The sequence below is a fragment of the Pongo abelii genome, chromosome 10, assembly GCF_028885655.2.
Source record: "Pongo abelii isolate AG06213 chromosome 10, NHGRI_mPonAbe1-v2.0_pri, whole genome shotgun sequence".
In the NCBI taxonomy this organism is placed as follows: domain Eukaryota; kingdom Metazoa; phylum Chordata; class Mammalia; order Primates; family Hominidae; genus Pongo; species Pongo abelii.
Window position 1 is genome coordinate 52,115,265 of NC_071995.2, and position 121,896 is coordinate 52,237,160.

The following is a 121,896-nucleotide window of genomic DNA, read 5'->3' on the forward strand; positions in this document are numbered from 1 at the left end:
GACCCGCTAATTTTTGTATTTTTGTAGATACGGAGTTTCTCCATCTTGGCCACGCTGGTCTTGAACCTCAGGTGGTCCACCTGCCTTGGCCTCCCAAAAGTGCTGGGATTACAGGCGTGAGCCACTGCGCCAGCCTACAAAAAATAAATTTTTAAAAAATTAGCCAAGTGTGGGCCGGGCACGGTGGCTCACACCTGTAATCCCAGCACTTTGGGAGGCTGAGGCGGGCAGATCACAAGGTCAGCAGTTCGAGACCAGCCTGACCAACATGGTGAAACCCCGTCTCTACTAAATACAAAAATTAGCCGGGCGTGGTGGCACACACCTGTAATCCCAGCTACTCAGGAGGCTGAAGCAGGAGAATTGCTTGAACCGGGAGGCAGAGGTTGCAGTGAGCCAAGATCATGCCATTGCACTCCAGCCTGGGTGACAGAGCGAGACTCCATCTCAAAAAAAAAAAAAAAAAAAATTAGCCAAGTGTGCTAGTGCACGCTTGTGGTCCCAGGTACATGGGAGGCTGAGGCTGAAGGGTTACTTGAGACCAGGAGGTTGAGGCTGCAGTAAGCCGTCTCCTCACCACTGCACTCCAGCCTGGAAAACAAAAACAAAAAAGCAAGAAACAAAACAAAGCAAAAACAAAAAACAAAGTCCCAAAAAGAAGTAAAACAGGCTGGGAGTGGTGGTTCACACCTGTAATCACAGAACTTTGGGAGGCCGAGGTGAGCGGATCACCTGAGGTCAGGAGTTCCAGACCAGCCTGGCCAACATGGTGAAACCCTGTCTCTATTGAAAACACAAAAATTAGCTGGGAGTGGTGGCATGTGCCTATAATCCCAGCTACTCAGGAGGCTGAGGCGGGAGAATCACTTGAACCCTAGAGGAAGAGGTTGCAAAGAGCCAAGATCCTACCACTGGACTCCAACCTGGGCGACAGAGTGAGACGCCGTCTCAAAAAACAAAAAGTAAAACATAGTTACCATATGACCCAGCAATTCCACTTCCACTCCTAGATACATACCCATAATAATTGAAAATACTTGTGGCTGGGAGGAGTGACTCATGCCTGTAATCCCAGAATTTTGGGAGGTTGAGGTGGGTGGATCACTTGAGGTCAGGAGTTCCAGACCAGCCTGACCAACATGGTGAAACCCTGTCTCTACTAAAAAATTAAAAAAATTAAAAAAAAATAGCCTGGTGTGGTGGCGCACACCTGTAATCCCAGCTACTGCAGAGGCTGAGGCAGGAGAATCACTTGAACCCAGGAGGCAGAGGTTGCAGCAAGCTGAGATCTCGCCACTGCACTCCAGCCTGGGTGACAGAGCGAGACTCCATCTCAACAAAAAAAAAAAGGAAGGATTCGTGAATTTGCATGTCATCCTTGTGCAGGGACCATGCTAATCTTCTCTGCATCATTCCAATTTTAGTGTATGTGCTGCTGAGGCCAGCACTGTATATATATATATATATATATATATATATATATATATATATATATTTTGAGGCACAGTCTTGCTCTGTCACCCAGGCTGGAGTGCAGTGGCATGATCTCGGCTCACTGCAACTTCTGCCTCCTGGGTTCAAGCCATTCTCCTGCCTCAACCTCCTTATAGGCGCGCACCACCATGCCCAGCTAATTTTTGTATTTTTAGTAGAGACGGGGTTTCACCATGTTGGCCAGGCTGATCTCGAACTCCTGACCTTGTGATCTGCTCATCTTGGCCTCCCAAAGTGCTGGGATTACAGGTGTGAGCCATCGCGCCCGACCTCTTTCTGTTACTTCTTTGGGGTCTCTTAATGAAATATCCCCTTCTGAATAAGGTCTTCCATGACCACCCTATTCAACTCTTCTTCCTTGTTCCTCTCTTCTCCCTAACATAAATGTACCATTCCAAATTGTGCAACATATAGCCCAGCACCCATGGCATGAGCCTGTAGTCCCAACAACTCAGGAGGCTGAGGTGGGAGGATCCCTTGAGCCCAGTAATTGAAGTCCAGCCTAGACAACAGAGTGAAATCTCATCTCTAAAAAAGAATATATATATATGTAATAAATTGTTCAACAAAATGGAATTGTCCACTACCCTCTTTTTCCATTTTGTTGTTCTCCATAACACTTATCATCTAACCTACTATATAGTTTACTTTTTTTTTTTTTTTGAAATGGGGTCTCACTCTGTCATCCAGGCTGGAGTGCAGTGGCAAGATCACGCAGCTCACTGCAGCCTTGATCTCCTGGGCTCAGTCGATCCTTCAGCCTCAGCCCCTGGAGTAGCTGGGAATACAGGTGCATGCCACCATGCCCAGCTAATTTTTTATCTTTTTTAGAGATGAAGTCTTGCTATGTTGCCCAGGCTGGTCTCGAACTCCTGGCTTCAAGCAATCCTCCTGCCTCTGCCTTCCAAAATGTTGGGATTACTGGTGTAAGCCACCCCCTCTGGCCCTAGCTTATTTTTTTGGTTTATTGTCTGCTCCTACACATTACCCCACCCCTCCAGCTAGAATGCAAGTTACATGAGGATAAACATACTTGTCTGTTCTGTTCACTGCTTTATACCCAGTGCCTGGCCCACAATTGGCATTCAATAAATATTAATAGAATAGAATATAAACATTTGCAAACATAGTTATTCATAGTGTTTTTTGTTTGTTTTTGAGACGGAGTTTTTGTTCTTGTTGCCCAGGCTGGAGTGCAATGGCACAATCTCGGCTCATTGCAACCTCCTTCTCCCAGGTTCAAGTGATTCTCCTGCCTCAGCCTCCTGAGTAGCTATGATTACATGTATGCACCACCACGCCTGGCTAATTTTTGTATTTTTACTAAAGATGGGGTTTCACCATGTTGACCAGGGTGGTCTGGAACTCCTCACCTCAGGTGATCCACCTGCCTCAGCCTCCCAAAGTGCTGGAATTACAGGGGTGAGCCACCCTGCCTCGCCTATAGTCTTATTTTTTTAATTAAAAAAAAAATCATGACATATAAATTACTGGGCAACTTACTTTTGTCATTTAACATGCCATTGTTATTTCTCCAGGTTAATGTATGTAGATCTAACATTCCTTTTTTTTTTTTTTTCTGAGAGGAATTTTGCTCTTGTCACCCAGGCTGGAGTACAATGGTGCGATCTTGGCTCATGGCAACCTCCTTCTTCCAGGTTCAAGCGATTGTCCTGCCTCAGCCTTCCAAGTAGCTGGGATTACAGGCGCTCACCACCACGCCCAGTTAATTTTTGTATTTTTAGTAGAGATGGCATTTCACCATGTTGGCCAGGCTGGTCTCGAACTCCTGACCTCAGGTGATCTGCCCGCCTCGGCCTCCCAAAGTACTGGGATTACAAGTGTGAGGCACTGTGCCCGGCCTAGTTGCATATTATTCCACAGTCTAGATGTACAATAATTTATTAACTCATTCCCCTATTGACAGATGTTATTTCTGGCCATTGTAAACAATTCTATAATAAGCATTCTTAAATATGTATCATTAGGTATTGGGCTGTGTTTTTATTTCTCTAGGAGAGGGTATATCCATGTTTAGTTTTACAGGACATTGCCAGAATACTTTCCAAAAGACTGTAACAATTCCAACTTCCACAACATCTGGTCCCTCTATGGCAGCTACCCAGGTTTGCTTTCAAGGTGTTTCACAACCTGGACACAAAATACCTTTCCAGTTTTATCTCTATTCTCTTCCATATTTCTTTCTTTGAATTCTGTTCCATGAAATCGATCCTTCAAAGATTTCTTATGCAACCTTTAAGACATTCTGCTAAGTGAAATAAGCTAGATGCAAATAGAAAAATATTGTATGATTCCATTTTATGAGGTACTAGAATAGTCAATTCATAGAGACAGAAAGTAGAGTAGTGGTTACCGGCTGCTGGGCAGAGGAAAGAATGGAGGTTATTGGTTTTTTATTTTAATTTCATTAATTAATTAATTAATTTTTGAGACAGAGTCTCGCTCTGTCGCCCAGGCTGGAGTGCAGTGGCGTGATCTCAGCTCACTGCAACCTCTGCCTCCTGGGATCAAGCAGTTCTCTGCCTCAGCCTCCCAGTAGCTGGGATAACAGGCACCCGCCACCAAGCCCGGCTAATTTTTTGTATTTTTAGTAGAGACAGGGTTTCACCATCTTTGCCAAGCTGGTCTTGAACTCCTGACCTCGTGATCCACCCACCTCGGCCTCCCAAAGTGAGCCACCGTGCCTGGTCTATTTTTATTTTTTTGTAGAGATGGGGGGTCTCACTATTTTGTCCAGGCTGGTCTCGAACTTCTGGCCTCAAGCCATCCACCCTTTTTGCCCTCCCAAGTCCTGTGATTACAGTCATTACATTGGCGCCTGGCCAATCATAGAATTTTAAAGTAAGGTAGGGCCTGGCCGGGTGTGGTGGCTCATGCCTGTAATCCCAGCATTTTGGGAGGCCAAGGCAGGCAGATCACCTGAGGTCAGGAGTTCGAGACCAGCCCGACCAACATGGAGAAACTCCGTCTCTACTAAAAAAATACAAAATTAGCTGGGCCTGGTGGTGCATGTCTGTAATCCTAGCTACTCGGGAGGCTGAGGCAGGAGAATCACTTGAACCCGGGAAGCGGAGGTTGCGGTGAGCTGACAGCGTGCCATTGCACTCCAGCCTGGGCAACAAGAGCGAGACTCCATCTCAAAAAAAAAAAAAAGTTAGCTAGGGCCCTAGAAAGCTCTGGTCTGAACCTCTCCCCTTTCCAGAAGTGACAGCTATAGTCCATCCAGAGAGGGTACAGAGACTTGCAGAGTTCTCTCACTGATTAAAGCAAAGTCACAACAATAACTAATGTCTCTAATTCAGTCAATTGTCTTCCCCTCACAGCACAATTACCCCAACAGGCTGGAGAGCTAAGAATCAAGCGATCTTCTGCAACAATATCTGACTTAAAATTTGTCAGTTACTACACAGAAAAAGGGGCCAACCATCCCCATGAACCAATCATACCATACTTTTTCCTCCTCATGGTCCTTGTAGAATATCTGGCACTGAGGTAGGGTCCTTGAGGTAGGACTGGGATGCAAGAGAGGCACTAAGACAAACTAGAGGAGTGGACTGTGGGTAAGAACATTGTTCAGAGTCTCCTGTGCTCCAGCGTATGGCTGCTAAAATAGTTCTGTAGCCTTAAGTAAATTATTTAACTGCTCTAAACTCCACGTTGCTCAACTGTAAAATGGGTTTAATAATCATCTACTTCATAAGGATTTTTTTTTTTTTGAGACAGAGTCTCACTCTGTCACCCAGGCTGGAGTGCAGTATGCAATCTTGGCTACTGCAGCCTCTACCCTCTGAGTTCAAGCTATTCTCCTGCCTCAGCCTCCCAAGTAGCTGGGATTTCAGGTGCCTGCCACCGCGCCCAGCTAATTTTTTCTATTTTTAGTAGAGATGGGGTTTCACCGTCTTGGCCAGGCTGGTCTTGAACTCCTGACCTCGTGATCCACCCGCCTCGGCCTCCCAAATTGCTGAGATTACAGGTGTGAGCCACCTCACCTGGCCAGGCATTTTTTTTTTTTTTTTTTTTTTGAGACAGAGTTTCGCTCTTGTTGCCCATGCTGGAGTGCAATGGCAGGATCTCAGCTCATTACAACCTCCACCTCCCAGGTTCAAGAGATTCTCCTGCCTTAGCCTCCAGAGTAGTTGGGATTACAGGCACCTGCCACCACACCTAGCAAATCTTTGTATTTTTAGTAGAGACGGGGTTTCACCATGTTGGCTAGTCTGGTCTCGAACTCCCGGCCTCAGGTGATCTGCCTGCCTCAGCATCCCAAAGTTTTGGGATTACAGGCATGAGCCACCACGCCCAGCTACTTCATAAGGATTTAAAAAAATGTATTAAATAATGTATTTAAAGATTTAGCACCGTGCCTGGCACATAATAAGTGGTCAGTAAATGTTAGTATTATCATTAAGCTGCCAAGCCAATGGCAATCCACTGACTGTGATGCCAGGCACAGTAAATGTGTGAACAACTCTCCTTGATGAATAAAAGGACAAGCCTTCACTTCTTCCAGATATAAGGCTTAACACCTGGGATTCCACCAGAAATTCACCTTCCGTCAGAGTACACTGTAGCTCTGTAATTTGCATTGTATTGTTTAATTTCTTATTTTATCTTATTTTTATATACAGACTGGGTCTCGCTGTGTTGTCCAGGCTGGAATGCAGTGGCTATTCACAGGCACAATCACTGCACACTACAGCCTCGAACTCTTGGGTTCAAGCATCCTCCTGCCTCAGCCCCTGGGGTAATTGGTACTACAGGCACATGCCACAGCGCCCTTGTATTGTATTGTTTTATATGTTTCTTTGAGTCTACTCCGACTATTAGAAAAATTCCTGGGTGGCTGGGCGCGGTGGCTCATGCCTGTAATCCCAGCACTTTGGGAGGCCAAGGCGGGTGGATCATCTGAGGTCCGGAGTTCGAGACCAGCCTGGCCAATATGGCGAAACCCCGTCTCTACTAAAAGTACAAAAATTAGCCAGGGGTGGCAGGCGCCTGTAATCCCAGCTACATGGGAGGCTGAGGTGGCAGGGAGAATCGCTTGAAACCGGGAAGCGGAGGTTACAGTGAGCCAAAACAAAACCACTGCACTCCAGCCTGGCGACAGAGACTCCGTCTCAAAAAAAAAAAAAGGCCGGGTGCAGTGGCTCAGGCCTGTAATCCCAGCACTTTGGGAGGCCAAGGCAGGCTGATCACGAGGTCAGGAGATCGAGACCATCCTGGCTAACACGATGAAACCCCGTCTCTACTAAAAATGCAAAAAATCAGCCAGGCGTGGTGGCAGGCGCCTGTGGTCCCAGCTACTCTGGAGGCTGAGGCAGGAGAATGGCGTGAACCCGGGAGGCGGAGCTTGCAGTGAGCCGAGATTGAGCCACTGCACTCCAGCCTGGGGGACAAAGCGAGACTCCGTCTCAAAAAAAAAAAAAAAAAAATTCCTGGATAAGTTTGGAATCTCTTCTTAGAGGGCTCCTAAGGACATAATTTTCAGAGATGAGGGAAAAAATCCCTTTAGGATAATTAAGGTAATAGATGTCCCTGCCCTAAGAGGAGTCAGGGATCAGGAAACCAAGGGATAGGGGAAAGCCAAGCTTCATCAAAATCATTCCCTATTGTGAAATCCTTGCATTCAGTAAACTTCTCTTTTCTCATTTTGCAACGCCTCGTTTCTTTCCTCTCCTTTTCTCTCTCTCTCTTTCTTTCTTTCTTTCTTTCTTTTTTTGAGATGGAGTTTCGCTCTTGTTGCCCAGGCTGGAGTGCAATGACGAGATCTCGGCTCACCTCAACCTCCGCCTCCCGGGTTCAAGTGAGTCTCCTGGCTCAGCCTCCCGAGTAGCTGGGATTACAGGCATGCTTCACCACGCCCGGCTAATTTTATATATATATATATATATATATTTTTTTTTTTTTGAGACGGAGTCTCGCTCTGTCACCCAGGCTGGAGTGCAGTGGCGCGATCTCAGCTCACTGCAAGCTCCGCATCCTGGGTTCACGCCATTCTCCTGCCTCAGCCTCCAGAGTAGCTGGGACTACAGGCGCCCGCCACCCACGCCCGGCTAATTTTTTTTTATTTTTAGTAGAGACGGGGTTTCACCATGTTAGCCAGCATGGTCTTGATCTGCTGACTTCGTGATCCGCCCGCCTCGGCCTCTCAAAGTACTGGGGTTACAGGTGTGAGCCACCACGCTCGGCTTGTATTTTTTTTTTTTTTTTTTTTTTAGTAGAGACGGGGTTTCTCGTTGTTGGTCAGGTTGATCTCGAACTCCCGACCTCAGATGATCCGCTCGCCTCGTCCTCCCAAAGTGCTGGGATTACAGGCTTGAGCCACCGCGCCCAGCCACAACGGCTTGTTTCTATTGGAAAACCCCAGACCTTACTCCCTATAACCCCTCCCTTATTCTAATCCCTTTCCCCGTTTGTCCCCCAAACCCCATCTCCAAAGCCGATTTCACGTTGAGCTCAAGTTGGCTTTTACAAACTGACTTCTCATGTTCCTCAGGCCCAGCAAAGCCTGGAACTCCACCTTAGGGAGATTGTTATTGCGACTATCAACTCCTGGCAGCCTTGGTTTATGTAGTTAACATGTTGGGCCTTTCTTGGCTCTACTCTATGGTTGTGCAGACTTTCTGTGAGGATGCTGAAGTGACCTGAGCGAGCATGAGGAAGGGCTAGCCACAGAGATCATGGACCTAATGGGGGCGCTGAAAATAGGGATTAGGGCAGGATTCCGGTTAGAAAGCGCCAGTGTTAAAGGCTAAGGAGACACAGCGCCCCCTAAAGAGGGTGCGGTTTAAAATCGCTAAATCAATTCGACAATATCACATGTCCTCGGCCCTACCAATTGAAAATTAACAATCGCTTCCTCTGTTCCCCATGGAAACAACCCCGCCCCACTGACCCTCCCGCCCCAATGAGTCGTGAGGTTTTGGCATTTTATTGAGTATTCAAGCTGACAATCAAACAACTGTGCCTTCTGGTTGGACACTTTGCTTCCGGTAAGCAAGCTAGTACAATAATTGGCCAATAAAGCTAGCCTTACCCAATGATCCTTATCCTAGGCGGGGCCTAATAGGAACGTATGGCCAATCAGCGGTGGCGTTACTTTTGCGACTCCACGTCGGCACCAGCTGCGGGGCAAGATGGAGGCGCTGATTTTGGTAGGAGCTGGAGGGGCGGCAGAGATGCTGTGGCGTCCACAGGGGCCGGGAGTCAGGGTTCAGCCCGAGTGGGAGACGGGGAAGGAGAGTTCTGGGTAATTCTTGGGGACTGAAGGTTCTACTGACCCTTGGAATAAGTGTGTGGCCTAGTGTGGGAGCTAAAGCCTTGGTTTAGAGTAGGAAGCCCTGCCGGGAAAAGGGCGTAGAGTCGGTGGAAAGTTAAAGGCAGCACATGGACTCCTTAGGATACACAGACCTGTAGGCGTACTGGATTAGGACCTTCAGGTTGCCCCTTATTTTTAGCATTGTGGATGATACCCTGATTTTAATTTATCAAACCACCAAACTCGCCCCATATTTTAAGAAAAGAATACAGATGTTTTGTCGTTACAGACTCCTCCTGATGGTTTCCCAAGTTTGACTCTCCATTGCCGATTCCCTGCCGTATTCCTTCAGGAAACTGTTTTGTCTTCGGTTTCCTGTTAATCCCTATTATATAGGTTTGTCATTATAAAGAATCAGTATTCCATCAAAGTTCTGGGATACCTGATAAAGTTAGCATGGATTGTGGAATGTTTTTTCTAGACTCATTCTGTTCTCCTTTTCTCTACCCATTTAGACCTTAGGAATTCTTTTTTTTTTTTTTTTTTTTTTTGAGACCGAGCCTTGCTCTGTCACCCAGGCTGGAGTGCGCACGTGGCGCGATCTTGGCTCACTGCAATCTCCGCCTCCCGGGTTCAAGCTATTCTGCCTCAGCCTCCCGAGCAGTTGGGACTATAGGCGCGTGCCACCACGCCCGGCTATTTTTTTTGTATTTTTAGTAGAGACGTGGTTTCACCATGTTGACCAGGCTGGTTTCGAACTCCTGACCTCAAGTGATCCGCCCGCCTCGGCCTCCCAAAGTGCTAGGGTTGCAAGCTTGAACCACCGCGCCTGGCCAGGAATAATAATAATAATAATTATTATTATTATTATTATTTTTATTTTTGAGACAGAGTCTCGCTCTGTCGCCCAGGCTGGAGTGCAGTGGTGCGATCTCGGCTCACTGCAAGCTCTGCCTCCCGGGTTCACGCCATTCTTCTGCCTCAGCCTCCCGAGTAGCTGGGACTACAGGCACCCGCCACCACTCCCGGCTAATTTTTGTATTTTTTAGTAGAGACGGAGTTTCACCGTGTTAGCCAGGATCGTCTCGATCTCCTGACCTCGTAATCCACCCACCTCGGCCTCCCAAAGTGCTGGGATTACAGGCGTGAGCCACCGCGCCGGGCCAGGAATTCTTATTGTATGATCTAGGATGCTAATTTCTCCCTCTCTGGTTACATGAGAATTGTGGTCGCTAAAGGGGTGTATTAGCCCTCTTGTCCATATGATGCTTTATGCTTGTTCTAACAAATAAAATACCCGTTACCCCTTTTTAGAACTGGACCAGAGAATTTCCCTCAAAAGTGCCCTATTTTGCGATTTGGAGGGGGAGGGGTGTGGGTGGGTGGGTGGGTGTGTGTGTGTGTGTGTGTGTGTGTGTGTGTGTGTAGGTAGGTAAGTAGTATAGTGTAGGAATTAAGTAGTATAGTGTAGGAATTAAGTAGTATAGTGTAGGAATTTAACTCCCAGCCTCCTTCCTTAATTGGCTTGAACTCCAGGCCTCTTTCCAAAGAAGCTTGTCTTTTATTTTCCTTCAGATCTCCTATGCATACACATTCAGATCCTTGTCAGAGAAAAGAATAACAGGTTTTAATTCCTCTCTTTCGGTTAAAGACAGTTAATTCCTTATGTCGGTTGGTCAAATATAGGTAAAAGCTTAAAATCTGAGTAGTTTTAAATATTTTCTGTACCAAGCAGTTAACAAATATTCTTTTTTTTTTTTTGAGATAGAGTCTGGCTGTGTTGCCCAGGCTGGGGTGCAGTGGTGTGATCTTGGCTCACTGCAACCTCCGCCTCCTAGAATCAAGCAATTCTCATGCCTCAGCCTCTCGAGTAGCTGGGGTTACAGGCACGCTCCACCACGCCCAGCTAATTTTTGTATTTTTAGTAGAGACAGTGTTTCACCATGTTTGTCAGGCTGGTCTGGTCTTGAACTCCTGACCTCAAGTGATCTGCCCGCCTTGGCCTCCCAAAGTGCTGGGATTACAGGCGTGAGTCACTGCACCCCGGCCAGTTAGCAAGTGTTTTTTTTTTTTTTTTTGGAAACAGAGTCTCGCTGTGTCACCCAGGCTGGAGTGCAGTGGTGTGATCTCAGCTCACTGCAACCTCTGCCTCCTGGGTTGAAGCAATTTCTCCTGCCTCAGCCTCACCAGTAGCTGGGACTACAGGCGCGCGCTGCCACACCTGGCTAATTTTTTTGTATTTTAGTAGAGACGGTTTCACTGTGTTGCCCAGGCTGGTCTCAAACTCTTGAGCTCAGGCAATCTGCCTGCCTCAGCCTCCCAAAGTGCTAGGATTATAGGAGTGAGCCACCGTGCCCGACAGCAAGTATTCTTAATCAAGTAAGAGGTTGAGTGCGGTGGCTCACACCTGTAATCCCAACACTATAAGAGGCTGAGGCGGGAGGATCGCTTGAGCCTGGGAGTTTGAGGCTGCAGTGAGCTATGATTGTGCCACTGCACTCCAACATGGGTGACAAAGCCAGACCCTGTCTCTAAAAAAAATAAGAATAAAAAACCTCCCCCTGAGCCCAATTAGCAGACTAGGATAGATTCTAGGGAATTGGTTTCTTTGGAAGTTTTTAGACTTACCTATATATGTTTAGAAGGGAGCCTGCTTAAAGGTAAAGGAATGAGGAAGATAATACTTGGGGAGCCCTTTTAACAATGGGCCTGTGTGTAGTGGGTAAGCTTGGGGAGTTATATGTGAAAGTATCTCTGTCGGGCGCAGTGCAGTGGCTCATGCCTGTAATCCTGGCACTTTGGGAGGCCGAGGCGGGCGGATCACTTGAGGTCAGGAGTTCGAAACCAGCCTGGCCAACATGGTGAAACCACGTCTCTACTAAAAATACAAAAAAAAATAGCCGGGCGTGGTGGCACGCGCCTGTAGTCCCAACTACTCGGGAGGCTGAGGCAGGAGAATCACTTGAGCCAGGGAGGCAGAGGTTGCAGTGAGCCGAGATCACGCCACTGCAGTCCAGCCCGGGCGACAGTGTTAGAGTCCGTCGCAAAAAAAAAAAAAAAAAAAAAAAAAAAAAAAGGCCGGGCACGGTGGCTTATGCGTGTAAATCCAGCACTTTGGGAGGCCGAGGTGGGCGGATCATGAGGTCAGGAGTTGGAGACCAGCCTGACCAACATGGTGAAACCCGGTCTCTACTAAAAATACAAAACTTAGCTGGGCATGGTCACGCCTGTAATCCCAGCTACTCAGGAAGCTGAGGCAAAAGAATCACTTGAACTGGGAGGCAGAGGTCGCAGTGAGCCAAGATGCGCCACTGCACTCCAGCCTGGGCGACAGAGCAGACTCCGTCTCAAAAAAAAAAAAAAAAAAGAAAAAGTCGTCTCTGTCACATTTCTTTTCCCTTAGTTCTCTGTCTCTGCTTCCTCAGTGAAGTCTGTTTCAGCCTGCTTCTTCCTTATTCTTCTGCTTTAATCTATGCCTAATAGGCTGCATTCACAGATCCCTGCTAACTTGGTCAGGTAACCCTGGACTTTGCTTTTAAAACCACACTGATTCTTTGTTATGGGAAACCTATGTAATGCGGTTAGGGACAATCTGATCAAAGCATATTCTTCTGTCCTTAACTCTATAAGGTACATACATAGCTGCAGGATGTCGAGAAAAAGGGACGGGTAAGCTACAGGGGGTCAAGAAGAACTGCTGATCAAAGTTTGCATTGATTGGGGAATTTCTAAATAACAGTAAGTTCCCTTCTTTTAGATACTTTACAATGGGTCACATGGTCACATTTCTTTCTTGAATTAAGTAATCCAGCTCTAGCTTTCAAGCAGATTTGTCTAATCTGTCTCAGGTCTCCTTAGGCTCTAAGGAAAGAGACCGTTTCATCTCTTTGAGTTCCCAATGCTTAATAATAGTGATCTCAGCCTGCATCTTTGTACTTGGCTTCTTCTCTCTTGCTGTTTCTGCTGGTTCTTGCTTTTTGAGTTGTGAATGGATGGGATCTCTGCAGATCACCATTTTCCATTAATAACCTATGGAATCTTAGAGATAAGGATTTCCCCTTCCTCTTTCCCGCTTTACTTTTTTTCTTTAAAGCTGAATTACTCGGGCTGGGCTCGGTGGCTCACGCCTGTAATCCCGAGGTGAGTGGATCACCTGAGGTCAGGAGTTCAAGACCAGCCTGACCAACATGGTGAAACCCGTCTCTACTAAAAATAAAAAAATTAGCTGGGCCTGGTGGCACGCGTTTGTAATCCGCAGCTACACGGGAGGCTGAGGCAGGAGAATCGCTTGAACCTGGGAGGTGGAGGTTGCAGTGAGCCGAGGGCCAGTGCACTCCAGCCTGGGCAAAAAGTGAAACTCTGTCTCAAAAAACAAAACTGAATTCTGTATCGGTTTAGATCTTTAAATCTTTGTTCATAGGTTTTATTTTTCCTAATCCTCTCTGGATTCACTTTCAGAGTGCTTCTTCAGTGCTTTACAGACTAGACTTCTAATTCTGTACTTTGTCTTACCTTAATATTTTAAAACCATAACCAAATCCTAAATTCTAAGCCTCATTCAAAAATCAGGCCATCCAAAGTGCACAAGGATATGAGTATATATGGAGGAGGAAACTATGCAGAATAGGTCAATGACTTTAAAGGTTGATATTGCTCCTTGGCCTTCGCTTCCTGAATCATCTTAATGGGGCTTTTGTTAAATTCCTTTGGCCCTAACAGTAGAGGTACTTGGCCTAAATGCCCCCCTCCCCCTGCTCTGGGCAAAGGTATCAATTACATTAAGCCCCTAAAGCACTCCCATCTCGTTCCTGGCAGTCCCCTGTGCCCCTCTCCCAGCTGCGTCCTTGCTGGTGCCTGGCCTCTCCATTTCGTTAGGAGAAGCAATCTCCTCGTTCCTGCGCTGTGGAGATATATTTCTCAGCTAGGGCGTGAGCAGTGCCAGCACTGCCCCCGGTGAGGTCCCTGGCAGCAATAAAAATTTTTATTGTGATTATGTTGGTGTCGGGGTGTCCATCTGGGTTATTGCACACCTAGTTTAATTGATTGAAGTTTAATTTATTGACACTTCAAATTAAATGATCAGAATAAACTGTGCTGTTACTCTGGCCGGCTTGTTTTAATGGTTGATTGCTGGAAGCAGACCTCGGCTTGAACTAAAACCCCCAAAGAGCAATTGACGCTGCTTCTAACTCTCCCCATGTCTTGCCCTCCAAGAAGACCTTGTTATAGATTTCCGACGTATTTATATATATTTTTTCCCTCTCCTTCACAGTGGTGGGAAAGAGTTGGTCCCTGGCAAGGTATAAATTATATCAAAGATCTAGGGGAGCTGTCACATGGTCAGAAGAGGAGGAGGGGGCCTCCATGTGAAGAAAACAAGACCCTTGAGAAGCCAGGTCTGCCTTGGGAGGCAGAGGATGAATGCAATTATCCAGGTATTTGAGGGAGCCTAGTGGCAGGTTTAGGGTCTTTTTTTCTCTAGATACTTGCTGCTGTTTCTTACTTTACTCCATTGACATGACTTGATTAGAGCCTGGATGTTGACAAGAAAACAGGTTGTGGAAAGGGAAACTAGAGGAGCAAATCAGATGGAGCAGGGATAAAGAATCAGTACCTATGTATCCACTTGTGCTGGAGTAATTAAGAAGAGGAAAGGCAGAGTGCCCAGGGGACAGCTGATGAAGATGGATTGGGAGAATGAGTCCATGCACTTGTAAGATGCTTGTGCTGGCAAGGGCCCTCTCACATTCTGTCCCTCCTTTCTGGGCAGAATAGGTTTCCTTACATCAGATTATTAGGGGGATCTCTCCTGGCCTTACATTCCCTAGCCTGTGTCACCTCTTCTGGTGTTTGACCACACCCATCTCTTCAGGAAGTCCTTCCTGTTGTGTAACCTAAGTTATATATGCTGCAGGTGAAGCCTGCTTTTTTATTTGGCTTTTTATTTTCTCACTCTTTTTTTTTTTTTTGAGACAGAGTCTTGCTCTTGTTGCCCAGGCTGGAGTGCAATGGCATGATCTTGGCTCACCACAACCTCCGCCTCCCAGGTTCAAGCGATTCTCCTTCCTCTGCCTCCCGAGTAGCTGGTATTACAGGCCCCCACCACCACGCCTGGCTAATTTTTGTATTTTTAGTAGAGACGGGGTTTCGCCATGTTGGCCAAGCTGGCCTCGAACTCCTGACCTTGTGATCCACCCGCCTTGGCCTCCCAAAGTGCTGGGATTACAGGTATGAGCCACTGCGCCCGGCCTGTTTTCTCACTCTCAATGCAGATATCCCATCCATAGCCAATTGCCCTGGCTAGCTCGGTCAACTAATTTTCTGCAACTCCTTTTCTGTTGTGTAGTTTTAGAGGGAGACTAAAACCAGAGGAGAATAGAGTAATTCTGCCTCAGGGGGTTGATTTGGGGGCATAAATAGACTGAAAGATAACACAGAGGCTATCAATTCAGTCTTTCAGAGACTAGCTTTTTGTTTTCAGGAGCAAAAGCAGGGAGCTGTCGGGGGGAGTAAAGGGATAAATCATGATACAAATCATGACCCAGGACTCATCAGGAATGGATCTAGCCCCGTTTGATTTTTTTCCTTTTCTGAGTGATATTTAAGTGAGGGCTCCTGGATTACCAAACTGAGAAGGCAGAATGTTCTAATGGTGCTCTCAGGCCTCAGGTCTGGAGTACAGTATGATTTCTCCTTATTCAGTTCATCTCTCTTCCCAGCAGTACTGCTTTGTCCCTCATTTCTGTGATTCTTTCACTTCCATGATAGTTGAAGAATTAGGGACTGTGTGACCCCTGGGTAAAAAATTCTCCAGCAAGGCCAGGTGTGGTGGCTCACGCCTGTAATCCAGCACTTTGGGAGGCCGAGGCGGGCGGATCACGAGGTCAGGAGTTTGAGACCAGCCTGACCAACATGGTGAAACCCAGTCTCTACCAAAAATACAAAAATTAGCCGGGTGTGGTGGCACGCGCCTGTAATCCCAGCTACTCAGGAGGCTGAGGCAGGAGAATGGTGTGAACCCGGGAGGCGGAGGTTGCAGTGAGCCACTGCACTCCAGCTTGGGCGACACAGTGAGACTCCATCTCAAAAAAAAGAAATTTTTCCAACAGACAGGCTTTCTGAGTTTTGAGAAAGGTCCTGAGACTTTGTATTCCTAAGAAGCTTAGGGTTTAGTTATCTTTGTCCTGCCCATTTCACAGTCACCAAATTCAGCCATTGAAAGCTGGAGGCGGCTGGGCATGGTGGCTCACGCGTGTAATCCCAGCACTTTGGGAGGCTGAGGCAGGCGGATCACCTGAGGTCAGGAGTTCGAGACCAGCCTTACCAACATGGCAAAGCCTTGTCTACTAAAAATACAAAATTAGCCAGGTGTGGTGGTGGGCGCCTGTAATGCCAGCTATTTGAGAGGCTGAGGCAGGAGAATCGCTTGAACCTGGGAGGTGGAGGTGGCAGTGAGCCGAGATTGCGCCATTGCACTCCAGCCTGGGCAGCAAGAATGAAACTTGGTCTTAAAAAAAAAAGGAAGGGGAAAAAAAAAAGAAAGCTGGAGGGGGCGTGGTTGCTGACCTTTATTCCCCCTGCTGGCTGTTAGTTTTCTCAATCATATTTATTAATTTATGAAGGCCACACACACATTTATTGAAGTCATTACTAGGTGCCAGGTAGAGCAGAAGGGGTGATTTACAAAAGTATCACTCATTTCCCCTCTTTTCCTGCCCCCCTCCACACCATCTTATTATCTTCAGAGAGAATCTCATTTAATTCTAAACTCGGCTCTGTGAACTCTTTGAAATCATAAAAAAATTATTTTTATTTATATGTATATTTTTTGAGACAGAGTCTTGCTCTGTCATCTAGGCTAGAGTGCAGTGGTGCGATGATCTTGGCTCACTGCAATCTCCATCTCCGGGGTTTAAGCAATTCTCATGCCTCAGCCTCCCGAATAGCTGGGATTACAGGCATGCACCACCATGCCCAGCTAATTTTTTTGTAGTTTTAGTAGAGACAGGGTTTCGCCATGTTGCCCAGGCTGGCCTCGAACTCCTGAGCTCAAGCTATTTGTCCCCACATTGGCCTCCCAAAGTGCTGGGATTACAGGTGGGAACCATCACGCCTAGCCATGAAATCATAAAAAAATTTGTGAATGTATTTTGCTGGGAATAAGGTCCATAGATTTAATTGGTTTATCAAAGGGGTGTGCCGTAACTCAAAAAAGGCATTAACCTTAACTGATCTAGGTCAAGCCTCTCATTTCTCTGATGAAGAAGCTGAATCTCAGAGAAAGGGAAAATTTGAGTTAATCGATGATCCCCATTATAGTACAAGTATTGTAGCCAGGCGTGGTGGTACATGCCTGTAGTCCTAGCCATTTGGAAGGCTGAGGCAGGACTCTTTGAGCCCAGGAGTTCAGGTCCAGCCTGGGCAACATAGCAAGATCCTGTCTCTATTTAAGAGATGGATTGTAGGAGTTTAGAGACATTTTCTCCTGTAATATCAAAACTCTTGTTGACTGTGCTTTACATGTTTTGGGTCTGTGTCAGATAGGAAGATTGTAGGTATCTCTTCCTGCCGTCAGTTCTTCCCGAGTCATGTGTTGAGTTTTTTCTTTATAACCAATATTTGGTCTCATGTCAGCTGGGTAGTGTTCTGTGGTACCAGTGGCTCCCATTCTTTCCTGAGCTGTGCTTTTTGAATCTAATCTTGTTTGTATACAGAAATAATTAGCAGGGTGTGGTGGCATGTACCTGTAGTCCCAGCTACTTGGGAGGCTGAAGGGGGAGGATCGCTTGAGCCTGGGAGGTTGAGGCTGCAGTGACATGTGACAGCACCACTGCACTCCAGCCTGGGTGACAAGAAATAATAATAATATTAATCTGATATAGACTGGGCATGGTGGCTCATGCCTGTAATCCTAGCACTTTGGGAGGTCAAGGTGGGCAGATCACGTGAGGTCAGGAGTTCGAGACCAGCTTGGCCAACATGGCGAAACCCCGTCTCTACAAAAAACACCAAAATAAGCCGGGCGTGGTGGCAAGTGCCTGTAATCCCAGCTGCCTGAGAGGCTGAGGCAGGAGAATTGCTGGAACCCGAGAGGCAGAGGCTGCAGTGAGCCAAGATCACGCCACTGCACTTCAGCCTGGGCAACAGAGCAACACTGTCTCAAAAAAAAAAAAAAAATCTGATATGTAAAAACTGCTCTTCCCTGTCAAAGACTTTAGCCAATTCTTCTTTTCTTTTCATCTGAAGTCCATACGATTGTGGCTGGCAAATTGGAGCCCTTAACCCCAGAGGAGCTTTTAATTTTAAAAAAGTTGGCACATACCGGGCACATACACGGTGGCTCACGCCTGTAATCCCAGCACTTTGGGAGGCAGAGGCGGGTGGATCACGAGGTCAGGAGATCTAGACCATCCTGGCTAACACGGTGAAACCCCATCTCTACTAAAAAAATACAAAAAAATTAGCTGGTCGTAGTGGTGGGTGCCTGTAGTCCCAGCCACTCGGGAGGCTGAGGCAGGAGAATGGCGTGACCCCGGGAGGCGGAGCTTGCAGCGAGCCGAGATCACACCACTGCACTCCAGCCTGGGCGACAGGGTGAGACTCCGTCTCAAATAAATAAATAAATAAATAAAAGTTGGCACAGAGGCCAGGTGCAGTGGCTCACACCTGTAATATTAGCACGTTGGGAGGCCGAGACAGGCAGATTGCCTGAGTTCAGGAGTTCAAGACCAGCCTGGGCAAGATGATGAAACCCCGTCTACTAAAATAAAAAAAATCAGCTGGGCATGGTGGCTTTCACCTGTAATCCCAGCTACTGAGGAGGCTGAGGCACGAGAATTGCTGGAACCCGGGAGGCAGAGGTTGCAGTGAGCCAAGATTGTGCCACTGCACCCCAGCCTGGACAACAAAGTGAAACAAAGTGAAACTCTGTCAAAAAAAAAAAAGAGTGTTGGCACAGAGTCAGGAAGTATACCTACTTAGCCATTTGGAGCTGGGAATGGGATCTAGGAATTTCTCCTTCTAGTTTTTACCTTAGTTTTACTTTATAAACAGGATTGAGAGAAGAGAATCTTGTTACAGTTTTTAATTCACCAAGACCCATTGCCACATCAGGGTAACCCCTTTTGGTATGGCCTTAAGGAATTTTATTTTATTTTTTAATTTTTTTTATTTTTTGAGATGGAGTCTTGCTCTGTCGCCCAGGCTGGAGTGCAATGGTGCGATCTCAGCTCACTGCAACCTCTGCCTCCCAGGTATAAGCGATTCTTCTGCCTCAGCCTCCTGAGTAGCTGGGATTACAAGCGTCTGCTACCACGCCTGGCTAAGTTTTGTAATTTTGGTAGAGACGGGGTTTCACCATGTTGGCCAGGCTGGAAGGATTTATTTTTAAGTAGACAATGAAGAACTTTTTAGTGATCTCAGTCAGCTTCTTTTTTTTTGAAGTGGTCTCACTGTTTTGTGTAGGCTGGAGTGCAGTAGCGCAATTGTAGCTCACTATAGCCTTGAACTCCCAGGCTCAAGCAATCCTCCTGCTTCAGCTTCCTGAGTAGTTGAGACTACAGGTGCATGCCACCATGCCTGGCTAATTTTTTTTTTTTTTTTAAGTTCTTGCAGAGACAGGGTCTCTCTGTGTTGCCCAGGTTGGTCTTGAACTCCTGGCTGTAGTGATCCTCCTGCCTCAGCTTCCGAAAGTGCTAGGATTACAGGCATGAGCCACTGCGCCTGGCCTCCATATTCTTATTTGTGCTCTTTCAGCTCTGTAGATAGCATCCTGTAATTCCCTCCATAAAGGCTTCTTGGTTTTTTCCCCTAAATGAATCAAATAATTCATTATAGTTCCCAAGTATCCTCTCTACCTTCCCCAAACATATTCCCCCAGTCTTCTGGTGGCTTACTAAGATCTTACCCCAAAGGGTTCTCTTACTATATACATTGTGAACAGACTTAATTCAGTTATTTTTCAGGGCCCATCTCTACTAGTTTGTCCTACAAGACACACAAATAGAGAGCTTTTGCCGGGTGCGGTGGCTTACGCCTGTAATCCCAGCACTTTGGGAGGCCGAGGCGGGCGGATCACGAGGTCAGGAGATCGAGACCATCCTGGCTACAGTGAAACCCCATCTCTACTAAAAATACAAAAAATTAGCCGGGCATGGTGGCAGGCGCGTGTAGTCCCAGCTACTCGGGAGGCTGAAGCAGGAGAGCTTGAACCGGGAGGCGGAGCTTGCAGTGAGCTGAGATCGTGCCACTGCACTCCAGCTTGGGTGACAGAGCGAGACTCCGTCTCAAAAAAAAAAAAAAAAATAAATAAATAAATAAAAGAGCTTTTATCCAGAGCTGCCTTTGAAAATATTTGTGCTTATGACTATAATCCTGTGGAAGCTGCAGGTCACCGAGAAGGCCCACAGGGGGCAGCACTAGGAATGACTCTTCCCCTCTAGTCCTCTATGTGCTAGGGGAGAGAGTTCTTGGAAATGTTGATGCTTTTCACCAGGCCTTAGAAGTCCCTGACTGAGGCCGGGCACGGTGGCTCACGCCTGTAATCCCAGCACTTTGGGAGGCCGAGGCAGGCAGATCATGATGTCGGGAGTTCGAGACCGGCCTGGCCAATTTGGTGAAACCCCGTCTCTACTAAAAATACAAAAATTAGCTGGGCGTGGGGGTGTGCGCCTGTAGTCCCAGCTACTAGGGAGGCTGAGGCATGAGAATCACTTGAACCCAGGAGGTGGAGGTTGTAGTGAGCCGAGTTTGCCCCACTGCACTCCAGCATGGATGACAGACTGAGACTCTGTTGCAAAAAAAAAAAAGCCCCTGAGATCAAAGATTCATTTGCAACAGCCTAGTTGCTTGTTCTGTGGTGTTTCACCTGTCTTGAGGACAGCCTTCTTGTTTTCTCGATAACAAAAACATAAATACATGAAAATCTGTCTAAGTCACCCAACCTCCCACAAAACAATCTGCCTATACATCATTTCCAAGCACGATTAGCATTTGAGGTGAAGTTCTGTTATACACTCAGGCTGTGGCTCTCTGAAAGTCAGTGCATCACAGAACTTTGTCTCGAAAGCTTTCTAGCAGCTACCCATTTTGGGAGTGGGAGGGAAGAATAGACCTTTTAAATTCTTTCAATGTGGCCCTAAGCCGATAAGGTCTTTCTCAGCAGTCAGCATTTAATGTGTTACAAGGTCAAGCCTAGTCCATTGTCCTGGAAGCCCATTTCTCAGTAGCTGGGAGTTATTTATAAACTTGCCCTTTGCAAAAACTTAAAATGAAATTACATTATCAGTAATGACTTCTGGGGCCTTTAAACTGGCTAGTTTTATGGCATAGCCCTTCCCACTCCTGAGAGGTAAAAGCCCCAGGCTGAAGTGGAACCAGCTGCAGTCAGGAGGTGGCAGGAGAAGTAAAGAAGCTGCTGGCTCCAGCTGTAGCAGAATGGAGAATTGAAGCGGCATTTAAGCTCCTGCCTAAATTCTCAGCTTTATTTAGTATGCTTCCTCCTTTGGAAGTTTGAAATGACCGGCCTTTTCTGTAATGCCTTCTTTCCCTTTTGAGAGCTCCAGTAAGCTCTATGTCAAATCTAGTCTTTATCCTTGTCCTCCTTAGCCTGTCTTTTATTCTTCCCAGGAAGATCCAATGTTTCTATTTTTGGGGTTTCTTTGATAATGTCTTCTAGGAAGCCAGTGAAAAGAACCAAGAGCAGAACCCAGGGATATGTTCTCTCTTTGCCGGTGTGGCTGTCGTAGGCACTCACACCCTGTTGGCCACAAAGGACATTGTCTGACTCTCCCAGTTGGCTGGGGGCCATTAGGGCTTTTCTTTTCTTTGGGTTCTAGGGATGCCAAACTCTATGGCTGCAAGAACCAGTTTCCTATGCCAGGTTAATGCCCAGCTTAAACTAATGGGCAGCTCTCTAAAGTTGCTGTGAATGTGGATAGAGGAACAGAGCCAAAGATTTCCAGGAAAAGGTTGTGGGAAAAAATGATTTTGTCTAAATTTTGTTCCTTTTGGACTTCTTTTCTTCCATTAAGAAAACTCATTCCCATTGTTGTCTCCCTTTTGGAATTGAGGACCCAAGTTGTTATAGAACTGAGGCTGCTTTACGGGAAGATCTTTCTGTGAGGAATTAGGAGTTAGGAGAGCTGCTTCTACTTGTGACCTTTTAAGACTAGACTCTAGAGGACTTCCCTCCACTAGGCAACAAAGTTCTTTAGTTTGAGAGAGGAGTTACTCATGCCTTGTTTATTCCAGAGTGTTATATATACAGAAGGGGCATCTCTAAGGAGTGTTTTCAGAGGAGGGATAAAGTTGGTAGTAATATCACCCAAAGTGGCCACATCAGAAAATCCACTTATATGTGAAAGTCTAATTATAAGTAGTCCCCTAGATGCATACTGCATCAAGATATTTTAACTTTATTCTCAAACTTCCTTTATTCTCTGAATTATTCACCAAATATTGAGAGTTTAGTATGTGTCAGGCATTGTTCTGGACAAATGGGACAAACCAGCGAACAAAACAAAAATTGCAGTCCTCAAGAATTCAAGTAGGGAAAGCTTATGTTCATCACCTTGTTGTCAAAAGACTGGGTTCCTTTTACTCCCATTCTGAACTGCCCTCCTCTGCCACCGCAAACAGGGTTGATTCTTTGCATGGAACCATAAACCTCCTGAAGCCTCATGTGGCGATTTATGTTTGTAGAGGCTGCATTTTCTGGGTTCTTGGCAATGATTTTTTCCTCCTCACTCTTGGATATCTGTCAAACACACACTTTTGTGTTTGGCTCCTGTAAGGACTGTGGGTTTCTTAAATAAGGCCAGGAAAGAGGTAGCAAAGCAACAGCCTTGTCTCACAGCACAAGGGATAACAATGGTAAGTAATGTTGATTAGAAAGTCAAGGAATGTAGGTCGGGCGCAGTGGCTCACACTTGTAATCCCAGCACTTTGGGAGGCCTAGGTGGAAGGACTGTTTGAGCCTAGGAGTTCACTGAGCAATACAGTGACACCTTTTCTCTTAAAAAAAAAAAAAAAAAAAAAAAAAAAAAAAAAAAAAAGAAAGTCAAGGAATGTGAGGCCGCAAATACCTTTCATGCACACATCACTATCTCGCCACACTTTTGGTTTTTTCTATTCAATCAATTAGAGATGGGGTTTCAGTCTGTCACCCAGCCTGGAGTGCAGTGGCACAGTCATAGCTCAGTGTGGTCTTAAACTCCTGAGCTCAAGAGATCCTCTCACCTCAGCCTCCTGAGTAGCTAGGACTACAGATGCACACCACCGCACCTGGCTAATTTTTTTTATCTTTGTAGAGATTGGGGGGGGGGGTCTCCCTATGTTTCCCAGGCTGGTCTTGAACTGGCCTTAAGCAATCCTCCTGCCTCAGCCTCCTGCATTTTTTTCTTCTCCTAGTTAGTTGGCTCCCTTGAAGTTGCAGTGGTAGAGGAGAGCACCAGACCACCACAGGTTTTGCAAGTGATATACTTAACAGTTGAAGAAGAACCGTTAAGACTGAGGCTGTGATTCCTTATTTGATTCTTGGTAGTGGAAAAAAAATTACCCTCTTGCTCACTCACTCTAGGCCCCAGAGTTTTTCTCAGATAGATCATCTTCTCACTGCTTCTTAACTCCCCCAAAATTCAGGTTGGCTTTTTTCCTTGGAAGTTAAGTAGTAGTGGTTAAGGTATAGTGGAAGAATTGGAGAACATAGGAGAGTTTTTTGAAGATGGCTGTTTTACGAGGCTGCATTGAGAACTGGTGTGCCTGTGTGTGTGTGTGTGTGTGTGTGTGTGTAAACGCTCTTTTCCCTCTGCTCAGTGTGTGGGTGGTTTAGGGAAGGCTTGCTTTATGCTTCTGCATTGCTACTGCATTCGGACTGCAGAAACTTCCAAGTATACTAGGACATTCAACCCTATTTTCAAATGGCTTTGTTCCGTGCCTTTTAATTAATCTGGTCACATTCTATAGCCACCTGTACATGGGAGAGCAGGAAGGGAGAGGTACCATAATATTTGGAAATAACAGCATGACCTCTCTTGATTAAGCCCCCTGTGAGTCAGAGAAACTGTTTCTCTGATGGTACTTTGGAATCCTTTGTTTAAATGCTTTCTCCGTCAATTCAGTTTACTTACCCTGGGTCTTTCTCAATGGGAAATATCAAAATCTGACCATGTTGAGGTAAGGGACTTACAGAGGTACCTCTGTATCCCCTTGCAGCCCCAGTGGGACTAGGGGAAGGTATCTGGTTTACCAGTGGTGGTGGGAGCCTTCAGGACTGAAGGTATGTTCGTATCTCTTCAGGAACCTTCCCTGTATACTGTCAAAGCCATCCTGATTCTGGACAATGATGGAGATCGACTTTTTGCCAAGGTGAGATTCCCTTTTGAATTAGTTTAGGAACAGCACAAAGGCTTATTCTGAGATTCGAATCTTGGGACTGATCCTCTATTAACTCATGTTCCTCAGTAGTATAATTTTGAGAATACTTCCTTTTTTTTTTTTTTTTTTTTTAAGATGGAGTTTCGCTCTTGTCGCCCAGGCTGGAGTGCAATGGCGCGACCTTGGCTCACTGCAGCCTCAGCCTCCCGAGTAGCTGGGATTACAGGCACGCGCTACCACGCCCGGCTAATTTTTTGTATCTTTAGTAGAGACAGGGTTTCAGCATGTTGGCCAGACTGGTCTCAAACTCCTGACCTCATAATTCGCCTGCCTAAGCCTCCCAAAGTGTTGGGATTACAGGTGTGAGCCACCACACCCGGCCTGAATTCTTCCATCTTACCTTACCTACTCCAGATAAAACCTGTTTACTTTTGTCCCTTAGTTGTACTGCTGCCCTGCTTGCTGTCCTTAGACTTTGACCTCCTTTGTTGTCAGCATCAGATTAGGGAAAAGCTTTGAAACCTTGGTTCCTAACAAAGCAGTATGTAGATGCTAAGAGGCAGCCCGCCCATGTCTATCATTCCTGTCCCCTTCCCTTATACCATTTCACCCTGCCTGGGTTTTTCCAGAGAATTCTCTTGCAGTTCCAAGGTTCCATTCCTAGGTTTATAGTCACCATCAAGCTTGTTACCTCCTGACTTTCCCAGAGTGGTGTTTCCAACTTTAGATCTGTTGGAAGAAAGAAGAAAGGACACCCTCTCTCCCTCCATATTCTCCCCCTCCTGTAGAAATTTCTTCTGTCCCTGGTGTATTAACTCCGGGCGAGCATAGCATAAATCAATCAGCAGGTAGAGATTAGTTTAGAATTCACCAGCTGTTCCTCCCTGTAATTGGATGTAACTATGCAGGACACCTTATGAAACAGTTATCCAGTTACTAAATGCCAGACCTGTCATAGGTCTTCAGCTGACTGCGACGGATTAGTCCCTAAAGAGCTAGCGATTTAGCAGCCTGCATCTCCGCCCCCTTGCCAGGGAGAGCCTGGGAATGGGCTCAGTGGTATGCTGGATGCTTCTTTCAGCTTGCAGAAAAGAAAGCTAAGATAGACCATAGGGCAGGGTTTGCCTTTCTTTGGAGGAGGTTTTTGTAGCCTTTCCCCATTCCTCAGCTTCATACAGTGAGTGAGGGTCTATGGAAGTGTACTGTGCTTCTAGTGTTTTTTGTGTTCTCTGGCACTGCTTCCTGACATGGGGTAGCTCCTAGGAAACACTTGATGAGAATGGTTTTAGGAGAGGTCTAGATTGCAGACAGGTGCAGAGCCTCACTGTAGGGCTGGTAGGCTTCTGCCCTCAGACAGTCTTAGAAATGTGAGGTGGGGTTGCTTATGGCAGGGTCTTTTATTTATTTTTCTTGGATTACTCACTGCCCATTCTCTGCCTCTACAGTCCTTCCTTTTCCATGTCAGTATTTCTCCCTTGCCCCGTGCCTTGAAGGAGAGAAATCCAAGATCCCAGGGCAAAACATAGTCACTAATCATTCTGGCTTCCAGCTCTAGTGACCCAACCCTGTCTCCTTTCCCTCTGACCAGTACTATGACGACACCTACCCCAGTGTCAAGGAGCAAAAGGCCTTTGAGAAGAACATTTTCAACAAGACCCATCGGACTGACAGTAGGTCATTTTCCTTTCACTACTACCCTTGTTGGGGGGAACCATGGTGGAAAGGGGGTGGTAACAGGGCTGCAGAGAAAGGATGAAATGACTCTGCCTCCTTTTTCTTTTTTTTTTCCTTCCTCCCCTTGTATAATAAACTCTTCAGAATGTAATGGGGAGGTGAGTGTACCTCACGCGGGAATACCGTGCTGGAAGGTTGGCTGTTAGCTACCTGTCTAGTCCCTGGATTTATGAGCCTCACTTGACAAATTTAACTGCAGCTCTGCTTATTGTACCGCATCCATTAGGGCAGGTAAATGGAAGTCTGTAAAGGTGACCGCTCTGCATTTTCACCTCCGAAGGATCGACTAGTATCCTGTCTCATATACAAGGAGGGAAATAGGTACAGTGGGCAGGAACAGAGGATGGTGGTTACAGAAGATACATTTAGAGTCCCCCAAGTTCATACTTCTCTTCTCCTGCCACCACCCAAAAAGTGCAGATCATCTTCTGGCTTTGGAGGTCATTACAGTCGGCCTCACCTTAGCCCAAAACAGCTGGATACTAGGAATTCATGGTAGCACCTTTTTTTTTTTTTTTTTTTTTTTTTTTTTTTTGAGACAGAGTCTCTCTCTGTCACCCAGGCTGGAGTACAGTGGCGAGATCTCAGCTCACTGCAACCTCTGCCTCCCAGGTTCAAGTGGTTCTCCCATCTCAGCCTCCCGAGTAGCAAGGATTACAGGTGCACACCACCACGCCCAGCTAATTTTTGTTATTTTTAGTAGAGACGAGGTTTCACCATCTTGGCCAGGCTGGTCTTGAATTCCTGACCTTAGGTGATCCGCCAGGCTCGGCTTCCCAAGGTGCTGAGATTACAGGCATGAGCCACTGCGCCTGGCTGGTAACTCCTTTCCTACTTCCTTATCTTAGGCCACCCACTCTTTTTACTTTTTTTCCCCCACCAGGTGAAATTGCCCTCTTGGAAGGCCTGACAGTGGTATACAAAAGCAGTATAGATCTCTATTTCTATGTGATTGGCAGCTCCTATGAAAATGAGGTGAGAATCCCCACCCCTCTTTGCTATTTCTGATCCTACTTTCTAAACCACAGGCAGTACATAGCCACTGGTTTGGGGCCCTAATAGAGCCGTGTTCCTCTGGCTTCTGACCAAGCTAATGAAGTTGTCAGAGATCCCACCAGCCTCACAAACATGGCCCGGCAAATGAATCGCCTAGAAAGGAAGTTTTCCTAGATTAATCTTTTATATCCATTAGGAAACATCATATATGTTTTAATACCCTTCCCCGAGTAGTGTTTTTTAAGATGGATTTTTGAGGTATGGTCAAGACTGCAGGGGGATACTTGCTTCTTCTATGAAGGGTCCATACCTGACTGAGTTTGAGCCAATTAGCTAATGACCTGGGTCATGTTGAAACCATACATTCTGAATGGGTCACTGGAGAAGACCTTGGGTATAGTCCTAACCTGCTTCCTATATGCAGGAAAAGCTATTTGCCTCAGGTAGCAACTTCTAGGAGAATAGATAAATAAAAATAAGCCCCCAGATAATTTGAGGTAAAAGTAAAAGTTTGAGAAAGTCAACTGTTACTGAGCTCTTATTATTGGTATAAGTGCTTGTAAAAAGTATATTGTTATTTAAACCTCGTAGCACTTCTATGAGTTGTAGGCATTAGTGCCTTTGTTTTACAAATGAGGAAACCAAACCATGAAGAACTATATGAAATTACTTGTATGTGACCATTGTGAAGAGTACAAAAGTGGCAGTTATCTGATGTGGTTCAACCTAATAACTTTCTCAGGGTCACACATGTAGAAAATGGCTCAGCTTGGATTCAAACCCGTATCTGTCTGACTTAAAGTCCATGCTTTTTAAAAAATTTTGAGACATAGACCGAACGTGGTGGCTCACACCTGTAATCCCAGCACTTTGGGACGCCAAGGCAGGCGGATCACTTGAGGTCAGGAGTTTGAGACCAGGCTGGCCAACATGGCGAAATCCCGTCTCTACTAAAAATACAGGCCAGGTGTGGTGGCTCACACCTGTAATCTCAGCACTTTGGGAGGCCGAGGCAGGCGGATCACGAGGTCAGGAGATCGAGACCATCCTGGCTAACACAGTGAAATCCCATGTCTACTAAAAATGCAAAAAATTAGCTGGGCATGGTGCAGGCACCTGTAGTCCCAGCTACTCGGGAGGCTGAGGCAGGAGAATGGCGTGAACCCGGGAGGCGGAGGTTGCAGTGAGCCGAGATCATGCCACTGTACTCCAGCCTGGGTGACAGAGCGAGACTCCGTCTCAAACAAACAAGCAACAACAACAAAAATTAGCTGGGTGTGGTGGTGGGCGCCTGTAATCCCAGCTACTTGGGAGGCTGAGGCAGGAGAATTGCTTGAACCTGGGAGGTGGAGGTTGCAGTGAGCTGAGATGGCCCCATTGCACTCCAGCCTGGGTGACAGAGCGAGACTCAAAAAAAAAAAAAATTTGAGACAGGGTCTTGTTCTGTCTCCCAGGCTGGACTGCAGTGGTGCGATCTAGGCTCACTGCAACCTCTGGCTCCCGGGCTCAAGTGATTCTACCACCTTAGCCTCCCAAGTAGCTGGGACTGCAGGTGCCCACCACCATGCCTGGCTAAGTTTTTTTGTATTTTTTGTAGACAGGGTTTTGCCATGTTGCCCAGGCTGGTCTCAACTCCTGAGCTCAAGCAGTCGGCCTGCCTCGGCCTCCGAAAGTGCTGGGATAGAGTCAGAGTCTAGACAGGGTCTAGATGTTACAGGTGTGAGCCACTGTGCCCAGCTAGTTAAAGTCCATGCTTTTTACACTAACTCTGCAGCCTTCCTCTGACCTCAGCTATTGCTTGGTTAATGATTTCTCTACCTAAGACATCAGGTAACACATATACAGTTGGTGAAGACATCGTAGAGGACTGTGACAGGAAAGTTCTGTTTAAACTTTTGACTAAAAGAAATGTTGAATTGTGGGATCGTGTAGCAGAATTTATTTCTGTGAGAAATTACAGGTCCTCTTCCTGTTGTGCTCTCACTTCCACCTTATGTTTTTGGTCCTTTGTGAAAGCCTGTGTCTTTTGATGTTTAATGAATTAGGAGGTTTTGTTTTTAGGTAGCAGCTTTCAGGGCCTTGAACCTTATCCTTCTGCCTCCTCTGTTTCCCAACAGCTGATGCTTATGGCTGTTCTGAACTGTCTCTTCGACTCATTGAGCCAGATGCTGAGGTGAGCAGGACATTCTTTTTTTTTCCCTCAAGTTATGATGGAAAGAGCAGGGCATTGTTGATTTCTTTTTGGGAGATAAAGTAACCATTCTTCAGGCCCAGGGATTGTACGGGATTGGCAAAGGCTGCAGGGAGTTGATTTAATTTTAGAAGTTGGGTTTTGCTGGGCTCAGTGGCTCACGTTCGTAATCCCAGTACTTTGGAAGGCCAAGGCGGGCGGATCACGAGGTCAGGAGATCGAGACCATCCTGGCTAACATGGGGAAACCCTGTCTCCACTACAAATACAAAAAATTAGCCGGGCATGGTAGCGGGCGCCTGTAGTCCCAGCTACTTGGGAGGCTGAGGCAGGAGAATGTCATGAACCTGGGAGGTGGAGCTTGCAGTGAGCCAAGATCGCGCCACTGCACTCCAGCCTTGGTGACAGAGTGAGACTCTGTCTCAAAAAAAAAAAAAAAAAGAAGTTGGGTTTATTAATTCACAGTAATTCATGCTACTGGGGAGGATTGGATAGAGAGTATGTCCCTCCCATAGAATAATTCTCTTACTAAGGAAGGGGACTGGGAGGGAGCCGAATCTTTACCTCTGTGTTTACTCTTGTAATCTCCTGTGGCCCTGTCAGATCTGAGCATCCTTAAGGTGCTTTCCTGGGCTTCATTCTTGACATTAGAAGTAGGGAAAGGGCAAGCATAAGGAAGTGTCCCAGATGAAATGTCATTCAGTACTTCAGGAATGGAAGCAACACTCCCAATTTTTTTTTTCTTTTTTTTTTTTTTTTGAGATGGAGTCTCACTCTGTCACCCAGGCTGGAGTGCAGTGGCATGATCTCGGCTCACTGCATCCTCTGCCTCCCAGGTTCAAGTGATTCTCCTGCCTCAGCCTCCCGAGTGGAGTAGCTGGGATTACAGGCACGTGCCACCACGCCTGGCTAATTTTTGTATTTTTAGTAGAGATGGGGTTTTACCATGTTGGCCAGGCTGGTCTTGAACTCCTGACCTCAAATGATCCACCTGCCTTGGCCTCCCAAAGTGCTGGGATTATAGGCATGAGCCACTTAGCCCAGTTTTTTTTTTTTTGACTTCTAGTCCTTGTTTTTTCCCTTCTGTAGAACAGGAAGCACCCAGGCAGGAGGATTGCATGAGTCGAGTTCAAGACAAGCCTGGGCAACACAGTGAGACTCTGTCTCTGCAAAAAATAAAAAAATTAGCCAGGTGTGGTAGTGCATACCTGTAGTCTCAGCTACTCAGGAGGCTGAGGTAGGAAGATTGCTTGAGCCCAGGAGGTTGAGGCTGCAGTGAGCTGTGATCATGCTGCTGCACTCCGGCCTAGGCGACATAGCAAGACCCTGTCTCAAAAAACAAAACAAAACAAAAAACAGGAAGCTTCTGCCATTTACCCTCTCCTCCCTTTCCACCTCCCCACTAGCCCTCTGTTCTCTGTTACTCGTGTAGATGGGTAATAGAAGAGATACAAGTTACTTTTCCTGAAAACATCCAGGGCTCTGAACTTCATTCCCCCAGCAGCTCCCAAGTGAACCCAGTAGAGACAGCCATCCAGACCAGAACAGCAGGTACTCTCAGCCCTGCAAAATCAGCAGGATGAATGGCTCAGATTTCCCCAGGAAGGGGATGATTTATTTCTTATCCAGGTGAATGAATAGACTTCATTTTGGGTAACCTAGTGAAAGACTCAAACTGACCGATGTGACAGTCCACATGCACCAACCACTGGATCTGAGGCTGGTGTATGCAGACCCTGTCCCCTCTTTGGGCTTCTTTTCAGGGCCTGAGCAGAGCTGGTAAGGGATAGGGAGAAGAGGGAACAGAGAATGTCTCAGGAGGTTTGTCAGAGCTTGAGTACAAATAAGGTTTGCATTCAACCCCTCCCACCTCCGGCCACCTCCAGATTGAGTCTTAGCTCTGTTTATATTGTTTTTTTCCACCCACTGATGTCAGTGTTTATGAGCAATGTTATGAGCAGCATCATGGCAGGTAGGAAAGAAATAATAGCATGGATAATCAACCCCTGAATAGTCAGAAATTGACTGTGTTATTTGAATCTCTTTCCATACATTCCTTATTCAGCAAATGAGTAGAAAGGGGTTTTGAGTGAACTAGCTAAAAAGTTCTTCACCGTATTTACTTCTTTGTGTGGTTGGTGGAGATATTTATTGGTCTAGTTTAGGTTCCTCAATTCAGACAAGGTCCTAGGATTTCTTTCACACACAAGTTAGTTTTTCTCTTCTCTTCTCTTGGGGACCCAGGAAAAATGTAGAAAAGCGAGCACTGCTGGAGAACATGGAGGGGCTGTTCTTGGCTGTGGATGAAATTGTAGATGGAGGGTAAGTTCTCTGACCTGCCTTGATCTTGGGTGAGGTGGTGGGATAACTGCCTCTGTCCTAAGTCAAGCAGGTTCAGTGGCCAGAGGTCCTATTCCCCGACAGTGAGTTGGGCCTTTGGGACAGAGTGAACAATGATCTCTTCTTTGTTTTTGCAGGGTGATCCTAGAGAGTGATCCCCAGCAGGTGGTACACCGGGTGGCATTAAGGGTAAGCAGGAATGTGTTTCTCTGCATCCCCGCATCTATTCACAAACACCCTCCAGAGCCAGACCTGCTGGATGTGTCCAGTAGTTGGGGCTCATAGGATACATACAACCTTCTCTTTTTCTTTCAAATACATTCAGCCTTTCTCTTCCCTTCTCTTCTTATTGTCCCAAAGAAAGAAGCAGAAATAACTTATTTCTACCCCTAATATGGTGCCTAACGTCTCATACAGTCTTTGCACAAAGTGGACATTTAATACATACTTATTTAATAAATGATAAAGTAAAATAAACTTTAATATTTACGGTTTTGAAATTATAAAGGAACTTGAAGTTGGCGTATTCCCTTCTTGGAGATGGATCCAATCATCTGAGGCAGAGGAGTGTCTGTTTTGTCTTTTAAAGTGTTACATAGGGCTGGGCGTGGTGGCTCACACCTGTAATCCCAGCACTTTGGGAAGCTGAGGCCGGAGGATCACAAGGTCAGGAGTTTGAGACCAGCCTGACCAACATGGTGAAACCCTGTCTCTACTAAAGATACAAAAATTAGCTGGGCGTGGTGGTGCGTGCCTGTGATCCCAGCTACTCAGGAGGCCAAGGCAGGAGAATTGCTTGAGCCCGGGAGGTGGAGGTTGCAGTGAGCCGAGATCGCACCACTGCACTCCAGCCTGGGCAACAGAGCAAGACTCTGTCTCAAAAAAAAAAAAAAAAAAAAAAATAATAATAATAAAGTGTTACATAACTGAGGATGGTACCTCTCCATTAGGAAGTACTTATTTGCCAGAACCTCAGTCCTCTTTGGTGCTAGTGATATCAGAAAGGGGCCTCTGAGTTAACCATAGCAGGCCCCAGGTCAGCTGAGGAGATAATGGTGGATGCAGAGAGAGCCCACCAACAAATTATACGGGTGCAAAGATGTCTGAGCAAAGCAAATCTCCCCATTCACAGAATGTCCTGGCTCTGACCTCCACAGAGTGAAGGCTGACAGTGCTTGGTAATGGGAAATCTTCTCTCTTAACTGCTGTGGGCTCCATTTGCATAGTTTAATCTTCTCCTCTAACATATGTCTCCATGTGGCAAGAAAGAGGGTCCCCCCCACCAACTCCCCCCTTTGTCTTCTTAGGCTGCTGTTGCAGCAGTTTATTTCTTCAAATTAACATGCTGTCGTTACCCATCAGGCTTTGCGGGATCCATTAAACCACTCCTGGCTCCCCCTTATCCTTTCCCTAGTGATACTGATATTCAGAGAAGGCCTTTTCTGACTAGGGAATCAGGTCCTCCACCCCCAAGTTAAGGGAGTTGAGGATCAGATAACCTGCTGGTTACTCGGAATGGAGTTAAATCTTTTAAGAAGTCCTCCTGCCTTAAAATGGAAGCTGGATGAAATGACCCTTTTTTGTTCATAGTCCCTCTGGCCAAGTAAAATTGTAGCTGTACTAGTCCCTAGAAGGGACTGAGAAGTTCAGTGCATCTGCCCTTTGTTTCAGTTTAAAGGATCACTTTTTTCTTCTCTAATACCAGACTCCAATCAGGTCTTACTCCAGCTTTCTCCCACACTAAATGCTTGTATCTCTGTGCCATAGGGTGAAGATGTCCCCCTTACGGAGCAGACCGTGTCTCAGGTATGACTCTCCCTTCTTCCTTTCCAGATGGACTGGGTCACCAAAGAGGCTAGAACAGCATTCCACCCATACCTCCCAAGTCTGAGTGAGACTAGAGACCCAAGACACATCTTCCTTGGCTCCCTCTTATTCCAGAGAACTGGGACTCATACAGCCAGCCACTCCCTACCCCTACTTCCAACTCCTTTCTCTGTTTCCTGTGAGCAGTGGCTGTCAGCCTTGCTCTGTACCCTTCAAACCCTTCCTGCCTGATGCCTCATTCAGTGATTTATTCCCCAGCAGAGGCTTGCCTTAAGCAGATGGTCTGTGTGCATTTGTGCACACACTCTCTCTTTCTCTTATTATTCAAATGAGGGCTAAGCTGGAAATGCATATTCTAGAATATGCAGGTTTTGCAGATCCATCTTGCTACCTTGACTGCAGATAGATTGTCTACCTGATGTAGAGGGAAGGGAGGGGTTCTGTTTTCTACCCACTTGGAATTCTTACCAAGAAGTCCATCTGGATTTGTTACCCGTCCCCTGCCCGCCTCCCCTTTTAACATATGTCCAGTAACTCCCTTTTTTTTTTTTCTTTTATACCAGGTATACCTCTTCTGTCTTCATCCCCTCAGTGGATTTGAATTTTTTTGGAATTTTCCAAACAATCTGCTAGGGCCTTAGAGAGCTTCTTCCCATCTCTTTACCCTTGGGGATTTTCTATTCTCCATTCTTCTAAGGACAGGGAAGACAAGTGAGGGGAAGGAGATCCCCAGCCCTCATCCTTACCCTGCCCTGTCAGCAAGCTTTCCTCAATGCTGCTCTTATCTCTGCAGGTGCTGCAGTCAGCCAAAGAACAGATCAAGTGGTCACTCCTTCGGTGAAGACCTCACTGTTCCTGGCTCTTCATCCTCTTCAAAAAATTTGCATGTCTGCTGTGAATTTTCATCTAGTTCCCCAATCGATGCTCTCAGGGTCATCTCGGGGATCACAGGGATCCTTAAATCTCCATTCTGTTTGTGGTTGCCCCCCCAACCTCCCCTACACCCTTCCTATTCTTTTTCATTCTTCTTGCAGTTCTGGGAGTAAAGCTCCCAGCATATTTAGATAATAGGGCAGGGGAAGCACCCTCTTTCTTTCTAGACTGGATTATGCTCACATGCTCCCCTGCCCTGACATTTTTGTAAATTCTGTGCCCTTTGCTGTAGCTACACTTCAGATTAAAGTAGGAGAAAGAATGTGCTGAGTGTTTTCCTCCCTTTGCCTTTACCTGGCCCTCATCCCGACAGCCCAGCAAGGGGAGGGAGAAAGAGAATTCTTTTCTATAGAACAAGTAGGGGTGGGGATGGGTAGGGATTTATCCAATCTAAGCCCTAGCTCCACTTAGTGACCTCAATGTTTTCTTCCATTCCTTCTTACTGCCCTGTCCTCTGCCTTGGAAGAGGCATTGGGAATAGCTCATAGGGAAGGGACAACATGGAAGAAACAGTGATTTAAATTGTATTGAATAGGACATATAAAATGCATTCTGTACCCTGATCTGGCATATAGCTTCAAAACTGCCGTGGTGAGTGTCCATCTCTTAGTTAGCTACCTTAACTCTCCACCCTGGGATCTTTGCCTGTGGGATCTTTGCCTGGTTTGTCTTTTCTGTGTCCTGGAGCAAAGCCAGTTCCTAAAACTAAAACTCCATTCTAGTCTTGGGAAGAAAAGTTTCTACTCAGAACTGGGGAAGGAGTGGAACTTATGACTTGGGCCTCTAGGCTGTCTCTGTCCCCTCAGCTCCCCGACATGCATTTACTCCTCTGCCGTGGGTCTGCAGTCGCTGCAACCTACCCTCTCTCTGCCTCAGCCTTACACCCAAGCAGTAGGTCTGTGCTCTCCCTGTCTCTAGGTCGCTGAGAGAGGTGCTTTTCTTCATAAAACCTTTGGGATTTGGATTTCCCCAGGAAGATGGAGAATGGAATACTCACTCTTGGGTCTAATCTTTCCCCTTGACTCAGAACTTCCTCCCCACAAAAATGCCTTTAAAAACCTTCCTGAGACTTAAGCATTTTGCTCCACTTACTAACTGCCAGTTCTCCAGCACTGAAGTGGGGCAGATAACTGGGCATATTTAAGGGGGCATCTTTGTGTAAAAGATGCATGGAGTCAGGAGATAGCCACCTTCATAAACTGCTCTGTGCAAAGAGGAATAAAACGTTTTTTTCCAAACTGCCTTTGTGTGATGTTTCTGTTTCTCTTCCTCTCTTTTTGGCAGCTGCTCCTGTTCCTCCAGCCCCCCCTCATTCCCCATCTTATAATATTTCTTCCCTCCTACCTCAGAGACTCTCTAGTAGTGCCCCCCCATCCCTAATTTACGGGGCTGTTTGCCTCCTTGGCATCTCTCCGTCCCCTCGCCTGGAAATTGGCGCCAGGGGTGGGGTGGGGATGGTATTTTCTCAGTGGGAGTCCCAGGGAACTGAGTTCTTCCCCCACCACCCCCAAAGCCAGCTGCCTGCTCCCGCCTTAGCCATTAGTAACCCAGAGACGCGCACCTGCGTGGGGGCTCTCCTCCAGCCCTTGCTCCCTTCCTGCACCTCCCACTCTTGCTCTGAAACGGCGCTGAGCGGGTTATTTATCGGAGCTAGCGCTGCTCCAGAAGGTCAGGACAGTGGTGTAAATAACCTCTTCTCGCCATTTCCCCGTCCCTCCAGAGCCTGCTCCCCTCCCCCTCCTCCACCTTTATTCGCACAAATGAATGTGGCTGGGCTGGCGCAGCGCCTGGCCCTGCATCTTAATGGGGCAGTGAGCTCACAAGATGGATTTAGCTGGGGGTTTTATGGTTGCCGTGGCGACAGAATGCTTTGGTTTTCTTTCCCCCTTCCTCTGCAGGATTTTTAAGGAGGGGGGAGTGTGGGGAGTCTCTTCTCCACTGCAGTTTGAAGGGTCTCCTCAGTCACGTCTGCCGCTCATAAAATGGACCTGCAATTCCAGGATTAAGCAAGGGAGACCAAATTAGTATCTCAGATGGGAAAGGATGAGGGAAGGAAGGTAGCAGGAATAGGGAGAGTCTCTCCAGCATTAGAACATGAAACCCAGAGTTTTCCAGTCTTGCCTGCTCTTCTGTGAAAACCTGACAATTAAGCTCAGCTACTATGGGGCACCTGTGTACTCCTCAGCAGGTAGAAAGGAAAAGAAAAATACCTGGGTGTACCACGTCTGCCTACAGTCCTGCATTGAAAGTTGGAGTGCAAGAGTTTGGATAAAGACTAGGTACTTCTTTTGTCTTTGCCTGTCTGAGCTGGGGAAAAGCAATACTCAGCCTTACCATCCTAATCTTCCTACTCACCACACAGCATTGACCCAGGGGAGGGGCAGTGTCAGTGCCAAAGCTGGGTGGTGGTGATCTGTGATGGTGTGGAGTTCTAACCAGTTCTCAAACTTGGAATTCTCTGAGCTTCAGTTTCCCCAGCCTGGCCTGGGTTAAACTCCTGCCTTCTGTTTTCCAGCATGAATGGAACTTTTGTGCCCTGGCCTACCCAGTCTTTTGGCCAGCAATTTTTTTTCAGGGCTATGAGTAAACACATCCCCAAGCACTGACTGAAGCAGAGCCTGGCAGCAGGGTCTGATTATTTCTCCTCCTTGGTTTCTTTCTGTCCGTAAGCCTCTGTCTTTCTGTTTGTGAGCCTTTCCCTCTTTCCCAGGGGATGCTGGGAGGCCCCTCCTCCCCTCTCCCCCTTCCTCCCCTTTGGCTGGGAAAGTGACTACAGCCTGAACAGTGCCAGACACCTGCCTGCCAGATGTGGCGATTCCCCATTCTTCCCCCCACCCCCCTATGTCTATTCCTTCCCTACCCCACTGAGCTCAGGCAGAGGGAGCCCCCCCACAGGGTGATTTACTGCTGCTGCCTCTCTTCCTCAAGTGCCCCCCTCTACTCCTCTCCCTCTCCCTCCCCCTGATGCCCATGCCCCCTCTTTTCCCACAGTGTTCTGCAGCTACCTTCTTGGTACAGCCTCCTCCCACTCCTACTCCAGAGTGCTAGGCTATGTAAACTCCAGCTCCTGGACTAGAGAGTGAATGCATGGGGCAAAGGTGATTAGCCTTCTGTTTCACCCATGGGAGAGTACATCAGCAACAGGGCTGAGGACAGGGGCAGCCAGAGCTGATGTCATTCTCACTGGGGGAGGAAGGGAGGTGACAGAGTGGAGGAGGTGAATGGGGAGGAAACCAACACTCCAAGACTGTCTGGAGAGGAGAAAAAGGTCTCTGAGAACTTCCTAGGTAGGTGACAGAGAGTCCAGAATTGTGGATGCCTGGTGGACATCACATCTTTCTGGCTGAGCCTCCAGACCTTGTCTTTGAACCTGTATCTCAATATGACTTAGGAGATGCCCCTCAGCTCCTCCCCTTCACACTGACCCAAAACACACACTTAGAGAGAATTTAAGTCCGCACCCTTCTCTCTTTAGTGTTTGTCCTTCTGTGTCTTTTCTTTTCTCTTTTCTTTTCTTTCTTTTTTTTTTTTTTTTTTTTTTTGAGACAGGGTCTTACTCTGTCACCCAGGCTGGAGTGCAGTGGCATGATCGTAGGTCACTGCAGTCTTGACCTCCCTGGGCTCAGGTGATCCCCCCACCTCAGCCTCTTGAGTAGCTGGGACTACAGGTGTGTGCCACCATGCCCAATTAACTTTTTGTATTTTTTATAGAGATGATGTTTTGCCATATTGCCCAGGCTGGTCTTGAACTCCTGGGCTCAAGTGATCCACCTGCCTTGGCCTCCCAAAGTGGTGGAATTACAGGCATGAGCCACTGCACCCAGCCTGGTGTCCTTTTGTTTGTTTGTTTGTTTTTTTGAGATGGAGTCTTGCTCTGTTGCCCAGGCTGGAGTGCAGTGGTGCAATCTTGTCTCACCACAACCTCTGCCTCCTGGGTTCAAGCGATTCTCTTGCCTCAGCCTCCCGAGTAGCTGGGATCACAGGCATGCGCCACCATGCCTAGCTATTTTTTGTTTCTTTTTTGTATTTTTAGTAGAGACAGGATTTCACCACGTTGGCCAGGCTGGCCTCCAACTTCTGACCTCTGGTGATCCACCCGCCTCGGCCTCCCAGAGTGCTGGGATTACAGGTGTGAGCCACCATGCCCGGCCTATGCCTTTTCTTTATCAGTCTCTTCCCTCTCATTTCACCCTACCTCCCTTAGTTGTGCTTCTCTTTCTGGTCACCTTCTGCCCACCCTGCCCTTCCGTGTCATATCATAACCCAGTATGATTCCTAGACCTCCCACTAAAGCAGGGACTCATTCAGAGCCTCTTCTCTCCTTCCCATCTATTCTTGGAATCTAACTCCCAAAGGTCTCCTCTGGGCCAGAACAGGGTTCTGAGGTGGGACTGAGGTAGGAGGGATGGCTGGGCTGAAGAGTGGCAGAAACAGGACAGATGGAGCAGCGTCCAAGGAATTTGGGGAGGGGGGAGAGGGAGACAAGAAGATGGAAGGAAACAAAATGAGAGAGAAAAAGTGATTGAGAGACCGAGGCAGAGGCTGAGAGACGGTGAGAATAACAAACTGGGAGAATGTGAGACACAAAGAAGGAAGGCAAGACTGGGAGCAGAGAAAAAGAATAGAGTTGGAAACAGGAAAGTCATAGCAAGAGAAGGCCACTAGGGAGGGGCCAGGCAAGGGGCAGCCTGGCTCTCCGGGGCTCCCTCATGCCATAAGTCCTGTGTGTGTGAGTGTGTGTGTGTGTGCATGGCACATTTGCACAGGGGTCTGCAGTATGGATAGGATGATTTCCACAATATTTTTCCACTTCTTTCAGCAGTCTCTTTCCTTGAGGCACCCCATACTAGCCCCCCATCTCCCAGTATTCCGGATGCTCAAGGGACCATTCCGAAGGTATTTCCACAACTCAGCAATCCTGACTTTCTCACTTGGAATGCAGGCCTACTGGAATGTCCAGGATCTGTAGAATGAAGAGGCCCCATCCCCTCACTGCCCACCCCCCATGTCTGCCCACCAGCTGCTCCTGTCCATCTTCTCCTCCCATTCTCCTTGTATCTCTCCCCTTCCTCCACACTGACCCCTCCCCCAGCTCTGACCCCCAGCCTGCCTGGGGCCTGGGTCAGAGGGGAGACAAAGACAGGATTTATCACCAGTATTGAGAAGCAGCCAGAGACCAGGGCTGAGGGCAATGGCTGACCTCCTTCAGATAGGAGGGAGCACTAGGCCGGATGCTGGGAGGCTGGAAGCCTGGGTTCCAGTGGCTGCTGCTCACAACCCCATTTTCCCACTCCAGCTTTCCTCTCTCCCTTGTCTCTGAAGACTTGGAAAACAGAGAAGACTGTGACCCTGAGGTGATTTTAGGCCTCTGAAGGAAGAAAACCTGGGAGAAAGGAAGAGATGAGATTGATATCTTAGGGTTATTCTTTTATGGATATGGAAGAGGATTTGGAAACTAGAGGCAATCAGGCACCAACTGTTTCCAGGGCTGGGAAAGAAAGAGTTCAGGCCTAATACTGCAATAGATGAGAGGGACCGTCCTCTAATATAGAGAGGGACTTCTCAAGAACAGGCCCTGGTTGCCAGTAGGAAAGGAAATAAGGGTGATTATGGGTCCTGAAAGGTGGGAGAAACAGTCTCATCTGAAAGCGAAGAAAGAAATGGAATTTACCAAGGGCTAATTCTAGCTCTAGCCTCTCTGAAAAAGTCTTCTTCCCTAAGATCCCCAACTCCCTCCTGAGAGGTACAAGGAGCAGCTGGTCCTTTACAGTAAATACACTATTGGCCTGAAATTGTCTCTACTCAGCAGACAGGGTGTGTGCTTGAGGAGAGGGAACGGTATGATCCAGGAGTTTCCGAGAAACCAGACTGTATATCTTTCAGTGGACAGCTCCCGCAGCTTCCCTAGCTGCCCTTGGAAGCCCACCATCAGCCCCTCTAGAATCTCAGTGTGTCAGAAGCCTCCACAAACCCAGCTCAGAATCTTTCGTGCCCCTTCCAGCCCCTGGCACCCAACTTCCTGCTTCTTGCCTTTACCCTATTGTCCTGGAAGACGGCTGCTAGAGTTACCTCCAAGTGAGAAGAGGGTGGAAGGATGAGAAACTGAGGGATCTGGGAGTCACCAATCTACCAGTTTCTCACCACAATCCCACCAAGCATTCCCACCCGGGTCTGGTGAGGGAAAACTTATGGTCTCAAACTCCTCTGTAAGCTGAAACCATTCTGTCAATTTCTGATGCAAAGCCCAAAATTGGAAATTTTAGTGGGAAGGGGTCGTGGATTGCAAGAGAATGGGAGAGGACAAAAGAATTGGGTGGAGGGGGGTGGTGTGGGCACACCAAGTAAGGAAGAAACAGGAAAGGGGAGAAGAGAGCATGTCTTTTTTCCTCAGTCCCCCTTCCCCCAGTTGAAGAGGCAGATTTACAGCCTTGGTTTGGAGAGGGGGGTGAGCATAAGGAAGACAGATCTGCAGTTCTGCCCTCTGAGTGTCTGGGTACTTAGCTTTAACTCCCCCATTAGCATCAATCCCCATCTTGCTGCCCATCCGTCTTCTGACATCAGCTCCTTCCCCTCTCTGTAGCCCAGGCTTTCTGACCCTAAGTGGCTCTTAAAGGGCCAGTCTAGACCCTTCCCTCCCTCCTGCCCCTCCAGGCAGCAGTCTAGTGTATGTACGCATGCGCATTGTGGCCATCCTTGCTAAGGCCATAGCGGTTGGAGGGCATGGGGGATGGGGGCGATGTGTGACTCTTCCCCAGTTCTGTTTTCCTTAGGTCTCCCTTATATTATGGACCTCCATCTTTGTTCACTACTCACCCAAACCCAGAACAAGCCCTTTCACTGGGTTGGGGGGTCACAGACACATGGCTTCTAGAGCTGAGGGCTGGAGAAGGTATGTGGATCCATAGGCAGATCCACCACCCCTTCTCAATTTCCTGGAGGCCCAGAGCAAGGGATGTCAAGAACTATTGGCTGTTTTTAATTCTCAGCAGCAGTGGGGGTGGGTGGGTTGGAGGCCAAGACTCCTAGGAGATGCCCTGAGCCCCACATTCCTAGCCTCCTTTCCCAGGGATCCAGGCTGTGGTCTGTGGAGGTGGGGGATTTCAAATCTTCCTTTCCTGTGAGGATGGTGACAGGCCAGAGAAGTCTGCCTCTGAATTTTCTGGCTTATCTCCCCTATTCCTCAGCAACTGAGCTTAAGGGGACAGGGGGGAAATGGGCTTCTCCCCACCTTCTGCAAAAATGTTGTAACTGCACACTAGGGGCTATACGAATGCCAGGATGCTTGGAAAGTTCCTCCCCTATCTGCCTTCAATCCTTTCTGCTGCAAAGCTCTGCAGTCCTCTGAGGGGCTCTACAGGATAGTCAACCCCTCGTCCTGACACCTGAAACCCATTCCTCACCTCCGTCTGTGCTTCCTTCTCTGGCCGAGGAGGAGAGGGAATGTGTGGGTGGGGCCTTGGGAAAATGGCCATGTTAAAAATAGGAGCCCCCAGCTGCACCCGCCAGTGGACCCTTATTTATCACCTTCTAAACCTCACTCTCAAAGAAGCATAAATATTCCTAATTCCTGAAGGCCACCCTGGGCTCATAAATTTAACTGGGGAGGTAGGCAAGGGGAGGAGTGAGGTGCATGGGATGGGGAGCTTACTGCAGCCTTGAGGAAGCAGAATATCTCCTGGGGGAGGCGCCTGACTCGTCTGTCCCCTTGCAGACGCCAATGGGTCTTCATAGGGCAGGAGGAGGAGCCTTTCTGTCAATATTTCCTTTGGGGAGGAGTCTTCTCTCACTGCACTTTTCCTCCCTCCCCTAAAAACAAACAAAAAACCAAAAACCTACCTTCCTCCTGGTCTTCCCCATTAGTTTTCTGTCGCTTTCCCTCTCTCTTTTCTTTGCTATTACCTTCCAGTTGTCCTTTCCTGCTTCTCCCTCTCTCTCACCTCCCTGTTGCGCCTTTCTCTGTCTTTGCTTCTCTAATGCTTTTCCTTTTCAGAGCCATTGTGTGAAAAGGAAATTTCCGTCTCTTACTCAGTCTGGATAGTGAGGTTTGAAAAGTCCCTCTCTCGGTGCCCGGATCTCCCTGCTTCAGCCCGTGTGGCCCCTCAAATACGTCCTTTCTCTTCATCTCTCCTTCTTTCTTCTCGGATATTGGACAAATTACCCAACCCCCCATTTAGCTCCTTAACCCTCTCTCTCTTCCCCTGCCTTCCTTCTCTCCTCAACCTTCCTTTCTTTCTGTCATCCTTTTGCCCTCTCAGTTTCCCCTTCGTTCCTCAGCTCGGAATCCTCTCTCCCTGTTCAGTCTCCTCTGCTCTCCCTGTCGGCCCCCATCCGCAACCCTCAAACTCGACTCCTCCGCCCATGTGTACCCTCAGACCCCATCATCCCTTCAGTTCCCATCACCACCACACCCCAGTTTCCCCTCCCAGTGGACGAAAGAGAAGGGAGGAGGGGGCCTGAGGAACAGGTAGAGGGAGCGCCATTCCTTGAGGGGAGGGAAAAAGGAGAAAAAAGCAGGGGAGAGGAAGAGGAACGCGGCGGGGAAGGGAGGGGAGGGGCATCCTCACTCCTCACTCCCCAGCAGCTGCACCCCCCTCCCCGCGGCTGCTGAGCCATAAATCAGGGCCAAGGCGGTTTGGCCAATGGTAGAGTGACTCGTAAATCGGCCTGTCAAGCTCAGCCAATGAGAGGCGGCGTTAAATCAAGTTCTGTCAGCGCTTGGCCAATGAAAGGCCCTGGGCTGACCATAAATCTGCCTGTAAGAGACAGCGAAAGAGAGAGAGTGTGCGAAAGAGCAAGAACAGCCCGGGCGGGTGACTGGGGAGGGGGCGGGGGGAGCGCGGGAGCGGGGATTGGAGAGACGAGCTTAGGAGAAAAAAAGCGATAACAGAGGTATAGGAGATGAAGACAGCCTACAGGAGAGACGGACAGATGGAAAGAGACAAAGAGAGGCAGTGAGAGATAGCGTCAGAAAGTCAGCGATAGAGCTCGGACTCGGGCGAGAGACTGACAGAGATAAAGAGACAAAGAGAGACAGACGGTGACTCACACTCGTGAGCATAAAGGGCCTCCAAACACACACACTTCCCGAGACACGCATGAGCAACGCACCACGAGGGACCCAGTGCATGGGCTCACGCGCCAAGCACAACCGCAAGAGAGAGAACGCCTCAAGAAAGCCTGGCTTTTCTTCAGTTTCTTTCCCCTCATTCAGCCCTTATTGAAATTAGGGACGGGGGTGGCTGTGTGAGCCGTGGCGGGTGGCTGCTTTCTTGCTAAGAGCTGTCCTCTATGGTCTTAGACCCCAGGTTTTCCTTCTGTGTCTTCTGAGTTTTTTTTTCCCCCCCAGCGACTGATAATTGGGAAGTCCTTTCTGAGGTCTAACCTCAATCCCTATTGCTTCACCTTTCTACTTGACACGTTGTGATTTGCCTTCTAAGAACATGTAAAGTAAATCCTTTTACAACCCTTTAGAGTTGTCAACTTTCAGAATCTTAGAAGGTCTGAATAGGAAAGACAGGGATCATCTGGGCACTCGATCCTAGTTTTAGAAAGGCGGATTTGAGACTCTGCCCTCAAATCACGGTCTTACAACGTATTAGTCATTCGGCCTTGGATAAATTATTTAACCTATTTGTGCTTCAGTGTTCACATTTGTAAGAAAGAAATTATAATAGATACTTCATGGTAATTTTGTGAGGATTACATGAAATAATATATGTACAGGGAACTGCACTGGGCACGTGTTAAGAGTGTACCCCGCACCCCGCTTTGTACAGATGATAAAATCTGAGCCCCAGAGTGGTCCAGAGATCTGCTCAAGTTTCCAGAGCTAACTATCAGAGAGCCTTGACTGAAACCTTTGTTTCTACACCCATAAACTGTTGTTCTTCATTGGTCCAACAGTTTACCCGTCTGGACCCCTGCCTTAGTAGCCCCAGCTTGATTTGGTTTAGGCTCCTGTGACTTTCGTGGAAGGAGGACACCCAAAAGTGCATGTTCCATATTAGGAGTCAGGATTCCTGGACCCTAGAAGTGCGTTGCATGTGAGGGTATCAATCTGTCCACCCCAACTGTGGTTCTTTCTGCCCTTAATATCTTCAGATTTTACTTTGTTCTCTCAAACCATGGACTTGGGGTGGGGAGGGGACAACATGCAGCCAGAGCATTAAGGTCAGCATGACTCACATTCCATCCCCAGTGACACCCCAGTGCCCACACTGCTACTTTCCCCAGCCCCACCCCAAGTAGACAGTAATATCTCATGAATAATAAATGTCTCATTCTTCACTTTTCTTCCTAAGCTTTGGGGGAAAGGGAGGGTGAAGATCCCTGGGTCTCTACTCCCTGGTCAGAGGTCTCTGGATTCCCAGTCCTGCCTTCTGTCCTCAACTGGGAAGCCAGAAAGGAAACGCAGAGAACCAGCGTCACCTGGTGGCCACAGGTGCTTTAAGGCTGTGTGTAAGCATGCACATTGTGACAGGACTTGGTCATTCTGGAGGGAAGGAATGGTATGGTTTCCTAGCCTGGCCCCTGAGCCCTTTTAACTACAGTCTTTGTTTTCCTGCTTTCTTTTTCTTTTGTTTGAGACAGAGTCTCGCTCAGCCACCCAGGCCAGAGTGCAGTGGCGCGATTTCGGCTCACTGCAACCACTGTCTGCCGGGTTCAAGCGATTCTCCCCGTCTCAGCCTCCTGAGTGGCTGGGATTACAGGCACCCGCCATCATGCCCGGTTAATTTTTGTATTTTATTTTATTTATTTATTATTATTATTTTGAGACAGAGTTTCACTCTTGTTGCCCAGGCTGGAGTGCAGTGGTGTGATCTCGGCTCACTGTACCCTCCACCTCCCGGGTTCAAGCGATTCTCCTGCCTCAGCCTTCTGAGTAGCTGGGATTACAGGCATGCGCCACCATGCTGGGCTAATTTTTGTATTTTTAGTAGAGATGGGGTGTCTCTGTGTTGGTCAGGCTGGTCTCGAACTCCTGACCTCAGGTGATCCGCCCGCCTCTGCCTCCCAAAGTGCTGGGATTACAGGCGTGAGCCACCATGCCCGGCCCATAATTTTTGTATTTTAGTAGAGACGGGGTTTCACCACGTTGGCCAGGCTGGTCTTGAACTCCTGACCTTAGGTGATCTGCCCGCCTCAGCCTCCCAAAATGCTAGGATTACAAGTGTGAGCCACCCCACCAGGCCTGTTCTCTTGCTTTCATAAGTCCAGATGACAAATGCAAGGCAACTGAGTGCCTGGGACTCAGGTGAATTAGCCCCATGGGCAAGACCCTGCCAGGGCAGCTGGAACCTTTTTCTGCCTTTGCCTTAGCTAAGCTCAGTTCCATTTCTACAGACCAAGGAGTCCTCCTCCATGACCATTCCCTTCACACAGAGCGAGGGCTGGGGGGCTGGACCCACTGGAGTAGATATCAAAGCTGGATTATAAAACTTTTTTGAGCTGAATAAACTTGTTTGTAGGGATGGCGGATCCTGGCAGCAGTGGTTAGGGGCAGAGGCCATTTCTGGGAAATTAAACAAAAAGGCAGGCTAATCCTCTTAAATCACCTCACATGTTTTATTACCTAGAAACCCCTCTTCCAAAGGCTATGTCCCAGGCCAGCTGCTTCCTGCTCCTGCTTTGACCTAGGTACCCCTGAATCCTTAGGTATTAGGTTCCAGCTCCTGGTGGCCACAGGTGCTTTAGCGATATGTGTGAGCATGCACACAGTGACAGGATTTGGTCATGCAGGAGGGATGGAATAGTATGGTCTCCTCCTAGCCTGGCCCCTGAGCCTAACCGTGACCTGTTTCCTTCTTCCCCAGAGACCACACCTGAGCATTAAAAGCACAGAATTCATTTATTAATAATTAATAATACTCGTTGGGCAGTCTAGGGCTGAAACATTGATCAAGTGATAGAGAGACTTGATTTGGGAGGCTGGGGAGAGGTTGTTGTGAAAATGCCCGCACGTGTTATTTCACCTATTCTCCTATCACCTGGCCACTTTGGTCTTGGAGGAGACAGTCCTGAATTCTGGTGACTAGGGTCACAGTTCTAATGGAGCCTACGGAAACTCCGAGGCCCTCTTTTTAAAACGGAGCCATATGCTTGGCGGAATTGGCGGTTCATGGCTGCATAGAGCACAGGGTTGATGCAACCGTTGAGCCAGGTGAGGTTGGCAGCAAGCATGTGGACCACCCGGGGAGCCTGGACTCTGGCATCCAGAATGTTGAGCAGCAAGAAGGGGATGTAGCTCAGGGCAAAGCAGAGGAACACAGCAAAACACATTCGAGTCACCTTCCCAAATTCCGATGAAGAATCCGGAGCTCTTCTGGCTCCTTTCATTGGCTGGGCTTTGGCAGATGCTTCTGGAGGGCTTTTCTCTGCCACCTGCTTAGCTCTCTTGCTGTTGATCTGGTCTTCCACTTCTGATGAGTCCCCTTCCAGGGTCTGGGTGGTGGCAGCACTGACTGGCTCAGATGAAATCCCCTCACTGGGTCCTCCTGATGCTAACCTGCTGTCCAGCTCCTGGAAATGACCAGGCATGGCCTCATCAGTCCCGGCCACATGGTTGGAGTGGATGCTTGCCTGTCGCAACTTGTATTGGTCCAGTGCCTGTGCTGCTCGTTTGACCTGGCGGTGGATGAGGCAATAGAAGATGCCAACACTGCTGAGCCCAAGCACAAAGTAGATGCCCATGAGGATGGTGGTGTAAGGCCGGCCTCGGATACGGTCAAAGCTGCAGGTGCAGACTACAGGTACCAGGATATAAATAGGCCAGAGGGGAGCAAAGCTGGCCACGCCCACAACCCAGGTGCTCACCAGTGCCAGCACTATCCCCTTGGCACTGAAAATTTGGGGAAAAAGCTTAGGGTGGGCAATGAGGAGGTAGCGCCCCAGTGCAATGAGGCACAGGGTCAGGATGGAGACAGAATTGGAGGCAAAAAGGAGGAGCCCAAATACCCTGCAGAAGGTGGCACCGGTGCGCCAGTGCAGGTGGAGATAGGTGTCCACAGAGAAGGGCTGAAGGAGCGTGCAGTAGAGGAGATCAGCCAGTGTGAGGTTGGCTATGAGCAGGTTGAATCGGGTACGGAGCTTGGGCTGGATGGCCAAGGCCAGTAGGGTGAGCACATTGCCCACGGTGCCTGTCACAGCCACCACCACCCCCCAGCTAACTGCAACATAACGATAGCCCAGCACAGACTCATGGTAGCAGGAGAAGTTGGCATCAGAGCTGTTCCACATGATAGGGGCTAAAGAGGCAGAGGGTGGAAGAGGAAGAGGGAATCAGAATCTAGCATTCAACTTAGATCTCTTGAACAGTTCTGGGACCCTGGACATCTGAACTGCTCCTGGACCTCATCTTAATTTGCTATCCTCCTGAACCATTCCCAGGCCTCTTCATCTCAAGATCCCTAACTCTCTCCTTAGGTTCTCATAGTCCTTTCCCATTCTCAAATATTTCCCCAAGTTTTTATCTAAATATCTCTTGCCTAAATATCTTGTCTTATTCTGCTCCAAACCTCAGTCCTCTTCTATATCCATCCTGCTGCTCTCAGTAAACCCAGTGCCCTCCAACTTTTCTAATTCCTTTCCCATCCCCAAAGACCCCCAGGAGTCCCCTCTCTCTATTCAGCATCCTGTATTCAGGATCCTGTCTGTATTCAGTTCCCTCTGCTCCTTTCCACTACACACACATATAGGCTTTAGTCATTTCTGTTTGTTACCACCTGGGAGATGAGGAGACCAAGAAGGTAACAGTATACCCACGACAAAAGTACTTACCTGAGTTTCTCAGCCTTCAATTCTTTCTCTGATGGAAGAAGTTCAACTCACCCAAAGAGCAGTCCTTTCTGGTGGACAGTCAGGCTTCAAGCAGGAGACATCCTGCTCTTATGTATCCTATAATAGTCCACTGAAAGAATAAGAAACTCCCCTGTTACCCAATCCCAGCCGCTTCCTTCACCACCTCCGGTACTACTCATTTTGCTTTGGCTAGTGAAATCTAGGCTTCTCTGTTGAAATTCCCCTGCTACTTGCCTCAGAGTGGTTTCACTCTTCCTTTCTCCTTCCTGAAACCCAAACTCTATTTTCTTCCCCTCTTTGCATGGCAGAACTCATCTGTAAGATCATTGCCAAGAATTGCTAGGGCACGGAGTCAGAGCATCAGAACATTTGGGCCACTCCTCAAAGGGCCAAAAGATAAGACCAAGTTCCAGGAGCAAGTTTAGGTACCCCCAGAAGCCTTGGGTTTGTTTCAGAGGAGCACTACCTTTCTTCTATCCACGGCTTAGACATGGTTCAAGTCAGAGGGACCCATGTGACACCCTAGCACATCTGAGAAACCGAGTCAGATGAAGAAAAGTGGGGAATGAGGCATCCAGGATTCTGGTTTCATTCTCCTCAAGGGATCAGGGTCCTGTTCAATCATTCATTTACCCATTCACCCAACAACTTTTTATTGAGTGCCTACTATACACCAGACTCTGATCTAGACACTGGGGATACAAGAACGTCTGATATATGGCCTTGTGCATAGTCTACTAGGGGAGACAGATACATAAATAGGCAAATGCTTAATTGATTCTCCAGAGCAAGGGTGAGTAAACTTCGCCCTATAGGCCAAATCTAGTCTGCTGTTTTTGTATAGCCTGTGACCCAAGAATGTTTTTTTTCCATTTAAAAATGGTTATATTTTAGGACAGTTGCAGTGGCTCACGCCCATTATCCCAACATTTTGGGAGGCCAAGGAGGGCAGATCACTTGAGGTCAGGAGTTTGAGACCAGCCTGGCCAACATGGTAAAACCCCGTCTCTACTAAAAATACAAAAATTAGCCAGGCCTGGTGGGTGCGCCTGTAATCCCAGCTACTAAGGAGTCTGAGGCAAGAGACTCACTTGAACCCAGGAGGCGGAGGTTGCTTGCAGTTAGCCAAGATCAGATTGCACCACTGCACTCCAGCCTGGATGACAGAGCAAGACTCCGTCTCAAAAAAATAAAATAATAAATAAATAAGTAAAATAAAAATGGTTATATTTTAAATTGTTATATAAGTACCTATGCAATATCCTCAGTTTTATCTCTTGATCAACACAGTTTAAAATATTTATAATCAGGCCCTTTGAGAAAAAGTTTGCTGAGACTTGCTATATAGGCCTGGCTTGGAGGCTCATGCCTATAATCCCAATACTTTGGGAGGCTGAGCTGGGAGGATGACTTCAGGTCAGGAGTTTAAGACCAGCCTGGGCAACATAGTGAGACCCTGTCTTTACAATAAATAAATTAAAAAAAAATAGCCAGGTGTGGTGATGTGCACCTGTAGTCCCAGCTACTGGGGAGGCTGAGGTGGGAGGATCATTTGAGTCTGGGAGGTCAAGACTGCAGTGAGCTAAGATTGTGCCACTATACTCCAGCCTGGGTGACACAGCAGGACGTTGTCTCTGAAAAATTAGAAAAACAAACTAACAGGCTGGGCGCAGTGGCTCACGCCTGTAATCCTAGCACTTTGGGAGGCCGAGGCAGGTGGATCATGAGGTCAGGCGTTCGAGACTAGCCTGGCCAGCATAGTGAAACCCCGTCTCTACTAAAAATACAAAAAATTAGCTGGGCGTGGTGGCAGGCGCCTGTAATCCCAGCTACTTGGGAGGCTGAGGCAGGAGAATCGCTTGAACCTCGGAGGTGGAGATTGCAGTGAGCCGAGATCGTGCCATTGCACTTCAGCCCAGGCGACAGTGTGAGACTCCATCTCAAAAACAAACAAACAAAAAACAAACAAAAAATACATCGCTGGGTGCAGTGGCTCACACCTGTAATCCCAGCACTTTGGCAAGCCAAGGCGGGCAGATCACTTGAGGTCAAGAGTTCGAGACCAGCCTGGCCAATATGATGAAACCCTGTCCCTACTAAAAATACAAAAAATTAGCTGGGCATGGTGGCAGGCACCTGTAATGCCAGCTACTTGGGAGGCTGAGGCAGAAGAATCGCTTGAACCTCGGAGGTGGAGATTGCAGTGAGCCAAGATCGTGCCATTGCACTTCAGCCCAGGCAACAGTGTGAGACTCCATCTCAAAAACAAACAAACAAACAAAAAACAAACAAAAAATACATGGCTGGGTGCAGTGGCTCACACCTGTAATCCCAGCACTTTGGGAGACCAAGGCGGGCAGATTGAGGTCAAGAGTTCTTGAGGTCAAGAGTTCGAGACCAGCCTGGCCAATATGATGAAACCCCGTCTCTGCTAAAAATACAAAAATTAGCCAGGCGTGGTGGTGCCCGCCTGTAATCCCAGCTACTCGGGAGGCTGAGACAGGAGAATCGCTTGAACCCAGGAGGCGGAGGTTGCAGTGAGCCGAGATTGCACCACCGTACCTCAGCCTGGGCAACAGAGCAAAAACTCTTTCTCAAAAAACAAAACAAAACAAAACAAAACAACCCAGAACGATATATCAGAGGCTTAGAGAAAAGGAGCATATTATTAAGGAGGAGGTGAGGAAAGGGTTCACAGAGAGGTAACTGAGCTGCATTTTGAATGACGAACAGGAGAGTTTTTTGGGAGATAAGTAGAGGGACATTCTAGACAAAGAGAACAGTATGTGTAGAGGCGCAGAGATTCAGGTAGAAGCCAACAAACGGCATGAGGTAGAGAACAACAGAGAAGAGCTTGGAGAGTTGAGCAGGCAGGGTCAAGGGGGACCTTGTGTATCGTGCTAAGGAGCTGGTTTCATGCTGAAGGAGTTGGTGAGATTTGCACTTAGATTGCTGTGAGTAAGGAATGGAGGCATGCAGCCTGGGAGTGAGCGAAATGGGTAAAGAGGCACTAGTTCAGACGAGAGATAGAATGGCCCTAAGTTAGGGCCAGACCACCTGTACAACTGCATAGGGCCTTGCAGTTTGAAGGGCCTGGTGCTTGGTTCAATGCTCGTCAATCACTGTTTTTAAATTCTTAATACTATACTTTTTGAATAAGGGGCTCTGCTTTTTCATTTTGCACTGGGTCCCACAAATTATGGAGCCATTCGTGGTTAGGGCAGTGGTTGTGGGAATGGAGGAATGATAAGGATCCATAGGTTGTTAGGAGGTCAAATAGGACTTATTTAGTGATTCATTGGATGAAGAGTTAGGAAGAAGGAGGAACTAGGATAACTTTCGGTTTTCCAGAGGGATGGTGGTGCTCTTAATAAGATAGGAAATGTGGGAGGAGGAGCAGGCTTAGGGAAAGGGGTAAATAATGAATTCAGTTTTAAACTAGCAGACTTGAGGTACTTGTGGGGTATGCTAGTATCCCAAACTCTCTAACCCCAATTTCTTCCAGTCCCTATCTCCTTCCCCACATGTGACCCAGCCCCTACTTTTCTCTACCCACTCTTCTATAGGGCCTCTCTTGTCCCTCATCCTTCTGAATCCTCCCACCCCTTTTAAAGCTAGATTTACCTGAAAACAAACATGCAAATAAACACCAAAACACTCCTTATTGGGTTCCAGTTCTGAACCCACAGTGAACACCCACCTTTCAGGTTCACAGTTGACAAACCCAGGAGTCCCCCATTCCCCTCTCCTTCCTGTTTAACAGACATCATCCCAACTTCCCTCCTCCTTTCTTCTGCAAGACTGGGAAGTGGGTAGAATGGGGGAAGTGAGCAGAGATGAAAGTCAGGAGGACCTCACATAGATTCTGGGTTTTGGTTTGGGCTTTTTTGTTTGAACTTCCTGCCACTCAGGAGGGATAGAGGGGGTCAGGATTACTGGCTGCTCTTGGGAGTGTATGGTTGAACCAAAATTTGGAGATAACGGAGAGACCATTTTCCTCACATACCAGGTGAGAGACAGCTGAACAGTGTTTCCCTATCCCACAGACCATTTAGGGGCCAGTTGAGAAGGTATTCTAGTATATCTGTAAATGGCACAGTCTCAGTTCTTCAGTCTCGGATACATGAGATCTCAATGAACCTTTGAAAGACTCAAGTCTCCTCATTTTGAAGACTGTGACACTGAGGTCCAGAGAGGGCAAGGACTGACTCAAGGTCACTATTTATGTGGGGCCAGAGCCTAGAGCTCAGATCCCCAGTCTCTGCCCCCCGTTTCTTCCTGTGCCTTGAGTCTCGCTGGCGTGGGTTTCCCACCAGACACACAAAAGCCTGGATTCTTTTCTTTGTCTGAGACTGAGTCTAGACCCATCTGCGTGGAATCTCCAAACACATTACAGGAGCGGCTTAGCCTCGGGCTTAGACTCCTTTTCCGGGTCGTTGGCGCCGCCTTGTGGAGTTGTGGCAAATTCTTAACAGCTGCAGCTGCAGTCCCAGACTTGGACTAGAAATGATACCCCAGGCCAAGTTTACACGAGCTGGACGACAGTGGGGGTGGGTGGGATGGGGAACCTCGGCTCACTTTGCACAAGCCTCATATTTTGCCTCCCCCGCCCCCGATTTCCGTTTCCCTCCTCCTTCTCGCCCCCTTTCCTCTCTCTGTGCCGGTCCCATACAGATAGATTTAATGACAGAATTGCTCCCAAAACAGCGGGCAAAGACAGAGTCTGAGTCTAGGGGCGGAGGGCAGAACAAATTCAGACTTTATTGTCAGGGAGAGGAAAAAGGGGAGGACCGTGGGTGGGGGGCCGGGGTTGCTACATTGTCAAGCAGAAAGAGTTGATGGGAAGGGGAAGACCAGTGTAGGCCAGACCCCTCCCGGGTCGGCGGCTGAAGGGTTGACGATACGGAAACCACGGAGTCGGGGGCGGGGGAGAGGTGTCACACCCCCGCCCGAGTTGTGCAGTGGAGGTGACTGGTGGGAGGGGACAGCCATGAGGTCTAGGAACTCGGATCGGGGAGGCTACAGACTCGGCGAATCCTGCGAAGGGGAGGGGCGGGGGCGAGGCTTCTATTGCTTTTTGCTCACAGTTTTGCGGAAGGCGAGGCGGGGGTGGGCTTGGACTGGACACCCCTTGCCCCCCTCGGTACCCCTTGGGCGATGGGTGCTGGTGAAAAGAATGGAACCCGGACTAGGGAGGAAGAAGGCGAGGGAAAGGTCTATGGTGGCATCTCCTTGGTCCCACCCAAGTGCCGGAGATGCCCCCAAGTGCTGCCCCCTGCGATGGGCCCGGCTAGACCTGGGGCTGGGGCATGGTGCGGGGCGGGCACAGTGAGGTTGCAGGCGGTAAAACCAAAGTGCTTATGAGGGACCCAGGATCCCGCCTGCTCCCCTCCCCCTACGGAGGACGGGGGTGTTCACGGAAGCGCTTCAGTTTGGGGTAGGGGGCCGGAGTCCCAGAGTCCGCTTATTGCCAAGAAAATCCATTTCTGTCTCCCCGGGACCCCCACCATGGCTTGTGAACCCCGTTTTGTGCTAGGTTTGGGGGGAAAGGGCTGGATGGACATGGCTTTTGGGAGGGGGGGTGTCTCCAAGGGGGCTCGGGGGTGAGACGGCCCCCCCTTTTCTAGGGGAGAGGGAAAGGCAGGGGGCGGGGTTCCCTGAGATCTGGGGTGTTCCCCCCCTTCTGAAGCCCCCCTCCCCCGCTACCCCTCCCCTTTCCTGGAACCCCGTATCTCGGGGTGGGGGGGGGAAGGAGAGATCATTTAGGGAGTGCCGGGAGGAGGGGCGGGCTGGGATCCCGGACGCCTGGGTCCCGGCTGGAGGTGGGGAGTTGAATGGGAGGGGTTCAGGGTTGAGGTCAGTACGGGGAGAAGAGGATGGGTCCGTGCGCAGTTCGGATGGGTCCGGGGGCCGGGTGAAGCAGAGGGTGAGTGATCGGCGGTCCCTGGAGAAGAGGTGCGGCTGGAGCCGGGCGCAGGGACAGCGGCGAGCCTGCTGCCGCTGCCATCACTGCAGCCACCGCCAGGGGGCTGGGGAGCAGGCCGCCCGCCAGGGACTTGGGCAGCTCCTTGGAGAAAGTCAGCGTGCCCTGAAGCGGGCGAAAGGCGGAGGAAGAGAAGTCACCCGGCGGTCCTGCAAACCCCACCTCTCCCTGGGCAAAGCCCGCGTCCCTCTCTCCTCCCCGCCCGCGCCCTCCCATTGCCGAATTCCCCAGCATCCAGGCCTTACCGCCAGCTCCCCGGCGCCCCTAGACTTCTTGTGACGGCTCAGTAGTGGGTTGGGCTTCCCGGCCACGCCGTCTCGGTGCCGCCGGCTGGAGATGTGCTGCGGCGGCCAGTGGATAGGGGGCTGTGAGCTCCCGGAAAGGGGCAACAGCGAGGGAATATATTCAAGCTCCAAGCACCGGCCCCCTCCCATCTGGCCCCCTGGGGAAAACCCTGAAGAAGGGCCTTTACTCAAGCTCCTTGCTCCCCTTCCCCACTTAGCGGGTGGAGCGTCCCAGAATTCCTGGGAAGGGCCTTAGACCCACCTGTTTCAGTTGGACCTCCGAGTTGACCTTGACATTGCAGATCTCACAGTGGAAAGTTCGGTCCTGGGCAGGAGCCTCTGGTTCCCCCGGGGTGGGAGGCCCCAGCCGAGGGTAAGCTTTGATGGGCCCCAGCCCACTTCGGGCCTCCAGAATTGTCTTGTGCTTAGTACCTGGAGCCCAGAGAGGGCAGGAGGTAAGGGGTGGAAGAAAAATTATCCAGGCCGACTGGGCCTCAAAATGCACATTCCCAGTTACAATATGAGGGGGAAGAGGGTGGGCACAGTGTGGGTTCTTTCTAAGTTCCGTGGGACCCTCCCAAACAGGTGGATCAGGAGAGAGTCATAGGTAAAGGAGTAAGGTGGAGGGAGGAGCTGAGGAAGTAAAGGGCTAAGGAACAGGGGAGATGGCTGGAGAAGGAGACAGGCAGATAGGCTGATAGGTCTTAGATGGTCTAGGGATGTTGGAAGCCAGGGGCATTAGGATGTAGAGGCAGGAGTGGCCTGAGGACAGGAGAGTCTGGGTGGGGGCAGGGGAGTCCATACCTTTGTTATGTGCCTCAAGCTGGGACAGGGAGTTCACAGCCACCTTGCACAGAGCACAGTAGAGCAGCCGCTTGGCTTTCTCCTCCTCTTCCTTGCTACCCCCAGGCAAGGAAGCTGGGGCTGGAGTCCCCCCTTCACCCTTGGTTACACCCTGACCAGTCTCCGGAATGCTGGGAGGGGATGGGGAGCCAGGCTGTTTCTCCGGGGATCCTGGGGCTGGCCCCAGTCCATTCTCCATGGAAACTGTTGTTGGGGGAGAAACATGGGGATCACCCTAGATGGCTCTTGGAGAAGACTCTTCATGTGGAAGAGACCCCCCCATTTCCTGGAGGGCAAGGGACCAGGAGTCCCCACCCTGTTACAACATGCATGCTCTCATGCCCCGGTCCAGAGCCAGATGTGGTCCAGCTGCCGCAGGCTGGGTGTGAAACTCCAATGCTTGGCTCATTCTCCACTAGCTGGGAATGGCCAAGGGGTCCAGCCTCACCAGCCTACCTTTAGGGTGAAGCTGGCAGCCAGCCCAGCCAGGGGGAGAGGCATGCAACAAGGATATACCCCTCAGTGGCCTGCCAGCCAGTCTGGGCTTCCTGCCAGGACAGCCCCTTCCCGGAGTCTTGCCCAGCCCCCAGGAAGTACACGAAAGAGCCCTAGGAAGGGGCAGAGGCAGGGTGAGGAAAGGTCTGGAGAGATAAACACAGGCATGGCAAAAGGGAAATAGAAACATCAGAACCGGAGAGGGAAGAAACAGGGATGCAGGCTGCTCTATAATTCATGGCTTGATTAAAGATGCACAGGCCCTAGGCCTCAGTGCTGGGTTCTGGCCTCTGTACAGGGGAAACTCTAGCGCTCCCATTCTCGCTCCAGCAGCTGATCCAGTTTCCGGGTCATGGCGAGGCTGGCAGTGGGGGTGGGGAGCTTGTGGGAGGGGAACTCCTTACCCCTCCAGGTACCCATTTGCTTGTTCATCCTATGTCCTTCCCCTTATTTCTCTTACTTTTTTCTGACATTCTTCACCTCCATCCCAATCCAGACAGCACATCCACATCTCAGTCTGGACAGGACTTCATGGTTTATAAAGCAGGCAGGTGTAGTTATCCTGCCTATATCCTCAGAGATACTGTAGGAATTAAATGAGGTAATATGTGTAAAGTGCTATTCAAGAAATGTTAGCTATCACCATCATCATCATCATCCTCTTCCTCTCCATCTTACAGAGATGTTAACAAACTAAGATCAGGCTAAGAAGCAGCCAAAGTACAATTAGAACTCAGCTTCCTGTGGCCGGGGACGGTGGCTCATGCCTGTGATCCCAGCACTTTGGGAGGCCGAGGTGGGCAGATGACTTGAGGTCAGGAGTTTGAGACCAGCTTGGGCAACATGGTGAAACCCTTTCTATACTAAAAATACAAAAATTACCCAGGTGTGGTGGCAGGTGCCTATAATCCCAGCTACTCAGGAGGCTGAGGCAGGAGAATTGCTTGAACCCAGGAGGTGGAGTTTGCAGTGAGCTGAGATTGTGCCACTGCACTCTAGCCTGGGCAACAGAGTGAGACTCTGTCTCAAAAAACAAACAAACGAAAAACAGAACTCAGTTCCCCCACCTGCCCGCCTGCCCACTCACTCTGTCTGTGCATCCCTGAGGGGGTTCTGTGTGTGTGTGTGTGTGTGTGTGTGTGTGTGTGTGTGTGTGTGTGTGTGTGTATTGAGAATGGGGGCCTGGTTTCCAAGCTGGTAGTACAGATGTTTGTTTCTCATTTTTCTTAGGGTGGGGCAGGAAGGACAGGCAAGGATAAGGATGGAGATGTTAGGTCTCTCTGGAATTGGCCATGATTGACATCTGATGTGGTAATCCCAGGATGGGGGTGGCTCATCATATCTTCCTGTCTCAATATTCCTGCTTTCCAGTTTCTTGGCTGGAAGTATGACTGAGGATGGTCACCAGCCATGAGGGAAAAGGAATCTTGTAAACTTGGAAAAGACCTCAAAGATCTTAGTCTCACTCCTCTATTTCCCAGAAAAAAAAAAATACTCTGACTAGGGAGGTCAAAATGTCTACTACCCAAGATCATCCAGGGAGTTTCCTGGGTTTCTTGCACTCTCTGTCTTCCCTGAGGGGAGCCCCAGTAGGGCAGGAACTCAGATATTCTGATTCCCTTCCCTGCCTGTCTCCCTAAGATGAAAAGGCCTCTCTCTGGATTTGGTGGTTCTCTTTTTCTTGGGGATGTTTGCCAGGTGGCCTCACCCTAGCCCCTCTCTGAGTCACTGGGCTGTGGGGAGGACAGACAGTGGGGACTCTGTTGAGAGGAGCTGTGGTGGGGGTAAGGGTGACAGGATGGAAATTTTACATCACTGTGCTTGGCTCCAGGACTCACCTTGGGTGGGGGTGGGGGTATAGGGACTGAGGAAGAGAGAGATGGAAGCAGAGGAGAGTTCTGGGAAAGGGGGAGAGAATAGAGAAGACAGAGATCAGTTGAAGAATATGGGGGGATTCAGACACACCTGGACGGGGTGCTACACCATCCCCATTTGTTGGGGTGCTGCCTGGGGGGGCTGGGTCTCCAGGTTCTCGGACGCCAGGCTCCCTGCCTCTGGTCTTGGCGGCCTCAATGCCTTTGACTCGTCGGGCGTGGCGATTACCCTTGTAGTGTGCCTCAGCCTGGCTCTTTAGGGATGGAGGAAGAAAATGGAATCTGAGATCACCTTTTATCTGGCAGATCTCCCCACAGAGCTCCCTCAAGTCCTGGGGTGATCTCAGCAGGCTGTAGTGAATTTTTTTGTACACCAGTGAGATGTAAAGCCCCATGCCAATAAGTCCTGGTTATTCCTGGGGCTCAGACTAGCTTCCCAAGCTTGAGTCCCTGGGAACCTAGGTCCCCACCTAGTTCAGACTCCACCCTACCACCACACCCAGGGCCTGGCTGCTGACTCAGACCCCCCACCTAGTCCTGGTAGAGACAGGGGGACCACAAACCTATGGAAGAGTTCTAAACTGGGAGAGGCCTAGCAATCCAGTCAGTCAGCATCCTCTTAGACCCCAAGGCTATGTGCCCAAGTCCTCTGCCCCTAGGATCCAGCCTTTGCCGCTTTCACCCTGAGGCTGGAAGTTCCAGGATTCCTGATGCCTGGGCTCTGTCCTGACTACTTCCCCTTGGGTCTCATTTTCCCTGAAGTCTCTGTGGACACCCTGGAGGACCCTGGCCCCAAGCCCAGCTCTGGGGACAGAAACAGCAGTGGAGACAGCTGTCAAAACAGAACCATTTGATGGGGGAGGGGAGGGTAGGGCAAAAAGTGGGAAGGGCTATCTGCTATTGGCTCCCTGCCCCTCTAGTCTTCCACCATCCACCAGTGAGTGGAGCCAGGGTTGATAGACAGGATGTCTGGGGTCCAAGCTAAAGCAAAGGCCTAATGCTGGGTTAGTTCTGTCTTCCCTTCCCCACCCTGCTCCACTCCCATGTATACCCCCGCTAAGAATGTACAATCCTGGAGGCACAGGGTCACCCAGACAAGGGCAGAAATAAAAGGTGTGGATAGGCAGGAAAAGAAGATTGACAGCCCAGGGGTAAAGTAGCGGTGTGCAGAGCCCAGTAGTATGGAGTGTGTGTGTGTGTGTGTGTGTCTCTGTGTACTGGGTAGAGAAACAGAACATGCTTTTATTTTCCCCTACTCAGCAGAACGAGGCTCTGCTGTTTTTCTCCAAAAGCTCTCAGGGCCTGCACCCCACAAAGTCCCCTCTAGACCCACACACACTCCAAAGAGTCCCAGTGGAGCCTCAGAGGGAGGAAATCTGGGAGGCTGGACATCTGGGTTTTGGGTTTGGGGTAGCTTCTCCCCAGGGGAAAGCCCCATGGGATAAGAGTAGGGGCCAGGCTTTGTGTGTGATTTGGAGGGAGGAGAGTGGAAATGGGGTGGAGAGAGAAGGAAGCCAGAAAGTTAGAGGGAAGTGGGTGGGCCAAGGAGGAGTTTAGCAGAGGCCAAAGAGGACAGAGGCTCTGTGGGGGAGCCAATCACCTAACTCTGCCCTGTACCCAAGAACCAGTGGGCCAGAGGCCACACTCCTGCTCAGACACTGATGGGCACCTATGTTCCGAGAAGCTCTGAACCAGGGATGCCCAAGTCTCAAGGGAGGGAGACGTCAACTTTAGAGGACTGATCTACTTCATGTCAAAATACACAGCAACTTCTTGTGCCTCTCCAGTGCCTTCCACAAGACCCTGCCCCTCCTGCGGTATCCCCGTTCCCTGCTCTTTGCCTAATATCCCTTCAATCCCTGCCCCTCACCCAGAGTAAGTGTTCTCACCCAGCTCTGCCCTCCCTCAAGGTCCCCTGCTGCCCCTGCCCCACCCACTGGGTAGATGAGCAGCTTGGCTTCTTACCTGAGAATTGAAGCGGATTTGACAGACATTACAGGAAATGACAGGCCGCTTGGTCTTGAGCAAGGGTCCCCCAAAAGTGTGGGAGAGCACAGCCTTCTGCACAGGGTCCATCTGTGGAGGCAGGCTGGGGTGAGCCGGGAACCCTAGCGCAACTCACGTCCAGCATTCCCCCAACGCAGGTATCTGTGTTGAACCAAGGTCCCCAGACCCCTTCTATCCCTTAATATGCCTGAGGGCTCTGAGCCTCAGTCTTCTGATTCTCTCTTAGCCCAATCTTCATAGCACTGAAAGGGACCTGATCGATAACTAGCCCAATGCTCCCATTTGACAGAACATAGAAGTGGTTTGCCCAACGTCACACCGTGAGTTAATAGCAGATCTGGTATCTGAACCTGGATTCCTGCCTTGGTCCGTCATACCATGAACATCCAGCTCTGACACCTTTGACTTATCTCCTACAGTGAAGCCAATCCACCAGAGGCCTCTGACATGAAGTCCCAAAGCACCCTAGATCCTAGGGCCTTCAGCTGAAGCCTCTGAACCCTTTGGGCCTCCACTCTGGGGTAAGACTATCACCAAGCCCAGCCTCTAGTCCCAGGAGACACATGTTCCCAGCCCCCCGACTCTGGACCCCCGGTCGCCCTAACACACACACTCTCTGGACCTCTTAAAGGCAGCAACTTCTAGAGGGAGTAAAAGAACTCAGGAGAGAGTAGGAGCTCTAGTGAATCATGGGGACTAAGTGGGGGTACCTAAGCAGCTGGGCTGGCCCAAGGCAGCTCAGGGATCTTCTGAACCTTCTCTCCCTGATCATCAGAGTTTCTAGGGCAGAGCTGTGGGGCTGGGCGGGATTAGGAACCATCCCTGTCCCCACCCTGGGTCAGCAGATGTCTTTGCAGTCTCCTGCCAAGAGTTCACATGAGTAAGGGAGAGGACGGGAGTTTCTCTGAGGCTTTCTGCTATCAGGGGATGAAAACCAGGGGCTCAGAGGCGTGAAAACTGCCTCCCTCAACAGTTCTCCTCCCTTTTGGCCTCTAGGCAGCTAGGGAGAGGAAAGCCTGGAATGCAGCTGAGACTGAAGATTGGGGGATGGCTGGGCTGTCTCATAAGAATGGGACTGAATTAGGACTGAAACCTTATATTCTAGGTGGAGGGATCAAGTGAAAAATAGTTGCTGGGGACTTGGGGTCCTTATCTCCTCAGCTGAGCCCGTCTCTGTGACAGGTCTTTAGGATTTCCAATGAGACACTGGTGAGAGAACAAGAAGTGGGGGAAAGTGGTAAGAGTCTGGAAAGCCCTGTCCTCTGGACTCTCCTTTGCCTCTCACCAGTAGTTTCACTGGCTGGGTGGGGTTAATGTCAGGAAATGGGCTTTAGTATCCCTGTGAAATAGATGGTGGCCTCATCCACTCTCCATTTGGGTAGTGCTGAAGGCACGGACCAGGACTGGGTTCAGACAACTGGTCTGACTGACGAGTGTCAATCTCTTGGCCTACTCTTGGTTGGAAAGAAGCCTCTCTAAGGGCTCACTTTTTTTACCTCAGCTTCCCAGAAGCCCCCGTCACATCCAAGGAAAAGCCAAACAGGAGAACGGGTGTGTCTGTGTGTGTTAGGCAGGCTGTGATCAATCTGTGCATGGGTGGAGTGTGAATAAGTGTCATGTACTGTGCGTACATCATTTATATATCAACATTTCTGCGTCGGGGGCTTTGGTGACACCATGAATGGTCAGGTGGTGTAATCTTCAGCTGTGTGTTTATCTGTGTAAATGTATGATGTGTTTGGCAGAAAGAAAGACAGACCAAGTTGGAGACAGGCTTTAATCAGAAAGGGGAGACAGACTGCTGCTCTCAGTTCCCAGTCTCCAGGCCTTAATCCTTCCTATTTAGAGACCCCCAACTCTGCTCCAGAGTTCTCCTCAGCCCTGGGCTTCCTCACATGCTGGGTGGGGAATGGAAATTCAAACAGAAACTCAAGTTGGGCCAGGAAACCCAATTCGGATGAAAACAGTAGGGAGAGAGGAGTGGGATGGAAGGGGAGAGCAGGGTCTCCTAGTTCTGTCTGTGCTCTGCCCCATCATGCCAGCCTGCTCTCCAGAGGGGCTGAGGACACAGTACCCCGAGGATGACTTGTGGACTGGACATCCCAACATCCATACCATGAGAATGGTTCCTGCCCTACCTGGGTCCTTCCTCCAGGGTGAGAACCTTAGCCCTTGCACAACTCCCTCCCCTGGTTTAAGCCCATAAACACCAACTAGGAGTGGGAGTGGGGAGTGGGGAAGAGTGCAGCAGTGGAGTCAGGTGGGTGCTTCCCACCGTCCTCCAGGAACTAAGGAGACACCAGGATGAAGGTGAGGACTCCTGGGCCCAATCCCTGTGCAGGTGGAATGTGAGCCACTCAAGTGCTGCTCCAGGCCAAGGTCAGGAGGCCCCAGTGACCTAGATGAGGGCTCCCTGGGGAGGGGTGAAGGCCAGCACCTCCCAGAGCCCATCTCACTCCAGAGCCTCTTCCCTGGGATGCTGGCTTGGACACGGCCTGGAAAGGTCCATAAAACAGTCCCCTCCCACCTGCCCTCCAACAGTAGACATGAAGGGGAACCGCTCCCTGAAGCTGGGGCAAAATGAATCAGGAAGGGCAAGGGAGAGGGAAGGCGGAAACCAGATCAGGAACACGAGGGGTGCTATGATTATATTTCCTTCCATTGCCCTTTGTCTGATGGAACTGCTGCCCCTTGTGTGAGCATCCCACTTCCCCACCCACCAAAATTAAGACGAAAAGGGAAAGGTGGTGGAATCTCAGGGATGGGAATACCTGAGGGAGGACTGAGATAGGAAAGAGAGGGAGTTAGGGGGTATCTAGAGAGCAGGTGCAAGCTGGTGGGGGAGGGATGCTGGGAAGGGGCTGGGGCTGGAGAGGAGGGATCTGATCAGTGTGGTCATTGGAGGGCAGGTGTAGGACCTGACAGGAAGTCTGAAGATCTGGGGGACTCCAAGAATGTGGGAAGCAGAGGTCAGGGTATCCAGTGTGGTGGCAGTAGTCTGGGGGCATGAGCTGGGATCCCGAGATTGGTTAGGGCCGCGCCGGTGTGGGGGATGGGCCGGACAACCCGAGGACTAGGCAGAGGGAGAGGTAGCCAGCCCCGCAGGGGCGGGCGGGGACGGGGTGGGGGTGCGCTGCGGCAGCCGCGGGAGTCAGGGAGAGAGGAGGGGCCGGGTGGCTTACCCTGCGAGACCCTGGGGGCCGCGGCTCCATGGCCCGGGGTGGCGGACCCGGGCTGGGGGGCCGAGCCTGGCCGGGCCGGGCAGGCCAGGGACGCGGCGCTCGTTGCCCGGGCGGCTCGGGGCTGTGCGGCCCGGCCGGCGGGGAGAAGGGGAGGCGGCGCTGGCCCGGGCCGGAGCCCGCCCCGGAGGCGGGGCCGAGGACGGGGGCGGGGACAGGGACAGGGAGCTGAAGAGGAATGAAAGGGGGCTAGGGCGGAAAGAGGGGGATGTCCATCATTCAGACACTCCTAGGAAAGAGCTTGCTCTGAAGAGGAGCCACTTAGCCCCGCGGCAGGGGCATTGACCAGATGACCTCGTTGCCTCCACTGGGGCTCCTTCTTGGGTCCAGGGTCCCCACCAACTCAGACATTTCTCCTTTCTTTCACCCCTTTTGCCCCACCTTCCCTAGATCCCCTGCTGACAGTCTGTCTTCAGAGTCCCCAGACGACTCTTCCTCAGCTTCCTCTGCAAACGGCGGCCCCTATGCTGCTACCTTTTTACAAGTCACTTCCCTCCCTAGGGATGGGAAACTGAGCCCAGATACCCAGGTGTCAGGCACTGCTCTCTCAGAGACTCCTCCAAATTGTGTAGCTGAGGGCACCCAGGGCAAAAGCGACCTCAGACTGGGGATGTCGTTCCTAACTTCTTCCCACCTCCTACCCGCGCCCGCCACCTGCCGGAGAACCAGGCTCCCTGAAAGCCCACGCTTCGTGCACCTGCTGCCCTCTGGCGGTTCAGTGGGGGCAGCACTGGGGGACCAGAGGCTGTAGAGCCCAGCAGCCCACTCCCCCAGACACCTCGTTCTGTCTAGACAGGTCCTGGGATTCCCAGTCTTTCATCTCTAGGTCTCATCTTCTCCCATTCCACCTAAGGCAGAGACATTAGTGAAGCAGGGGACTGGATCTAGAGAGAGGGTGGCTTTGGGAAACAGTGAGGGACGTCCAAGGGCAGAGGGAAGCAGTGGAGTGAGTGGGAGGAGAATGAGGGGAGACAGTAATTCTAGAAGAGGTCTAAGGAGTAGGAACTGCCCAAGTAGGAGAGAGCGCTGGAGGTGCCAGTCCACTGGGAAAGAGAGACTCCGTCATGAATAATAATATCACCACCACCATCTAATGTTGATTGAGCCTTTGCAATGTGCCAGCTTCTGTACTGAGCTCTTTGCATGGATTATCTAATTTAATCTTCACAACCACTATTTGAAGTAAGTACTATTATTATCTTCATTTTATAGAGGAGGGAACTGAGGTTTAGAGAGGTTAAATAATTTGCCCAAGGTCATAAGCTAGTAAGTGGCTGAACTGGGATTTGAATTTAAACCTGGGCAGTCTGACTCCAAAGCCACGTACTTAACTGCTGCACAGTACTTCCAAAGGCCTGTCTGCAGCTTTTCTGCAGTCCTCATTCTCCTGCAGAATTTGACAGTATTGAGGCAGCCCGCCACACTCTCTCCCTTGGCTTTTCCAACTCTACAGGAATGTATTTCCCTCCCCACTCCCTCCAGTGGCTTTTCCATTCCTTTTGCTGAAGCGTCTTCCTGTTCCCACTGCCTAATTCTGCATGTTCCCGAAGGCTAAGGCCTTGACCATCCTATGTTTCTCTCTTAAATAAAAACAATAGCAATAGCATAATAATCATAGCAGCTAACACTGATTGAGCACTTAGTTTGTGCTAGGCATTATGATTATGTAATATGATCTTACAACCTTGTGAGTTGGTGTTAATACTATCCCATTCTCAGCCTGGGCAACATGGTGAAACTCCGTCTCTACTAAAAATACAAAAATTGGCCGGGCGCGGTGGCTCATGCTTGTAATCCTAGCACTTTGGGAGGCTAAGTCGGGCGGATCACAAGGTCAAGAGATTGAGACCATCCTGGCCAACATGGTGAAGCCCTGTCTCTAATAAAAATACAAAAATTAGCTGGGCGTGGTGGTGTGCACCTGTAGCCACAGCTACTCTGGAGGCTGAGGCAGGAGAATTACTTGAACCCAGGAGGCTGAGGTTGCAGTGAGCGGAGATTGGGCCACTGCACTCCAGCCTGGGGGACAGAGTAAGACTCTGTCTCAAAAAAAAGAAAAAAAGAAAAAAAAAAAACTATCCCATTCTACAGTTGGTAAAACTGAGGTTCAGAATGGTTAAATAACTTGCCTAAGATCACACAGCCAGTACTTTGGAACATCAATTTAAATCCTGCCAATCAGATGCAGGATGCAGTTCAACACCCTGCTGAACTCTTCAAGCTTATCCATGCTCATCGCTTTAAATACCTCTGCTAGAGGCAGTGGAGCCATGAACTCTGCAGGAGTCGAAACCCTGGATTATCCAATCAACTAAGTAGCTTTGTGACCTTGGACAATTCACTTAACCTTTCTGCATCTGTGTTTCCTCATCTATACAATGGGGACAATGATGGGGTTGCTAAGATCTGAGGTCAAGTGTAAGTCAGGTGTTTAGATGGGGGGAAGTTTTCTCCCCATCTTATGACCTAGTCACATCCAATCTTGCACTTTCTCAAATGCTCCTTTCTAGCCTTTGTTCATGCTACTTACTTCAGTCTGGAATGTTCTCTAAGACTACTTTAAAAATCTTGCCAATAATTTTTCAAAGCCCAAATTATATGTCACCTGCTCCAGGTAAAATCCCTTTTTCCTCTGCTCTCTGTTTTTCTGCCTAACTCTGGTTGGTCCCTTAGGCCCCACCACATCCAGGAAGGTCTTTCTTGACACTTGGGCTTCCATGCAAGCAAAATGCCTCTGAGGCAGCTCTCCTCACACTGTATAGGGTAACTGTTAACTTGTTATCCTTCCTACTAAACTATGAGCTCCCCAAGTGTGGTAACTGAGTCCCGTGTCCCTGACACCAGGCACGGTACCCAGCACATAGTAGGTGCTCAAAAAAAATTTTTTTTTTGTTAAATTGAATTTTTTTTTTTTTTTTGAGATGGAGTTTTGCTCTGTCGCCCAGGCTGGAATGCAGTGGCACAATCTCGGCTCACTGCAACCTCTGCCTCCCAGGTTCATGCCATTCTCCTGCCTCAGCCTCCGGAGTAGCTGGGACTACAGGCGCCCGCCACCACGCCCGGCTAATTTTTTGTTGTTTTTTTTTTTAGTAGAGATGGGGTTTCACTGTGTTAGCCAGGTTGGTCTCAATCTCCTGACCTTGTGATCTGCCCGCCTCAGCCTCCCAAAGTGCTGGGATTACAGGCGTGAGCCACCGTGCCCGGCCCAGTCTGAAAACTTAAAAGTGAAATGCAAATGTGTGTCTGGGTCCTTCATTTGGGGGGAGCAGCTGTGGTATAATGATAAGTCTGTTTGGAGTCGGATGCAATGGGTTCAAATCATACCTTAGGCACATACTGTGTCAACTTATATAAATTACTAAACCCTTCTGAGCCTTAGTTTTTGCTTTCTTATTTGTTAAATGGAATAATAATGTCTACCTTGTTGGGTTGTTGTGAAGGTGAAATGAGATTGCAGATAGAAACATCTGCTACAGTGCCTGGCGTGTAGTCGATGCTCAATACATGTTTATGGCTAAATATGGTTTGATGTGGATTATTTAAGTTGAATAAGGCTGACTTTCCCCAAACCTTTAGCTCTAGCCCACCTTCCAGGCTTCAAATTCTAACTATCTGTAGGACATTTTGGGCTCAATGTCCTACCGGTATGCCAAATCATCATATCCTTTTTTAAAAAATATTTATTATTACTTTTTAAAACGAAACAAATAGGCTGGGCACGGTGGCTCAAGCCTGTAATCCCAGCACTTGGGAGGCTGAGGCAGGCGGATCACGAGGTCAGGAGTTTGAGACCAGGCTGGCCAAGATGGTGAAACCCCGTCTCTACTAAAAATACAAAAATTAGCTGGGCATGGCGGTACGTGCCTGTACTGGGGAGGGTGAGGCAGGAGAATGGCTTGAACCCAGGAGGCGGAGGTTGCAGTGAGTCAAGATCATCATGCACTCCAGCCTGAGAGATTGAGCAAGACTCCATCTCAAAAACAAAACAAAACAAAACAAAACAAAAAACAAATAAAGCTTTAGCTTTAGCACCACATGCTAAAGCATCACCCCCACTGGAGACCAGCTTCCTCTTCCAACCCTCTGCCTCTGTCAGTGGTGACTTCCGTCCAATCACAAAGGCCTGAATGCTGGAGTCATCCTTGACTCATTCCTTCTCTCCTCCCCCACCCCCAAACACCAGTTGGTCACCATGACCTGTCAATATTTCCTTGAAGTTACCTCCACCATTCTCCCTTTCTCTCCACTCATACTGCCACTGCCACCAGCCCAGTCTGGCTTTTGAGGCTTCCCTTGGGCCTGCATTGCTAGGACAGCCTCCTAACTGTCACCTTCCTCCCGCCTCTGTTCCCTTTCATCCAGTCGCCCCGCTCACCTTCTCAAACGCTGCTCTTACCAAGTCACTCTCCTGCTCAAGAATAGACAGTGGTGGCTGGGCGTGGTGGCTCATGCCTGTAATCCCAGCACTTTGGGAGGCTGAGGCCTGAGGTCAGGAGCTTGAGACCAGCCTGGCCAACATGGCGAAACCCCGTCTCTACTAAAAATACAAAAATTAACCCGGTGTGGTGGCACAAGCCTGTAATCCCAGCTACTTGGGAGGCCGAGGCAGGAGAATCGGTGAACTGGGGAGGTGGAGGCTGCAGTGAGCCAAGATCATGCCACTGCACCCCAGACTGGGCAACAGAGTGAGACTCCGTCTCATAAAAACAAACACACGAATAGACAGCACCTCCTTATTTCATATTGTGTTAAATCTAGACCACCTTGCCAGTCCTCCAAGCCCTATCCCATTGATGCTACCCACCCAGCCGTGGACTCCAGAGAGGTGAAACTTACAAACAGGCATGCTTATTTTCCTGCTCATTCCCTCTTTCTGGATTCAGCACCTACACCCCTCCTACCTCCCTACTGTTACTATCACCAATTTAAGTCTCATTACTTCTCTAGATGGTAGGGCGATTCACTACAGGACTAAATGAGATAATTCATATAAAACACTTAGCACAGTGTCTGGCCCGTAGCAAGACCTCAGCAAATATTAGCTATTATTATTGTTGTTAACACTGTACCAGATGGCCCACAATACTCAAAATTAACTAGAATTAAGGAAGATGGGGTCATAAGAGGAGATAAAGAATTAGAAACAGGAGAAGAGGGCAGAGATGGGTCTGAGAGAGAAAGGTCGGGTCACAAGAGGATGGAGAAGGCAGGTAGGCTGCTACTTACGGTGCTGTAGTTGCTGAAGAGGCCAAGGGTAGGGGCCGGCTCGAGTGGGAAGGGCAGGATCTGCTTGAGGTCCAGTGGCGGCTGCATGATGGGGGGCTGCCGTAGCAGAGGCAGGGGCCCTGCCCGGCTCAGGCTGCCTGAAGGGCAGAGAAAACATTCTGTGGAGTAGGAAGATTAAAGCTTGGGAACCCCACCCAAGCCTGCCAGTCCCACTCCCTAGCCAGGGCCCCCACGCTCAGAAGTGTCACCCTCAGTGCACATAGTGTACACACTTCCCCTGCTGGCTCCAGAGCAATGGAGCACAGTGCCCTGTGGGCCTGGGGGAGGGTGTAGACCGGTCCTTCCCTTCTGGGTGGTTTTCACTTCCCCCTTTTCCAACCTCCCTCCCCCAAACTCTTTAGGCACATTACAGACCCAGTAAGAGCTCATACCTTTTCTGCAGGCTGCCTGCTGAACCAGCAGGACTCCCAGCCTCAAGCCCCTGGCCACCCTCTTCTTCTGGTTTTGCTTTCCCCCAGGGGATCTTAAGCTTGGTATCGCCCCAGGAAGAAGAGAGTCAAGTGGGTGATTCATCCCACTGACCAGAGGGGGATATTGAGACTTAGATTTGGAGGGGGCTGCTGAATCTCTCAGATGCCCTAGAATTAGATTTTGCTCTAATTATAATTCTTAATTAACTATTGACATCTGTGGGGGTAGGTAGTGGGTTGGGTGGCTTTTGCTCTGGGAGGTGAACTACCTGAGGCCATTCTCAGAGCCCCTTCTCCCAACCTTCCTCAGTCTTCCCCCATGCCCTTTTGTCTCACCAGGAATGCTCAGCTACAGGTCCAGTTCTGCAGGAGGAACCTTGACCTGGCCTCTGGGCGGGGAATGCCTGGGTCTGACCCCAAGGGGAAATGAAAGTCCAGGCCAGCCATTCAACTACCCTCCTCTGAAACCTTCTCCTCCTCCTCTCAGAGTCAGGGGAGGAACTCCACCAGACTCCAAAGGGGCAGCCCAAAGGTCCTCAGAGCCCTTCTGGGCTTCCACTGGCCCAGCTCCCTTCTGCGACCCTGCTGTGCACCAGTTGGGGAGTTCCGGCCACCCTTCACTGCTCCAGTAACCCCCTGACAGCAACAGGGGTTCCCAGGAACAAAGGCAAACCGAGGAGGCTGCGTGCTTGGCCCGTCCTCCCTTGACCTTACTAGGGCAGAAGGTCCCCAGGATCCCTTCCTGTTCCCTCCAGAGACTACCCCCTTTCATACCTTTAGTTTCTGGTGCCTGCTGCCCCCAGGCAGTGGCCTGGCCCTGGCCCCCCAGGGGCCTGGGCCTGACAGCGTCCCCTTCCCTTGATTCTGCCCTCTGCCCCCTCCCTTGCCAGCCCCCTCCCCCTCAGCCCAGTCAGTAGAATTAGCCAATCAGAATCCTGGAAAAGTGGGGCAGAGGGGAGGGCAGGGGAGCAGGGATTAGGGGAATCTGAGGCGACAGGGAGGGGGTGGGGAGGGCTCAGGCACAGCTGGGGGCTGGGAGCTGGTCCAGAAAGGTCTGGAGGGGTCTGTCTCTTTCACCCCATGCCAGGATGGGTGGTCAGGGTGACTGAGACAGAGCAGAGGGTCAAGGCTACTGGGAGTTTGGGCTTCAGAATTCTCAGGGCTGAAGGAGAGGGTAAGATCCTTGGCTTTGACCCTTAAGTAGCTGGGGGTCTGTATGCTTTGTGTCTATTCCCTCCTCTGTCACCTTCAAGGTTGGGATGGGGTGGAGAGAGGACACACACACACACACACACACACACACACACAGAGACGGACAGATGAAAGTGAGTGAGAGGATGGGAGAGTGGTAGCAGCAGGAATAGGTGACTGAGGAATCAGACAGTGACACTGAGAGAGAAAAGGATAGACAACAATGGAGAGATGTCAGAAAGCGAAATCAGACAAACAAACAGAGAGACACTGCCGAAAAGGTGGACACAGAACTAGAGACTAAGGCAGACAGACCGAAAGACAGAGAACAGAGACAGCGAGAAAGATAAAAGAGAAGAGAGAGGGACAGACAGATGGATGGGGCAGCTTGACCATCTCCCCTTCCTGGTCTGTCCCCTCATGGCATCTCCCCTCTGTGCCCCACCCTCCCTTACTGCCTGTTACCCAAGGCCAGGGCAGCCTTAATGAGCCCCAGGCGGCATCAGGAATGGTGAGAGAAACCTGAGTGCTCCCAGCGTCCCCTGCACCCAGCATCTACCCCCAGCAGCTGGTTTTTGGCTGGCTCTTGCCCTGCCCCAGAGCACCAGAGGCTGAAGCTTGGCTTGACCCTTTCCCTGGTCCTAGATTTCTCTAGGCTCCCACTCCTCAAAGCCATCTTAAGAGGACACAGCAGAGTTCCAGAAAAAGCCACACAAAAAAATTTGAGGCTACTATGTGCCAGGTAATGAATTCCAAGTATTATCACATTTAACCTCTGAAGTAGCTGAATGAAGTAGCCATGATTCAATGAAGTAACTGATAATATTTTTCTACTTGACTTATGAGGAAATGGAGACTCAGAGAAGTTAACAAACTTGGCTGATGTCACACAGCCTGTAAATATCAGAGCTGAGATATAGATCAAGATCTGTTGGACTCTATAACAAATTCTTTCTCTGCTACCTTACTCCCAAAGGGCTTGAATTTAACTGAAGCAGAGATCTGAGCACAGGCTTCCATCTTGTTCAAGGAGAGGAAGGGGAGAGCAGGTTCCATGCACTTCCTCAGGTTGGAGTCTTCATTTTTCCTCCAGAGGAGGGATAGAGGAAAACAGGTAGCAGCCACTCAGTTATCTATGGCTAGCAACTCATCTTTTCCACAGACATGAGCCCTGGGTGAGCGGGGGAGGGGAGGGGAGTGGGAGAGGGGTCAAATGAGGGTACAGTGAGGGAAGGAAGCAGGGCGGGCAACTGGAGACAAACTATATCCTTCCCAGATTCCTGGGTCCACTCCATTCTGAGGTGGCGAGAGAGGCAGATGGCAGCTTTTGGGCCGGGTGGGCAGAAACAGGACTCTTGGTTTCAGGTAGCCCAGGCCTCAGGCCCCTCCCTCTCTTTTTCTGAGGCTAACAATAGTTGCCGCTTTTTGAGGCTTTACTATAGGCCAGGCACTTTACATACACAATCTCCCAGTAGGTGGTCCCACCACTCACTAGCTGGGTGAGCAGCTAGGTTCTCTGACTCTCAGTCTCATTTCTTATCTGTCAAATGAAAACAACACTACTTGCCTCACCAAGTTGTTGAGAGGATTGAACAAATCCATGTAAAATGCTGGCATGTCACAGTGAGAACTCAATAAATATTTGCTGAATAAATGAATCTCATCTTATAGATGATGACAATTGGCTCAGAAGGGGAGTTATTTGGCCAAGGTCACACAGTTAGTGAGTGATGTGAACCTGTCTGTCTGGTTCCAGAGACAGGGCTTTCAAGCACTACACTTTTCTGGGTAGATCTGGAAAGGGAGGAGGGGAAAAGGCAGGAATATAGGAATGGCTGGAGAGGCAGGAACTGAGTAGGAAATGTAGGGCTTTTGACTTCTAGCTAGGTAAAATCTCCAGGCAGGTTTGGCAGAAGAGGTGGAGAGCAAATTGAAGTGTGTGTAACTGTGCATGTGTGTGTGTGTGTGTGTGTGTGTGTGTGTGGCACCCATGTCAGGCAAGGCAAGGGAGGAGCTGAGGCCTGGCTGGGGCAGGCCACTCTTGAGGGAAGCTCATTAGAGTAATTACCTCCAGCAGATAGAGCCCCACCCAGCTTCATCAGGAATTGCTAAATGCTTTATTAAAGAAAGCTCCCAACATGATTTAGAGGGGGTGAATTCCAGACCCTTGGATGGATGTCCATCTGTCCATTTTCACATCCTACTTAGCCCTGGGCACTTTGATCCTGCTCAAGTTGCCCTGTCAGCACTGACCTTCAACCAGGCCACATCTGGCTTCCTCTATTGGTCTTTTGCTTTCCCTCTTCCCCAGAAATTGGGGCCTGGTCTGGAGCCCCAGCCCTTTGGCTGTTTTAGGTGGGGCCCCATGCCTCAAGCCCTGTTGTTAAAGAATGGTTAGGGAGTGGCTGCATCTGAAGAGGAATAGGAGCCAGGAAAAGTGTTCGTATAGGGCTGTGGGTTAGTGTTGGTTGGAAGACTGGGCCAGAATGGGATTAAGATCAGAGAGAGATATTGGGGTTAAGGTTGCAAGTAGTTAGGGCCCAGGGTGATAAAAAACACAGGGCCAGTACTGGGTTAAAATGGGAATTAGACTTGGGCCAAAGGAGAAATGGAGATCTCTTCTCTAATTAATCTCTTTTTCCCTTCAGGCCCTTTGGCCTTGTCTCCCTCCCCAGAAGTGCCTAAAATTGAGGGTGGGGGTGGGAGGAAAACTTTGAACCCCTGGGTCTTTTTTACCAAGTTCCATGTATATGTCCCCTTCTGCCTCAATTCCCCCATCTTGGCAGGAGGCAGGCTGAGGACTGGAAAGGCTTTGAAGTCAAAGATGAAAGAGACAAGGGGGATGATTATGAACAACTACTCAAAACACCATGCCTAATAACCCCAGGGTGGATGTGGGCGGGGACTGGGCCTAGAGGGAGGAGTTGACTGGGAAGGGGAGAGCAGGGAGGCCCCTGGGAATCTTTCCCCACTTGATAGGAAAGGGCCTCCTTCAATGTGCCACTACCCTTACTGCACCAGGGACTCAGTTGGAAAGGATGGTATAGAAAGGCTTAGAACAGGGAACCTGAGCCCAGAACTGCCATCTTAAACCTGGGGCCCAGACTCTCGATCTTGAGCAGGCTGGCTGGGTGTCACATGCTAGGCAGGGAGGTTTTAGGGTCCCTCCAGGGCTACCATGCACACGGATTCAGAGGACCTAAGTGTTCAGAACTGAAACCTTTGTAGGGTCCCTGGGGGTCCCTGGGGGTGGGGCCTGAGCCCTGGCTGGCAGCTTCCTCCCTCTCTCCTTCCTTCCTCATAGAGGGCTAAGGTGTGTGGGCTTTGCCAGACTTCCTGCACTCTGTGGGCTTGGCATAAGGAGGGAATTAATTACAGTGTCCTCCAGGGGGATGTGAGGGTACCACTCATGGCTGTGGTCCAGCTTCAGAAAATGTGGACCCAGGAATTATTCCTGTGGCTGGGGTCTTGGTCAGCCTCCAGCAAGCAGGTCCATGATGTCCTTTTCAGGGCCTGCTGACCAGGGAAAGCACGGCTTATGCCAGCCTATTCTGGGCAAGCACGATGCTGCCTCTCGAGCTGTGCCCAGGGTGGAGCCAGGGTGCAGGGATCACACAGGTTGGAGGAAAGTGGATCCTGTGCTCTGGGGGACTGAGTGCAACGTGCGTTGGTGGGGGTCACTCTAGCATCAGGGTGGTATTCATAGAAGGGTGGGTAATACCTTCTCCTGCTGGAGAGGCTCTTGAGAAGGAGGCAGGCAACCAGCCATTCATACCTTCGTTCAGTCATCCATTCAATAGATAGGTGGAGTGCCAGGTGGAAGGGGTGAGACATACAGCAGAGAGAGACTGAGGACACACAGGAGGAGGAGAGAAAAAGAGATGGAGGAAGGGCAGAAGGACGATAGGTAGTCAACAGGGATAGGCGGTGAAATGAAAGAAGGTAAGAAAGGAAGACAAATAGCAGAGGGACTCAGGAGAGGGATGAGTGCAGGAGCCAGTCAAGCCCTCCAGGTACCAGCATGGAGCCAAGTGTCCTCAGTTGGGGGCACAGAGACCACAGGTGTCTAGGCCTGGTTGGGGGGCTCCCATCATAAACAGATCCCAGAAACCGGCCTAGCCAGGGTGGAGGGCAGAGGTCAGAGCAGGCCTGTGGACTATTGTGGAGGCAGGGTGGAGGGCAGGGGCATGCAGCCGGCGCTGATGCAGAGTCCAGAGCACAGCTAGGCCCTTTCCTCCCCCACCCCTGGGGCTCCCTTCCTGATGTAGGTCATGAGGATGGGGTGGCTGTGGCTGACGGGCTGTCAGAGCCCAGCGGGAGTTCCCATCCCCCATCCTTACCCTCTCCATTGCCCCTCCCTCTCCTGGTGCCCCCGGCCCAAGGCAGGGGTGGAGGGAGAAGAAGGAAGTCAGGAAAGAGGGACTTAGGCAGCTAGAGCAGGGAGAGAGAGGGGCAGGTCTCGGCGTGTTGAGGCAGGATGGCTGTGGAGACAGGCTCTGAGCCGCAGGAGCCCTGGATGGACAGTTTCCCACCCCCTATTTTCCCCACCCCCTCTTCTCCCAAGCCCCTCTTCTCCCCAGCCCCTCTGCTCCCCAGCCCTCTTATCTCCGGCCCTCAGGTTCCCACCTCCCACCACACTCACCTCGAAGCTACACCCACCATCTTCTCCTTCCACCCCCCACTTCCTCCTTTCCCCCTTATCCTGGGCCCAGAAGGATGTCGGAGTGTCTAAGCTAAGGGTGGGGGAAGACGCTGGGGCGGGAGACGGGTCAGAACCTTTCCCCCAACTCCACCAGGCCAGGACCAGCCCCCTCCCCCAGCCTCTCGTAGACTGGTATATAATATTCATGAGCCTCATGAATACGCAATGTTCTAATTATGGGGCGGGGGTCTCACTCCGCTCTGCCTCCCGCTTTACCACTCCCTAGATTACCCGGAGCAGCGGCAGCCTGGAAAAGAGGGGAAGAGGGGACCCCAGATGTGGAGCCAGATGAAGGGGGAGGGGGAACCGGTCGCTGACGGGCGGCCGCAGTCACCGCGGTGCCGGGAGATGGTGGGGAGGGGGGGCGGTGGGTGACCCACAGAGAGCAACCCAGGAGCCGGGAGCCTGGAGTCGCAGAGACCACTCACCGAGGATCATGCTGGGGACCCAGGCGCCCGGGGTTCCGCGTCGCTCTGTCCCGGGGGCCGTTCTGGCCGGGATGGGGGTACGGGGGGAGGAGCCGGGGAGGAGCAGAGGCCGGCCGAGGCGGAGCGGGGGCGGGGCCCTCAGCAGGTGAAGACGGGAGGAGGGGACCCGGGCACTCAGGGCTCCGCGAGGGGGCGTCCTGGCCCCTCCCGCTTCCTCCCGCCCTTCTTCTTGCTGCCTGCTGGCCTCCTGGGTTTACGGTGTCACTGCGGCCAGGGCTGGGGGAACAGGACGTCTAGAAGACGGTGTGAGGTGATGGACGAAGCTGGAAACTAGGATGCCTGGGTTCCCGGGAAGGGCTGAGTCTGAGGGCGGGAAGTCTGGTTCTGGGCTGATATGGGGTGGGCAGGGGAGTAGGGGGGGAGGGGGGCGGGGGTGCCTAAGTACTCTGGGACGCGATGGGCCTTGGGTTGGGTGGGATACCTAGGTTCCCTCCAGAGTGATGGACTGAGCAGGGGGCAGGGGAAGTGCAGCAGAAATTGTTTGGGTCCTAGTTTGTTGTTCCGGCTTTGGAGCAGGATGCCTGGGGGCTGGGCCTCTGAGGTGAAATGGGATGTTGAAGATGGATCCCAGGTTGAGTTCTGGCTGGGGTCTGAATGCCTGGGTCCTTAGGGAAGGTCTCAGCGAAGAGATTGCCATCAATGGACCTGAGGAGATGGAAATAGAAGCTTGTAACCGAGATCATTAGGGCAACTGGAAGATGACAGAAAATTCAGAACTGAGGCACCTTGTAGAGATGACCTGGATTGGGGTGGGGTGGCGTCCGGGAGCATCTATCCAGGGCCTAAATCCGCGGCATTCCCCACTAAGGCGAGCTTCGATTGAGGACGACTGGTGGGGGGGCTTTCGTGAGGTGGAGGGGAAGATGGAGGGTAGGACAAAATGTGTGAGCTGGGGAGAATGTCAGGAGGGAGAGGAAGTACAGGCCACTCAGAGGTATTCTTTTCTTTTTTCTTTTTTTTTGAGACCCAAGTCTCGCTCTGTCGCCCAGGCTAGAGTGCGGTGGCACGATCTCAGCTCACTGCAACCTCTGCCTCCCGGGTTCAAGCATTCTCCTGCCTCAGCCTCCCGAGTAGCTGGGATTACAGGTGCCCGCCACCACGCCTGGCTAATTTTTGTAGCTTTAGTAGAGACGGGGTTTCACTATGTTGGCCAGGCTGGTCTCTAACTCCTGACCTCAGGTGATCCACCTGCCTCGGCCTCTCAAAGTGCTGGGATTACTGGCGTAAGCCATGGCACCCAGCCCACTCGGAGGTATTCTTAAGGGACCCCAGTACAAGGTTGGAGTCTGGGAGACTGCAGATGTCTGGGGGAGATGGAGCCTGGACCTGTCTGTACTTGCCTCAAAAGGGAGGGTGGCAGGCAGATTTCCCAGAATGCCACACAGCCAGCTTCAGGCCAACCCCAATCAGAGGAAAAGTGGGTGGGAACTGGAACGTTTGAGGTTTAGGGAGGTAGAAGCTGAGGGGAAGAAGTCGGTGAAAGGGTGGTGGGACTGAAGTTTTGGAACAGTTTAGGAAGGGGAAAGAGACTGACATTCCTGGGTTCTGGAGGGAAATTGGGACTGGATGGCCAATTTAGGTGCAGGAAGTTTGAGTTTCTGTTTCTGGGTCCCAGCAATCTCTTGCCCTCACCCCAGTAATCCGGTTTGAAGAAAAGACCTGTTTCTGTACCTGCCAAGACACTCCAGCTCAAGGGCAAGAGAATGCTGGGAGTGCCAATGCCTTAGTCTCTTTCTGATTCAGTGGGGCAGAGATCTCAGGGGATTGGCTTTGCTGCCCAAGTCTGGCCTTGGGAGAGGATATGGGGTTTCTGGGTCCATCAGAGGAGGTCCTCCTGCTCTGGGTCTGACCTACCACCATGCTGGTCAACTCCAGTACGAAAAACCCTTGCTTCTCCTTAGACCCTGCACCTCCTTTCCTCTTCCCGTTCTTTCTCCTCCTGGGTGGACTCAGAGACTAAACAAGAGCCATCATCAGGCATGGTCGATTGGTTTTAGAGACCCCTTTGCCCTCAGCTGTTGTCCACCCTGCCACACTGCCCCAGGGACTCTGGGTTAGGAAGATCTCAGAAGAGGGGTTGCTTAAGCTTACCAAGGGGAAGCAGCTGGCTAGAGGACGGGGTGACCTTGCAGGCAGCTGGGGTGGGGGGAAGGTGTGTGGGGTGAATTCATTATTGATGAGCCCTGCACCCCGGGCTACTAATGAGCCCAGGCCGGCTGCTCTAATTGATGTCAAGAAACTTGAGACCCCCAGATCAGCTTCCCGCCTGCCAGCTGCCTCTCCTGAGCCCCCTCCCCCTCCCTGCACCCCCAGCTGCTCTGTTCACTTCCTAAGGCCTCCTTTCCTTCTCCTTTTCATCTCCACCAACACAGACATGGATAGGGCTCAGGCCTTCTAGACCCCCTACACCTAAGTTCGTCTGGATTATTCAAGTCTCAAGGTGGGAGCCACACTTCCTTTGGAGGGCTGGGAGATTTGGGAGAAGAAACTTAGACCAGGAGTCTGAGAATTAGAGTTCAGGGAAAGAGAGGCTCATACTAGATTACATCTGTGGCATTTCTGAGCTCAAGGAATTTCTTCCTTATATTGTGCATCCACGGGTAAGAACTTGTCACTCTCTCAAAAGTACAGGCCCTACACAGTGACACACCCATGACACCAGCCCAATTTTCACAGCCCACTTCCCTTCCTTATTTCCTCCTCACAACAGTGGAAGACATTTTAGGTCTGGCCCCTGGAGTTTGGCTGCTTCTATCCCCACCTCTCTCCCAAGAAGGGGACTCCTCTTAATGTATCAAGTATGGGATTTCCTCCCTCTAGAACTTCTGGTGCCTTGTTATGCCATGGCTGCCATTCTTAGAAATGCTAGGGGGTTCTTTGTCTCATCCTGTCTCTTCTACCCCATCAGCCCCTTTTCATTTATGGGTTCTGTGAAGACATTCCTGACTCAGAGCATTCTAAGAAGTCGCAGACTGGAGTGTGGTCCAGGGTTGGTCTCCCAGGAGGGATATTTTTAGGTGATGTAGGCCCTGCTAGGCAGGAGCCTGAGTTAATGAGAATAGTCCTGGTGATGGGGGAAGAGGGTGAGGTGGACCTCATACCCTACCTTCCCAAATTTCCCATAAATTTGTGGCTATGCTGCCCTCTGGTGGCTGAATTTTAGTCTATCCTGACAGGGACATCTTTGTCTCCAACAACCCCAATTGCTCTCCCTCTTGCTGCATGTTAGGACAGCCCTTGAGGAGAAAAGAGGACCCTGAGGGTCCCTCACTTTGTGAGATTTATCTTCAAAGATCTGAACCCTGTGGCATGTTGGTTAAGAATTTGGGCTTTCCCAGCCAGATAAGGCTGAGTTTCACTCTGTTCTGCCACTCATTGTGTGACTTTGCACAAGTTCTGTAACCTCTCTGGGCCTCAGTTTCTCTTTGTGTAAATGGGATAAATAGTACCAACCTCACAGAACTCTGTGAGAAATTAAATGTGATAATGTATGCAAACTAACACCCCCTACCAGCACACAGTAGCAATGAAAACAAAGCAATACAAAAACCTAACTGGGCTTTCTTCTAATTTAGTTCCGTGGCGTTTTCCTCGCAACTCATTTCATTATTCTGATTTAGAGAAGCCTGGTAAATTTTCTGAACCATCCTCCCGCACCTCCACCTTGGACCTCCCCCTTTGCATTCTGCTCTAATCCTCAAACCCAAAGAGAAGAGGTTCCTTTCCTTTCTCCCTTGGGAGTGTTGGGGACCAGGTCTGATGGGGGATGAGGGAAGGGTAGAGGAGTCAAGCCCTGCTTTCTCTCTTTCCATCACCTCTTTCACCTAAGGAGGGAATCTAGAACTAGTTTCATAGTTTCTGGGGGGTCATACTTCTGGCTCCTAGTGGAAAGAAGCCATGAGAGAAATAGGCATCTGCTTTCCACCAAGTCGCTTGGTTCTAGGATGGGTTTGGAAAGAGTGACATATGAGATCACAGATTCTAGTTCTGGTCAGTGGGGGCACTGGGTCAGATTTATTGCACTTGCAACAGAGTTTAAATAAGTCCTGGGTGTCTGGTGCCAAGGTGAGGGAAGGGTTGGGCAGAGAGAGGAGGGGCAGCATCAGTGCAGCTGGCAGGCAGAACCCAAATTCTGCAGGGCCAGGACAGTGGGCTCCCCTTTCTCTGGGGAACAGGGCGGGCCTGTGTCTGGCCAGGCTGAGGTTCCAGATCTGTTGCCATCATGACCCCTTCAGGGTCCTGGGAAATTCCTGGCTTCTCCTAAATCAGGGTGAACTGGGCCTCCAGGATCAGGTCTGGAGCAGGCCCAAATATAGTCCTGGATCTGCCTGGATTAGGTGCCAATGTCTGAGTCTGGGTTCCAGATCAACTCCAGACCCCAGGCTGGATCTGGCCCCATTTGAGTTCTGATTCCCCTTGGAGCTGGGCTCTGGGCCAGCATCTATCCTTGTGTGGCATCTGTCCTGAGCTGGTCCTGGGGCACCATCCATAGTTAGTGTTCCTTGTTGGCCCACAAGGATGGGGCTGTCCAGAGCTGCCAGGTCTTACTCCCCAAGTTCCAGGTTCTTAGCTGGGGGCTTCTTTTGGATCTCTGGCAAGGCTGAGGACAGATCTTTGCAGGTTGGAGCTGGACAGGAAGTCCTTGTGGCATGTCTGGCCCAAAGAACTGTGAATGGATTTCCTAGTTATCTTTCCAAGTTGTTTCAGGAAACTCTCCAAAATGCAAAGGCTTCAGGGAGGCTGGGGCCTCTGTCCCTGGATCTGAGTTCCCCCATCCATGAAGAGGGTATGTGTAAACAAGGGTCCTTCACAGTGCATGGAGGGGAGGGATCCCCAGCTCCTCACCCCCCTGGCTCTGGCCCTTCAAGTATGTCTCTGGGCTGGGGAGAGGAGCTTCTCCCTGGCCATCAGCACCTTCAGGAAGTACCCAGACCCCTCCCTTTCAGTAGAATGAGGGTGAGGTGACTGGTTCTTCAGGATTGGGAGTCTGAAATTGGGAGGACTCAGGCATCAGAGGTGGCTGGAGGCTTGAGCTGAGCTTTTTCCATGGCGGTGCCATATGGGAGGGAGCGTTTGAAGAATCCGAGCTGATAAAGGGGAAAAGAGGGAGAGTTTAGGTACTATTGCTTCCATTTCTCCACAGCTCTTATTCCAAGAAGTAATAAGGAGGACTCTAGTGCCTCCAACCTCTACATCCTGCAAAAGTGGCCTCTGAATTCAGGCTAGGACTACCCCTCTAAGTTGTGCAATGGACCCAGGAGGACTAAACTTGGGGGTGATTTTGTATGGGGGGTATCTTTTACCAGTGCCTTTAAAATTCCCCAGTTAAGCCAGAAATGGCAGATAGGTTTGAACTCAAATGCCAAGTCTGATTGCTTAGTAGTGGCTGCTTTTGTTTGTTTGTTTTTGAGACAGGGTCTCACTCTGTTGACCAGCCTGGAGTGCAGTGGCATGATCATGGCTCACTGTAGCCTCAAACTCCTGGGCTCAAGCGATCCTCCCACCTCAGCCTCCAGAGTAGCTGGGACTATAGGCACGCACCACCAAACCTGGCTAATCTTTGTGTTTTTTTTGTAGAGACAAGGTCCTAGTGTGTTACCCAGGCTGGTCTTGAATTCCTGGGCTCAAGCTGTCTTCCCACCCTGGCCTCCCAAAATGTTGGGATTACAGGTGTGAGCCACCACACCTGGCCATGGCTGCCTCTTGAGAGAGATTCTGAAGCCACTTCTAGGAGATGATCAGTAGCCATTTCTAGGTTAGTGATGGCTGCCATGGATTTTTGGAGAAACTGACAGCACAAATGCCATGTATTTGTCATCTTTGGGTTCCAGTGATTTTACAAGTATAGGCAAACTTATCATCTTGAGTCAAGAGGACCCTTTCTAAGCTAGGGGCTATAGAATGAAGGGAGGGATCCTATAGGAAGGGTTAGGATGGGATGCATGTAGGCAGGACAGAGGTGGGGGCACATGGCTGGTGAAATGGTCTAGGGGTAGATACTTGGGACTGTGCCAGGTCAAGGGCAGAGCCTGAGGATAGGGTGGCCAAGTCACAAGCAGGATGTGGCTGACCTTGTAGAGGATGTAGATGAGTAGACCTAGGAGCAGGAGGCCAAATAGAATGGCTAGGATGATGATCCACAGTGGGACACCATGGCTGCCTTCTGCCTTGGTCCATTGCACAGCTGTGGCCACCTGGGGAGCAAGTTGGGTGAAGTCAATGAAAGCTCAGAAGTTCTCTCTACCCTATACTTGGCCCCCACTTGTCATTGGATCTAGACCCACTTCCCACCTCTTATTTTGAACTAACAGCATTCCGAACTTAAAAATTTAAGTTCCTAAAATGTACAATATTGTCTCTCACTTTCAGGCTTTCATATCATATCCGTTTTTTTTTTTTTTTTTTTTTTTTGGCAGAGTCTCACTCTGTCACTCAGGCTGGAGTGCAGTGGTGCGATCTCAGCTTACTACAACCTCTGCCTCCTGGTCTCAAGCGATCCTCCTGCCTCAGCCTCCCAAGTAGCTGGGACCACAGATGTGCACCACCACATCTGGCTAATTTTTGTATTTTTTGTAGAGACAGGGTCTCACTGTGTTGCCCAGGTTGGTCTTGAACTTCTGAGCTCAAGCAATCCACTTGCGTTGGCCTTCCAAAGTGCTGAGATTACGGGTGTGAGCCACTGCGCTCTGCCTCATATCTGTTGTTCGCCTCTCCCCAGGATATCCCTTTCCTGAATGGCTAGCCTGGTTAGTTCCTATTTATTCTTCAGGTCTCAGCTTGAACATCACTTCTTCCAGGAAGCCTTCCCTGACCCAGTTAGACTGGGTTCAAGTGTTCCTATTATGTATGTGTTTTCATAAATATCACCACACTTGGAACACTGTGTTGTTCCACGAGACTGTGAACACCAGGAGCAAAGATACCATGTTGATCTTGCTTACCACTCTGTCTCTGGCATCTGCACAGTGCTTGGCACATAGTACATTCTCAACAGTTAACAATACCAAGGCCAGCCCTCACCCAAGTCCCAGCCCTGTTCCAGCACTCTGAGCCCTGTATTCCCTTGTCCAGTCCTCTGGCCCTAGACTCACATGACGCTCCTTTTGGGGCAGCTGCTGAGGCAGGATTCGGTAGGGCATCTTCAGGGCTTTGTACACAGCCTCACACTGCAGGCTAAATGGCTGGTGCTCCCGCTGTGGGTAGGGGAAAGTTAGTTAGCACATCCTCTCTTGGGATCCAGAGGACATAGGATTCCCCATGGTCTGGCTGGGGTTGTGATCTTTCCCTATTTTGGACTCATTCTTCCTGAGTCTCTCTCTCTCTCTCTTTTTTTTTTTTTGAGACAAGGTCTCAGTCTGTCCCCCAGGCTGGAGTGCAGTGGTGTGGGCTTAGGTCACTGCAACCTCCACCTCCTGGGCTCAAGCAATCCTCCTGCCTCAGCCTCCCAAGTAGCTGGGACTACAAGCATGTGCCATCATGCCCAGCTAATTTTTGTTTTGTTTTGTTTTTGTAGAAGTGGAGTTTTGCCATGTTGCCCAGGCTGGTCTCAAACTTCTGGGCTCAAGGGATCCGCCAACCTTGGCCTCCCAAAGTGCTGGGATTACTGCTGTGAGCCACTGTGCCTGGCCCATGAGCTTCTCTTGATGTTCCTTATATGAGATAATAAGTGTGTAACTGAATAATTGTAACTGGATAATATATAATTACATGACTACGTGTTCAATAAAAAAATTTTTTTAAAATTATTAATGTGCTTTGACACCAGGACAGTGCCTGGTCTGCAGTGTGTGCTCAAGAAGTGACTGCTCTTTACTATTCCTACATGTGCTTACCTCTCCACTATGGATTCATCTTCCATCTTACTGTTTTTCTATCATTCTTTGCAGACTGGTCTCCCTCCAGCCCTCCCTCCTCTGAATGGGCCAGGAAAGGGAAGCTGCTGCTCCCACTGTGGCCACTAGATGGCGCCAAGGACATACAGCCTGGTCTAGACAAGGGCAAGGAAAGGGAGCTGGAGTGCTGGGTCCCATTCACCAAAGGAGAGGTGGCTACTGCAGTGGAGAAAGGGGTGGGTCAGTCTAAGCAGGCCCAAAGGTCAGGGGTCAGGGCTGAGGTAAGGCTCCCTCACCTGCAAGAAAGTCTTGGCCCAGACTCGGAAATGCAACTGCAGACTTTGGCTCTCTTGTTGGTGCAGGGGCCCGAGCTCACAGCGCAGCCTGAAACACTCAGCCTCCGGGCATTTCTAGGAAGAAAGAAGCTTGAACCTGGTGTTCTGCCCTTGTGATGGCTCTGAGAACCCCAGAGTACTCAACACTTTGGTCCACACCTCATTCCCTGCCTGACTTACCAGGATCTGAGGTCCCGAGGAAGCAGAGCTGCGGCTTGGAGCTTCCCGTTTTTGCCGGTGGTGCAGGGAACCCTCGGGATCCAACTATAAAAGAAAGTGTTGGGCCCCTTTCCCATCTCATTACAGCTTCTAAGTCAGCCTGCACCTGGGTTCCAGAGCAGCTTCAACCTATTCTTTCATCTATCTCTTTATTGATTCATCCAACTGTCCACCTCCTATGTGCAAGGCACCGAGCTCAGGGTTAAAATATGGAAATGAAGAAAACTTGGTTCTTGGAGTTCACACTGGAGGAGATGCTTAAATAAATAATTAGGTCCGTGTTCCTGTTTTTACACTGGCTGTTCCCTCGGTTTGGAATGCTCATCCCTGAGTCTTATAGATAGGTTCAACCTTATCTTTCAGGCCTCAGTTCAGCTGTGACGTCTTCAAGAGGTTTTCCTATGATCCAATTTAAATAGTGTCCCTACAGCTTATTAACACTTCACTTCATCACCTTTCAATCCCTGTTAATTTTTCTCCTTCTCTTTTTATTTTCTATGTCTATCACCCTTCACTAGAATGTAAGTTCCATGAACGTGGAGATCTTGTCAGTTTTGTTTGGTGCAATATTTCCTGGGCCTAACAGTGTTCAGTACAGGCACTTATTTAATTAAATGTTAATGAGTAAATGAACTACAAAACAGGCATTGGGGCCCAGAGGAAAGCCTTTGAAGAAGGCTTCCTAGAGGAGGTGGCATGTAACTGGGACCTAGGGGTATGCCAGGAAACAAAGAAGGGATAGTTCAGGCAGAAAGAAACAAGGTGGATGAAAGTCCTTTTTCCTCCAGAGGCTTTTGAGGTAACTTTGGGCCTTGTGACCCTCAGCCCTAGCTATAGGCACATCCTCATTGCCTCTTGCAGGCCCCCAGCAACCTTCCCCAACCCCTCAGCCTTGGTCTTCTGAATTTGCTCCTCTTCCCCATGCCAGTGTTCAGGTTCTCACCTCCAGGCCCTTTGGGTTAATGGGGTGATTGGTGGTGCAGTTGAGTCCCATAACTCTGGTCACATATAGGAGCTGCTGACCTTCCAGAGCCTGGGGACAGCTGAGCTCCAGCATGCCCTGGCTAATGGAGCTGGGGCCTTGGTTGATGAGCTGAGGAGGGAAGAGCACAATCATCATGAGAAGGAAGGGAATGCTTCTGCCCCCTTGAGACCCTGGATCACCATGGCTCCACTATACCCTGCTGACAGGCTCCTATCTCAGAGATGAAGCAGGGAAGCAATGGGCAGAAGTGAAATCCTCTCTAGCCAACACTTTTGGAGGGGGCTCCATCTTTCTTTCCAAGCCACTCAATTGGCCTGTCTCTCCTCTGGCTGTTTCTCACAGGACTCTGCCTCATGCCTTTGCATATCACTTACCCCTCCCTCCTCTCTTTCTCTCAGTCCCTCACATGGGTTCCAGACATCTGTCACTCATATTAGCTCCTCCTTTCCCATCATTCATTCTGGCCCTGCCCCTTCCCCCCTTACCTCATAGACATGGTGGACAGCAGGCCCCAGGTCCTCCTCCTTCTGAGGCTGGTCTCGGGGATGCCAGTCGCTTACTGGGAATAGCACTGCCTCAGGCTTGGAGACACTAAGGAGGAGGGTGGTTTAGAGGAGGGTGGAAGGAACCCCATATGCATCCTTCCCTAGAAGTCTGTGTCCCCTCTCAGAAAGACCCCATTCTGCCTGGCACTGACCCGTTCAGGGTGACCTGGGCCTGAGCCTCCACGGAGAGCCGGAAGGAAACCACGTCGCTTTGCGAGTTGTTGAGATTCTTGCTGTGGGATGGAGGCAAGACTGAGGTGCTGGAGTGCAGCCAGTGAGAATGGTGCCCAGCCCTCCCTTCTGTCCCCAGCTCAGCCCCAGCCTAGACACACTCACTCCCTACCTGAGGATCTGGAAGTCAAACTGGATGGTTTTCTTAGTGTCCCGGAGATGAGGGACTGTAAACCGAAGGCCACCCCACAGCTGGGGACAGAAAAAGAGGAAAAGAGAGCAGTTAGACTGTGTATTTCACCCTCCTTCCGCATCTCACAGCTGTGCTCTCGGCTGGCTGGTTACTGCCCTCAGGTCTGCTCTCCCTCTGTCCCATCCTCTTTCATCCCAAACTTACACTGGCTCCTGCCTTCATGGGGTTGCCCAGGTCACACACCAGCAGGCGGCTCTGGTTCACGGCAAAGTAGTCACAGCTCAGGCTGGAGAAGTTCTGGAGGTGGGGTGGGCACTGGTCAGATTTTGGTGTCCCCTCTAGAGGGGTATCCTCCCAAATCCCACTCGAGAGTCTCATCTCACCCCTGGGTGTCTGACGAGTCCTGAGTACTCAGCCTCTGGAGGGGCGGTGACCCGAAGCTCAGCCTCATAGGCGCCACCCTCACCCACATTCTGGGCATGGAAAGTGAGGTTCAGGGCATTCTTGTCACCCAGGTACACATGGTTCTGCTCCCTGGAAGGGACACAGAGGGTAAGGGACATTGGGGAATTAATCCTCAAACCAGGACAAAGGATCATTATAAGTAATAATACGAGGCCGGTTGTGGTGGCTCACACCTGTAATCCCAGCACTTTGGGAGGCCGAGGCGGGTGGGTCACGAGGTCAGGAGTTCAAGACAAGCCTGGCCAAGATGGTGAAACCCTGTCTCTACTAAAAATAATAATAATAAAAAAATTAGCCGGGCATGGTGGCAGGCACCTGTAATCCCAGCTACTTGGGACGCTGAGGCAAAGAATTGCTTGAATCTGGGAGGCGGAGGTTGCAGGGAGCCGAGATTGCGCCACTGCACTCCAGCCTGGGTGACAAGGGCATGACTCCGTCTCAAAAAAAAAAAAAAAAGAGTAATAATAAAGTAATAATAGACACTGTTTACTGAGTTCTAACTCTAAGGCAGGCACTAGGCTAGATTTTTTTATGTAGATTATTTCATTTACTCTTTCCAAAAAGTCTGAGAAATAAATGCTACTATTCCCACTATACAAACAAAGGAGTTAAAGCTCAGAGCAGCTCAGCAACTTCCCAAGGCGACACAGCTAGTACATCCCTAGCTGACTTTTTCAGGTGCCAGGTGCACCTGGAACTCCCTAGCTTACTGTCAGCCCTACTTACCCAAACACCTCCAGCTGCAGGTCAGGCACACAGATGTTGTCTTCTCCACAGTCCAGCAAGATCTGAGCCTGGGGAGCAGGGCAGCCTTGAGAGGGGAAGTTTAGACCCATTCCTGGGCTGTAGGCTCTTCTCTTTCCATGGCCCTGCCCCGCCCCCCCCCACCAATACCCAGGCCTCTGTCCTCCTAGGTCCCTTATCCCTGCCTGTCCTCACCTTGTCCTCTATCCGGCTGTTGCTGTGGTAATGTAGGGCTGGCCTGAGGCCGTGGCTGTCCACTGGGGCTTGGGGGTCCAAGGAGAAGTTGAGAGCGATGTGAATCGGGGAGAGTTTGTCTCGAAATTCTGACTCGTTCTGGGGCCAGAGGAGAGAGTTCACGGAGTCAGGGGACTCTGGAGACTTAGTGGCCCTGCTCCTCAGCCTCTCTCATCTCCCTTTGTCTGCTTAGGGCCCAATTCTGACCATCCTTTGTTTCAGAGGCCCTGGCAGCCTGCTTCCCAGCTCCTCTGACAGAAGGTCTCCCTTTCTCAGCCCCCACAAGAGTCCCAAGCCCTTCACTGGAATCCCCCAATCTTTTTCCCTTCAGGAGGTGCCCTCAGTTCTATGTGGCCACCGTCCCTGGCCAGTCCACACCCCGCCCTCTGGGCCATACCCTGAGGTAGATCTTCATCTCTCTGCAATCCTCTCGAGCCCCATTCTGGATGAGCAGGGTCTGGGTCAGGGTTGCCTGCCTGGAGGCCAGGAACAGTGCCCGCCGTACCCCTCCCTTCTGCTTCTGCCAGTCCAGCTGAAGTTCTACTGTGAAGCCTGCAGCCAGGGACACATAAGGGGAAACTGCTTGTCTTTCCTTATCTTTTCAGAGAGAAGAAATGTCCCCAGGTCCCCAGTCCCTTCGTTCCCTGTCCTAGGGCCTGAGAGATCCAGACAGTCTCCCTCACCAATGGAGTCAGCAACGTGTTTTCCAGAAGCATTGAGGCAGAAGCTAAGGTTGATGCTGGAGAAAGACCAAGAAGAAAGCTGGTGAATCCAACTGGAACAGACATCCTATCCTCTACCCATCTCCCAGCCAGACCCAGACTAGGACACCACCATTTTCCCCTTCTTAAGGCAGACTTGGTACCCCTGCCCACTCCCATGCTCAGGTCTCTGCAATTTCCTGGGCACCCTCACCAGGCCACAGGGTTCCCCTCTAAGCTGCAGCTGCGCTCCTCTGGGTTGAACATGGCAGGGAAGATGGTGAGGGAGGCACTGGCGGACACGATGGGGCGGCCTCTGCCAAGAGTGAATGTGGGATCAATAGAATTAGGACTCCTCTGTAACCTGGACACAGGAAACTGATGCCCAAGCCCCAGAATGTGTGTCCTCTGCATTGATTTTCCCAACCTCAGCTCTGTTGAGAAATTTCCAGTTCCAGTCCACCCAGGTTGTCCCCTCAACTCCCCTTGGAGCTCATACCTGTATACCACAGCCTTGTCCACACCAAAGGACCCCACAATCAGATCTGTAAGAAGTCAAGAAATCACCTCTTACAGCAAGCCCCAAATCAGGATCCTTTCTTCCGAACCCCTCCTGGTTTCAATGCTTAGGGAGGCTGAAGTGGGAAGACAGCGCCCTCTGTTGGAATTTGCTAGAACTGCATGCAGGAACTTTGGGAAAGGTGCAGAAGAGAGGGTAGAGGTCAGTGACCAGGGAATTTTAAGGTGAAAAGGGGCCTCAGGCACAACTCACCAGGGTATCCGTTGCCATCCAGGTCTCGGCCTCCTCGAAGGGCAGAGCCAAAGAAGTCTGGGGTGTGGCTGGCTGCCCACAGGGGCTGCAGAACCTGGGAAGGCTTAGAGCCCAGCCCTCCTGGGCCCCCAGGGAATACAAACACTACTCCCTGCTGGGTCTCCCCACCAAAGGGAGCCCCGATGGCCACATCTGGAAGACACAGAACACACACTAGTCAGCAGGCCAGGAATCCATGGGCTCAAATCTCTACTACCAGACCCCAGGACCTAGGATCCTATTTTTTCCCATCTGTCAGTCCCTATATTCTAATCTCTTCAAATCCCAAGACCCAGACAGTGGGATTTTAACCCCTTGGGAAGTCATGGAGGTCTGGGTATCTTAGCTGACAGATGCCCTCTCCCCAAATCCCTTCTGACTTGGGCCCCTGCCTCCTCTTTCACTCTCTGAGCCCATGGTACTCACCATTGTAGCCATCCTGGTCCAGGTCCCCCAGGGGGGTCAAGGAGCTGCCAAATCGACTAAACTCATCATGGCCAGTGAGGGTAAGGGTGGGCGTGGGCTCTATGCCGGCTGGGTGCTGCAGGTAGATGTAGACCCTGCCCACCTCCTGAGGCCGCCCGTCAGGGGTCCGATCCATGAGTAGGGGTGCCCCCACCAGCAAGTCATCCAGCCTGAGGGGAAGGGCAAACCCAGGCATCTTGATACCCTGTCTTGCCACGCCACCCCAATCCTAGTGCTAGAAATCCCGGACACTCTGAATTCCATCAAGTCAGAAGACCTGAGGTCTCTGATCATCAGCTCTCAGCTCTTTCCTTGTCCCTGAGCAAGGGAAATGCAGGTATGAGCGAGAGTCTAGAGAAAAAGCTCCGGAGAAACTCTCCTTGCATTTTCTGTCCCATTCCCACTCTTCCCTCTTGGATCTGGGAGAGTATCACAGTGAGCTCATTTGCCACCACTCACCCATCCCCATTGATGTCTGTGGCAGTCACTGCATAGCCAAAGTAGGAGGCCATCTGGGGAGGACAAAGGGGCAGCACTGGGTCAGAACTAGAAGGTTCAATCCACAGGATCAAGAGGGGCTGGGAAGTTGGGCTGACATTATTAGGTCAGGGCTGGGGCTTCGCTGGCAGAAGGCCAAGCTGGGGTGGGGTTGAGGGGTATCCTTACCTGTTCCCCTGAGAAGTTGTAGAGGGATCGGATGTCTGAGCCATTAAGGATGGTGACCTGGGAGATGAAGAGATAGGCCCATTGGTCCTGGACTCCCAGAATATCCCATGGTTAAAGAACAGATGTGTACAGGATACCCAGGGGCAGGCATTCCTTAGAGACACAGACCACTGTCCCTAGCTCCCTCCTCAGCTTTGCCCTCATATTCCCGCCTCTATGCCAGGTAGTTCCACCCTATGTCTGCTTCACTATTTTTCTCCGTATCAATCACCAACTACTGACAGATTTTGTATTTATCTGTTCGTTGTCCCTCTCTACCCACTAGAATGTAAGATCAATAGGGGCAGGAACTTGGTTTTGTTCTTTGCTTTCTCCTCAGAGCCTAAAGTCATGCTTGACGAGTAGTAGGCACTCAATAATAATTATGACTGAATGTGTGCTGGTGCCTCAAAACCTAAGTCATCCTCATCCTCCAGTCCCCCAAACCACAAACACCATTTCTCCCCTATATTCCCTTAGTGACTGGCCCCACCAGGCCTCGAATCCTGGTGTGAGCCCTTTCCCAGGACTGCTGGACAGATGTCTTGACGATGTCCCTGCCTCTAGCTCTCCCAGCAGATCTAGGAGGCTACCTCTGGCTTGGAAATCCAGTGGCTCCCTGCAGTCACTGCCCAAAGTCTCAACTTCTTGGCTGGTCCTCCAAAGCTCTGGAGAATCTGGCCCTAACCTATCTGTTTTTGCTCAACCTTTCCATATTTTACTCATCCTCAATCAGCTCATGAGTCTGCTAAGCTGGGCTGAAATTATTTCCTTTTCTTCCACCTCATTCATGCTCCTGCACAGGATGCCCTCCTGCCTCATCTCTGCTGAACCTTCATAGAACCTTCTCTCATCTGTCCTCTTCCTTTTTAAAAATTTAAAATTTTTATTTCCTGACTCCCCAAACTTGTTACCATCCTTTTCCTAGAAAGGAGATTATTCCTTCCCCTAAACTGCTATGTCACTGTATCCACTTTGCTGAAGTTTATCAAAATGCAGAAAGAATGCTGATTTTGGATTAAGAGAGACCTGATTTTAAACTTACTTACTAACTGGGTGATCTTAAGCAACTTACTTGGTCTCTTAGAACCTCGGTGTTCTCATATGCAAAATACAGATGATAATATCTACCCCATAGGCTTGTTGTGAAGAATAGAAATCATGAATAGATAGTGCCTGATGCACTGAGTAGAGAAGAGAATGAATAGTTGCTCCACTTTAGATCACAATTGTACGTGGGTCTTATCTATCATACTTGATTAGAAGCATCTTATAAGATGGGGTATGATACCTCATTCATCTTATCTCTTACCTTGCCTTAATAAATGTTGTTAATTGAATGAAATCCGATGGCACTCTTATCTGTATCTTTTAAAAAGCACTTGTCCTGGTCTAATAATAACATCTGCCAATTGTACATTGCCTGACAATCCACTGAGTACTTTCACATGCATTTTCTCATTTCATCCTTGCCAGAGCCTTGTGAGGTCAGAACGATTGTTATCCCAGTATACAGAGAAGAAGGAGGCTCAGAGAGGTTCAGCAGGAAGCAGAGTATGAATAAAGAGCAGAACGATTCTGCCAGAGTAAGTGCCAGAACTTGAATGCCAGTCTGCCTCCAGAGCCCGTGTTCTGATCCACCTTTTTGAGCCCTTGCAAACTGCCATGCACTGTTCTTTGTGATTAGGCAGGGGAGGAGAGGAAGTGAGGGGTCAGGCTGGGTCTTACATAGCCGTAAGTGAGGTTCCCTTTGGGCACACCAGCAACAAAGTCTGCAAAGAGAAGAGAAAGTTGTGACCTAAGGGTGGGGAAAGGGAAGTAGATAATGGTAAGTGGCCAAGTTCATGGGCTTTCTGGCCCTGAGCCTCTAACCACCCCTCTCCCTTGGCCCCAGCCTGGGGACACACTCACCTTCTGTGTCATCACCACTGAATTCACCCACAGCCACAGAGTATCCTGGGGGACAGGGTGGGTGGATGTTAGGATTCCTGCTTTGGGGACCCCTCTGCTCTGGCCTATCCCCCAATCCCTTCCCCACCCCTACTGGACCTTCATAGTCAGCAGGCACATGACAAGTATGGCAGGGGTGCTGGGGATGCCCGAGTAGGAGAGGGGAGGCAAGGGGGTGAGTGGGGACAGGAGCACTTGAGGTTCTCCCTCTGCCATCCCTTCCCCACTTGCTTGCTCACCTAGGTAGCTGTCATCATAGATGGAACTGGCCTGGCGAGTCTGCAGCTGCCCCTGAACCAGGTTGATCAGGTACTCGGGGTAATAAGATTCTGCAATCTGCTCCTGAGTGGCAGACAGGATCTGGCCTGGAGAGAGGATGAAGAGGGAGTAGATGGAGGGGAGGTGGCAGAGGGGGCTTGGGACTCTGGGGGCTGACTGGGTAGTATTTCAGAAGTCTGGTTCAAGAAAGGGAAGCATGGGGAGGGTGGTGGCATGTAAGCTTCAGGAAAGGAAGAAGAGAATTGGGAGTAGGGTGGGAGGCTATGTGCCAGGGGACTTAAAGAATGGCAGAAACAGGCAGGGCGTGGCGGCTCATGCCTATAATCCCAGCACTTTGGGAGGCCAAGGCGGGTGGATCACGAGGTCAGGAGTCCAAGACCAGCCTGGCAAAGATGGTGAAACCCCTTCTCTACTAAAACTACAAAAATTAGCCAGGCACAGTGGCAGGCACCTGTAATCCCAGCTACTTGGGAGGCTGAGGTAGGAGAATTGCTTGAACCTGGGCAGCAGAGGTTGCGCCACTGCACTCTAGCCTGGGTGACAGAGTGAGACTTCATCTCAAAAAAAAAAAAAAAAAAAAAAAAAAAGAATGGCAGAGACAGGACTTACCTTGCCAGAAATAGCTTCCTGGTCCACCTAAAACCACACGGCCAGTCTGTGGGTGAAAGGAGGGGAGTCGAACATCTGGTCCCAATCCCCCCATGTCCACCACCCACGGCCCCTTCTCTCCCAGACCACTCTCTCACCTTGGTGAACTCGGCGCTGAAGCCTCCTTGGCAGTAACCCTGTCCTGCTGCCCAGCTGAAATCTGTGAGGGGAGAAGGTGGTGAAAATGAGCCCTGCACAGATGGGTCATCCAGGAAAGAAGAGAGGGCATAGGGAACGAGGTGGGAGAGAGAACCAGAGAAAGGGCCTTCCTGGATCAGACAGTAAGCATAAAGGCTAACAAACTGGGTTAGCCTTTACCTTAAGCAACTTAGAACCTCATGGGGGCACGTGGTGGGTGCGAGTCAGCCCTAAATATATGAGACACTCCAAGTATATGAGAAGGCAGACACGGGGCACAGGCCCCCTCTTGCCCCTACCTGAGCGGCAGGGTGCATACTCCAGAATTCGAGTGAAGTTGTCTGTGGAGAGGTAGCAGGTGCCCACGGGGTCGCTCAGTGGCTCCTTCTCTGTGCGCCAGCTGTACAGTGGAGCGCATGCCTGGGAGGGCCCAGGAGGAGGGGCCTTCAGATTCAGTCCAGTAAGGCCCTTCCTCCCTCCCTCCAGGCCCGGCCTTACCCAACCACTGCCCATCCCCTGGCCACCACACCACTGAGCTTGCTGGCCCCTCACCAAGATGGAGGAGCCATGGGCTCGAACTGTTGCCCCGAACCACTGCAAGGACTTGTACTCCACAGGCTCCTCTCCCTCTGAGCTGGACAGTGAGGACTCCAGGAGCCGAGAGCCTTGTGGAAGTGAGAAGGGGTAGTCTTGCTGAGCCATGGACATTTGAGCTCTAGGGCAGCCCCTACCCTCAGCCTGGGGATACCCAACAAGCGCTTCCAAGCCCTGAGACTCCATGACTCACTGGGAGTGCGGAGTTGGTAAGGAGCTTAATTCTGCTTTGTGTAGTCTGTTTGTGTAGCCTGACTCATCTCTCCACTACACACATAGACATACACACACACACACATACACACGCACGCACACGCACACAGAACCTGGGGCTTTCTTTTTTTTTTTTTGAGACGGAGTCTCACTCTGTCGCCCAGGCTGGAGTGCAGTAGTGCGATCTCGGCTCAGTGCAACCTCCACCTCCCTGGTTCAAGGGATTCTCCTGCCTCAGCCTCCTCAGTAGCTGGGATTACAGGCGCGCGTCACCACGCCTGGCTAATTTTTGTATTTTTAGTAGAGACGGGGTTTCATCATGTTGGTCAGGCTGATCTCGATCTCCTGACCTCGTGATCCACCCGCCTTGGCCTCCCAAAGTGCTGGGATTACAAGCGTGAGCCACCGCACCCGGCCTAGAACCTGGGCTTTCTAGAGTTGCCTCCCCAAGGTTCCTGCTTTCTCACCCAACTGAGACAAGGATGCCTACTGTGGAGTAGGAGCAGCAGGGTGGTGGGGAACAGTGGCTATTTCCCAAGAGAGTAACCCTTTGGCTGTACTTCCTTGTCTATACTTGGACTGTGTCTCTAACAGCATCTTGTTCCACCTCCTTTTTTTTTTTTTTTTTTGAGATAGGGTCTCACTCTGTTGCCCAGGCTGGAGTACAGTGGCGTGATTACGGCTCATTGCAACTTTGACCTCCTGGGTGCAAGTGATCCTCCCACCTCAGCCCCCCAAGTGGGTGGAAACTATACCCAGCTAATTTTTGTGTTTTTTGTACAGATGGGGTTTTTCCATGTTGCCCAGGTTTTTTTTTATTTTTTTATTTTTTTTTAAACAGGGTCTTGCTCTGTCACTCAGGCTACAGGACAGTGGGGCAAGTACCACTCATTGCAGCCTTGGCCTCCCCACTCAAGTGATTCTCCCACCTCAACCTCCCGAGTAGCTGGGACTACAAGTGCTTACCACTATGCCTGGCTAATTTTTTTTTTTTTTTTTAGACAGAGTCTTTCTCTGTAGCCTACGCCGGAGGGCAGTGACGTGATTTCAGCTCACTGCAATCTCTGCCTCCTGGGTTCAAGCAATTCTTGTGCCTCAGCTTCCCAAGTAGCTGGGATTACAGGCAAGTGCCACCATGCCCGGCTGATTTTTGTAATTTTAGTAGAGACGGGGTTTTGCCATGATAGCCAGTCTGGTCTCAAACTCCTGGCCTCAAGTGATCCACCTGCCTTGGCCTCCCAAAGTGCTGGGATTACAAGCATGAGCCACCGCGCCCAGTCCTGTCTAATGTTTTTGGTAGAGACAGGGTCTCACTATGTTGGCCAGGATGGTCTTGAACTCCTGGGATCAAGTGATCCTCCTGCCTCGGCCTCCCAAAGTGCTGGGATTACAGGTGCGTGCCACTGTGCCCAGCCTCTCCAGTTTTTATTTCTGGAGACAGATGGCCCTAGTTCATATCCTTGCTCCAATGTTTGCTAGCTGTATAACCTTGGATAAGCTACTTAACCTCTGTCTCCTCACTTAGAAAATGGGGATAATAATACCTTATACAGTTGTTGAAAGGATTAAGTGAACTAACATATGTAAAGTGTTCACAACTGGGCCTGGCACAGAGCAACTGATAGCTGTTAGTCTCCATCTTCCTCCCATCCATCTGTGTCTACTCAGACCTTGAGCTCCTTGAGGGCGGTGGCTTAGTCATCTTTCAATCCCTGCAGCACCAGCACAGTGCCTGTCATGCACTGTCACTTAGTCAGTACTTAGTTAAAGGAACTGAACAGTTTGTGCAACATTCCCTGTCTTTGTCTGTGTTACGGCCCTGGCCTCCCAGAGTTGTGGGTGATTCAGGGGAAATGAGAGCCACATGTTTCTGAATCATGCCCGTCCTCCTTGGGCTGGGCTGGACGGGAGCGTGGAGTGAGTGCCATGGGGATCCACTGTAAGCAGTTGGAGCACCAGAGCTGGTGCTGAGAGGTCACGTGGCCGGGGTTCCAGCAGGCTCCACCCCTTGCCCCAGGCCCCACCCAGGCCTTGCCCCTAGGCTGCAGTCCCACCCCCGAGTCCCTCCCTGAATTTCACTGGCCTACCTTTGCTGTCAAATTCAATGGGGGTGCACTGTGTGGGGCTGGCACCCCAAGGACAGAGGTAGACAGCACCACCCTGCAGCACTCCTGGCTGGCTGGTGTTAGCCTTGGGTGCTCCCACCAGCACACTGACCCTGTGGAGGGGAAAAGAGAGGCAGTTCAGGATGGCTCCTAGCTCTTCATTGGTGTCTGGAGGCAGGAAGGACCCAGGCCTCTAGGCTGGGGCTGGCTGGGGGTGGAGTAGATGCCCCCTGGGTTGTATTTATATCTCAGAAGATGCCACAGATGCCAGAGGCACAGGCTGGAGTCAGGCGGTCCCCATGTGCCGCTGTCACTAACACAACCCTCCCCTCCTCCCGCCATTCTCTGTCCTCTCCTACCTTATCCTGTTCATAAAGAGAGGAGGAACCTGAGTCAATTTCTAGAAGGGGAAGAGGGGTCAGAGCCTGTACCCCTGGCTTCTCCCTCTCCTCTATGTACCTGCTGAGATTAGATGTGCAGCCTCTGGAACCCCAAGGTCCTGTGGAGCCTCAGGGTCTCTCATCTAGCCTATATACTCTCCTCCCAAGCCAAATCCCCTCCCTGGGCCAAGACCCAGGCATCCGGCTGCCCAGCCACCCAGCCTTGGGGCGTGTAGGGGGAAAATGTGAGTCTTGGAAATCAGGCAGCAGGAGTGGAGAGAGGAGCTGGAGGACAGTGAAAACAGATTGTTCCACTGGGCCTGGGCCTGCCCTCATCCCGGCCCTGGTGTGGACCTCCCCTTCCTGGCTGGGTCTCTGTTTCAGCCCTTGAACCCCTTTCCCATAGACCACCCCCAGCTGACTGAATTCAGAGTCTGCTCTACCGGGGTCCTAGTTCTGGACACAGTGCCCCTGTTCCCCCTGAGACGAGGAGAAGTTTGCCCTATGTAATGGGGTGGTCATAGCTGAGGGCCTGGGCAGTCCTCCTGCCGTCAGCTCTGCCTCATTCATCCCTAGGTCCCTTGCCTCCAAGACCTCCACACAGCTCTTGGCTTTCTTGGTTTCCCCTAAGGGTCTCCTGCCAGGACTTGTATCTGGCAGCCTGGGCAACTCGACCCGGCCTCTGGACCAGTGCTCCTGCCAGCCTTGGCCTCTGCTCTGCTCTGTGTCTGCCTCTGGCACTGCTTCTTAATCTCTCTGTCCCTCTGCCCCTATGACTGCTTGCTCTCTTGGTTTTGGTTTTTGGATCCTATCTCTCTATCTCAGATTTTACATTTCTCCATCTCTATTGGTTTCTGTCCACTTTCAGCTTTCAACCCGTCCAATACCTACCCCTTCCCTGATATTTGCATACCTTCCTCAGCTTTCTCACTAGGCAAGAAGGCCCAAAGTGAAGGATTATGGTAGAGGTCACAAGAGCTGGGGTATTTTCCAAGAAGACCAGGTATACTGAGGCGGGGAGGAGTGGCCCAGGAGGTATAGGGGATGGAGGCAGCACAGAGGACAGGTCCAAGGGGATGGAAGAGGAGAGTGAGGAGGGGTCTGTGAGGGCCAGTGGTGAGAAGGGAGGGGAGAGAAGGCAGGGTCCAGAGGAATAGGAGAGGGGTAGGCTGAAGAGGGAGAGCTCCTGAAGTTAGGGGGGGTGGGGAGGGGAGGTGCCAGTCTCCGTTACTCTGGGGACAGGAAATGTTTACTGCCTGTGGCTTCCTGTCTGTTTCCAACCTCTCACTTCTCCGTTTGTCTCCCACACCCCCACCTCCCTGCCAGGCCCCACCCTCCTTACTTAAGCATGACATCCAATTGTGGGGTCTGGCTGCACCGCCCTAGGGCTGGGTGACGTGAGAGAAGTAGACCCCTCTCTCAGCAGGGGCAGCCCCCAGAGAACTTGGTTGCTGCCTTCAGGCTCTAGAAAGCAGAAAGGGCCACAAACCTGAACTAGACCAGAACAGCAGAGGTACAGGAAGCAGTGAAAGGAGCACTGGACCAGAAGCCAAGAGTTCTGGTTCAGGCACTAACTGTGGACTTGGGCAATACCCTCTCCCTCTTCCTCTGGGTGAAGAAGAGGTTCTCTCAAAGTCTCCTGGAGCACAGGACTAAGGCCAAGGGACCCTATTCCTGCTCCCAATTTCTCCAACACCCACTGCTCTTGGAGAGGAGCTGAGCCTGACACTCCTGGGGTGGCCTGAGGAAGTAGCCTGGAGTTTAGCAGAGTTGCAAGACAGAGAGTTTACAAAGCTTGTAAAGCCCTCAAGCCAGGGGCATATCCATTCCGGCTGTGCAATGGTTCAGGATACCTGGCATGCAGGCAAGTGACACAGACCCAGGCCTCCTTTCCTCCTGACACACTATCCATGGCTTATTCCTGGAGAGGCAGTGGCCCTTCCATCCCAGCAACCTTAAGTCAATCCAATAAATAGTGCCTCCCTTGCCAACATGCCAAGTGAGGTGACTGGTGCCAGGGATGGCATGCAAGCTAGTTTGTCCTTATTTTCCCACATCTTGTTCCTTCTTCCTAAATCCTGCAGCAGTTGGGCACTTTTAGGGGTCTAAGAAGGTAACAATGGAGGGTCCGTGGGCTATTTTCAATATTTCAGAAAGCCTAACGGAAATCATGCATTTACCAGATAAGGTGGCCTCGGCTAATTAAAACCTCAAGTGTATTTGCTTTTGGCTGGAATTATATCAACTTATGTGGGAACCTGGTTATCTCATGTTGGTCAGAAACTCTGATTGGCAGCTATAGATGTTTTTGGTTAATAAAAAATGAGAAAAGCGCCGGGTGCGGTGGCTCACGCCTGTAATCCCAGCACTTTGGGAGGCTGAGATGGGCGGATCACGAGGTCAGGAGATCGAGACCATCCTGGCTAACACGGTGAAACTCCGTCTCTACTAAAAATACAAAAAAATTATCCGGGCGTGGTGGCGGGCGCTTGTAGTCCCAGCTACTCGGGAGGCTGAGGCAGGAGAATGGCATGAACCTGGGAGGCGGAGCTTGCAGGGAGCCGAGATCACGCTACTGCACTCCAGCCCAGGGATAGAGTGAGACTCCTCAAAAAAACAAACAAACAAAAAAAACCAACAACAATAACAACAACAACGGCCAGGCGTGGTGGCTCACGCTTGTAATCCCAGCACTTTGGGAGGCTGAGACGGGCAGATCACCTGAGGTCGGGAGTTTGAGACCAGCTTGACCAACACGGCGAAACCCCGTCTCTACTAAAAATACAAAATTAGCTGGGCGTGGTGGTGCATGCCTGTAATTCCAGCTACTCAGGAGGCTGAGGCAGGAGAATCGCTTGAACCGGGGAGGTGGGGGTTGCGGTGAGCCAAGATTGCGCCATTGCATCCCAGACTGGGCAACAAGAGCGAAACTCCATCTCAAAAAAATAAAAAATAAAAATAAAAAAAAATGAGAAAAGGAATTCATTATTTCTTACTAAATGCAGGTTGGCAGGTACACTTTTCGGAAATAGAGTCTGAGAGAAGAAATAATTGCCATAATTTATTCTGAAGTCTCAGAAATGGAAGGGTTGGTCCTTGGAGAAACAGACTACCACAGCTAGAAGGCACTGTAGAGAGCATCCACTGGTTTTAAGACTTCACTGTAGGTGCCTGAGGCCACGTGGCGTAAAGGCAGGCTGGCCTCGTTCTGACAATCCTTAAGAAAAAGTTCAAAGCTGCTCACCTCATCCCATGTTCTCTTTCTGCAGATGGGAAAACTATCTCAGAGGAGTTAAGTAATGTGCTTAGGTCACTTAGAATCCCTCCCAGAATATGAAGCAGAAATCAGGAATCCTGATTTCTACGACAGCATTCTGGTTTACCCCATTGCCAACTTATTCCCTCCTCTCATATCTGCTATCTCCCCAGCTTTTGATTAACCAAGTCCCAGTTCAATACTGGGTTACTGTTTGACTTTGTTGGCCTGACAAGGTCAGGGTTGGAGAGCAGCAAGTGGACCAGTGCCCAGCTCCTACAGGTCCTACAGCAGCATGGGCCAGGCCAGAGGAGGACACCTGGTTTGGGCTCCCCCAGTGCATTCACAAGGGATATGTATGATTGGCTGGGGAAAAACAGCTGTCTCCACCTGTGGCAGTTGCAGAAGGGAACAAAGAGCTGAGCTGAGACTGGCCTGCCTCTCAAGCTTTCAAGTGTCCTGGGCCAAGTCACTGCCTCTCTTCAAGCTTTGGATGCTCTGGCATAAAATGATGGATTTCCCTTGAACGTTTCCTAAACTAACTTCTGGTTCAAAATTTCTATGACTCCTGAAGCCTCAGTTGTTTTTATTTTTTGTTTGTTTGTTGTTTTTTTGAGATGGAGTCTCACTCTGTCGCCCAGTCTGGAGTCGCCCAGTACAGGTGTGATCTCAGCTCACTCCAATCTCTGCCTCCCAGGTTCAAGCGATTCTCCTGCCTCAGTTTCCCAAGTAGCTGGGATTACAGGTGCGTGCCAGCACGCTCGGCTAATTTTTTTATTTTTAGTAGAGATGGGGTTTCACCATGTTGGCCAGGCTGGTCTCGAACTCCTGACCTCAGGTGATCCACCCACCTCGGCCTCCCAAAGGGCTGGCATTACAGGCGTGAGCCACTGCACCTGGCCAGCCTCAGTTTTTGTATATCTAAAAATGGGGCAATAATGCTTCCTTTGCTTAAACACAAGGATTTTTGTTACAATCCAATGGAAAAATTGATACGAAAGTGCTAAAGGAATATGACAGACTATTGTTACTATCACTGGTATAAGCAAATACTCAAAGCAAGTAAGAAATGGGGGAGAACTTAAAGAACTAGGCGGTAGCCAGGAAGGAGAGAACCAGAAACAGAAACAGCTACCCCATAAAAACCATGCCGCCCATGTATTGATCACTCTCTGTGGACCACGTCCGTTTTGTATATGTTTTCTCATTTAGTCCTCAGAACTCCGTTAGTCAGGTGTCTGATTTTCATGGGAAGACCAGGCTTCAAGAGCTTAAATACCTCACCCTAGGTACTAGGGTACCACACAAAAAACTAGTAAGTAGTGGGGACTCACACCTACCTCTGTCTGACTGGAAGCTTTGCCCTTTCCTACCATCTAACTGCTTTGGTGCTCGCCCTGTCTTTAATGCTATTTTGGTGTTCACCACAAGAGGTGATGCAGGAAGAACAAGAACACTGAGGCTCTCCCTCTTTGGCAGTGGCCGTAGGTGAGGGGCTATGTTTGTCTTGTGTTGTGGGGAAGGGAGTGAAGGCCTAGCTGTGGTGGGAGGAGGTCACTGGGGAGGCAGAATGTTCTACTCTAAGAGGGTATTGTAAATAGGAAATGAGAGGGAAGGAGTGCAAGCTGGACACCTGGGTTCTCTTGGGAGGGGAGATGAGCAGAAGGGGAGGGGGAAGGGATGAGAGAGCTAGGTCCTGTTTTAGAAGAGGATTTAGGGACTATGGGATCAGGCCAGGGGCCAGACAGACACCTAGGGGACCAGGAATGTGTGAAGTCCAGATGTTTTAGAGGAGTGTTTTAAAGGGAAATTTAGGGGAAGAGGGAGTAAAGAGAAGGTTAAATGCCAGACAACTAGATACTCCGATCTGCGGGAGGAGACCTCATCCCCTTCCTCCCTCCCTCTTTTCTACTGCATTAGGGCTGTGATAAGAAGTTTGAGGGAACCTGGGGGAGACCAGGCCTGGCAGAGGCTCCAGGCCAGGTTGATGCAATGGGGTTTGGGCAAAAGGCCAGGGGGGTGGGGTGGGGGTTGGGTGGGGACCTTGAATAGCCCAGAACAACAGCCGGGGCCTAATCATTTTTTTCTCCCATCCCCAAGTCCTCCAGACAAAGGAGAATTTGCCTTTCTCCCCAGTTGTATTAGCTAGATTAACCCCTTTTCTCCAAAAACTATAGGGACTGAGTAGAGATCAGTTAACTGTCTCATGTGTAAAAACAGGTCACTTCTGACAGAATTCCCCTCAAACCCTGAGATCCTGGGTTTGGGATGGGGGTGAGCAGTAGGAAGCTCCCAGCTCAGAGATGTAGAAGAAAAAGGATTACACCAGTCATTGTGGAGGACCAGGAATCTGGCATCTATGGCCTAGCCCAGGAGCAACCACCTACCTCTCTTGCTTCCCAATCTCCCCACCACCCCACATTTAAACAGACACCCTTGGTTCTAATGTTGCTTCCACTCTAACTCCTGTTTCCCAAGCCTGTCAGTACCCCATTTTCTAGGCACTCGGGGTACGGGTCTGCTTATCACTGTGCTGAATTGGGAATAAGGATCCTCCTTTGAGATTTCCAGGGTCCTGAGTCCTTCATTTTGACGTTCTTGGCCCCACGGAGCCCGCGTCTCCCCAGCTTCCGACCCCAGCCCCAGAAGTCCGGGTCTCAGCACAGCTCCAGCCGACCAGCTACAGGAAACCAGCTTTTCTCTTCCTCCCAAGAGCTAGAGGAAGAGGGAAACCGCCCACCCCCCCTTCACGCGCGCACACACCCCTCCCGACACATCCCAGCACCCGCCCTTGGCTGAGTTCGCCCCCAGCCCAGCGCCCCCAGTGCCAGGGTCCCCGCACTTGCCCCCCGTTCTCGGATCCCCTCGCCTGAACAGAGATTGGGGGCGGAGGGAGGAGTAGGAGACAGAGGAGAAAGGAGAGGGGGCCGCCGTCCCTCTCTCGGGTCTTTCCCCAGTCTGAGTTGAGGGGGGAGGGGAGGATGAAGCTGGCCCCCATTTAACCTTCCGACCCCCTCAGTCTCTGACTTCCCTCCTACTACACGTAGCTCATTCGGCTTCTACCCGTTCTCTCGCCGCACAATGGCCCCTACGGATCCCGAGGTCTCCTGGAGCCCCCAAAAGCCCTTCCTGGCCTCTGCGCCCCCTCTGCGCCCCCACCCGCCCCAGGTCCCAGCAGCCCACAGACTTCAGCCAGAGACCCTCAGCTCTCCATTCACGCGCTCTCCTCTCCCTTGGCCCGGAGACCCCGGCCCAGACTTCTCCAGCTCCGTGTCCTCTCCCCACCGGACACATGTCTCCCCACTGATCTCAAACGCCAGGGCCCCTCCTCACCCGCCAAGGTGCCCTCCCTACTCCAGCGCGGGCCCCCAACTCTAGCGCGGGCCCCCAACTGCAGCTCTAGTCCTTACAAACTCCACCCTCAAACTCAAGCCCTGGTCCCCTCCAGACCCCAGCCGCGCCCCCAGTCTCCAGGCGGCTCCCCCACCCCCATCCAGTCTCCAGCCCTCCTCACTCACCCGTCTGTTCCCGGCCGGTAAAACTCCACTGAGAATCCGAAGAAGGAGCCCGGGGGCCCCGAGAGCACTGCTGGGGCCTCCGCGTCTAAGTTGAAGCCCCCGACCCTGGGTGGCGGCGGCAGCAGCAGCAACAGCAGCGGCAGCAGCGGGGGTCGGCGCCGGGGGCCCCAGCGGAGCTGCACGGCGTGGAGAGGGGACTCTGACGTCCGGCTCCCCATAGCGCCCGCTCTTCCCTGTCCTGGGGCCACCGACCCGGAGCCGCTTCCTAAACCTCCCAGAGGCGAATGACTCAACGCGGGGAGGAGTTTGCCAAACTCCCGGCTGAGCCCTCCCCCCGCCTGCCGAGGGGGCTGGCGGGGGGGCATTCCTGGGTCCCTGGAACTCTGAGCCCGCGTCCCCCACCCCTAAGGGGCGTGGGGGGGGGGCGCACCTCTCCAACCCCCTTTCCCCAGCCCCAGCTGGAAGCCGGTTGTCTGGACTGGGTTAGACTGGGCGGGTTTGGGTTCTTCCCCCTCCTCTCTGCTTCCCCCTCCTTCCTCCTTATTCCTTTCCAGATGTACAACGTAAACGCTCGGAAAACGAGTCGGAAAAGGGAGCGGAGAATTTCCTAATGAGGAAAGGAATCACCTCTGGTGGGCGGAGGAAGCCTGTATATGTGTGTGGGGTCTCCCTCAGTGCTTTAGGGAGGAGACTTTGGGGTCTAAAGAGACAGGAGACTCCTCTGGCGTCCGGCCAACTGGGATTCCCCCTTGCCTTCCGGGGCCGCCGGGTGCCTGGGTTCTGGCCAGCTGGATTTGGGACACAAGAGTTGACGTACAGAGACAGCGTTTGCAGTCAGTTTGCTAGAGGACCTACACCGGCTCCTCAAGTTCCGCTGCTTCCTCCTCCAAGCTGCTAGTATTGAAAACACAAGAGTTTGGGGTCATTCATCAGGAGGATTCTGCTCCAGTTTGCCCCCTTCTTGGTCCTAGGGTATGTAAACCTCTGCTGAGCCCCTTCCTTGGATCTGACAGTTGACCAAAAGCCTGCGAGTGGCTGGCCCCTCAGTGCCTTCTTGATTAAACTGGCCCGGTTCCTACAAACCTGGAGAATTGTGAGAGGTGGTGGTGGTGGTGGAAAGTCTTGCAAAGGGACCCAACCTTCAGCTCCTAATGGCTGTAAACGCTAGGAGCTCTGGCCAGGCACGGGGCTCATACCTGTAATCCCAGCACTTTGGGATGCCGAGGTGAGCAGATCACCTGAGGCCAGGAGTTCAAGACCAGCCTGGCCAACATGGCAAAACCCATCTCCACTAAAAATACAAAAATTAGCCAGATGTGGTGGTCCACACCTGTAATCCCAGCTACTCAGGAAGCTGAGGCAGGATAATTACTTGAACCCAGGAGGCAGAGACTGCAATGAGCCGCGACTGCACCACTGCACTCTAGCCTGGGTGACAGAGCAAGACTATCTCAAAAAAAAAAAAAAAAAAAAAAAAAAAATCCCAAAACCAAAAAACCAAAAAACAATGGGAGCTGGAAGCCAGGACCCCATTCTTCCCAGATCCCCTGTGGAAGTAGAGGAAGGGACTCTAGAAAGGGAAGGCAGTGACCCCCTGCCCACCTCTTCCCCAAGCGCCGGCTTTGTGTGATGAGATCACTTTTCAGGATTCTAGCCTTTATCTTAGTCTGGGGGAGGGGGACTACAAGGCCTTTCAGTCTCTTTCCTCCAGGACTCCTCCCTTTCCAGAATAATACCCCCGAAGTCAACCCTGTCCCTTCTGTTCCCCAGTCCCCTGCCCCACTCCGGCCTGAAAGGCTCAGAATAAGAGTGCCCAGAGTCAATGTTTTTTTCCTGCCGTGACTCTCCCCCTCACTCTGCTACTCCACTTCCTGTCCCAAATCACCCATCTGCTTTTTTAAAAGCCCCCCTCCAGAGCCAGCTGGGCAGCCCAAGGGAGAGGCTGCCTGGCCAGACTGTGGGGCAATGCTGGCCCGTATCCCATTCTCACATCTGCAAGTCCTGACCCTTTCTTAGGTGAGGAACCCAAGGAATCTCTGGGTCAGGATCTTTAAGCCCAGCATTGCCAAAAAGGCAACCTTTAGGTGAAAGCTACTCAACCCATGGGCTGGGAACCCCCTTTGGGAGGAGAAGGGCTGAGGCCTGATTGCTTTTTAGCCCAGCAAAACACATGTGTGTGAACCAAACACTCTCCTTTCTCAGTCTAGGCAAACTCTTTAGATTTTCCCAGGATTTGGGAGATTAGGGGTGGGGGTGGGGAGGGGTTCAGGGAAGGAGGTGTGTGACTCAGCTCCTCCCAGGAGCCTTGGTGGGGGACAGGGGACATAGCGTCCTGCCCCAGTCCTCCTCCCCACTCCACCCCCAGCCTTGGCCAACTCAAACAGGCCCCCTCCCTGTCCATTCCCTGCTCCTGTTTACACCGGGAGCCCCTTAGTCATTCTTTGGCTGGCCTTTCTACTCTCCCCAATATCCCTCCTCTCTTGGCTCTTTCTGCCCTTATAAGTCCTCTCCCAGTGGCCCCAACACCTCCTGCCTTTCCTCTCACCATGCCTGCCTTTGCCTGATCCTCTCTTCCTCTGCTCTGGGTTCGGCCTCAACTTGGGGTCCCCTCCTAATTAGAGCTACTTCAGCACAGACCTCCAGGCCTGGAAACTGACCTAGAAAGGCCAGTGAGGAGGGGGTAGAAGCCATCAGTCCAATCTTCTCCTTCAGAAGAGGAAATGGGTGTAGAGAGATGAAGTGATTTGTGCAGGGTCATATGGCTAGCCAGTTAGCAGTGAGTCTAGAACCTAAGTGTTTAGACTCCAAACCCAGTGCCTTCTCCTCTAAGCCCACTGCCCCTCTAAATGCTCTATCTCCTCTCAGCTTTTTCTTTCCATCTTGTATATCTCTCAGCCTTTCTCTGGCCAAGTCTGTGTCTCCAAGTGCCTCTGCTTTTTCTCTTAAACCTGACCTCTTTGGTACCCTCTGTCCCTTCATTGCTCAGTAGGAATGATTTGCTGTGATGACTGACCATTATTAATCATGGTCTGCTTGATGCAGAGGAAGAAGGGTGAAGGGCAAGGCCAGGACACTCAGCAGGCTCCTGTTGTCGCCAGCCTGCTTGCCCTGAAGGCTGGAGTTTTAGAACCAGAAGAGTGAATTTCCAGAGGAGTTCAGGATACAGGTGCAAGTTCTAATGCCAGGGGTCATGCTGAATTTTACTAGCGTGGAAGAGGGGTGGGGAGTACTGATAATGGTTTATTTAGCACATGCTGTATTCCTGGCCCTGGGCTTGACCTTTAATCTGCTTCTATCCTATTTATCCAGCACTGAAGGTATCATGATCCTCATTTTACTGTTAGGAAACTGAAGCCTAAAGGAGAGAAGTGACTAAGCGAAGGCCAACAGAAAGGGGCAGAGGTAAATCCAAACCCAATCCCAGTAGATTTCAGAGCCATTGCTTTTCCCACTGCAATGTCAGCCCTGTAAACCGGGCTGGGTTTCTACAGAGGTATGGGGAAGATTCTAGAGTAGGAATTATAACCTAGGTCCATTGTCCTTGGGGTGGGGTGGGGGAAGATTGGGTATACAATCCATTAATCCTCCAAAACTGGATGGAAGTTTTTATCTGTATGTATGTGATTTCTCTGGGGTGAGACTCAGTGGCTTCTTTAAGATTCTCAAATGCCTGGAAATTCTGAGAACACTAAGGCTGGATGCCTTGGTTTCAAGAAACAGACTCAGGTCTTGTTGGGCTGTAAAAAGTCTGGTTAGGTAGGGGTGGTGGAAGCTGAGATGTCCATGAAATAAAACTTCCTAGGCCGGGCGCGGTGGCTCATGCCTGTAATCCCAGCACTTTGGGAGGCCATGGTGGGTGGATCACAAGGTCAGAAGTTTGAGACTAGCCTGGCCAACATGGTGAAACCCCGTCTCTAGTAAAAATATAAAAATTAGCCACGCGTGGTGGTGGGTGCCTATAATCCCAGCTACTTGGGAGGCTAAGGCAGGAGAATTGCTTGAACCTTGGGAGGCAGAGGTTGCAGTGAGCTGAGATTGCACCATTGCACTCCAGCCTGGGCGACAGAACGAGACTCCATCTCAAAAACAAAACAAGACAAAAACAAACAAGCAAACAAAGAAGTTGGATCTCACAGAGGGAAGGAAGGTGGGATATTTAGGAAAATTATGAAGCTGAAGGCGGGGGTGGGGGGATTTCCAGAAGTAGAATAGGAGCCCAGTTATACCAGGATCCAGAGCCTGCTGAAGCTGGGGAGTTGTTCTGTGTGTGTGTGCATGTATGTCTAAGAGAGGGAAATTGGAAAGTACAGGAGTAGACCATTTGCACCCTCAGGCTCTGTTGCTTCTCTGACTCAGGTCTCTGCCTAGAGGAACTGAGGGCTCTATCATCTGTGAGTCACCTCCACCATCCCTACCCGCTGTCTGACCCAGGAGAAACCCCTCCCCCCGTGTCCTATGCCTAAAATAAACCCAGGCTCCTCTCCTTTTTCTATCCCCACTTTGCACAGAGCACAGGAGGGATGGATGGAAGATGTTTACTAGGGTGACAAAAGCAGACCTTAGCAATAAGATGCGTGGGTTCTATTGTTGCTCCAGGACTCTGAACCCAGTGATTAAGACTGTGACTAGAGCCAGATGTGGTGGCTCACGCCTGTAATCTCAGCACTTTAGGAGGCTGAGGCGGGTGGATCACCTGAGGTCAGGAGTTTGAGACCAGCCTGGCTAATGTGGTGAAACCCCGTCTCTACTGAAAATACAAAAAATTAGCTGGGCGTGGTGGCAGGAGACTGTAATCCCGGCTACTCAGGAGTTTGAGGCAGGAGAATCGTTTGAACCCGAGAGGTGGAGGTGGCAGTGAGCAGAGATCGCATCATTGCACTCCAGCCTGGGTGATAGAGAGAGACTCAGACTCAAAACAAACAAACAAACAAACAAAAACTATGACTAGATATCTCTGTGGGGACCAAACTGGGAGTTTTTCCAGGCGAGACTAGGTTGGAGAGGCACATGGAGACAGGGACTAGGGGATGGGCACTGACAGGAGAGGAGCAAAGCTAAGAGGACACTGGGATAAAAGATACAAGACCCAGGAATCCAGATTAAGCAGATCAATGGGAAGGAATTTCCCCCACTCTTGCTAATGTCTTCTCTTCCAAAAATTCTTCAGTTTTTCTTATTTATTTATTTATTTATTTATTTTTGGCGTTTTTGGAGGCACCAGAATGCTATGGCAAAATGTAACAACCCCAGATAGGAAGTTAAAAGGAAAATAAGATCCTCTGGGGTTTCCTAAGCATTGACCTCATTTTATTTGCTCACTCATGCCACCCCTATGACTTTCCTTTCTCTCCCCTTTGCTGCCTTGTACCTACCTCTGGAGAGGAAAGGGGTGCCTGAAGCTTCTCAGCTCAAGGGCCTGGCAGTCAGAGGAGAGAACCATCCGGGGTGGGAGCTGTGGGTGGGAGTGTCAGCTTCTTGGGATGGCCTTCCCAGATGTAAGCACATCTGGAGCCCATCAGGAAGGGACCTGGAGCACCAGGATTCCCAGTGCACATCCGATTGGGGCTATGAGGGGTTGAGGATGAGCCAGGCGTTCCCTCCCACCTCCACAAGTCTGCCTGCCATTTCCAGCCCTCTCTTGGGAAGGATTATCAATCCCAGACAGAAGGGGCATTGGAAGAGGCTGGGGAGGAAGGCAGGAGGGCCACCGATTGCACTCCAAACCCAGACATGCTATGTTACTAGCTTCAGCTCTTGCTGGCTTTATAGAGGTAACAGCATCTCTGATCAGGTAAGAATCAGTGTGTGTGTGTGTGTGTGTGTGTGTGTGTAGAGCATAGTGTGCCATTAGTCCTTAACACAATGGCACAAAGTTGGGGATGGGGCCCAGCATGTCCCTCTCCTTGCTTTTCATAAGTCTACCTCATGAGTTCTCTGGACCTCTGGCGCTCTTCATCTCTCTACCCCCAAACAAACACATACACTCCTTCCTTGGCTGCAAATTCCTTCCTGTCCATCATCACCTCACAATGAGCACATTTGTTTTCCAGGGATCATGTACGGGGCTAAGAATAGGTCCATCCCCTTGCCTTTCTCTTCAGGGAGAGCTAACCTTTTGGGGTGCTGAACTAGGGGATAAAGGGGGTTTACAGCAATTCCTGCAAAGGTTCCAGGTGTCCCCAGCAGCCAGTGCATAAAAGTAAAATGGAGAGTCTCTGGGGCTGAGATTTATGAGCCCAGTGATATGGAGCACTCCTGGGAAGCAGAGCCCCCTCCTTTTCTTCCAGAGCTATAACATGAGGAGGAACAAAGCCTTAGAAGATTCTTAACCCCTGGACTCCAAGGTTGAGGCTAACTAAATTGAGATAATAGTATAAAAGAAAGTAATGTTGTATACAGTTTATACATTCACAATTCACAAGTGATTACTTCTGGGTCTAATGTACAAAAATATATTGGACTTCCTACCTTACCTACAGTAAAGGTTGAATTGCATTCTGTCCTTTGAATACCCACACCCTCCACCTCTGGCCTCAGTCCTTGATTGAACTTCAAAGCCCTAAGGGAGAAGCCAAGAAGAGGAGCTTTCTGACCCTTTGGTTTATATTCCTTGCAACAGATGTCCAGCAGTTGGGAGGTTGCGTACCTTCTTCCAGTCTCTAATCTACATGTGACTAGAGGGTTCCAGATGACAGAATTGTGGAACTGGGAGGTAGGGTAGGGCTTCCAGATCTCTAAGATAGAAAAGGGGTGTGTGATGAGATTGACCTGGGAAGAAGAGAAGTTTGGGGTTCGATTAAAGAGCTGGGTGCCTAGGAACAGGAACGGTGGAATGGCACTCCAAGCTTTCACCTCTAGGGAGAGCGGCCCTCCCTTCAGGCCACACCCTTCCATCCAATCGGCCAGGGCTGGCCACACCCCCACAGCTGGCTGGGAAATCTCAACCCTACCCCTCTCTACAAGCCAATTGCTTACAGATGTTCTAGGAAGGGGGTTGTTGAGAGGAGGAAGGACAGGATACGGGTAAAGGGAAGGAAAACTCAAGGAAGGAGGGAAGACTCATGGAAGGGAGAGAGGAAGTTATGGTCAGGTGGGGAAGCCTGTCAGATGGTGAAGAAGTCAGAGAGAAAGAAATAGTTGAAGAAAGAAAGAGAGAAAATGAAAAAAAGGATCTCATTTTCCCCTGAAATCCACCCTACTCTTTGCAGGCAAATTAATCTTCCTAAACCAAGGCCCTGATGATGTTACTTCTCAGATCAAAACCCTTCATGGCTCCAACATTTTAACTAATAAAGATCTCAGTCTGCTCTAAGGTTCCTAGAATTGTGCAAGGGACATTAACTAATAAGTGCCATTGATCTAAGCAGTATACATTTTTGAGTGCTTACTATGTATAAAGAGCTCTGTGGGCTACACTGGGGAGAAGAAGGAGGGAGAAGGAGGGGGAAATGGGTTAGGTTGGAGACATAAATAAGAGCAAAGAGGTAGACAGAGAGGGTTCAGTGAGAGGAAAAGACAGAGTGGCTAGGGATTGGTGAAGGAGAAGGGGGTGGAGGAACCAGGAAGGAGGATTCTAGAAAGATGGCAGGAGAGAGGAAAGGAGAAAGGAAAGGGGAAGCGCATAATAGAGACGGGGGATAGAGGGAAAGGAATGTGAGGAGAGGGAGGGCAGGGTGCAGAGTCACGGAGAGTGGGAAATATACTTTGGAAGACTGGATGGAGGGACTAATCCTTTCCTCCTGCCGGGTCAGGAACTCTTCATTGGCCAATGAGAGGCAGTGTAACACTAGTCTGCTCCTTCCTCTGCCACCCCCAGTTTCCCATTTAGGACCCAGCTTTCTATGTCCTTTGTCATTTTGGGGTCATTGAGTTGAATCTATTCTTTCTTGAGTTCCCTGCCCTCCCACTCCCACCCCTGGGGACCGATTTCTGAAGTCATCTTCCCCCCACTTATTACATTGCAACCTAGTCTCCCTTGTCTTTTTTGGTCCATCTTTGGATTTATTTCCCTGAAGTGGGTAGGCAGGAATGAAGCAGACTAGAGGTGCTTCCAGATCTGTTCCGTCCTTCATCAGTGTCCACCCTTCCTCTCTGAACCAGTCCAAGACTGTGACATTTGTCTCAGAAGTCCCTTTGGCCCCTTTCCTGCTCCTGAATCCCTGGAGTGGTATTTGGAGGTGGGAGGAGGGGTGAGGTCCGAAGTGGAAAGTCTGACGCTGAGTCCAGGCCCCCAGCCCCACTCAGACTGGCTGAGCTCATCTCTCCAAGCAACCGCAGCTGGACATTTTCCATGTGATCACCTCAGGGAGGGGGGCTGGGTTCCAGAAACCCAAACAGAGTTGACTGAGTATCACAGCTTAGGAACAGAGGATCCTCAGGTGCCTCCTCTCCACCTTCTCCTGCGTTCTGCATGGGAAAGCCCTGGGGGAGTAGCAAGGAATGGAGAAACAGGCCTGGAGAAGGGCCAAAGCTGGAATATATTTGGGCCCAAGTTGGCCCAGGTTTCTACATCTTTCCCATGTTCACCATTTGTGCTGGCCAGGCTGGGAAAAGATCCTGTGTGATGTGAATGTGTCTGTGAGGTGAAAACCTCCCTCTCTGTGTGTGTATGGTCTGAAAACCCGAACATGCTTGTGTTGGTGTATTTGCCTGGGTGGGGTATCTGTATCCTGATCTATCAATAGGCTAAAGTTGGGGTGTGTGTGTGTGTGTGTGTGTGTGAGGTGTGATTGCCCCTGCCCTCTTGCCAGTGCAGTGGGAGGTGAGATAGCAGTTTGGGGAAGAGGGCTGCCTGTTCTTACAACTCTCCCAACCCTCCCCACCACCACATCCCTTCCCAAACTCATGGTGTTCTCTTTCAACTGCAGATACTGGAGGGCCAGAGAAAGCAAGCTTGAAACAGAGAGGAATGGGTCACTTTGGTGGAGGAAATTGGGGTAAGGGGGCTTCTGGAACTGGCTGACATGGGAGTGATCGTCTAGCTATTGATGCAGGGGCTGCTGTGAGAATAGCCCCTGGCCTCTGCCATGAAGGCTGCTGAGCTGGAAGCTTTAGAGGGCTTTTCGTGTGGGTCTCTGCACTCCTTTCCCCACTCTCCCCTGGGCCTGAGATGTCTGGACAGGCTGGAGGAGGTTGGTGGGGAGGCAGGGAAGGGGATGGGCAGGAAGCACTTGGCTGTTTGTTCCCTCTCTTTCCTGACTCCTTTGTGGCAGCAGACTGGCTTCCTTCCTCCTCTCAGCATCTTGGCTCCCAGCTCATTTCCGCTCTTATGCCCTTAGTCTAGCTCTCAGCCTTGCACAGGGGAGTTTTTCCAAGCTGGGTCTTCTGGGCACAGGGACTCCTAGATGAGTGGGGTAGGGGCTGAGGAATGCAAATGAGATGTCAGTGTGCCCTTTCCTCAGCCCATTCAAAGTCTGTAGCCCTGGATTGAATGAACTGGAGGAGAAGCTTATTTGCCAGGGAGTGGGAAGCAGAAACCCAGGTGTTTGGTTACCTGGGGCCTGCCTCTCCTTCAGCCCGAGATATGGAGAGAGCAGGGCTGGAAGGACTCCCCACCCCCACCTCAGCCTCACTTCCCTCTCTGCGTCCCTACTTGGCTGTCCTTGCTTCAGTCTGCCCCTGCCCCACCTCCCACCTCCAGCTACTGCCCTACAAGTCAAGGAATGTAAGTTTTATTTCTCACCCTCTCATTGATTAGTCATGGGCACCCCGATCCCCACGGGAACCGTTACTCACCCTTGGGCCCCCCCTCACCAGCAGTCTCCCCCAGAACTGGCTGAGTTCCTGTAGGAGGAGTTCACAGCCAGCCGTTGGACTTGGGGGGAGGTAGTGGGGGTTGTGGGTGGTGGGCAGTGTCCTGGAGACAGCCACTTTTGGAACAGTGGTTTGACCTTATTATGGCCCGGAAGCATGAGTCTCTCCCTTCTCCCAACACACACATATATACACAGAGACGTTGTACTCCTGGTTCTAGCTACTTTAATCACCATGGGTATTTTGTCAGAAGAGGTGAGGCTGGGGTAGGGGAAAGTGTCCTGTGACTGTCTGGAGAAGGGCCCAAAGCAACTGAACATTTAGTCTCTTCACTGGTGCTGGCTTTGGTGGCCAGGACTAGGGCCTGGGGCCTGCTCTTTGGACTTGGCTGAGTGCCCAGGCCTGGCCTCTGTCTCCCAGAATCAGACAGGGGCCTTTCCCAATAAGGAGCTTCCCAACTCTGGGTCCCCTTCCCTGTTGCCCCCACCCCTTCTCCCCTCTAACAGTTCTTCTGCCCTAAAATGGCCACGTTTTTCCTTTCTTCCCTCCCCTACACCCAGGTTTGGGCCCCAGGGGTAGAGCTGGGGGTTGGATAAGGGTAAGACTGCACAGGGGCCAGATGGGCTGGTTTGGAGAAGGGTAATGAGATCCCAGGAAGAGAGGTGAACCGTGCCACATGGCTCAGGTATGTATGGGGGATGGAGGTGGAGGCACGGCTTCCTGGAGTTATTGTCTCTCCTATAATAATAATAGCTTATGCTTTATGCTATATAGTATGTATTCTAAGAGCTTTATATGTATTAACTTATTTAATTGGCACTGCCCCTTTATCAGGGAGGTACTATTGACCTATTCCATAAGATGAGGAAACTGAGGCACAGACTTGCCCAAGGTAAGCAGAAGAGCTGGGATTCAAACCCAAGCAATCTGGCTTTACTTTAGGAAAGACCAGCCCACTAGGTTTATCTTTGGAATGCTTGAGCCTCACTGGCAAAGGCAAAAGGAATGCCTTTATGAGGCTTATGGGGTGGTCATGCATAGAAGCTGCTGGTCAAGTGTACCCCAATTTGGACCTAGGTGTTGGATTCAGACTAAACACTTTCAAAGAAAGCCATTGACCCATTCTTCTTTTTCTTTTTAAACTAATTCTTTGTTTGTTTGTAGGAACGGAGTCTCACTATGTTTGCCCAGGCTGGTCTCGAACTCCTCGGCTCAAGTGATCCTCCTGCCTTGGCCTCCTAAAGTGTTAGGATTATAAGAATGAGCCACTGCACTCAGCAACAAATTCATTTTTTAAAAACAAATCTAGGCTGGGCGTGGTGGCTCACGCCGGTTATCCCAGCACTTTTGGAGGCCAAGGCGGGCGGATTGCCTGAGTTCGGGAGTTTGAGACCAGCCTGGGCAACATGGTGAAACCTCGTCTCTACTAAAATACAAAAAATTAGCTGGGCATGGTGGCGCACACTTGTAATCCCAGCTGCTTAAGGAGGCTGAGGCACGAGAATTGCTTGAACCTGGGAGGTAGAGGTTGCAGTGAGCCAAGATCATGCCACTGCACTCTAGCCTGTGCGAAAGAGTAAGACTCTGTCTCAAAAAAACAAAACAAAACAAAAACAAAAACAAAAACCATCCCAAATCTATTGATCTATTGTTGAATTGTATGCAAGTGACATACAGGTTAGCATAGAAGCCGTCTAAATGTGACTGGAGGTGGAGGAAGGGAGGAATGCAAGAAGAGGCAGAAATAAGAATTAGAGAAGACCCAGGAAAATAAGGAAGAAGCCAGTAAACTTGTATGTAGAAGGACTTCCTTGAGTGTTTCTCCAGCTTTTGCTCATGTTTTAGGCAGTTAAAAATAGTGATTTATTCTACTCACTGAGAGAGAGAAAGAAACAAGGGGATGAGAATTCTTTTACCTTTGAAAGCACACAGGGACTCCCTGGGCTGGATCCAGGTACTTGACTTGGAAGTTCCAACTAGAGCAAGTCTGCCCTTCTTTGGCTCTCAATTTTGTCTTTCCTAAATCAAAGGAATTGGGCTAGGTGATCCTTGAGGTTCCATCTTACCCCAACACATTCAGAGTCTCATACAGGAACTCAGGGGAAAACCAGGGTTGCGGCTGGAGTCCTTGTGTGGGGGCCAGGAATAAACAAATAATTGGTAACCAGGATGAGCTCAGTGATCTAGGGGAAAGGCTCTGTAGGGGGTGATGGGAAGGAAGCCAGGGAAGGAGAGGCCAGACCCCAGAAAACTGAATGGAGCATGGACTCATTCATTCATGCAACCATGTACCTTCAGAAACTAAAACCTAGGGGCCAGGCGCGGTGGCTCACACTTGTAATCCCAGCACTTTGGGAGGCTGAGGCAGGTGGATCACGAGATCAGGAGTTCAAGACCAGCCTGGCCAACATGGTGAAACCCTGTCTCTACTAAAAATACAAAAATTAGCCAGGCGTGGTGGCGCGCGCCTGTAATCCCAGTTACTCGGGAGCCTGAGGCAGAGAATCACTTGAACCCAGGAGGCAGAGGTTGCAGTGAGCTGAGATTGCACCACTGCATTCCAGCCTGGGTGACAGAGCAAGACTCCGTCTCAAAAAAAAAAAAAGAAGAAAAAAAGAAGAAACTAAAACTTAGGAATCTGAGCTTCCCATTCAACAAGGTTATAATGAGCCCATGGGCTCTGGATGTCTAGGAAGGGCAAACTCCCAGGTCCCTCCCCAATTTTTGAGGTACTACAGGAGAAAACAGCTAATAGTTATCAAGTATCAGGTATAGATCTAAGCATTTTACTATGTGACCTCATTTAACCTCAAAATAATCCTATGAAGCAGCATTTTATATCTTTCAAATTGATTTCTTCATTTAATCCTCCTCAACTACCCTCTAAAGTTAACAAGGGCATTTGACTGATAAGGAATCTTTAAAAGTGGGAAAAGATGAAACTAGATTTCTAGTAGGATTTTCTAAGTGGTAATGGTGGGAGCCCCTGGAAGGAGTTAGAGGATTCTCACTTCCTAGCAATATCTTTTCTGACTCTAGGCTTCCAGATTGTGGGGAGTGGAGAGTGCTTTCCAGCTCTTGACAAATGGCAGATAAAGATATGCATCAAGTTACTGATCAGGAGCAAGAAAATGGCATTCTGGTGTCTTTGAGAATGTTTCTAAGAAGTCTCTAGAGATAGAAACAATCACAGGATTGAGGATTACCTTAAATCTGCAAAGAGAACTTGAGAGGCCAGAGGCAGAATTCTGAGTGAGTTAGCTCCCCTTTGTTTCTACCAACTATTGGTCAACAGCAGGAGAGAAGGAAATTAGATATATGGAGGGATTTATCTATTGTTTGGGGCTGATAGGAGAATCCTGCCTCCTGTGGGTAATAGTGAAGTTAATTCTTCTATCACTGTAATCAGCAGGAGTTAGAGGTGTGATTGGTAGTGTTAGTGGAGAGGGGGGATGGTAGTGAGGATGGGGTTGCCTGGAAGACCTCTGACTGGCTAGAAGAGCCTGAGATTTTGAGGGGGAGGAGATAATTTGCCAGACGGGTACTTGCGGAGAGGGTCCAAGTGTTTGGGCTCCAGCCTGGGGTGAAATCAGAAACATAAATCACACCTTCCAACTGCCTGTTTCCGCTTTGAGCTTAGTTCCCAGCCAAAAGCCCAGCTAGCCTGCCAGAGGAGTAAGTGTGTGGATGGGGGAGGGGCCAAAGAGCTGGAAGCTGGTGATTGCGAATGGGCGTCATCAGCTGGGAATCTGGTCTCATCAGGGTCATGAAATGGACTCAAAGCCAGGGCTGGTAGAGCAGGGAGCCCAAGGGTCTCAACAGAACTGCTCTGTAGATGCCTTATCCCACATGAGACACACCCACAACCACACCCTGTTTGCTGAATTCTCCTCTCCCACACATAAAAACCACTGGGACGTGCCTAGAGGCACAGACACCTACATAGACACACCCCCCACCCCCATCCAGCTGTTGCTCACTTGTGCCAGAAAACTCTACGTCTCCTGGATGAGTAGAACTAGGAGAAATGAGTGAGGGTTGAGAGATAAGGAGGATCCTGGATCTTCATTAAGATCTGGAAACACTTTTCTCTAGTAATCTTAAAGCCCTGCTCTGTGTCATCTTTTTGCTCTTCCCCACTGGGGATGGGTCTGGGTGATTTCCCTTCTCACTTTAGGAGAACCTCAGTGGTCTGTTGTCCTCTTGGGGGGCAGTGCCTCCTAATCACAGTGATGGCAGAGCAGGAGGCAAGAGATTGAGTGTGCATGTTGGGCGGGGTAGGTGTTTGAGGGCAGGAAATTCAGAAAGCCACTCAGACAATGGCCTTTTCCGCACACTTGGGTCCAGGCTGCTGGATCCTGTCTGACCCTAATAGCACCTCCTATTTTTCCCTCTGGTTAGCTTCCCACTCAATGCTCATTTTGGGGCATATAGGAGAGGCAGGATTCCTTTGGAGGAAAGGTATCCTGTCCATCAGCCCTTTTCCAGGCGACTGTTTGGGTTGGCTGCAAGGATTTGGGGGCATAAGTAACCTTATCAAGCCTGGGACCATCCCACCGATGCCTAGTGTCCTCTTAAATGTAGCATTTGTTATGGCCCCCTACATGATACAGCTGTAAGCACTTTGACATCTTAAGGGAATCATGATGCTTTTATTTTGGGCTAAGCTGGCCCCATTTTGTTCTCTGAATTGTCTGTTTGTATCCTATTAGACTGGAAACTCGAATGAAGCAAAGATTGTGTCTGTCAATTGGTATAGCCCCGGACCAGCATTAGGAAAATAATATGTCTTTTGATATTCAAGGTGACAATATGATTACACTGAAGATAGAAGATCTTGGGAATGCTGGAATATATTTTTTCCTAGAAAAGTGGGGGTAGGTCACAGCTACCATGGCCACTTAAATGGGGGTAAACTGACCCTGAGGTCTCCAATCTCTCCCTTCTCCTGTACCTGGGAGAACCAGAAAGCTTCTTTCTAATACACCTTCTACTTTAGTCATTTGGGTCTCAGTGTCTCAGTATTGTCTCACTAATGTGCCCATTTTGTCTTCAGCTTTGCTCCTGTGATTCCAGTGTCTGGAATGCACTGTCCTCTGTATGGGTCATCAAGGCCCATCCAAGCCCTGCTTAAGCTTCCCCATCTCATTCTTTATTTTATTTATTCATTTTTTTTTTTGAGACAGAGTCTCGCTCTGTCGCCCAGGCCGGAGTGCAGTGGCGTGATCTCGGCTCACTGCAAGCTCCGCTTCCCGGGTTCACGCCATTCTCCTGCCTCAGCCTCCCAAGTAGCTGGGATTACAGGCGCCCGCCACCTCGCCTGGCTAATTTTTTTGTATTTTTAATAGAGATGGGGTTTCACCGTGTTAGCCAGGCTGGTCTCAATCTCCTGACCTCATGATCCGCCTGCCTTGGCCTCCCAAAGTGCTGGGATTACAGGTGTGAGCCACTGAGCCTGGACTTCCCCAGCTCATTCTAAATCTCAGCAATGTGCCACTCTTCTGAAGTCCTAGGCTTATAGTCTGGAGTACATGGTCTAGCACTTAATTATCCAGTATATTAATAAAGTCCTTGTATAATTTAGAAATTGAATACATTTGAATGCACCTATGATAGAAGCAACTCTAAATATTTTATGAAAGCATATTCCATAGAATTTTTTTTTTTTTTTTTTTTTTTTAGACTGAGTCTCGCTCTGTTGTCCAGGCTGGAGTGCAATGGCGCGATCTTGGCTCACTGCAATGTCTGCCTCCCGGGTTCAAGCGATTCTCCTGCCTCAGCCTCCTGAGTAGCTGGGATTATAGGCATGTGCCACCACCCCCAGCTAATTTTTGTATTTTTAGTAGAGACGGGGTTTCACCATGTTGGTCAGGCTGGTCTCGAACTCCTGACCTTGTGATCTGCCTGGCTCAGCCTCCCAAAGTGCTGGGATTACAGGTGTGAGCCACTGCGCCTGGCCAGAATTTTTAATGATAATGTTTGCTTTTTGTTAATGTGCTTTTATTTTGTACGGGGAAGTCATCTGAAAAGACTTGAGTTTGAAAGTTGCCTCCCTTACTTAACAGATATGTAACCTTGGCAAGTTACTTAACCTCCTTGGGTCTCAATATCTTCACCTGTAAAATGGCAGTAATATCTTTCTCATAGATTTGTTGGGATAATTAAACTAATATACTATATGTATGGTTACAGTACTTGGTTATAAATATTAAAGCCTCATTCTGTCTGTTGATAAATCTGAAATCTATTTAAACTCTGATGTGCTCTCTGTAATGTTGTTTTTTGTTTTGTTTTTTTGAGATGGAGTCTCACTCTGTCGCCCAGGCTGGAGTACAGTGGCGTGATCTTGGCTCACTGCAACCTCCACCTCCCTGGTTTCAAGTGTTTCTCGTGCCTTAGCCTCCCGGGTAGCTGGGATTGAATGTAATGTATTTTATAGATCAAGTTTCAGCACAAGCACTACTTCCTCCAAGAAGCATTCATTAATTCCCCACCCGGTACTCCTGATTTCACTAGTCACAGGATCTACCCCACTATATTGTATCTTCCTGTTTGTCTCTCCTTTTAGACTAAGTTCTGTGAGGTAAGGATCTTGTTTACTTCTGTTTTTCCACTGCCAAGTACATTGCCTGGCTAAACAAATATTTGAATAAATTGAACCTGTTTTTAAAGCAATGGTAAACGTAACACAGCAACATTACAAAACTAATCTCTGAATTGTATGACGTTGTTTTTTACAACGTAGTCTTCTAGCAAGATAGCATTTCTTACTATCATGTTTTTAATGTGCATCTAATTATTGAATTGGATCCAGAGATGTGGTCCAATTACTTGTTAACTTTTGTCACCTGACCTGTCCCCACAAATTATGTGTTGTAAGTGTGGCAGAGACCACTAATTCTCATCATCCTGTCTCTTCTTCCTTTTAATAATATGACTCTGCTACCCTGCTATCCACACACTAAATCTTAGCAGGGTGCATGGCTGCCAGCTAGACACTACACTGCCCAGCCTCTCTTGCAATTAGAGGTGGTCCCATAACTATGTTCTGGTCAATGGAATGTGAGTGAAGCAATGTGTGTAACTTCTGGGTCATGTCTTTAAAAAGGAAAGGTAGTTGTTCTCTCACTCTTTCATCCTTCTGCTTGCTATGACATGGTGACACGTTAAGCAGCCACCATGGACCCAGAGATGCAAGCCTTTTCTACCAAAGACCATCTACTCCATATATCTCTGTACTATTACTTTATTTGAAGTAAGAGGCTCACTATATTTGTGGGTTTCTTTGTTATAGCAGCATGGCTGACATCCTTTGAATGAAAATTAAGACAACCATACAATTCATTAAATTCCTTAGCCTACTCTGAAGAATGTTTTCAAAGAGTGCAAAAAAAAACCAAGTTTCAATGAAAATGGAGTTTACTGAAGTCACTTATTCAATGGCATTTTGTGAAAAACTATGAAATTTATTCTATCATGAGCATATTCAAAGTTCTTGTAGGTTTATAAACATACTAGCTCTTCTATTTAGCATTACTTTTTATCATAACTTTGAAATCCCAGATAGATTATGTGGTAGCCTCCAAGATGGCCTCATTGACCCTCCTCTCTTGGTATTCATGCTCTTTCTGTTTTCCCTTCCCGCGCTGAATGATGGCTGGCCCATGTAACCAACACAATACTGTGGAAGTGACATGTGTAACTTCTAACATGAAATCATAAGAGACATTGCAGTTTCCACCATGGTCTCTCTCTTGGATCTCTTGCCAGCCGCCAAGCAGCCCTATGGAGAGGCCAATGTGGAGAGAAACTGAGGCCTTCCACCAAAAGCCAGCACCAACTTGCTATCCATGTGAGTGAACCAGCTTGCAGTACAGAGTGGTCAACTCCAGTCAAGCTTTCAGATAACTACAGCCCTAGTTGACATCTTGACTACAACTTCAAGAGAGACATCAAGGCAGAACTGCTTCGCTAAACTGCTCTTGAATTCTTGACCCACAGAAACTGAGAGAGAGAATAAATATTTATTGTTGTTTCAAGTAACTACATTCTGGGGGTAACTTCTTATGTATAGATAATATATACTATAAATTTCTTGAAAGTAAGATTCATGTCTTATACTTATTTTACCTCAAGTTGTTATATCAACTACTCTCCCACCCCTAACCTAGGTGATTAGAGCATACTACAACATCTGATACGTGAGAAGTGAAATGATATTCTCTTTGAAATTCAGCATAAGGCAACTCAATGAGAGAAAACAAGACATTAATTAGTCTGACTAGCTTTTCTTCCCTGAGGGCATTTAAGATTTCTCAGGGTGGAGGTGAGGACGAGTGGTAGAACTCAGGTCTCAGATGAGTATTGTTACTTGTCATACTGGAATCTCCCCAAATTCTCTTCTCAATAGTTGAATATTTTCTTCAGCCTGGGTGTATATGAAAGCTCTGGTAAATGGAATGTTTCCAATATCCCATGGAAACTCACCTGGGCAAAGGAAGTGAATCAATGTCTGGAGGGAAAGTAAAGGCATTCCTCTCTTCACAGGATAAATTCAGGCACAGGTCCTTTACCAGGGACCAGGTGAACACTCAACAGGCAGGAAGAACTAACAGAGTCAGCCCATTGCAAATATAAAGGGGCAGGAAGAGACTCTAGTGAGGAAGGGCAGCTGCTGGTGGTGGTAGTGGTGGGGTTGGGTGGGCAATGGAGCAGAGAGCAGAGACATATTGGCCTTAGACCCAAAATTTATCTCTCTATATTTAAAGATGGGATCTTACTCTGTTACTCAGGCTGAAGTGCAGTGGCCTGATCATAGCTCACTGCAACCTCAAACTCCTGGGCTCATACCATCCTCTCACTTAGGCCTCCTGAGTAGGTGGGACTACAGGCGTGTGACACCATACCTGGCTAATTTTGCTTTTTTTTTTTTTTTTTTTTTTTGAGATGGAGTTTCACTCTTGTCTCCCAGGCTGGAGCGCAATGCCACAATCTTGGCTCACTGTAACCTCCACCTCCTGGGTTCAAGCCATTCTCCTGCCTCAGCCTCCAGAGTAGCTGAGATTATAGGCACCTGCCACCACACCTGGCTAACTTGTGGATTTTTTGTTTTTTAAGTAGAGACGGGGTTTCACCATGTTGGTCGGGCTGGTCTTGAACTCCTCACCTCAGGTGATCCACCCACCTCGGCCTCCCAAAGTGCTGGGATTACAGGTGTGAGCTACCGCGCCTGGCCTAATTTTACTTTTTGTAGAGACAGGGCTCTTGCTATGTTGGCCAGGCTGGTCTCAAACTCCCGGTCTCAAGCAATCCTCCTGTCTTGGCCTTCCAAAGTGCTGGGATTACAGTTGTGAACCACTGTGCCTGGCTTTGATACATATTAATATAATGAATATTACCCAGATGAGCATCACTTTCTTCTTAAAATAGTAGTTTTAGATTCTTTTGGTTACAAGGATGACTGGAGCCTCCAGCCTTCTCACTCTACAAAAGATTAGGAGCTCTGGATCTCTGATATTCAAATCCCTGTAGTGGGTCCCCAGTGGTGGGAAACAGATAGTGGGAAAGGGATATTGGAAGCTCAGAACTTTCATTTCCCCACTCCTTTAGTACTCGGTTCCCTTAGCTCAGACATAGCTTATGTCTGGGGTCACATGGGGTTCTGTGGGTGCTAAACTGGTCACCTTCAACAAGGCAAAGTCATTACTTCTCAGAACTGAACAGCAGATATTGGAGGAGGACGATATTCTAGATATCATCTAGCCCAATGTCCTCATTTTAATCAAGGCCCAGAGAAAGGGAATGACTTGCCCAAGGTCATACAGCTGATGTGGGATAGAATTCAGGTGTCTTTATTCCATGTCAGCTTTTTACATCATGCCACATTTGCT

At 50.0% G+C, this 121,896-nt stretch overlaps 4 protein-coding genes, 2 long non-coding RNA genes and 1 other non-coding gene across 11 annotated transcripts; 2 read left to right on the plus strand and 5 right to left on the minus strand.

The window, feature by feature from the left end:
* Positions 1–1,341: 1,341 nt before the first annotated feature.
* LOC112136048 (U6 spliceosomal RNA) lies at positions 1,342–1,448 on the minus strand. The gene has a single exon (XR_002917248.1). It is a non-coding gene; the product is annotated as a U6 spliceosomal RNA (small nuclear RNA).
* Positions 1,449–8,631: 7,183 nt separating this feature from the next.
* Positions 8,632–35,400, plus strand: COPZ1 (COPI coat complex subunit zeta 1; the record flags this gene model as incomplete). The annotated part of the gene is given in 9 exon segments (NM_001134148.1): positions 8,632–8,669; positions 24,071–24,139; positions 25,737–25,818; positions 26,766–26,857; positions 28,996–29,051; positions 31,313–31,390; positions 31,546–31,597; positions 33,176–33,214; positions 34,029–35,400. Coding segments are annotated over 9 exon segments (534 nt in total). The 3' UTR covers positions 34,077–35,400.
* Positions 35,401–35,933: 533 nt separating this feature from the next.
* LOC129049324 (uncharacterized) lies at positions 35,934–42,798 on the minus strand. Its single transcript, XR_008512353.1, has 2 exons — positions 41,817–42,798; positions 35,934–36,156 (listed from the first exon to the last, which is right to left on the minus strand). It is a non-coding gene; the product is annotated as an uncharacterized LOC129049324 (long non-coding RNA).
* Positions 42,799–45,997: 3,199 nt separating this feature from the next.
* GPR84 (G protein-coupled receptor 84) lies at positions 45,998–48,095 on the minus strand. Its single transcript, XM_009247835.3, has 2 exons — positions 47,945–48,095; positions 45,998–47,412 (listed from the first exon to the last, which is right to left on the minus strand). Exon 2 carries the CDS (start codon positions 47,402–47,404, stop codon positions 46,214–46,216), a length of 1,191 nt encoding a protein of 396 aa, XP_009246110.2. The 5' UTR covers positions 47,405–47,412; positions 47,945–48,095; the 3' UTR covers positions 45,998–46,213.
* A 4,605-nt stretch (positions 48,096–52,700) lies between these two features.
* On the minus strand, positions 52,701–74,943 carry ZNF385A (zinc finger protein 385A). Of its 4 annotated transcripts, none has more exons than XM_024256719.3 (8): positions 74,708–74,943; positions 67,917–68,053; positions 59,410–59,520; positions 57,536–57,698; positions 55,037–55,279; positions 54,495–54,664; positions 54,194–54,289; positions 52,701–54,053 (listed from the first exon to the last, which is right to left on the minus strand). In XM_024256719.3, the coding sequence occupies exons 1-8, from the start codon at positions 74,715–74,717 to the stop codon at positions 53,823–53,825; spliced, it is 1,161 nt and encodes a 386-aa protein (XP_024112487.1). In that variant the 5' UTR covers positions 74,718–74,943; the 3' UTR covers positions 52,701–53,822. The 4 variants fall into 4 exon arrangements, with proteins under 4 accessions (XP_024112487.1, XP_063568230.1, XP_054384050.1 ...); XM_063712160.1 differs by lacking the exon at positions 74,708–74,943 and adding an exon at positions 69,161–69,246; XM_054528075.2 differs by lacking the exon at positions 74,708–74,943 and adding an exon at positions 68,187–68,201.
* A 3,803-nt stretch (positions 74,944–78,746) lies between these two features.
* ITGA5 (integrin subunit alpha 5) lies at positions 78,747–102,944 on the minus strand. Of its 2 annotated transcripts, XM_024256718.3 has the most exons (30): positions 102,254–102,944; positions 95,082–95,212; positions 92,740–92,852; positions 92,487–92,607; positions 92,148–92,209; positions 92,011–92,056; positions 91,362–91,487; positions 91,084–91,128; positions 90,901–90,944; positions 89,134–89,190; positions 88,927–88,979; positions 88,429–88,637; positions 87,964–88,155; positions 87,691–87,736; positions 87,406–87,507; positions 87,174–87,229; positions 86,888–87,042; positions 86,452–86,589; positions 86,239–86,306; positions 85,431–85,581; positions 85,252–85,344; positions 85,027–85,106; positions 84,836–84,916; positions 84,624–84,729; positions 84,097–84,246; positions 83,115–83,198; positions 82,896–83,009; positions 81,859–81,960; positions 80,839–80,961; positions 78,747–79,854 (listed from the first exon to the last, which is right to left on the minus strand). In XM_024256718.3, the coding sequence occupies exons 1-30, from the start codon at positions 102,616–102,618 to the stop codon at positions 79,771–79,773; spliced, it is 3,297 nt and encodes a 1,098-aa protein (XP_024112486.2). In that variant the 5' UTR covers positions 102,619–102,944; the 3' UTR covers positions 78,747–79,770. The 2 variants fall into 2 exon arrangements, with proteins under 2 accessions (XP_024112486.2, XP_063568229.1); XM_063712159.1 differs by lacking the exon at positions 78,747–79,854 and having other exon boundaries at positions 80,544–80,961; positions 102,254–102,873.
* A 93-nt stretch (positions 102,945–103,037) lies between these two features.
* On the plus strand, positions 103,038–120,108 carry LOC134759504 (uncharacterized). Its single transcript, XR_010135775.1, has 2 exons — positions 103,038–103,225; positions 119,777–120,108. It is a non-coding gene; the product is annotated as an uncharacterized LOC134759504 (long non-coding RNA).
* Positions 120,109–121,896: the final 1,788 nt, after the last annotated feature.

Bases quoted from the DNA above. Each gene is read 5' to 3' on its own strand.
- GPR84 (XM_009247835.3), bottom strand. From the start codon at position 47,404: ATGTGGAACAGCTCTGATGCCAACTTCTCCTGCTACCATGAGTCTGTG.
- ITGA5 (XM_063712159.1), bottom strand. From the start codon at position 102,618: ATGCCCCCCCGCCAGCCCCCTCGGCAGGCGGGGGGAGGGCTCAGCCGG. The intron at 86,590-86,887 runs GTATGGCCCAGA...CTCTGGCCCCAG, and splicing joins AGATGAAGATCTACCTCAGG to AACGAGTCAGAATTTCGAGA. The intron at 80,962-81,858 runs GTGAGTCTAGGG...CTTGCTCCCCAG, and splicing joins TGCCCCAAAAGGAGCGTCAT to GTGGCCACAGCTGTGCAATG.
- ZNF385A (XM_024256719.3), bottom strand. The intron at 59,521-67,916 runs GTAAGTAGCAGC...CTGCCTCCACAG, and splicing joins TCTTCAGCAACTACAGCACC to ATGGACCCTGTGCAGAAGGC. The intron at 54,290-54,494 runs GTGGGTCTAAGG...TGGCCGCCGCAG, and splicing joins CGGAGGTCCAACTGAAACAG to CACATCTCCAGCCGGCGGCA.